General features: G+C 52.1%; 4 protein-coding genes across 6 annotated transcripts; 3 read left to right on the top strand and 1 right to left on the bottom strand.

The window, feature by feature from the left end:
• Window positions 1-4,299: 4,299 nt before the first annotated feature.
• Window positions 4,300-41,282, bottom strand: CCDC9B (coiled-coil domain containing 9B). 3 transcript variants are annotated; one of them, XM_086472335.1, is made up of 13 exons: window positions 41,262-41,282; window positions 35,772-35,885; window positions 34,068-34,172; window positions 33,259-33,321; window positions 32,701-32,865; window positions 23,498-23,647; window positions 14,077-14,151; window positions 11,374-11,558; window positions 9,968-10,029; window positions 9,401-9,454; window positions 8,842-8,947; window positions 5,438-5,495; window positions 4,300-5,085 (listed from the first exon to the last, which is right to left on the bottom strand). In XM_086472335.1, the coding sequence occupies exons 1-13, from the start codon at window positions 41,280-41,282 to the stop codon at window positions 4,300-4,302; spliced, it is 1,944 nt and encodes a 647-aa protein (XP_086328461.1). The 3 variants fall into 3 exon arrangements, with proteins under 3 accessions (XP_086328461.1, XP_086328462.1, XP_086328463.1); XM_086472336.1 differs by having other exon boundaries at window positions 8,842-8,941; XM_086472337.1 differs by lacking the exon at window positions 33,259-33,321.
• Window positions 41,283-58,059: 16,777 nt separating this feature from the next.
• On the top strand, window positions 58,060-77,312 carry DISP2 (dispatched RND transporter family member 2). Its single transcript, XM_086472302.1, has 8 exons — window positions 58,060-58,148; window positions 65,799-66,245; window positions 68,640-68,669; window positions 70,764-70,887; window positions 71,501-71,616; window positions 72,096-72,214; window positions 73,180-73,277; window positions 73,902-77,312. The coding sequence occupies exons 1-8, from the start codon at window positions 58,069-58,071 to the stop codon at window positions 77,310-77,312; spliced, it is 4,425 nt and encodes a 1,474-aa protein (XP_086328428.1). The 5' UTR covers window positions 58,060-58,068.
• A 2,170-nt stretch (window positions 77,313-79,482) lies between these two features.
• On the top strand, window positions 79,483-85,173 carry KNSTRN (kinetochore localized astrin (SPAG5) binding protein). The gene is made up of 8 exons (XM_086472334.1): window positions 79,483-79,546; window positions 81,075-81,207; window positions 81,357-81,413; window positions 81,636-81,735; window positions 83,414-83,528; window positions 83,863-83,924; window positions 84,074-84,148; window positions 85,039-85,173. The coding sequence occupies exons 1-8, from the start codon at window positions 79,483-79,485 to the stop codon at window positions 85,171-85,173; spliced, it is 741 nt and encodes a 246-aa protein (XP_086328460.1).
• A 480-nt stretch (window positions 85,174-85,653) lies between these two features.
• IVD (isovaleryl-CoA dehydrogenase) lies at window positions 85,654-101,854 on the top strand. Its single transcript, XM_086472219.1, has 12 exons — window positions 85,654-85,812; window positions 88,166-88,255; window positions 90,164-90,215; window positions 92,975-93,144; window positions 94,617-94,710; window positions 95,177-95,313; window positions 96,293-96,389; window positions 98,983-99,076; window positions 100,272-100,353; window positions 100,725-100,829; window positions 101,507-101,579; window positions 101,720-101,854. The coding sequence occupies exons 1-12, from the start codon at window positions 85,654-85,656 to the stop codon at window positions 101,851-101,853; spliced, it is 1,287 nt and encodes a 428-aa protein (XP_086328345.1). The 3' UTR covers window position 101,854.
• The last annotated feature ends 20,042 nt before the right edge of the window (window positions 101,855-121,896 follow it).

Below are 121,896 nucleotides of genomic sequence, written 5' to 3'. Positions count from 1 at the left end.
CCTTTCTGGCTACAAACCCTCTGCCCTCCAAGACAGCAGCCGTTCAGACTCTGTGTAACTTGGATTCTCAGCACAGACTTTGCTCACGTTTCCTACCAGGCGCTTCAGGGCATTCCCTGGTGGAATGTCCACTGGGTACGTGGCCACAGAACACAGTACCGCTTTCCAGCTGACCTGCATTTACCAAGGCAGAGCTGCTCGGTACCTCCTGGAGGCTTGCGTAACAACAGCCCATTCACCGTGCCACATCAAGTCCTTCCTCTACAGAGAACTTTTGTTACCATTGTTCACACACCACAGGGTGAAAACCACCCCCTCCTTCCCCTGCTGCAGTGGGATAATCTTGTGATTGTGCTGGCCTGACGTCAGGCCAATGCAGTTAGGCACGGACGTCTGCGATTCCGTGTAGGCATCGGCTGTTAAAAGCCCTACGTGAGGTGCCAGCCCACAGCCTCCTAACTGGATTATGGGCTATTCACTCAGGACTACCTGTTCCCTAAACATTATACTCGAGTGGCGAGAGGAAGGAAATAATTAAGGTGGTTTGGGCACCTGAATTCGTGGTGCTAGGCACAAAAGAAGTAAATAAGCTTTGGATTTTGCATTCTAACAAAAAAGTGCAGCTCTTTAATGCTTGGCCTTATGCTCTTTCAGCTTCCTGAATGATGCTCTTTTCCTGGTTCTTGCTAAACCTCGCTCTGCCTGGTAATGCTGCACTTTTCATTAGGCAGGCTGGCAAAGGCAGAATCGCAGCCTGCCACGTGGGGTTACACTCACGAAGCGGATGCAGTGATGTTTCCCTCAAGGATGGCCACGCCTATGAAGTCCCTTTGTGGGCCACGTGCAATGGCTTTGCCCAACACAGGCCTCCTGCCCTAAAGCATCACCTGGAGCTGGCTGCAGGCATCAGGCTCAATAAGCCAAAGAAACCAAAGAGGAAAACCCTGCAAAGGATTCACCTCAAATGGGAGCGATCTTGGTTCCAAAGAACTGCTGGGAAGTAACACAGTAAGGAGAATCACATGAAAACCAAGTAGAGCTTTGCAGCTTTTTGTACACACCGTGGTCTAAAACTGATCTGTCTGTAGACTGCTAGGAAACAGGAGCCAAAGGAGAAGGGAAGTGACTGCTACCAGCCGGGGGTTATTTATGACTGCCATCTGTGTCATTATGCAGCCTGTCATGTTGATTTGGGAACTTCAAAGCAGCAGCAGGAATAGACACGAGACCTTTTCGCTCCAAACGCGCTGACAACTTAACCGGCTTGGGCCAAATGAGCTTTTGCTTTTTTTGGTGGTGGTTGTTGTCGTCACTGTTGCTATTTTGTGGCTCCTGGAAGCCCTGCTGTCAGGCCGGGCACTGAACTGTTCTGGTTGTGCTGAGCTAGTGCTGGAGAAATCCAGGTCTTGCAATTTTTTTGTCTGCCAAGGGATGTTCCTGACACATTGGGCACAGGGAACAGACAGTTAAAGACAGGTCCCTCTGTCTTCCTCTTGGCTCTTCTCCTCACTGCAAATAAATCATGGCAGAATTCGCTCTGTCTGCAAATGATCTTGTTTGGGAAAGCCAGCCCCGATAGTGGCCTGTCACTGGTGCAAAGGGAGAGGTCAAATTGCTTTGTGGTGACTTCAGCAGACAGGAGGTGACGATGATGCCCTAGAACATCATTAAAGACTAACAGCCAAGCAGCACTCATGTACTCATTCTCTGAATGCTCTTACAGTCGATGGAATGAAAAAAAACCTCAACAAAAAACCCAGGAGAAACCCATTGCTGAGATGGGGGACACAGCAATTGCTGCACTGGCTCCCCCCGGCACCTCCCTGGGTGCCCGGCCAGTGAGAAGAGGTTTCAGAAGAAAGTGCAAGAAACCTTCAGATGAAGCCATCACAGATGGGTGTGCTCGGAGAGGATAAGCCATTATGACTTTGCTGTGAATTAGTGATTGGTGAGTGCTCTAAGGACTAAAAAGAACGAAAATGCGTTCTCTCAGCGTAGGATTTGGTGTAGCTGTGCCCATTCCTGTGATCCTAACACAGGTCAGTTCTGCCACTTTCGGTTAAAGGTGGCCTGCCATCAAACCCTGCTCGGGGCTCCCCTGAAATCTGAAGCATCTCCTAAATTACAGGAAATATCAAAAAAGGAAAGTATCTTGGTTTAATCTGTCTGCATCAAAAGGCAGTATCTGATGCTGGGTGCACAGTTTAGGCACACCTGGAAACTCGTCTTAAACTGTTTGGGAAAGAGACAGAAGTGAGGCAGGAACATGCTCTCCTGTGGGGGCGTGATCAGGCAAGGGAAAATGTGCATTGCGGATAGGAAGGGGGTAGATGGGAAGGCGAGCAGGATGAAATGGTAGAGGGTAACTAGGACACCAGTTAACCCCTCATTTCCCCCTGGTATCACTGCACGTGGTGTTTCCCAAGCAACAGATCCTCTCAGAGAGCAATACCCGTGCCAAGTTCCAGCTTAGCCAAGCAGATAGACGAGTGCTTGAGCGCGAACACCAGGTTAAGTCGCCGTCTCTTCTCCAAGACCTCATCATTAAGCTGCCGTAAGGAATTCAGTGGGGAGCCGTGGAGTAAAGAGCCGTGCTCAAGCGGACTCAGGACCCCATTCCCAAGCCATGGGAATCTCTGTTGCTGAGGTGAAAGTGGACCACTGCAATTTACTGTTTCCTTGTAGTTGGTATCTAATTAAAGTTACCCTGAGTGAGAAAAGTAGTTATTAATTCCTTCATCCTCTACTTTGGGGGGATTTTTGGTAGATTGGAGAGGCATGGCCTGGACAGTAAACTCCCGCTGTGTGCATCCAGGTGTCTCTTCACATTTGCCTAAATGCTGTTGGAATTAATTTCCCTCACTTGAAGGAATTTTAGTTCAAGCACAGAACCAGCTCCTGCTGGTTCTCGGTGTTTTGCCTTTTTTAAATAGCTGTAACGCTTGCGCTTCTCCATGCCTTTTGTGTAGTGTTGGATTATAGTGAAAGTCTTTTTGTGAGCGGCTTAACCACTTCATCCCTAAGCTCATTTGTACCTCTGGGGTGAATACTAAGCAATACCCGGTGACAAGCTGCTGGGTCAGGGTCTGAAGAAAAGCCTGCTGGAATCGGGGAAAGGCACTTGGTGGGGATGATCTGCCTGCCTAGCTTTGAGCAGCTAATTGCCTGAAGTGCCTACTTAGGGAATGTAGCTGCTGCCTCTCTGCTTAAAGGATAGAGCCAGGAGTATCCTGAGAGTCACTCAGGTGTTAGGCAAGCTGGATTGTGTTCTGGAAGTGCTCATCTCTCTCCTTTGAAGAGAAACAAAGCCCAGATCTTAAGTCAGGTGCCTCTGTGCTCAGCCAGAGTTGAGTTGAGTGAACTGCAATCTTACTGCCTAACCTGGCGGTGGAATCACGTCCTGACTTACTGGTCTGATCTAGTGCCTGTGGGGATGATATCCTGATCTGTGTGCGACCTGCCTGGAGAAAACACGTCTGGCAAAAGTAACTGCTGAAGAGCCCCTGCACTCTCTCCTTGCCCCTGCCTCCTAATTTCTACCTTACTTCTCTACCTGTCATACTTTGTTCTTTCTCCTGGCTTTTCTTGTTCTACCTTTCTGGAAGAAGCTTTGCTTGAGCAAAACCTGGAGCATTGCTACATGACCAGATCTGTTCTTCCTCCTTTCTGTTTGGTTCATAGGCCTTTGCAGCAGGAACCGTCTCACCCTTTGTGTTTATACACTGCCTCGCACGTTAGTGTTACCACGTGCAGAACTCAAAGAGTAGCATTCACAGATCTTGTACTGGGAAGAGAATCCCCACATGCAGTCACCCTTCTTCAAACCTCTGTCCACGAGGTGGACCTCTATAGCTTTGCAAGTGTTTTAGGAAAGGGACCATGCTGATCTGAAGTTATTCTAGTTGTCATCACCCCAGAGACAGAAATAAATTCATCCCGCTATCCTTTCTGAGGTTATCCCTTCCCAGGAATAGTTTCAGTTTGTGTCCTAACTAATGCATGTCATCAACCAGACTCAGCAGTCCCGTTTTCTGTCCAAATTTTCCTATCTGACTTCGCATTGTTCCCCCATCCACTCCAGGCCAGGTCTTTGTGAGGCACAGATTTGTACTACCCGAGGGATCCATACCACTGTTAATGAACATTTCTGGATAGTTATCTGGTATGTTGCCGACACGGCCACAGAAAATGGAGTTGTGGACCTGTTCCATGGCTGAGAGCATTAATGGGGTAACAGACACCGTGGGGAGTGGGGTCAGGAACTCACCTTCTATCTCAGGCAAGCCAGTGCAATCTTTGCTAGTTGCGAGTGTCCCCATTGTCTTTGTCCTTGCAGTCCTCAGGCTGGTCCCCTTCCCTGGACTGTGACTTTGCTGTGTCCTGCTCAGACACAACAGTCTTGTCAGAGTTGGCTTTCCTTGGGGGCAAAGGCTCTGCTCTGGGTTCAGTGCCTTCAGCATCTTCGCTGCCTTTCCGTGCAAGTGTCTGCCCCTGAAGGACAGTGGTTTGGGTCACTTCCTCCCCTCTCTTTCTCGCTGGCTGTCCTTGACCTGCATCCAGTCTGTCTCCTGCTGCTGTGTCCAGCTTTCCTCCATGGCTGTTTGAAGAGTCCTCAGTGGACTCCTGTCCTGAAGCTGTGTTTTTCTCTGAACCAGCTCCATCTGAATTCGCTCCTACAGGCGATGACAAGGTCTCCTCACTGCCATGCCCGGTGGCTTGCACAGTGCTTGGAAGGCTGCTCTGTGAAGCAGTGCTGTTAGTGAGCTCCTTCTCCTGGGAGATGTCAGCAGTGCCAGGCTTCCCATTGGCATCTTCCCCAACACCTTCTTTATTTGGCTTAGGCCCTGGCTCTGAGTCGCCTGTGCTGGCCACAGACACCTCCGTGCTGATGCCCTTCACTCCTCTCCGCTCCTCCTTCTGGCCATTGTGGGCAGACTGGACCTTTCCACTTCGTAGCCTTTGTGATGAGGAGGCCCCATGATCTTGGAGGCTTGGCTGTTTCACCTTCTCCTCCAGCTCAGCTGTGCAGTTCTCTTCCACCCCCTCCTCACCTCTGCTCTTCCGCTTGTCCGTACCAAGGCTTCTCTGAGAAAAGAAGGAGATATTTAGTTCAGCTTATCAAAATACCACTCTATGGTATTCCTTGTCTATGACGGTTCTCAAAACCTGAGGAAAAATTTGCAGAGGCCATTAAAGGACATGAGAGGATGCAGGTAGAGAAGTGTTCAGGGACCAGCATAAGTGGGGTGGTTGTTCTGATAGATGGTCAATGCCAGAAGTGAAGTTGCTCTCACATCGTGCCATCTGGAGAGTGCTGGCGGAGGGTACATTTATGCCAACATACGGGTCTCCCAGCTCTGCCGTGGCTGAGAGCCTCCAGCTTTCCTGACAGTGCATGTTTTGAGAAACCTCAGCAGCCTTGAACTCATGAACTCACCTGGCCGTCAAGGTCATCCTTCAGAAAAGACATGTCCTCGCCTTCTTTTGCATCCCATCTGTCCAAAAAAAAAAAGAGAATTCAGGCCTTCAAGTTCTCGTATAGCAAAGCCACTCTCCCTGGCTGACACCTGGGTAGGAATTTCTACCAGGGCCGTGCATTCCTTGTCTGAGCGCCTTGACCAGGCAACGAGAGATAAAGGTGGCAGACGTAACTGGCCCAGTTCCTTTTGGCACCTGCAAAGCACTCAGCTCATCCAGAGACACTCGTCTGAGACCACTAAGTCTCCATGAACTGGTTGTTATAACGCTAAATGTAGTGAAAACATAAAATCCAATTGCCAGGACAGACAGTTGTCATTAGACTAGTAAGATACAGTTTGGTTATGCTGATAACTGCCACAGTCCTGATAGTGCCCAAGTGTCCCAGATCTCCACAACGGCAGACGGTGAAGGATAAGATAGCTTGGGAGATTGGAGACGTGGAGACATGCAAGCAGTCTGCAAGAACGGCCAGAAGGATCAGAGTAAAGGTCCAGCTAGCCCAGGCTCTCTTCCCCTCTCAGCGTCGCTAGCAGATGCTTAGGGTAGAGTTTGGAAAGAGGGCAAACATGTTTAACACCTCCCCAGTACCCTACCCAGCTTCCACAAATGTGCAGCTCGGGGTTCCCCTGAGCCTGAGATGGTATCTCTGTGTTGAGTCACGCTCAGCAGACAGCCTCTTCCAAGGACTCGTGTAAGTGCATTTTCACCCCCTAATAAATTTGCAGCAGCTGCAGCACCCTGTGCCGAAGAGGGCCTCAGCGTAGCTAAAGGCTGCACGACAAACTGCTTTCTCTCACTTGTTGGAATTTGCCAGGGTGAACATCAATCTGAATTTGCCCATGCAGTGCTGCTGGGCAGGGAGGGGTCTTAGTAACCCTCACCCTCTTACATGTGTGCCTGGTGAGTTACATCACACACACACAAACATTTTACACCTGCAGACACACATACACACTATACACATATTTCTCCCTGCCCCGTACTCTTAAAATACAATGTGTGCAAAGGTGTGTGAGATGTAATTCTTCTCTAGACAGACTCTGCTGGACTTACTGGCCTCTTCATTGGGCAAATTTGGGCCAAGATACAAAAAATTAGAACGCACATTGAGGTGACTGCAGTTCCAGGCATTTCCAGGGGCAAATGGGTTACAGTGGCCCCACGTGCCCCTGTGAAAATTGCGTGGGAATTACCATCACCGGCTCCACCATACAACCACGCTGAGCTGCTTCACACTGTCTTTTCTCTAGCAAAGTCCTTCGGGCAGAGGTGAACTGCATTTGCAAGTGCCTCAAGGCTCTCTCAGAGTATGGAGCTGGGTACAGCGTCCTTAATAAGCCAGAGGGTGAAGCAGCTTGGAGCAGTCCTAAAGGGCTTAGAGACAGACCCAGCACCTAAACCACAGCCAGGGAGGTCTTGTCCCAAATACAGGGTAGGTCCCCACCACCGGCTGTGCCAGCCCAAACCACAAAAGGGCCCCTTTTCTTGGAAGCAGCCCCCACCACTGGGGTTGTATTTTCCGTGGTGCCCTGCAAAAGCTCTGAAAGTCAGGCTGTAGGGGTAGGGCTCATCCTGCTGCTACTGGGGGAGGTGAGAAAGGCAAGGGAATAACACACTATTATTGCAGCCGGTAGGAGTGCTGGCAGCAGGCATAGCCCTGCTCGGTGTGAAGTGATGCTAGCTGTCCCAGCCGCTGGCAGAGAGGAGCTGCCTCCAGTGACCCATCCAACTCTGGAAGAGGAGAAGCAAACAGAGACCACTGCAGGAAGAGACTCTGAGGGCCGCTAATGAGGGGCAGCTCAACGAGATGTCATCAAACAGCACTCCAAGATGGCCAGTCAGAGAGTCTGAGGCAGTCTGTACAAACCATTAAATCCCAGCCCAACATGATTTCTTTGAATTTCTGCTATAAGACATCTGGCCAAGGCATTCCTTCTGGGCATGGCTCTGAGGGCTCAGCATAGAAGGAAAAAGAAACGGCTTAAGACCCTGTTATGATTTCTGGAAATTAGTCAGCATCTGCCTGTCACAGGCATGTTTTGGATGGAGGAGGAGAGATGGAGATAGGGGAGTGGGCAGGCTCTCATCCCTTCTCCTGGCTCTGACCAGAGATGGAGCCTGAGGCAGGACCTGAGTGCAGATGTTTGACCCATGGGCCATGGCATGGTGGCAGCAGATCACAGTGTGATCCATCCGTCTGCTCTGCCTATAAAAGGGAAGCGACAAACTCGTTGTCCCTTCCAAGAAGCGGCTCAAAACCCACACTGCTCTTTCCTTTACAGTCTGCTCGCAGCACACATTTAACCAGCCATACGCCTCTAAATTGATCTTCAGGCTTACTACAGCACCAGGCTCTGCGTCTTAGACCTGCTGCTGTCCTGACACAGCGGAATGCTGCACACACAGAGCCTGCCCGACCCTCTGCACTTCAGACCGGCAACAGCAAGCAGCAGCTGACCTCCAGTGAACGGATTTCTTCTGGGAAATGCTGCGGGCACCCTGTGAAGCACCTATCTCTTTATGCAGCTCTAACGGCATGGTCATAACCGACCTGGGTGGTTGAAGAATGCCAACATTAGGTGCTGCCAGAATGGGTTTGTGTCTGGATAAATGAAGAGGCTTGAGGTATGTAATCAACTCCTCATCCTTTTGCTGCCCGCTGAAGGGCATGGCAGCGCTGCGAAGGCGATCACTGTTATTAAACCGTCAGTGTGGCTCCAGGAAACTGGAGACTGCACTGAAATTTAATTATGGGGAGCAGCAGGGGAGGGGGGCTCCTGGGAGGAAGTGGGCGAACCTGTAAAATGCACTTAGGCTTGCGGATAGTCTGAAATTAACTTCTGTGCCAATCACTCTGTTGCTGTGTGCTGCCCACGGCTGGCGGGAGCAGGTCGCTTCCCTCCTCACCAGGCAGGGATCTTCAAGCAGAGCTGGTTAGGAAGAGACACCTGTACCACAGTATCTAACTGCTAGCGGGGCAGTTGGGAACTGTCTTTGGAGGCCGCTTCCCCATATCAGCAGCGCCTGGACGTCAGAAAAGATGTGTCCAAAAGCTTGCTGGGGCATGTGTCAGCGCCACCCAGATCCGGTCACAGAGTGACCCTGACCCCCCTGGGCTGTTCTGCCGAGCCGATGCAGCAGGTCAGTACAGCCACGATGCACCCTACAAGTGCTATGAACCCCCCTAAGTGAAGTCCTGCCAGACATGGTCCCAGCCAGTGGGAACTCATCTGAACAGCTGCCGCTGTGGAACAATAACTGGCTTTGTCTGCCCCTCTCCACAATCGGGCAAGGAATGAGACCTGGACAGGCACAGCACAACCACTGTAGTGCTCGTGGACCTGCTGGCAGCCTCCTTACCTCCTGGCTCTGCCGGTCAGTCTGTCCTTTCCTTTGGCTCGGCTGCTCACAGCAGGTACTGCTTTCGGACCAGGATCGCTCACATTCACTCCATGCTGTCCTCCACCTAGAAGACAGGTTGGAAACGCCATGCAAGAGCTGGCAGAACCAGCAGATGACCACTGAAGGGGCCAACATCCTTGTATCACTGGAAAGTACCTCTGGAGAGGGAAGCCTCTGAAGCTGTATGCGTACTGTACATGTATTTTCTAAAGTAATATTCACAAATTGGGAACTTAGGGGTGTTTCTTTGCAATTTCTATTCCAAATTCCAATTATAACTTTAAATCTTATTCCTTGGATACAGTGTCCCTTGTGCTGTTCTTGGAAGACTTGTTCTTGTTCTCCCTTGCCACGCAGCACAGACCGTACCTCACAGCCAGGAGAGCAGCCGTGCGGTATGTTCCCAGAAGACACTCCAGATCTGCGAGAGTGCCTGGAGAGAGAACTCTCTCCATGAGGGCATGTCAGAGGTGCTGCCATTTAGTGGGGTGTCACAACAGCTACGTGGTTTACTCACCTCTCCCTTCGGGAGGAAAGGACCTGTGCTGGAATTTCCTTGCGTTTCTTCCCCCTGAAAGGACAGAGCAAAGCGTGCACAGAAGTGAGCGAGGTTCTGTAATGGACGTGCAGCAGAAAGCCTGACATTCAAATAGAGTGTCACAAGGGAAAGCTTTGTTCTGCCAGTCCATCTCCTGAGAAACAGGAGTCATGATGGACTTATGCTAGTAAAGAAGCCAGCATGTGCCACAGGGATCAGAGATGATGTGCTCTGGAATAGGATTGCCTCTCAAACCAGTGTTTGGGAAAGGAGGCAGTGCTGAGCCTCCGTATCGTGTCGCACAAGGTTACAGAAGCCCCTGCTCTCCTTGGAAAGGTAAAAAGCACTAGCACCCAGACGCTCAAATCCCATCCCCTGAGCACTCTGCAAAGCAGAGAGGGCTGAGACCCCAGCACTGCGCTCAGAGGCGTTTGCCCAGGAAAGCAGAGTTTCACAACTGACAGCCACGACAGCTGCTGTGGCACTGGGATTCGCACGATGAGCATTCACTAGCGTCAGGACAGAGTCTAGGTGTCCCTTGCCAACCTTTCTTATTGCTGGGATTATCCAAGGCTGGCTCCCCATCCTTAACAAAGTCCTCTTCAAACCTGCAGGTTAAAAACAGGCATTGTCAGACCTGACCGTTCTCCTCCAGTTGCAAAAGCGTGGGCAGGAGACCTCGAGACGACGCAGGCTCCAGCCTTCGGCCCTTCTGCACCTGCCCACTGGCAAATATGTGCAGGTTTATCAGCAGGAGCTGAAACTGCATGCACTAACCAGGAGAAATGAGGCTGTGAGGCAATTCTACCCCAAAGGAGAACCTCTAAAACCTTTACATCAGTACCCATATGTATGTATTTAATTCTGTGAACATCCATGAAGCCTATAGATGCCTGTAGCGTAGCTGTACCACACTAAAAGGCAGCTTCCCAAGCTTCCAAACACAACCTGAAGTAGCTTCAGGACTTGTCATCTCAGATCAGACTCGTTTGGTTGGTTTCTAATCCTGCTTGTTCTGTCTTATGGCTTTTCTCTTAAAAATTGATAATACTGGAGAACAGTAGGGCTCAGAGCTGTCTTGCCAGCAACGCTCAGCACCCACTTAAGTCAATTCACCTCTAATTATTGGGGTGAAAATCTGCGCATTTGGTCCCATTCCTCAGCCAAAAATTGTCCCACCTGTCTGCCCTGTACAAACTTTTACCAGCAGACCCACGTAACATTCCCTAACTCCACACCCAGCCAAAACCTTATCCTGCTGCAGGGGCCAAGTCATCCTCTAAAGCTCTCTATCTGGTGTGACCCAGTTAGAGGGGCAGCGCTTAAGGCAAGGAGGTGTCAGACCCCATTAAGAGCTCTCCCATACTGCTGTCCCCAGCACTTCCCCTCTATCGCATAGGCGGCCCTTTGCAGTGATCCCCTCGCACTGCAGCGCCTGAACGGGCTCAGTTTATGACGTGTGGAGGGTTTAGGCACGTTGGCCTGTCCTGTGACTGAAAGCAGAAACAAGCAGGGCAGTGAGAAAACCCATGGGCTAGCAACGCGGGTCTGTCCCTCCCTGTTTCTAGAAGAGCACCTGCACCCTCCTGCCATTGGATTTGTCCATGTGGAGATGGAGAGAATCCTCCAGATGTAGACTGAGCATTGATTCATGTTCCCCTCCCTCCCGCAGTCCAAGTCCTGGTGGGACCAAAGGCAGGCAATCTTTGTCAGCACACAGTATCTCCTACGGGGTAGGAGACCTCATGTCAGAAAGAAAATAAGAGAATCACTCTGATATCTGTCCCACTGATAGACATGGTCAGGAGAAAGAGACAGCAATGTGGGCTTGGTCAGGGAGAGGCACATGACAGCATGGGATTTGATCAGCAATAAGTATCTGCGCAAGGTTTCATCACTGGCTTTAGATGGCCTGCTGCAGACAAACCACCCCAGGACAGTGGAGGACCTACATGTGCTCTGACTTCTCCACATCCCAAGCCCGTCGCCACTCGCCCTTCGCGTTCTTGTGACGTGCCAGTCGCTCCAGGTCAATCTGATCTCGCTCCCTCTTCCAGCGTATGTACTCCGAGCGTTCCCGCCCAGTCATGGGGAAACTCAGGTCTCCGGGGCTCTTCTGGACTGACTTCCCACCGTCCTAGGGGAGGCAAAAGAGCTTCCTGTTAATTAAAATGTCTGAAATAGCTGTGTTTGGTGTACTTTGTACTGTCACCACCAGAAATGCTCAGTAATATTTGAAAACCACTTGGAGCAGGGTGGGCTTCTCTCTCTGAAGTGATGTGCGCACAGAAGGGCTCTGCTCTACCCGTAGCCGAAATACGCTGGTCCCAGGGCTGGCTGACTTCACAGCGAGGACAACTGCGGCGGGAAGCAGTTACGTGGCTTGCTTGGAGTCCCATCGTAAATCCACAGCCGAATCAGAGCAGGCAACCATTCCCTCCCAGGGACAGCCAACAATGATAACGATAATTTGCGGCGACGTATTTCTGAGAAGTTGCTCCACTTCACCCAAACTGCATGAATAGTGTTACATTTCAAAGGATTAAAATTGCTTCCACCTAAACCCCTGGATTTGCCATCTGGATAGATTCCTGTTGCTTTAATGACATGAGGCCTCACTGCTGTTTCCCCAACCTGAACCACAATATTTCTTTGGTTCCTGTAGCGATATCTAACCTCCCAACCTGTGAAGCAGCTGGCGTAAGATGTAGTTTTTCATTCTAGATATTCAGGACCTGATTACAAACCTTTAAAGCATGCCCCTGTAATTCTGTGTGCAAATGTTCTCAATTTTTCCTGGAAAAGGCACTTTGCTAAGGTTTACTTACGGCATATAGTTAGTTCCTGGAGTGCTTGCAACATCTCCCAACAGAGTTTAAGAGGTTGAACTCTCATAGAAGATGCACCAGGCTGATGAATCCCCCCACCTGAAGACTTCGGGCCACTTAAATCAAAGTTATACCTATGAAATCCTTCACACTGACAGGGTCAAGAAGGAAAACAGCCTTCTGTGACCTCCAGGCATCCACAGGAGCCCACAGTCACAGGGCTGGGGCCCACCCTGCGCCCAGGGCATGCAGCACTGCGAGTGCCAAGAGCAGCATTCTCAGAGCAAAGGGGCTCTTCACCTTCATTGCTTGCAGCCTCTCGGTTTATCACTCCTCCTCACGATAGACTAGTTAAAGGCTGCCGCTGTTCAAAAGTTTAAAACTTACTGAAAAGGTAGTTGGGAGCTGATGGAGCAGGTGAAGGGCGGGGTAACCCAGCTGTCAGGCTAATGGTCGTGGTGGAAACAGGAGCCAACTGGCCACGGTGTGTTGTCAAGCAACACTGCGTAACGAATAGCTCGGTGCAGAGCTGAGTCCTGGGATGCTGATTACCAGCAGATAATTCACCACTTCATACATGTGCCCCTCCACGCCAGCCACCCTCACCCCTTCCCCGAACAGGAATTAACTCCTCAGCGTCGCACTGCTGAGAAAAGCAGAGCAGGGGGGAAGGAGTGACTGAGAGCCCTGTTACCAAGGAGACCCACCTGCGTGGGCCAGAGATGGGGCGGCAGTAATTGCTCCTCCGTTCGTTCCTTAGCTGGCAGGAGCTGGGGGACCAGAGACTGCAGCCCCCAAGAGGGAGAGATGAGGCCCGCGGAAAGGGAAGGCGCACCAGGGAAAAGCAAGGGCAAGCACTGGTCCCTGGGTTGCAGCACAGGCCTGGAGTTGCTCCCCACAGCGTCCAGCCCCATGGCACGGCAGGGCACAGTGGGTCCTGCCACAACGGATCCGGATGCCTCCGTAGGGGAGAGAAGCGCGCGAGAGCTGAGCGGCACACAGCTGGCGAGAGCAGGGTTGGACCTCCAGAGCTGGAGGGTCAGGGAAGGGCCGTTACCTCGCCCCTTAGCGAAGGGGAAGCCACAAGCGAGGGGCAGAGTGAGGCCGGTGCCCGTGCTGTCTCGTGGGCAGACGCAGAGGTGGCCGAGCCGGTGCCTGACCAGGGGCTCACCTCAGGTGCAGCATAGCTGTGGTTAGCTGGACCACAAAGCTCTCGTGCTCCCCTCTTCTGCTCTGGGGTCTCAGCTGGGATGAATGTTTAAGAGCCCATCTGTGTCCTCCTAATGAATCACACTGAGATGGGGCTATTAAATTTGTGCTCCATTAATTAAGAGCATCTGCATGCTCGGGGGAGCCAGCATGTCCTCCAGGGTTTGCATTAAACAGTCAGTGGGAAGGCCTGTGCTTTAATTTACCTCCATCCTACTCAGCTTCTGCTGAAGTGAGGAGCTGTAGCTAATACGGCCTGAGTCTTTCAACCCACAAGCAAATGGTTTTGGGAGAGAAACCAGCTAGGGCTGTGCTGCCCCACGGGTGAGCACGTTACCCTCCCTAACAGCCCTGCTGCTGTGCTACGGACTTCAGCAGCTGTGACAAGGCGTGAAGGGCAGGTCCCCTGTCACCTCTTTCCAGAGCTGCTTTGCTTCAAGTGTGTTGGCTGCACAGCAAAGCTTTGGATGACGAGAGGAATGAACAGTGGGGACCACATCAGAGCGCCTTGCTGCTTCCTTTAGGACTGAGGCAACTCTTACTGGTGGGGAGGCACATCCTACTGGTTTCCTCTTCCAAGACAAAAATCCCTTCAAAGGGGCACGGGGCCCCACTCACCTTCCGTCCGTGCTCACTTTCTGGGCCTCTGTCGCTGTCTGATCTCCTCTTCTCTGCTGTTCTCCTCTCCTCTACCTGCAAGAGCACAGACACAGGAATTATTTCAAGGATCAAGCAAGAACTCCTGGCAGTGGAGTCGGTACCTGACCACATGCCCAAAAGGACCTGTAAGAACTGCCCAGAAAAGGTCAGAAAAAGAGGAAAGTTTAGTTTCTTGGGCCCTGAAACAAGCTGATGTGGAAAAAAAGAAGTCAGAAAGTAAGGCACGTATGAGAAAAGCAAGAAAAAGGGATGCATTCCCACAGGTCCTTCCTCCTCCCAAGCTAGAGGCAGAGAGGTGTCCTGTACAGTCCCATTTCTTTCCAAGGCAGACCTGGTTCCAGGTACCTTTTCAGATTTGGGCCAAACACCCAGCTTCAACTGTGCAAGAGCTGGGAGCCCATCTAAGATGCAGCTAAAAGCCAGCACGGTAAAGTTGGGAGTGATTTTTGTCCCAGTCAAACATGGTGACCTTCTACCAGGGCCCATCCCTGCTCTCACTGGATTTAGCCGTGCTGCCACCAGACTGGCAAGCTCTGCTCTGGTGTTGACATCCCCCTGCCTGGCAGGAGGTGAAAATTAGCCCCCCTGCCTTCATGAGCTACAGACACGGAGGCACGCCGCAGGCCAGGTGGTTCTCTGCCCCTGCGTGGGGGGGGCAGCCAGGTCAGAGGCCGGGGTGGGATCACAGTGGGTCTTAGCAAAATAGTCTGCAGAGCGTAAATATCATTTAAGAAAGCCTTTCTGCCCTGGTTAGATAGCGTTGTCGGAGTGCCACCGGGAGGGCTGCATGTGCCGGGCAGATGAGGGCAGGGTACCAGCCTGGCCCCCACGATGCTGAGCCCCTTGGGCAGGGCATTGGTGCCCGGGGCTTTGCCCTGGGATGGCCGCAGGCTTCCATGAGCGGCTCCCACTCTCACCTGACGCTGCCATAGCATGTGATTCGCAGCACAGCGGCTGCCAAGTGGCACAGCATTTATCACGGCCACCTCCCCCCCCGTTTTGTAACCGTACATGGCAGCCCTGGGACTGCCTCGCACAAACGCTGCAGCCCAGCGGGCCCCCTCACGCCCAGCGGAGCCGAGGCATCCCCAAATTCCCCTCCCTGCTGAACGGCTACGGGGCCAGGGAGTGTGCGGGGCCGAGATTATCATGCTGCCATTTCGCACTGCCAAGCAAAACTGAAACACAAAGAGGAAAGTCACAGCACAAACTGCCAGGTCAGCTGTTCGAGAAAGTGTCAGTGCAGTGAGGTCCAACCCAGGCTGGAAACAGGACATTTATTCCAGTCGTTTGCCAGCCCCAGGTTTAGCTCAGCATTATGGGGGTGGACGCAGGAAACTTGGGACACCAGCCTCAACACCTGCTGGCTCTGCCCAGCCTCCGAAGGCAACTCGTCCCCGCTGCAGCCTGATGCCCGGCAGGACCGTGCAGGGAGCGAACTGGGGGTGGTCTGCTTGGGGCTTGTCTGCACGTGCTAAACCTGAGGCAGGTGGGAAGTGTGACCAGAGAGCTGGTGCTCATGGACATTGCACTCAGTACAGGGGGAAGCTTGTGCAAACAGACCCTTGGAAATAATGAGGAAGACGTTAGCTATATTTTCCTAGGATTTCTCAGCAAAGATTGGGGAAAAAATGCAGAGAGGATGATGCTCAGAGAAGCCACCCCTCACCGTACATATCCTGGCCTGTTGCAAAACGAGCCAGGATATGGTGAAAGATAATATTGGATATTCATTTCAAAAGGTTGCTGCAAAAACTCATGTAACCAAAAATGCTCCCTCCGGGCTCAAAGTCAACTGCTCGTGCAGCCCCATTTGAAGAACCCGGTAGCGAGGGATCTGACAAGTCTCTGCAGCCCCAAACCGAGACTTTGCGTTTATAGAGAGATTAAAACAGCAGAGTCCTGGAAACTGCTTGTTTGAGGAGGCTGGCTGGGGAGCAAGGTGCAGACGGATGTTTAGCCTGTAAAGCAGCTGTAAAAGAGTTTCTAAACCTCACCATTTTAGAAAGAGTACAAAGGAGCCAGCTGCTGCAGAAGAGCTGGAGCCCCCCCGTCCCTGGGGGAAACCTTGTGCGGGAGGAGAGACAAGAGAGAAGGAGCACGGATTGCCTTGGACACGCCACAGGCAGCTCAGAATTGTCGGGGAAACTGAGGCACGGAGCTGCATGGGTGTGCTTATTGTTTCACCCAAGTCTGCATATTTCTCATGCAAGCTCATGCAAAGAATGATTCGGTTTGGACCCTTTACAATGCCTGATTGTGTCCCCAAAGACGGGAACCGGAAAGCCAGAGCATCCGCACAGCCGGAGCAGCGAGCCAGGGTGTGCGTAAGCTGCGGGGGGAGCAGCGTGCCTCTGCCTGCCCGCAGCCCAGCACAGCTTGACTTCAGCCCCATCTCTGCCAAGGAGCAGCGAAGGACGAGCCGGCGTCCAGGAAATGTGCTGGGCCGGCCTGGCCGAGGGACCGCGCCGCCGTGACACAGGAGAAGACGCGGCTCCTGCGTGGCCGGCCAGGGCCAGGGCCCGGCGGCTGGCCCGTTTGGGGCACGAGGGCTTCGGCACACACCGCAAATCGCTCTGTCACAGGGACACTGCACAACGCTCCATCCTTTTACACCCCTCACTCAAAGCCAGGCTGCCTTTTTCCTTAGTCTGCTTCTAATTTTGCTTCTCAAAGGGCACTACGGAAAATACCGAGGACCAAAAAAATCTGGTTCTTTTCTCGCAGGAAAGCAGGTCTGAACTGCGCAGTTCGGGGAACAAGGTTAGCTTTGCTTTTGCGCTGGCTCAGGAGCAGACTTTTGCATTTGCTCCGTGCTGCCCCAGAGCTGCTGTTAGCCTGTTATGACACACCCAGGCCATGGGGAAGCAAAACATGTTTTTCGCCTCCTTCCTCCTCTCCGCCCCCAAAATTATGAAATATGACAATGACATTATCATCTCATAGTTTAACTGTTCCTGCACAGCAGGGGAAGAGATGTGAGGAGGGAACAAAATCCTGAAGTATTCAGAGATTATGTTTGTTTATCCTGAGATTTATGCAAGGATTTCTCAATTTCTCAGCCACAGAACGGTCCGGGATGGGACAGAGCCTGCTCCTAAAAGGATATGGCCCTGGGATCCCAAATGCTTCCTGATGCCGGGTTTCTCTGACCTCCCGACGCACACATACCCAGCTAACACTAACGTGCAGCGGTGACAATGCTGATGCCATTATCCAGCCATGCTAAGCACTGTTTTGTACTAACCAAACCGAAAGGTCTGACAGGCTTCGATGTCTCTGGGCTACTTCACTGTCTTCTTATTTCAAAAACAAGTACCGACAGACGTGTTAAATCACCCTTTTGGTACCCACTTCTCCAGGCACGTGTCAGCACCAGAACTGGCATCTATTCTGCAGGAGGAGAGTTTTGTAAGAGCTTAGAGCTGTGTTTCCAGTGCTTGGATCCCCCACTGGGCAGGATTTATGAAACTAGTACATGAGAGGGTATTTTTTTCTAACTCTTTTGAAAAATCTGCCTACTGATTGTGCTGCCTGAAGGGAGCTAAAGACTTTTCAGCCACCCTTTCTGCCTGTCTTCCCCTCCCATCTGCAATGTAAATCAAGTGTTTCTCCCGCCACAGGTTTGGTTCCTCTCCTACGCTAGCACAGGAGTCAGACTCATCTGTGTAAATCCCTGAAAGCAGCTTTTCTGTCTCTTGATTACAGTCATTTCTGATATACCATCCTGGGAAACTCTGTTAATAAAAGGACAATTTAAAAGCCCTGAAGCCCCATCAACTGTCCATTTAAAAGATGACCTGTAACCTTCTAATTAACCATTGTGCTCCCCTGGTCCTGGGCTGAGAGCTCGCAGCTCTCATGTATTAACGATCCTGAAACACTGCCAGAGCATGGAGCGGCTTTTTAGGAAAACGGGTGCTAAAGATTAGGCATTATCCTTGGCCCTGCTTGTGGGGAGAGCCCTGAAACAGATTTAGGGGCAGCCAGCCAGAGATGGGAAGAAAGGTCCCAGACGTGGCACCCCCAAGCCAGCAGCAGCACTGGAGGCCGTGAAGCTGCAGCAGCAGAGCGGTGTGCTCAGGCTAACTCCTTCTGCAAGGAGACGGGGTAATTTGGTGCCCCCAGCCCTCTGTGCTAACACAGAGTGAAAGAGTCTTCCACTGGGTAGAAAAAAACAAGCTTCAAGATTGCAGGGTAGTGTAAGGCACTGGGGCTGTTTCAGAAAAGAAAATCATGAGAACAGCTTTTTTTTCCTTTTTTTTCCTTGCGTTTCCTCTTGGCAGCCTCTGCCACAGCTGTGCGCTGCCGGCTGCGACGCGGTCTGCGACTGACAATGTGGTGCTAGCTAGAAGCACCAAGGCCAGCAAGAATGGGAGTCTTTTCTTCTTCTTCTTTTTATTGAATTTCATCATGAACAAAAGTAGAGAAAAATGTGGGATGGCGAGGATGTCCATCAAATGTTTAATAGGATAAAATTGGCAAGTGCAGAGAAGAGGAGCCGAATTTGGCAGTGGCCAGGCTATGGGATGTCACTGAAGGGGGAGTGAGGGACATGATCCTCCCCCCCAGGCACCACAGGCCTCTGTGGGAGGGAGGACACAAACAACCCAGAATGAGTAGGGAACCAGGTGGGGCATGAGGTGAAAAACCCCAATGGATGGACCGTGCTGGGGTAATAAGGGAGGCTGGAAGCCAGTCCTTGAACTGGGGGTCTCAGCTCAGGCCCTAACACACTGCTGCTCGGGTGGCAACACTGCTGCCCTGTCAGGCTCTCCCAGTAGCTGATCAGCTTGGGGATGAAAATGAAGTTTCTCTTTTGGATTAACCACTAATTAAAGGATAGAACAGAAAAGTGGCAAGAAAATGCCAGTTTCCATGGTAGAAGATTAGCAGGGGTGTGCCACGGGAACATGCGCTGCTCAACATGCTCATAAATGGTCTGGAAAAGGAGCTGAATAGAGAGATGACAGTTTGCTGATGATACTAAATCATTCAGGGCAAAGAATGTAATTTGCCAGGAAAGAGCTGCAAAAGATCTCTTGACATTGAATGCCTGCATCATGAAATTGCGGATGAAATTCAATATCAATAATACAAAATAACTCACACGGAGAAAAATGCCCCTTCTTATATACACACACGGAGTAATGAAGCCTGAACTGTGATTAACACTCCGGAACGAAATTTTGGTGTTATTGTGACTAGTTCTCTGAAAATGTTAGCTCAATTATTTAGAAAAAAAGCAAAGAAAATGCAAAGTTGTTAGGAGAAGAATAGAGAACAAGCCAGAAACATTGTTATGTCACTGAGTACATCCAAGAGCCTGCAGCTTGAATATCATGTACCGTTCTGGCCTCCTCATATTAAAAGCATAAACAAAGGCACAAACAAAGGCAATGAGAGTGATCAAAAATATAGAACTACTTCCTCACCACACGTGTCTAAATAGGGTCAGTCTCTTAAGCCTGCTGAAGAGATGGCTGATGGAGCTGTGAAACGAGTCGATAAAATCATTTGTGCTCCAGGAAAGTGAACAGGGGATGATCTAGGCACTGCTTCCCGTGACGCAGAAACAGCAAATGGAGTTGTCATCCCTTCCAACCCAAACCATTCTGTGAGCCTATGACCAGGTAACACGTCTGAAGAAAAAGAAGGGGTGCGTGTTTCAGCACCGCACGTCACGTTGCAGCTGCTGGCTGGAGACGTTGTGGGGGATAAAGTTTAGATGGACTCAAAAAAAAGATTAGAATTCAGGCAAGAAAAAGCCTGTCTAGGAGACAATGCTGTTCTTGGCAGAGGGGGCCCCTAACTTGGGGGTGGTGAGTGCAGGAGGGGAGGGGTGTCTGCAGGCTGCTGCTCTTGCCCTGCCGCCGCGCTGCTGGCTGCTGCTGCAAACCCTCAGTGCAAACACTGCTGCACCAACACGCCTGTTAGTGCACGGCCCACACCGGGCGGGTCCCAGCTCTGCAGCAGCGCTGGGGTGGCTCTGGGTTGCAGAGCCCACCAGAGCAGGTTTCCTTCTTTACCAGCTGGTTCCCTGTTTTCCTGAAGGGACGCAGCCCTGAGCCACTCAGCACTGCTCAGGGCTTGTTGGCCCCGCAGCTGGAATGGCAGAGGCATGCTTTGACCCTGTTCACGTGGAGGGAGCTGCAGCCCAGGGCTGACAGGGTTTGTGGATGCTGTGCTGGTGGGATTGGGCTTCCACGTCCAAAATGGATGGCTGCATTCACCGTCCCTGGGACACACGCGGAGCTCTGCAGGCCACAGTTATTTAGTAGAGGTTTTATACATTCTGGTATTACTAACTGATCCGCTCTCTGCGCTGCAGTCTTGCGGTGCCTCTTGGAGAAACACATCTCTCCGAGGCAGAGCATGTGAGGCAGACTTGCCTGGTTTCAATTTTGCAAGCACTATCACTACCAGAAAAGGGAAGTACTTGTTTAAAACACTAATCCTTCACGCAGCTTAGGAGCAGCTGAAGTGACAGGGTGGGCCAGACCAAACCTCGCTAGACTCAACCAGCCCGAGCCGGCACGGTGTGTGAGACGCCAGCGTGACCTGACACTTCAGGCCCCATCTGCTTCTGTCACTGATCCCGGGAAAGGGCTGACCAAGTGCAGATGGAAGAAAGCAGCTCACAGAGGCAACCATGAAATCCAACCATTTAACCCCCTTACAGCCACATCCCTCTGTCACGTTGTGCCTGAGTGCTCAGAGCTGGTTTTTTGCCCTGGCTGTTGTAGCTGTTGTCTGAAGTTACACAATCCAAGCAGCAATATGAAGATACCTTTTAACTAGGGATGGAACAGGGCCTGATCAGTCTAGGGAGATCACCAGGAACAAGGAAATCTCCTGAGCTCAGCTGGACTCTGAAACATATCCAGCTGGTAACATGTATTAGAAACTAGAGTTTCAAACTGTTTTATATCTTTTTCTAAATTATAAGAGGAATCCAAAGAACAACAACAAATACTCCCACAAAAGCCCATTTTCAAAATAAGCTCATTAACACGCTCTTCTGGCCCCTCCATTTCCCGTCCCGGGAGCTGTGCTCCGTGCCAACCCGTGTGCTGGCTCCCTGCTTCCTGCGCCGTCTGGGAGAGCACGAGGTCCCTGAAAGCACCCTGCCTTCCAGGGAGCAGGAAGCTCCCATTTTGCTCTCTGTGAGCTTCCAAGAGGCATGGGGAGGTATGCCTCCAAGCTCAGGGACAGAAAGCAGGGGACAATTTTTCTGCGCCAGCAAGAAGCATGATGCTATCGCTAGATGGGTCTTACCAGCTACGTTAATCCAAGACTGCTGTTGAGCCAGGCTCTCCATCCAGCCAGAAGACCAGGTGATCAAGCAAAACTAAGCTTTCTTTTCACTCTTGCCGAGGGCATACACTGCTCCTCGGCAGGTTTATTTGATAGCTAGAGTCATATGAAGCCTCGGTGCCTTTCCTGTGCTCCTGACAGAGATCCTTCTCTTGGTCAGCCAAGACGTGAAGGCACCAAATGGCTCTGCACGATCCATGGACATCAGCACCAGGCTCTGCCCCAGCACTGAGCAGGCCTCCCTCACAGCCCGCTGTTGCTAGAAGAGCCTGAGCTTCAGTCCTGCCCTCTGCCAACTGAGCCACCGCGTTTGGATTCAGGGAAAGAAAAGGGAAGACTTTAAATGAACTTTGGTATCTGAGGAGGAGCAGCATGGAGTTGCCTGCACTCCTGGGGATTATCAGGATTACCTTCTAGTCCAAGCTGTGTGAAGGAGCCCACTCTGGCAACGTACCATTGGGGAAGGGAGGGCTGACAGAGTTCTGTGAGCTCCTTGCACTGCTCTATGGAGGGACCTGCATTCATTGGGAATGAATTTAAATGAATGAGCTTCAATGAATGGTAGCACAGTGGGAGCTGAAAGTAGCAGGAGCAAGACCCAAGACCCCAACCTCTGCTGAGTCACCCAAACCAAACCTGCCTGGCATTAGGGACTTTACACCCTCCTTGCCAGTCTCCAATTCAAAGCATCAGCTCTTCAGAGCTTCGTGTAAAAGGTGTAGGCAGATACGGCTTTAAGCCAGCGCAGCTGTAGGCCTGCTCTCATACACACTCTGAATCTAACTGCTCTGGGGCCAGTGTGAGCAAGGCATCGCCAAACCACCTACGTGGATCCACAGCCTCAAATTTCATGTTCCATGACGAGAGCGTATGAGAGATTACCCTTCCCGGGGCTGTCTGTACACTTAAAATAGGGCTCAGGTTCTGAGGCCAAAATCTATGCACTCCTCCTGCGGCTCTCTCCTAGCAGAGTCCCTGCTTGATGATCTTAGAGATAAGCATTGAAACAAGCCCAGCAAGAGCAGAAGTGGAGACACTTGCCCTGCACATCACAGAATTACATCTGATGGCCTCAAGAGCAGCTACAGCACAGGCATGGTCAGGCCACTCTCATGTCTAGGTGTATTTGTGATGCCTGGACTGAAATGGGTGACATCTGCCATGAGAACGTCTGGCAAAGGGGCAGTTGCTAGTGGCTCGATCAGGCAGCCTATCTGAGGTTTATGGCGTTCTAAAAACCTGCTTGGTAGCCATGAGAAAGGAGCACATGGGTTTTCAGAGGCTGGGTAAACTCTGGGGAGGAGGAGAAGCCAGAGATTAACAGGGGCAGTTAGCAGATGGTTGGCTACTGTCCCAGAGTGGGTGCTGCATAGGTCTCCCAGAGTTCCTGGGTGTGTTTGGCAGCTACACTGAGTGTTGTTTTCCTTCCTAGTCTTTGCTGACCCTGCTTGCTGCAGGCATTTGTACTTATCTGTGCAAACTCTCAAATAGGAAAATATCACATGCCTCCGTGTGTGTAGAGGAAGGTATTTGCAAAGAAGTATTTGAAATATGTTTCAAAGATTAACAAAGTTCAGGCAGCTCACCCACTAGGCTATGGCCAGGCACAGCAGGACGTGCATTTAGAAGGAGGTATTGCCCAGCTCTGTTAACTTTTAAGTCATGCAGGGAGTCAAGAGGACAGCGCTCCCGACTCAGTCTGCTGTATGGCCCCAAAAAGAAGTTGGTGAGAAAGAGGAGGTGAGATTCATGCCCCATATCTGTCAGTGCTTTCATCGAGCCTCCAAACGCAGCATCTGACATTTCTTATGGTCCCAGTACGTTTAAGAGCCTGCTAGCTCTAGCTAGAATCACAGAGAAGGGAAAGGATTGTAGCCTTTCCTCTCTCACAGCGATGGAAGGCAGAGAGTTTAATGGTGATAAGGCCCACACCAATACCCAGTCTCTCCCAGCATCCTGCTGCTGGGCCAGCTCCTAATCTGTCTCCATGGCCCTTCTCATGCCAGCAGAACGAGTGGATGCCACTGGTACGTTGCCGGCCAGTCATTCACAATGCACTTACTTTTTCCTTGTTATCCATGGTGATGGCAATCTGCATCCTTCTCCCCCGGCGGAAAGCCACCAAATGGTCTGTCTCCTCTTCGCTCAGGTCTGGCACTCTGCCTGGGCCGGGGAAGCAGTCGGCGCGTTTCTCGCTGACGATCCGCTTGCCCTGGAAAGGACAGGATGAGTTAACGAGGATGAGTTAACGACATCTCCATCAGCCCTGTGCAGTGCCCGTCCCAGGAGAGTGGCCGTCCCCAAACTGCAAAGGGTTTTGGTCTGGCAGAACAGAAACATGAGCCAGATACACAGTCAGGCTTCTGGGTTTAGAAAGCTGCAACCCGAATTTAAACGATCAGTCACACCACATGGGCCTGCTTAACAGAGCACCACTCAGGTAGGGTGGGATTTACCCTGCCCAGGTGCTCTGCAGCATGAACTCTGACTGACTTTTTTATTTCAGGGAGGCAAGCCACCTTGCGTTTGTGTCTTGGAAACGAATGTGAAGTTGTCCTCTCACCAAACAACGTCCCAATAAAATGTGAGGCTACACTGGAGCAGAAGCCCAGAGGGTAAAAGAGAGGGGAAACAGTGGTGTTCTCTCCAACCTTGAGCACAAAGCAGTTACTACCCTGAGGCATATTAACACTCGATAATTTATCATCTTCATAGTCATTGTGCATTCATATTTCTGGAATGATTTATTCAGCATTGGAATAGTTTAGAAAACTGATATATAAACTCCTTGAACAAGGGCAGTTTACCCCTTTCAGATATTATTTCCAGCTGTCTGTATCAGTTCATGACTTTACTGCATGGATTTACATCTGGTTCTTATTTTGTTAATTATTTTTGTTGCTGGCTGAGCTCCTGCCAGTGCCCTCAGCCATCACTTCCACAAAATGAGCACATCTTTTGTACAAAAATACATACTTTTTCTCATTTAAAAGTATCATCTTTCAGTTCTATCATGTGCCTTTTTATTTTTGCCTTACAAGGAAATGAAAGACTTAGTAAGTCATGTCCATCTTTATCTCTGATCTTTTCATTTTCTCTTCATCTCGATGATTCCTCTGCTGAACTTTACCGGGGATGAGCAAACCTCAGAAGCCTCCCTCTCTAAAGGATGATATGTTTTCCTCTGTTTTTCTCCTTGGACTTGCACACATACTGGAGCCTTGATTTCATTTGAGCTCAAAATCTCCAAGTAAACTTCAGTGAAACTTGGGAACTCTTTGTTGCTATAAACTTGCTTTCAAAACCAAACAGCACACACTCACCTCTGCGTTGTATGGAAGTGTTGCAAGCACCAGTGAATTTGCCACGACACACAATACCAAGATGCCTTGCATTAGCCTCATCTTCACTTGGCTCTGCCAGAAGTGCAGATGTCAGCATGGAGGGAGCCTTGCTGCAGACAGCCTCCGTCAGCAAGACCTTTTTTATTGCCTGTCCAGTCATCCAGCTTCCCAACACATGATAAATGTTTTAGGAGGTACTAGAGTATTTCCAGCCTCAGACCTTCAGGCTCTTGTTTATTCTTCTTTCACATCTGTGTGATTCTGCTGTCCCAGCAGAGACCGTTCTTGAGTTAGTCTGCTGCATGAGAGAGGAGGAGTGGGTCCCTGCGCTGCCGTTGGTTCTGCCTGCCAGAGCCCTGTGGACATGGTGGGAGCCGTTTCATACATCCCTTCGAGTGTGTGCAGCTCTGGTTTGGGGTTTCAGCTGCAGCTCCCAACAAGTTTCGCTGCCCTTAGTGGGAGCCTTGCTATTTCTGCTTTTCTTGAAATAAGTGAAGCCGTATGTTGCATTCAAAGCAAGGATCTGCTGCCAAGCTGTTCTAGTACTTTCCGTGTGGTTCTCTGTGTTTGTGTCAATGCAGCCTCCTACTTTGCTGACAAGGGCCAACACCCGTGAGCCATCCCTGGAGATGTCGAAATCTTTCTCCTGAGTGTAAAATCTGATATGTCAAGAGAATAGGCAACCCTTTAAATATGGAGTACAACTGTCTTGGCATCTACCATGGCCAGACATTTAGGTGTACTTTTACCTGCAGCCAGGATATATGTCCTACCTGTAAACTCTGTGAGCTGTTTTAAAGGTTTTAGTCTATGTAACTGCCTTGAGAAGGGTACGATTTTATCAGAGACCAGGCAGAGCCAGAAAGTTCAAACCAGAAGCTAAACTGCTCTGAAATCCTAGCTTTGCTGCCCCTCCACAAACAGGGCATGCCATACTGTCCCTAATTACACATCCCACTGCAGTCACCACGTCACCAGTGCCTGCATTGCCGCAGCTCAGTGAGCGACTGCCTGATTCCTGAAGTCAGAACTGGTTGAAGATGTGAAGGCCAATGGCAGCCTTGGCAGCGGTGACCAGAAGACAGTGGATTTTAGGAGCCTGCGAGCAGTAAGGAAGGCAAGTAGCAGGCTAGAGACCACGGGCTTCAGGAGAGCAGAGGTTGAGCTGTTCAGGGAGCTGGCAGGCAGGATCCTGCAGGAAGCTGTCTTGAAGGGGAAAGGAGCCCAGGAGACCTGATTGATTTTCATGGACAAGGCACATGAACCTAAGCAAGGACTTCCTGTTGTACAGGAAAATGAGCAGGCATGGAAAGAGGCCAGCTTGGCTGAGCAGGTTGCTCCTGATGGAACCTAAATGCAAAAAGGGTGAGTGTGGGAGGTGGAAAGGGACAGGCTCTCCAGAGAGATTATGGGAGCAGGACCTGGGCACGCAGGGATGGAGTTAGGAAAGCCAAAGCTCACCTGGAGTTCAAACAAGTGAGAGATGCGAAGGTCAGCAAGAAGGACTTCTGTAGATACATTAGGAGCAAAGAAAGTCGAAGCAAGCTGTTGGCCTGCTGCTGAATGGGGTGGGCAACTCAGTGATCCAGGGCACGGAAAAGGTGGGTTACTCTGTGCCTTCTTTGCCTTGGTCTTTTACTGGCAAGGTCTGCTGTCTACCTCCCAAGTCCCTAACCTAGTCGCAGAGTCAGAGAAATGCTTTGCTCCCTCAGCATGCTGGAAGACTGAGTTATGGACCAAAGAGGGGACCTAATGGTGGTATTCCTCCATCTGGAAAGGCGTTAGGAAGAGAACAGAGCCTGACTCCTCTTGGAGGTACACAGCAAAAGGGCAAGAGGCCAGGGACACAACCTGCCACAAGGCGAAGTTATCAAGGGAAAAAGGTCACAGTGGTGGTAGACAAACACTTGAAAACAGGTGCCCAAAGAGGCTGGGAAATCTCCATCACGGAGAGTTTCAGAATTTGGTTGGACTCAGGCCTGAGCAACCTGAGATCACTTTGAAGATAACTTTTTAGTGGGGGATCAGACTAGATGACCTCCAGAGGTCCCATCCCACCTCCGGTACTTCATGATTCTATTATTGTGTCCAAGTCTGCAGCCTGCTTCAACTGTGCAGTAAAACTTGTTTAGGTTTTACATCCGTGTACGCGTGTACATGCACACATGCATGTGTGCAGGTGTGTGCAAGTACAGAATTTAATACACAAGTGTGAATTCAGTAGTTTTGCCTGTTTTCTGCAGCCCTGGCTTTTATACAACCAGAACTAGGTAGTACAAACCAGAATTCAGGATCAGTCAGCCATGAAGCTCACGAGCACTTAGGTCTTGGCTTTTAAGTGGCACTTGCTTCTGACTGACTGAATCACATTGTGTCCAAGGGTAAGATATTTCCATTGCCAATACAAACACGGGATGTTTGAAAATGAAAATAATATTTCAAATCCTCTTTATGTTCTATGATTCATATATTTTATTCCTAAATTTCACTGAAACTGGAGACTGGAGCTAGAACGGTCAGCATAGGATTCCTGCTTGCAGTCGAAGAAACCAATGTGGTTTTTCTTTATGTCAGTGCAAATCAGTATTAATGAACGTGGGTGGAAGAAAAATTAATGTTTTTAACAAACTATCTTGGTCTTGTATTTCAGACCACAGAGCTGGGCTGGATAATTTGAAGCTGCAAATCTCTCCTGCCACCCCCTCTGGGTTCATGGGGCAATGTCTGCAGCCACAAGAGTATCCTCTGGTCTCATGCATGTTGGCAGTTATGCTGAGGTGATCTAGTAGCTCAGAAATACAGTGCTAACACGGTCATTTTAGGAAGCTACTGTGTATCAGCCCTAACGGGCCATGTGGCCTTGTGATAAACACAGGAAAATGCAGTTTTATTTAACTCTTCATTAAAGACTGTGTGAATGGACACCTCTTACACAGTAGCTTGCACAGTTAAGGTAACTGAATCATGTGTCTTCCAGATACATGAACAAACAGCCCCCATTGTGATGAAAATGCAGTGAAAACTGAAATCTTGTCAGCCACTCTGAAAACCTGAGCCTTCCTGTTTGAACTTTCTCCCCCAGCTAGAAAGGCTGAAGTGATAAGGATCATTGTGCATGCTCCACAGTTCCCCTTTGTAAGGAAAACTAAACTCTTTCTTATGCATGAAAGACACTGAAGACAAGTGCTAAGCAGTTTTTTGGGGCCCCCTACACATCATGGGTCTGTGACTTAACACCAGAAAAGTCAGTGGAGTCGCAACAGGGAAAAAGACAGCCTCCCTCTGTTGGAATTAGTGTATACAAGACTGCACCTCTCTCCTTTCCTCACACCAGCCTCTCCTCTTCTAAAAACCTGTTCCTCCATCACGTCTTTTGGGGAGGAGGGCTCTGTAAAGCAATCTGGGCAATTGCCCAAAGCAATCTGTAAAGCAATTTTCTACGGAAGAATCTCTTTCTTTTCCCCAGCATCTGCCTCCCTGGAAGCAGCCCTCCCGCCGAGGAGGCTGCCTGCTGCCACCGAGGAACTCCGCAGACCAAGCAAGGCCCCAAGGACGGGGTTCTCCCACCGTGAGAGCAAAGCTCTTGGGAGTCACGGGAATGACTCAAGTGAGACCCTCCTGCGCGGGGCCCAGTCCCGCATGACTGTAACACATTTGCAGAAGAGCTGAGATCTGCTGACAGGCTCTGAAGGCGCTGGACACGTCACACCTTGCAGAATAGGCTCTTAACTGCTTGCTGTCCCGTCTCCCTGCTCTATTTGTAGCATGATTCAGAGGCTAAAAATATGGTGTGGCTTTGCTTTGGAACCACTGAATTGCTCGAGCCTCTTAGATACTTTGGTGCTGAAGCTGTACATTGCTTTGTTCTTCAATGGTTACTATTCCCAGGAAATATCTTTGCTCCAAGAATAATCCTGAGTTTCCTGAGACACTCAAGGCAACACATCTTCCCTCCTTTAAGCCCTGAGCAGTAATCCGAGGCTGTACTGCTGAGGCTGGTTAATGAACTGGAGAGCCGGGCTTGCTCTGCCCTAGACAGAGCGCTGCTACCAGGTGTTAAGCATTCCAGTCAATTTTTTTTTAATTAAGCAAGTAAGGCCAGTGGTGGCTTAGGAAGGTAATAGCAAGCCATTAATCCATAACTTGTACATCAAACATTAATTCTAGCTTAAGTCAACAGCTGCTCCCCAGAGCTCTTCAGTGTTTAGGTGGTGACGGCCGGTCCTTTAGACCAATCACAGGGTCACAAATAACTTTCGCCAGGGAGGCCCAGCACTGGGCGGGTGTGTTTGAGGATGACTTCACCGCCTGCAGTCCGAGAAAGTCCTTCCTGAGGAGGGACGTGGGCCCTGAGTGAAGCGACTGCAAAGCTGCAACCCGAAAACCTGAAAGCCACGCAGAGGACCTCGTACCCAAACACGGTGGGCAGGACGGGAGCCTCCAAACTGGGATTAGAGGGAGTGGCCCCTCCCTTGGGCCATGAGATGTCAGAAGCCTGGTGCCTCGGCAAAGCCATTAGACCTGCAGCAGATGGCGAGGGAGGCCGGGAGGCTGACCGAGGGAATATCTGTTTGGCAGGTCTCCTCTGCGGGAGCCAGACAGAGCCAGGCTGGGAGGCCACCCGCTCTTCTAGGGGATGCCCTCTCTCCCTCCCTGCCTCGCTCCCCGTGTTGCTTCTGGCCAAGATGTGACGCCTGAAGGCACGTTCTGCTTAATGTGCCGACGTGCCTTTTGCTTATTATTGTAACAATATGAGGGATTTCCTAGATTGCTTGACCCACAGTCCCAGTCCTCGGTGCACTAGCTCCCGAAGCAAGGGATGCCGATGAGGAAAGCACCCATGCAGAGCCAACGGGAACAGAGAGCAGGGCCCAAACAGCCAGCAGTGCCTGGCAGAGCCACCTCTTCCCCTCCACAGGGCCTGTCCTGGCTCACTCCCTGCCTGCAGGAGATTTGAGACTCTGGCAGTAGCTGTTAGCTGCAGTCAGGCAAAACCACTCTGCTTCCCTCATAGCAGTTCACTGAGAAAGTGTCAATTGAGAAGTGCCCGTCTTACGTCTGAAGCGTGCCCCAGATTGCAAAGGCAGTGTTAAAAACACCCACCTGAGGAGTGTCAGGAAAGAGAACGCGGGGAACAAAGGAAAGCCCTGGACTTCCATCCAGTTTATGCAATTTTGCAGCTGCCTTTCCTTCGGGGCTTCTCGCTTTACAGCGAACCGTGACATTTAGGATGGAATGTGAACGGTTTTCTGCGCAGCCCAGCTACCCTGTTGCTTGAACCTTGCCATGGTCACAGGAAGGAGGGTGATGGCCCGTTTAGTTATCCCATTATCACCAAGCAAGTCTCTCCAGGGACACCTGCTGAAGCATTGCCCACTGGGATGCTGAAGCGAGTTCTCTACCCTCTTTTAATCTTCAGCAGTCTAGAGGAAGCCTTAGCAGGGCAGCAGCAACAAATAAGCTTGTACTTCATGTGATACCAGATACAGTTTTGTCCGAAATCCTAGTAATTTTTCCCTCTCACCCATTACCGCCCCATGCTCTTCCTACTCATCCCTTTGGAGAACTGTATTTAAAGTAACTACAGGAAGGTTCTGGACTGATGCCACTGGAACAATCACCAATAAATCAGTTTTCCTCTGTCATCAAGTCAGGCTGCTGGGTTGTGCTTTACACCAACACTCAGGAGACCCTGGGGGCTTCTAAGGCCTGTGAAAGGTGCTTAATACAAGCAACTTCACATACACCACACAGCAGGGGACTCGGGGGGAGTTTCCACAGAGGTCTGCGTTTCCGGCAGAGAAATCTCAGAGGTTGATTAACTGGCCATGCTGAGAATCACTGGCACAGAGCTTAAGGCAGCAGTGTGATTAGCTGCCGGGGCTTTGTGCTAGTGCAAATGCCCATCTAGGACTTGAATTCTGAGCTATAGATCATGGAAACGGCTGGAGGGGACACAGCCTGTCTGCGAGAGCCACTCACTCTGCAAATGCGCTTGCTTCAAATATAAGCCCCCCATGCAGAGCTACATAGCCACGAGAAACCTTGGAGGAGACTCCCAAGTATTGCTTTGGTAAAGTTCAGTCAGGAATGAGGGTGATTAGATTTCTGTGTATGTTGTAAGAAAAACAGAATTTTCCCCTTACATCAGGAGGTGGCTTGGTTGTGCCGGAACGAGATTTCATTTGAAGAGGATGTTCGCACTACCAGTAATCTATCTGGAACAAAGGCACTGAGTGGCCTCAGTCCCTTTCTCCTGAAAAATCATACTGAAAGGTGCATTATTCCCTAAATGATTCGGGTCCTTCAAGGTAACATGTAATGACTCTATAATGGCACAGTGATTGTGGCCTATTTCTTCATGGAAAGAAAGGGTAACCAGGTCACGGAGAAACAGAAATGAAAGGGCATTCGAGGCACAAAAATCAGAAAAACATTTCCAAGCTGCCTCAGAGGGAGAAATGGCTCTCTGCCTTTTGTTTACGGCCAAGGTTTTCAGCACTCCTACCCCTATGTACCGGGTAGAGGAAGGGCGGGGTTTCACTTCAATACCCTGAGGAATGTCTTTGGCTTGGACCAAACTTCAAAAAAGCCCACTCTCATTTTGTGGGCCAAGCGTGACGCTGTGCCTAAAAGGGGACCCACGAGAGCGCCATTTGCTGCCACTGTTTCCTTTTCCCAGCGCCACTGTGACAGAGACAGGGGCTGAGCTCGTCCGCCCCAATGTCTCAGCAAGGCACAGGGGCAGCTGAGGCTTTCTGTCTCCTTCACATCGGCCTGGTCAGCACAAAGGGGCTGCGCTCAGCCGGGTGTGGTGTCTCCTCTTGTCTCACTGGTGTCATCAATGAACAGGTAAAAGTGCCTCTTGTATTCTTTTGGAACATATCCAACAGCAAGAAATATCACTTGCAGCAATAATCTTCCTCCAGAGACTCACTAACTCGAGAGTTTCCCTGTACAGGTGCATCTGTGCACACGGATACTACATTTTTCCAGAGAAGGTGGCACTTCTGGTCCTTGTTCCTATTTATCTCAGAACTCCCTAACTCCGGTGCGAACAAGATCGGTCCCCTGAGATACACTCCAAGTGAAGAAAATAAGAGTGTGAAGCTCATACAGGCACGTACTTCCTTGGACGTGCTGCCAATACTAACTGCCAAAGTCTCATTAAACCCTTCTTGGCAAATAAGTCCCGACATGCCGAAGCTGCCATTAGGACCATCGCATCTGATGCGCAGGCTCCACGAGGGACGGAGTAGTGCTCAGGAGGGGACGTTTTGGGATTTAAAAAATGAAGTAGCATTTTCAATTACTTTTGCCTTTTCGCACAATTTTTAATTAAGTCTGCAAATACTGGGTCACTCTTTCTGCCCATCACACTGGCAGCTGCCATGGATACTCGTGTCACATTTTTCTTCTGCATTTAGGACTTTCTGGACACAGTAACAGGGAGAAATGATGCTGGTTTTACCACCGACCATCACTGGCTCCCTGGGAATAGCTGGGGAGTAATGCAGCTAAACCTGTCCGAGCTCCCACTTACTTCCATCCCCTTTCCAGGCACAGCAACACAGTTTAACAAACCCACCAGTGGCCCAGGAAGGCAATGAGGTGACTGGTCTCCCAGAAAGGGTAGTGGCTACACACGGCTGGCTGGAGCCGCTGGGAGGTTTAGCAAGGCCTGGGGGCCGATTCCTGCGAATCAGACACCGGGAGGAAAGTGCGTGGCAGCTCGAGATGAAGACTGAGGCTGTGCTGAAGGACTGAGAAATGAGAGAAAAGGAGCGGGAAGGGAACTGTGCCCTTCAGAGCTGAGACACCGGGGGACATGCAGAGCAGAAAGCTCAAGCGAGAGGCAGAGCAGAAGCCCCTTTGTAAATCAAGAGGTTGCAGTGTAAAGAGAATCCTCTCCCCCGCTCACCTTGGCCTTGTTGTCCATGGTAACAGCCAGCTGCATCCTCTTCCCCATCCTGAATGTGAACATATGATCTGCTTCCTCCTCCTCCTCCTCTTCCTCACTGCCAAGGCCGAACCCAGGGCTTGTAGGACAGGGGCTCCCCCATTTCTCGCTCACCACCCTTTTGTCCTGGAAAACAAATCCCTTCCGTTAGCAAACCCAGGCCCCTCGGCTCACCACTGCGACTCCCTTCCCCAAACACACCTGCACGTGAGCAGGGAGGCCAGCTGCAGAACAGGCAGGCCGTGCCCCGAGGAAGCTTTCTGTGTCCGGCATGGTGCCGCGACATTCCTAAGGAACAAGGGGCTCGTTGTCTGCTCAGCAGCAAAACCCACAATTACAGCGGGTCTGGGAAATCCTTTTCACTTACAAATCTGACATTTCAGACTAAAATGCCAGTTATAGGACACAAATGTCATCCTCATCTCTTTCTGCAGCACTCTCAGTTAGATTGGGAAAGCCTAAGTCCTGATGGGGATGGCCTTGGAGGCCAAGTGGATGGCTCCTGAGGGCGGTGCTCACCATCGAGAGGGCTGGGCTATCTTGTCCATAGTGTTCAGTCTGGGTAATTGCATCTTTCAGGTCCTGTATGAGAGAAAAACGTGTGCAACAGCGCACCTCCGGAGAAAAGCAAGGGCCGGGGTGTGGTTGGGAAGTGAGCGATGCAGTAGCCTGGATCAAACAACCCAGGAGCGCTGACTGCACGGACGGAGGGTGGGCTGGCTCAGCGAGCTGCACGTGAGCTCTGGCAGAGGACTTCACCCAGGGGTTAAAGCAGGACTGGCCAGGTGGTTTCCCAAGCCCCACACTGCCAGGAGGGGTGGACAGGGCTGGTCGGACACAGTTTCGGTCTGGTTAGGAAGGAAGTCTGGCCCTTGCAGCCTTTGCCCCAGTTGTTGGAAGCCCCACGGCTACTTGCTCTGCTCGCTCACGAAGCCTAAGGAGACCACGACGCTGCCCAGCCCACAGGCATTCTCAAAGGCATCCCTGATGCCTCCAGTGACACCCGGACACCTGACACTGTCTGCCTACGTATTTGCAGCGGTGTTGACACCTGGGACCCATCCAGGGCCAAGTTGCCTGTTCACACATTCATTCATTTGCCTCTTAATTCTGCGTGCTTGGGTATAGGCGCCTGGGCACGGCTGGGAATTTATGTGCATCAGCTGAAACCGCTCTAGCACACATCTCTGCAGTTTTCACATCCTTTTGCAAGGGCTTAGGAGCTCCGTCCTACGTTGCTGTGGAGGCCATCTCTTTCAGAAATGCCACTTCGCTGAGGTAGGGCTGAAGCGAGAGCTGGCCTGTGGTGAAGGAGAGGCAGCACTTACGTTGTGAGCTTTGGTGATGGTAATAGTGAGTCCATCCTGCTTGGGCCTCCTGGAGGTAACAGCCATTCCCTCCTGCTCAGCTCGCTTTTTGTCCTCTTCTATTTCCTGAAACGCATACATATCCTTATCATCAGCCTGTACCTGGATGTCTACAGACGTTGACCATCTTCCTGTTTACGATTTCTCCTAAATGGACCTACCTCTGCCTCTAAGAGGGAGTGGACCAACTTGTGTCCCGTTTGTGTGCCCTTGGAAGGGGTCACAGGCAGCTGTGACCTGCATTACCTGTCCCTGTGCCACAGGCATCTTAGTAAATGTTGGTGACTCAGGGCACCCGCTGTGGTCTCAGTACACGCAATGGGAAGCAAGCGCAGAGTACAGGGGTCCCTTCCCAACAGGAGGGGAAGATGATCAGTCTGAGGTTTGGCAAAGATTGGGTATAGGACCTGTGGAGAGGCTGGAAGACACAGCAGGCCTGCAGAAAGGGAGGGCTGTGCACAGGAGCCATGGTCCCTGTGCCAGTCTGGGATGAGGGCTTCATTCGTGGCCAAGGGAAGGTGGCTGAGATCTGGCTGTCTACTAGGCAGCATCTTCCTGCAGTGAAGTGGTGGTGGCAGGTGAGTAGCATTTCACACGGGAGTGAGAGTTCCTCTCCCCCAGCTGCTTGTGGCATTCAATCTTTCCGCTATGTACCATTCTTTGTTGCCACCAGAAAAGGTCCAAAATGGCTCCTATGGTATCAAAGGAAATGTCTCCTAAGCAAGGCCCAGCCTAGAGCACCACTCAGTCTCTCACCTCTGGATCCAAGACACAAACCATGCTCTGGGTTTTCAGGTTTTCAGCACGGCTCTTTGTCAAACCCGAGACTGCCCAGCCAGCCAGCAAACATTCAAGAGCCCCTAAAGCCAAGTGGCCTTGGCAGGAGAACATCCCAGACAAGGATGGACCAAGGAGGACCCTTCTGCCAGGAGTACCCTCATGCTGTCCTACTCTGTACTGTCTGCATAACAAATCCACAGAGAGAGCTCCAGGTTACCACAGTGTTACCCAAACCAGCTCTTATGAGCCAGGCTGGATATCTCCTGCAGGCCGCTGGGTAGACTCTCTTGGCCAAGGCAGGACCAAAAAACCATGGGGTGTAGCTGGAGTACTTCTAATTCAGAGGGTAAGGCTGCAGTAACCAGCAGGCTTCTAAAGCCTTGCTTTGCCTTCATCTTCCTTTTTTTTTTTTTTTTCCCAGAATCTGTTTTGGACACCTCTGTGCTCCACCTAGGACCAGCCAAGGAAGAGCTTCAACCCTCACCACTGCCCTGGTAGGGAAGAAAAACCTATCAAATGTCTTGAGTGTGCAACTTCCTATGATCCAAGAGGACAAAAGGACATGAGGCACTGGGAAGGACAGATGGGGGAAAAAGTCAGGGGAATATGAGGTGAAGGGGTGGGAAAGGTGTGATGCAGAGAGAGGAAGCTGGTAGGGGGAGAGGAGATGCTGCAGCAGCGAGGCAAGCAGCAGCGAGCCTGCTATCCAGGGCAGCTCAGGAGCTGTAGCTAAAGCCACCGCTCTGCCCACCTGCTCCCAATGCTCTCCCATGTGAAAATGGTACCTACATAACCAAGTCACTCTGAGCTGCTGACCATTTTCATGACACTGCGAGCTGACAACTCCAAAGCGGAGATGGGGAAGGTAAGAACCCGCAGACTTACCTGGTATCTTCGTATGAGCGCCTCATTCTTTTTCCGCAAAGCCAAGATTTTCTTGTCGAGTTCAACATCTTTCTGCTCTTTCTTCCTTAACACTGCATCATCCACAGCAGCATCCTGAAAACAGAAGGAGCAAAGCTCTTAGTCATCACACCAACAGGACAAAACCTGCTCCTTCTGTTTGGACAGGGTGGGAAGTAGAAGAGTCTTTCCCCACCGTTTCTCCTCCATTAAAAAGAATACTCTACATTGTAAATTGTCTTTTTCCTGACAGAACTGAGCTTTTATTTTCACACAATTTTTGTTCAGCAGTGATGCAGGTAAAGCAAAAAGCTGGTGTCCCACTTTGATGGCTGTCAGTAGGCTCCAGAGTTAACACACTGCTTAGCTGCATGCAGTAAAGGACGCCTCTCCCTACTGTTGGTTCAGGTGTTCTCAGGCACATCAGTTCCCCCCCCCATTTACATTCAGAGAGGACTTGGTTACCACGAGGGACAAGTGGGATTTTTTAAACTCTATGACAGCCGCGTCTAGCGAAAGTTAACGCTGATGGGTACCAACCCACCGCAGCAAGCTGATCCATACTGTCTAGACTCTGCCTGGTGTTTGCATGAAGAGCAAGGTGGCAAGGCTGAGATCTCCAAGGCACTGCAGGTTTATTTTTAAACAGCATTTTTGCGCTCTCCTTATCAGCATGGCATCCGCATACTCCAGAGATCGCATATTCCCTCTCCTTCGCTCACATGGAGAGCTGGGTGAGACGAAGTGTGATTGAGGAGGGGAGGAAAGGAACCCCAAATCTCTGAGCAGGCACCGCACACCTGGATACCCATTTTGCTGACATCGCACCTCTGACCACCAACAGGCTCCCCCCAGCCCGACGCCTTTGCCGCCTGACCCTGTGCAGTAAATCTGCCGCAGGAGCGCTGCAGCAAATCCAGCTGCCGTGCACGATGCACATTGCTCACGGTGTCGGGGAAGTTTGGAGGAATTGAGAAGCGAATGGAATGAAAATGCCACCCATCTCACTGCAACCAGATGTTGCTCCTGCGGGTGACTCTCAGGGTGTCCCCATGAAGCCGAAACAGCCAGCGCGTGGCGGACAGGGGTATTGATGGTCCCCAAGAGCTGGCAAAGAGGTTCACGTGGGCCAACGTCCTCTGGGGCCAGCATGGCCTCCCTGCGGCTCTGGCCCTGCACGCGACCATCCTGGCCCCATCCCCACCCTGGACCTGTGGAGGCCTCTGGGGCCGGTATCAGACCTCGCTCCAGGGCACCTCAGCCCCGCGGCCATACCCTGGGGGCAGGGAGGGGAACCTGCCCAGCGGAGAGCTGTGCCCCACCTCCAACCCCCGCCTCGGAAACCTTCCCAGCCCAGCCCGGTGCTAACCTGACGGCTGCTACAAGCCTGGTCCCAAAACCACCTCAGTTGCACAGGTATAGTGGGCATACTGGGCATACTGGGCATAACTGGTGAGGTTTCGGTAGTGGTGGGGTAGGCGGTGGGGTGCCCTGTGAGGGAGCAGGCCACGGACTGCCCCCAGCTGGTTGCAGCCGGTTCCAGCCAGCTCCTCCACAGGCCTCCCGCCAAAACTCAGCCAATCAGGGGAGTCCATGCGGCCTCTGAGCCAATCAGGGGAGCCCATGGGGCCCCCGAGCCACGCAAGGAGGGAGGGGCCTCCGCCCCTCAGGGGAGGCAATGGCGCCTCTGTGGAGGCGCATTTAAGAGGAATGGGGGACCCAGGCCAGAGCGGGAGGAGGTCAAGAAGAAAAAGGCCCTGCTGGGAGGAGGAGGAGAGAGACCCGCCTCTCTCTGGGGATGCTGGGGACACTGGAGGGGCTGCTGCTGGCGGGGGAGCCACCAGGCGCAGATGCCATCGCTGGAGCCAGCCTCCCCTTGCTGAAGGGACAGAGTGCCCCGTGCTGAGGGGGACGGAGAACAAAAAACCGAGGGTGAGCAGTGCTGGGAGGGAGCAGGGGTGTTTCTCCTAAGGGTGGGTTTGGTTTGGTTTTTCTTTAAAATCAGAATCAGTTGTTAATAGATTGTTAATTGGCAAATAAAATTGTTTAAAATTCCCTGGAACAGTAAAGTGGTTTTGTTCGCAAGGCATGATCAAGGCATGTTTTATGCCGATCCCTGTTGGCTTCCCATCAAATTCCTCATAAAACCACCAAGACCCTCAAGACAACCATCAGTGTCCCCGTATTCCCAGGGGTGAATTCCACCAACGAGTATTTCTGCTGCCCTCGCTGCTTCTGCCTGTGCCCAGCCCAAGGGCAAAAGCCCCAGCAGCATCCTCTGCTGCAGGCTCTGTAGCGTTCAAGGCTGGGAAGAGCTTCTGCACAGGCAAGAGGGGTTTTTCCTTCATTAATCATGACATAGCAGGTGTGACCTCCTTCAGGCAAGGGTACGTCAGGGGCCAGCCATGGCAGCTGGGGACACGGGATCTGGGTCTGACACGCGCCGTGCTCTGGGTGCCTTCGTGCCAGCGGTGAGTCAGGCAGCCCGGCTCCCCAGGGTCCTGCCTCGAGCGGTAGCCAGCGGGCTTGCAAGGCCCCTCTCCTGGGAGGGGAGGGTTTCTTCTGGAGACCTCAGTTGCTTTTTGCCTGGTCCTAATTAGGTCACCAGAGGAAACGCTGGAGCAGCGGAGGTCCGGAGGAGGGGATGGAGCCCTTCTTACACTGAGCAAACCTGCAGCGAGAAACTCAAGGCTTGAAGGCAAAGAGTAAAACCACAGATGCTGTAGCCCAGGGGAGGGAAAGCCTTTGACTCTGCTCCATGTTCCCAGCTACACGTGTGAATTCCATCCAGTGACGTACAGGGGCTCCAGCCTCCTGAAGATGCATGTGTTTACAGCGGGTCAAAGCATGGAACGAGGCAGAATTAAGGCGCTGGGAACCTGACTCTTGCTTTTTCACGCGTGATATAGCATTTCAGCAAGATGGTGAAATATCCCGCCCATTTGAAAGCACGAGATTTTAGGTGAGCTACAGGAATTATCTCCTTAATATGGGAAGGCTTTCAGCTACCTGGGAGATGGAGACCAAGGAAGAATGTGGGCACGTTTCATCAGCTGGCCCTTCAGAAAATAATTCTAGGTGGTGTGTGGGAATTCAGCCAGTGGTTAGCACCACTGCTCTTCCAAAAGTGTCTCAGGCCTCCCGGGAACCAAGGCTGCAAATCATCCTCTGTGTGCATGGCCAGCGCTCACCTTCAAAGGAAGGGATCCAGCTGCTGAATCACCGCACGTCCCTGCAATGCTAGGCCTTCCTTTCCAGGGCTTTACATGAAAAAACCCCAAAGCTAACCCCATTTCAGCTTTAATCAAGCAAATCTGTGCTTGATCTGCAAAGAACAGGGCCACGGATGGCGGGGAGAAGCCCGTGTACGTAATGTTCTTTGGAGAAAAGGGACTAAGGGTTGAAAATGTGATACCGCCAAAGAGGAGGTGGGCTGAATGTCAGGAACCAGAGCGGGGAAAGGCGGGAGAACCGGTTTGCTAAAGCAGACCTCAGACCCTGCTCAAGCGCATCTTCACTCGTACCCCAGCGAGGGGCATTTTATCAGAGCTGATTTAACAGCCCTTGCCGGGGGCCGCTCTGCCAGGACACAGGCACGCATTTGTGCTCAGGTGGAACAACAGGGACATTTAAGCCGCCTGCACACATTCTCCTGCTGGACAATGGGATTTTGTCAAGGTCTGCGGGAGAACGAAACACACTTTTCCATTGCCATCAATCAACTGGGTACGCGACAGGTGAGGAGATTGTCTATGTGGGTGGATACACTTTCATGGCCATTTTGCAAGGCTGATTAAAGCCGAATTCAGTGTTTACCTGAACAGAAGCTATTCTGTGAGCACTAAATTGGCAGGTTCGCTGTTTGCCGAGCGATGGGGTGTTGGCTGCTCGAGGGTGGGATCAAAGCGGTGCATGCCCTCAAACACACCCCTTTCATCTTCAAATTCCTTTGAAGGAGGACTGACAGAGCTGCCGGCTCAGGAAGAATTTAAAAATTCCTGCAGAGATTGTATTTGTGCTCCTCTCTTTTCAAAGGCAAAAGATGGAAAAGACCTGTCGGGCCGTTCTCCCTCTCCGCGTGAGGCTGCACATTTGTCAGCATTTTGTCTACGTTGCAACACAGCTAGCGCGGGGGGGGAGGGGGGGTCTTTGCATTTCCAGCTGGAAACAAGTCACTGGAAGGAAAGTTGAGCTGGTACTCAGCACTTCTCCTCCCCTTTATTAATGAAGCCATTAACGTATTTCTCTCGGCGCAATCTGTTTCAGCGAATGCTGGGGGGCTGCGGACGAGAGGTGGTCCCTCGTCCGCACACCCCGGGGCCGCAGAGCCGCCCCGCCGCGCGCAGAAGCGCCGAGCGGCGTTTCGAGCCCACGCACCGGCTCGCAGGGGCTCACCCATTGTACGGTTCAGCCAAGTCAGCGTTTGCTCGTCAGCTGCTGCTCCGAGCCAGCCGATAACAGGGGGACGTGCCCTCTCCTCCGCTTCTGGAACGAATCCGCCGCCCCAGCCCAGGCTGAAGCTGATGCTCTGGATGAAAAGTGGCTACACCGTGCCCTCCCCAGAGGAAAGCTCTTCCGGGGAGCCAAGGTGCCCGTATGTCACAGCGACGGGAGAGTTATAAATGGCTTTGGCACAACAAACGTGCGATGGCTTTCAATCAGAAAGCAGCTGAGCCCAATGCCTCCTAGATAGCAAGGCAGAGTGACGAAGCTGCCGAACGAGAGGCCTCTTTCTAGCGCAAATAAAAATGTCACAAAAGGAGAAACTGAAAGCGAGCGGCTTCGTGCTTCAATTAAATGACGACATCTCGTTCTGTCATACCCCCACTCCTAAGTGGCACACACACTTGCTACGCAGCTCATCGGGGGCTGGAGGGACGCCTCGCTCCAGACTGTCTCTGCGTGCAGTGTTTTCCCGCATACTTGTACGATCGCCTGCCTCTACAGTGAGAGACCTCGGAGGCAGCAGGGTTGGAAAAGCGAGAAAGACAGAAGGTGGGGGGGCGGGAATTGGAGAGAGGAGCGGGGCCCCCAGCTAACACGCTTCTGCGTAAGCAAACGCATCCACTCTTTTTAAGAAATACCCTCTGGTTTGACAGCTGCAGCTGAAACCCTTGCTGGGACAGGCAACATCCAGCACTGCCTGGGATTCTGCTTGTTCTCTACCCCAGTCTCCCACCCTCCCAGGACGCACATTGTCCTGAGCCAGCCACCGCAACCTGCCCCGGTGATGGACGTGCAAACCCCGGCACCCAAAATCCAACCCCCCCAGCACCCCCCCGCCCCGATGCGGTACGGCTTGTTTGTTCCCCGTGCCTGCTGGCAGCCAGGCGAGGGAAAAAAAAAACAACAAAGCGACAACCACCGAAAGGCCACCCTGAAGGAAGCGAGTGCCAGTCCTTTCATGGCCTTTTTGGGTGAGGGACCCCACCGCCCCGTGCCCCTCCCAGGCCCCACAAAGGCAGCACTCACAGCTCGGTGCATGTTGGACATCGGCGGCGAAGCCCGGCGGATTCCAGAGCAGAGCTAAAAGAGGAGAGCCATCAGACGGCCTTTCTCAGCACTGGTTGCACAGCATACAAGATCATGTTTTGATTACAAAAGCCTCGTCTGGGCTCCCAGCCAAGAGCACTGGCTGCCTAATATACCAAGCACAGACAGGGTTTTGAGTGCCTGTGTCCTCCTCTCCAATCTCACTCTCTTTTTAAAAGAAACACTCCCCCTTTTCCCCCCTCCTGACTCCTTTTAACTTCCTGATGCCACAAGCCCTCGTTCAAAGTGGGAAAAGCCGGGCGAACAATGAAAAATGGATCAGGCAAACAGCTTGACTTCACTTCGTGGCCATTCATGGGGTCGTGTTATTTGTTATGCATGGGTAGTTGCACGCCTGGCGGGGGATCGGGAAAATATCTGGGGTCCTGAATGTCTTGGGAGTGCGACTCTGTGCATGAGCCTTCATGGGAAAACAAGTGCCGGATTTGCCTTTCTCTGTTTAATTTCAGTATTCTCCGGGAATGATTTTTCCTCCTTTCAAAACGTGCCGTTCTTTCAGGGAGGGAGAAGAAGCGATGCGGTGGGGTGGGCGTTACCAGCCGGCACCATGACTAGCAAAAAGCACAGTCAAAGGAGAGGGTGCCCCTGTAAGTTCCCATCTGAAAGCTGCCAAAATGACCCCCAAAGGGTCACAAACAGCGGGGCTTTGGGAGAGCAGGCAGCATTCATCTGCTGCGTCTTGGGTTGCCACCCTCGAACCCTCACCTCAGCACCACGGCCTGGCTGTGTGCTGTGTCCGCCCTCACTGCCAACCAACTGCCCTTTCCCTCAACCCCCGAGGGACCCAGATCAAGCAAGCGGCGAACAGGAGAGGGAAGCCCATGGGGGGATATTTTGTTGTCCGAGGACTGATGCACACCCCCACCTTAACGAGGGCCCTGCTATGTTGGTACGTTAAGAAACCCGAGCAGGCCCACTGCTGGTACCGATCCCCTCTAAGACCTTCAGGTGAACTGCTCACAAAATCCAAACAGTTCAACCTGAAACCCAGCCTGGTTCAAGGGAAACCTTCAAAAGGCTCTGAAGAACACTGAATCTGGCCCCTCCTCTGCGCATAACTCGAGCTATTGGAGATCGGGGCTAAGGCACCAAACGAGCTGGAAGCATGGCTTAGCAAAAGCGCTTAGAGGGAAAGACTGACCCATATTAATTAGTAGCTGCTCAGACGATGAAAGGAAATTGAAACCATTTCGCAGGCAGTGCCTCTGGATTCAGGCTTGATGAAGGAAATGAAGACTCTGCTGTGGACGAAAAACTGGGACAAGGACACGAGAGCTTTGCTAGAACCCAAGTGCTTGTCAAGAGGTTTGTGACGGACAAGCCTGTGCCATGCTATGGACAAGGTGTGGGGCCATGTGGGGCTTTTCCTTGCCCTGGGAACACAGGGGAGCTGGGAGGATGGTGCCGCCTTGGGCTTCCAAGCTGGCACAGTCCCTTGTGGGAGTGGAGGGGTGGCCTGGTTTTTGTTGGGCTGGTGGCCGCAGGGACAAGGTCAGCCCTGGGAGATGCTGCTGGGCTGAGTCAGGGAGTCAGCGTTCAGGCAGACACTTTCTCCAGCGACGGTGCTTTACCCTGTTTGTGCGGGGGCCATGTTCCTGGGCTCGAGGAGCCTGCGCATGCTGCTAACACCCGGGTCCAGGTGAACACAGCGAGCCCCACCATTATCCCAAATACCAAGGCCAGGCCCTTGCACAGTGCAGGGTAAACACCATGTGCAGTGGGCTCCGTTGTGCTACCCATGGATCCCAGTAGTTAGGGGACCACGTCACGCCCAGGTTGTCAAGGCTTAAGCTGAGTGCTCACAAGGAGTTCCTACAGACCTCATAGCCATGGCATCCCATGTCCCTGCTGCTGTCAATGGTGTGGCCAAGCTCTTCCAGCAACGAGCAGTGCCATGAGCAGCCACGAGGAGCCTCAAAATGCCTTTGCCTTTGCTAATGTCTCTGGAGAGCTGCCGTTCCCTCCAGGGCGGTGTCAGCTACTCCACTGCCCTCAGTACAAAGAGCTGACATTTCTTAGCTGTCCTTTACCATGTCTGAGTGGCATAAATGACAAGCATCTACTTCTGCATCTCATTCATCATGAGAAGATGAATGCTCAGTTAATGCTGCGGACATGGAAACCCAGGGGCAAAAGGGCCCAGTCAAGGGAGCAGCATCTGTAGCTTCAGCAGTGGGACAGAACAGGCTGGTTTGGGGACCTGTTTGTGCTCCTGGGACTCTCACAGGATGTAGAAATCAGAACCTCATGAATATGCTGAGATTTATGGGGTTATATACATGCACATATATTTGCTTATTCCTGATGTCATGGCCAGAAAGGGTTGCAATAACACCATGGCTGTCGTCAACTTGAGGTCTTGCTCTGAACTGTCAAAAACTGATTTGGTCTTAAGTGCAGTGTCAGTCCCAAGATTCCCTGTGCCTACTGCAGGGCAATCCTCCTGGACCATTATCCTGGCACCAGGGAGCACAGATACTCAGAGGTATGGGAAGGAGAGGAGCCAAAGATGGTCCCCAGTCTCCTGCTCCAGTGCGAAGGGCGTGCTGAAGGCATGACATTTTGGGGGTCCTGCAGTACCTCAGCACACAGCGAAACCTGTTCACACGAGTACCCCCACCCGGGTGGCTGAAGCACATCAATGCTGCTCTCTCAGGCAGCTGGTGGCAGCTGTTTCCCAGGATGCAGCAATGTGACAGAGTACTTCAGACAGTGAGTGTGTATGACATCCGTGGGCAAGAGGAAGGACGTTTGGAGAAACCAGCCTAACCACTGACTCGGGAATTTGTCCACCACCCCTGGAGTTAATCCCTTTATTCTTCTAAAATCACCAGAAGACCTTTTATAGGCAGGATGGCCTGATTCTGGGCTCTTTATTGTGCTCCAGCTGCTGTGGACTGCCTTGTGCCATCTCTGAAGCCTACTGGGCCCAGGAGCCATGAGGCGTACCCAGCGTAGATCCCCCAGGCTGGCTCTGTGGCTTCTGCTTAGGGCAAGAGGACCTATGAGCTCTTGCTGACTACTGGCAGCCCTTGAAGGAGCAGTCCCTGGAGCAGACAGCAGCTTGCCTTCAGGAAAGCCTGAAAGCTGGAGGAATCGAGAGGCCATAAGGGGATTTTTGCTGCGTTGCCCTGCCAGGGCTGCGCTACGCAGGGCCTCGGCTGACCTCCCTGAAGCACAGCCTCCAGCTGCCTACTTGGAGCCCCGTCTCTCTGTCAGGGCAAAGGTTGCTGGGAACTTTTCTGGGGCAAAGGAAGGAAATCAGGGCAATGACCTGTCCATTCTGTGATTGTGATGGTGAAATAGTCCCTTTCGCTAGCTGTGTGCTGCAAAGCCGCTCCCATTCAGTTCCAGCACAAAGCACCATCTCTGACAGGAGTTTACAATCTCCCTGCTCCAGGGCAGCATTCACCAGCTTGTGGAAAGTGTTGCCCCACATTCTGACAGCAAGACTATTTGTTTCTTCTCTGTCTCTCTGCCTTACACAGAGAATCTGATTCCTCAATAAACCCGAACCTGACTGCCCCGAGAAGCATTCCTGGCACCCCTTCATCAGCCCTTCCACCAGCAGGAACCGCCTTGGCTTGAAACCCTCCTTCCTTTTCCTCTTGCACTCTGTGAAACTCCTCCAAAGCCACTCAGTCCCATGCTGCCACTTTTCCCAAGTGCACTTCACCCATCTTCATCTTGGCTTCTCTCCATTTTTTGCATGACCGCTATTTAGTCAACAGATGGCACTCGGGAACTGCTGGGAGAAGCTGGGAGCGCGCTGCCCGAGAGCCCACTGTAGGAGCTTGAAGCCCGGCTGGTTCGGAGGCTGCTTTTATATCGCGTATCAGCCCTGCAGATAAGCTGCAAGGCCCAGCTTCGGAGGCGCCCCCGCATGCTGCCATGCCCTCACAGCTCATGCTGCCCCGGGCTCTTGAGCAGAACTAGCCACCCCGCTGCAGGCCTGCCGGACGGAGGGAGGGACGGGAACACGCAGGGTATCAAAGGGGAGTCTCCCGGCGGCCGTGGAGGCATCTTCCCTGTCAACCACAGAGCAAATTCCCCGCGACAAGCAGACCCCTCCTTTGCCTGCCTTGCTCACCGCCCCGCTCTGGTCCTTCGGCCGGCTGCAACTGCAGGATAAAAAGGCGTTTGAGGCGTTTCCTCCAGCCAGGAGAAAGGTCGGCGTATATTCCCCAGGTTGAGAGGAGGGACCAGCCAGGAACCTTAAATGGGATTTAGCTGGAGAGACTCATAGGGATCAAAGGACTGCTGAGACATTAATTTTTAAATGTATCAATATACAATTAAAATGAAAACTACCAAAGCCAGTTAAAGGATATAATGGCAGCTTGGTCCTGCTTAAAATCAGTGAAGATCATGGCTGCCTGTCGGTACTTCCCACAGCTATACCAACCAGCACCAGCACAGAAACCTCTCAGGATGTGCAGAGCAGCCCCGTTCCTGCTGGGGGACAAGTTTGTGCCCTCTTTTCCCTCACCCTGCGTATCATCCCAGCCTGCGGCTTTTTGCCCCAAGTCCTGTGGGTGAGACCTGTGCCTACCCGTGTTTAATGCCACCTTGAATAACTCATGATCTCATCCCCTCACCTGAGATTTTCTGCTCCTGAAAAACATGTCATCCTCGCGTAGGGCCTCTGAAGCTGCGCGAACGACAAGCGGACCTGTCCTCTTCGTTCCTCCCGCTTCCAGACACGCACAGCAGGGCCAAATGCAGGTTTGCTGACCCCATTTGCTACCCCAGCCTTCAGATGTAGGACACACGACCCAGCCTTGGGAAAGGTGCCAGGCTGCGGAAAGTGGCCGGGACAGCCAGTCAGGCAGGTTCTTTTCATCTTTTATGGAAATGTTGTCCTTGGGGAAAGCATGGAGAGCTGCAGACAGCAACTGGTTCGCCCTGGGTGAAAGCTGTCATCAGCGGGGGCCAAGGGAGGTTCCCCATTCCAGCCCATGGCTTCAGCCCAGATCTAGGAGGACGTGGGCAGCCCAATGGCCTGTAACTTTTAGTTTGCAAGCTGCGAATTAGCATGCCAAGAGCCAGCTGGCTCTTGACAAGGTCGTGTGCCCCTTGTGAACTGCAAAAGGTCAAAATTATTTGCCACAGGGCTGCTTTGAGGCTACGCCAGCGGCAACATGACCCACTTTCAGTCTGATGCAAGAAGTGACAAATTCAGCGGCTCTCCTCCAGGCCCGTGACTACCTCTCAATTAAAACCTGACAAACCGTTTCACTTCCCTTTGCCAGCAGAACTCAAAAGCAAACTCCAGAAACCAACCTTGGCTCCAGGGTCTAAACGGGGCCGAAGACTCTTCATGGGCTGCAGCGGTGTCACATCGCAGCGATGCTGCATGGGTCCGGTTCGGGCTCAGCTCGCAGGGAGACGGGCTTTTCTCACGCAGAGAACCTTCGCCACGTGCGGAGCTGATTTGGAGAAGCAGCCCAGGAAAAGTGTAAGGGCCAGCCTGCAAGAGGCACAGCGACGCCTGAGAAGGGAGGAGATGAAAAGGGGAGTCAAGGTGGCAATTAAATATTAAAGGACCAGTTCAACAATAATTAATACTTGGGTGGAGGTGCGTGAAGCGCTTGCAGACACTTGCTGCCCTATGCCTGGCTGGCTGAGTACTTCACTCAAGTGGCAGAAAACTCCTGAAATTGCAAATAACCCATGCTCCAGCAGGATGGAAATCATGATTCAAGAGGGTGAATTAAAACCCAGCTGGAGACACTGGTCCTTCTCCCAGCTATGAGCAGAATTTGAGCCATGTTGGCCTTATTTCAACCCTTGCACAAGCTGAGGAGGCTCAGCTTGTGATAAATTCATATCCCATTTACCAAGGTCCAAGAGACCACACAATTACTGCTGGGTGGTTTCCTAACTGGTCACATCACATCATACTCAGAAAATCCCCTGCAAAACACTTGGGGAGCCATCATATGCATTTGCCCTGTTCTTACTTTTCTCTGGGCAACCACTTCAGGTCTCTGTGTGAGCTCCTGAGCGAAGTGACTCTCCATGGGGAATGTGGACATTTTGTTGGTCCTTCTGACTCGGTTCCTGCAGTGTGGCCGAGCATGTTGCTCAGGGCTGGGCGCATCGTGCAGCCTGAACCCATGGGATTAGAGTGGGCTAAAATACAGGGTTTAGAACTGGGTTTGTAAAAAGGAAAAATTCAATTTCCTTTCTCCCTGGAATACTGTGTTTCCTTCAACACCTTCAGAAGGAATTGATTAAATAACACCCTTCCTTTGACCTGTTGTTATTTAAAACTTTTGTTGAAAAAGGTTTGGAACAAACAGTTAAAGATGCCTTTTTCTGGAAGCATCAGCTGAAATATTTTGAGCATTTCTAAAGCTCAGTTTCTAACTGAAAAAAGTAGAAACATTTCAACAATTTGAGAGAAGGAACCTCCCTCCTCCACTCTCCTACTTGTTCTTAAGCAAAACAACTGCTTTCATCCCCCCATGGCTCTGATCCTCCTGAAATGGGCCATTTTGTCCAGTTTCCTCTCCAAAATGTCAACTGGGTCATCCCTGGACGACGCTGACTCCCTGGCACTGATGCCACTGGGACAGAAGAGCTTGGTTCTTGCTGAATCCTGCACATCCCATGGGGCTGAGACTGGCACAGGCAGGGATCAGCAGTTTACGGCCAGCTCTGCTCACTCAGGTTTTCCTCCTGTTGCAGGGGACGGTGCAGGAGCCAGACCAGCTGCAAGCTTGCAGGATCCAGCTGCAAAGCTGGGATTTGTGGTACGAGTAGCGTTAGGGTTGTTGCCATGAAGTAGAAAGGGCAAATTCACAGCTGAATACAGGTGGGCGGATCGGTTCATGGTTAATTCTCTGGTTGCAGTGGCCCTGGGCACGCGACGGAGTGGGTCTGGGCTGGTATCAGCTGCCGCCCATGTTATCTCAAGGCTCAGAGGACTAAGGAAACTGCTTGTGCCAGCAGCGGTAAGGAGCTTATAGGAGGAAAGTTAACAGTAGCTCAGCTCTGATCAGCAATTAAAACAACAATCAGGAACAGGGCTGGCAGTTCAGCCCAAGGATGGGTTGTCTCAATATTTTGTTGGGATCTGCCAGCCCTGCGCAGGCAGGAGGAGTTTCTCCCGGCAGAAGGGCAGACCTTGTTAGTGCTACGTTCAACAGCCAGGATTAAAGTTGTATTTCACACCAGTTCTTCTGTCCTTCGTTACACCTGGTCCTATTCCCAACGGCAGCTTCGATCATCACCTTCACAAGAGCCCAGAAGCCTGCCAGAGCCACCAGACTGATCTCAGGGAAGCCACCCCTGCTGGCACTAGCTTTCCCCAAATAGCTTTTACCATTGGAACTTAAAGTCGTCCTTGGCAAGACTGTAATATTCCTATTTTGAAAGGATTGTGGCAAGGCTTAGATTCACCAAGACAAAGAATGACACAACAAGGTTGCAAAATAAAATGCTCTCCCCATGCTAAAACTTCCTAGCTGGTCACCCTCTGATTTTCTTTTCCTCTGCATGGACAGACTCATACAGGCTGCGACCTTCTCTTGTCCTTAGATCTGTTAGCGCTGCCTTAACACACCCAAACGAGGAAGGGGAGAGCAGGAACCCTTTAAATAAGCCTTGCCGCCACAGAAAGAGCAACACAGTCCTCTCTTCACAGGGCTGGAGCAGGAGGGCAGACAGTTAAATACTCCCTGGAGCTCGCAGGCAAACTTCCCTACCGAAAAATTAGATTAGCAAGGCTGAGAGTCTCCTGGTAACTGCTGCCTCGGCTGTGTTTGCTGAGAGGTGATAACGCAGGTCGTATCAGCCTGCAAAGCTACCAGAGAGAACCACGGGAGCAGCAGCACCTCCTGCGAGCAGCGCTGCTAACGAAGCAAGGGAGCTCAGGGGAGGAGGGACCTCCAGGTCGGGAGGGAGATGCCAGAGCCGAGGGCGCCGGGGAGCATCACACGGCCGCCTTCGGAGGAGGCTCTGCGGCAGCGTTTTGAACTCAAACACTTGCGTCCGCTGACGCAGAAGGGCCGTATGCAAAGCAGGGGACATAAGTCTCCAAAGGGCGTATCCACCTCCATCTAACAACACTTCAGGTCGTTGAAGGGCTTTTTATAAGATTTTCTTCCCTGTTGGGGAAAGGTCAGTTCAGGAAAAGAGACCTTTTTCACACGAAAAGCCCCGTGCCAGAAAATCTCCACTTTCAAAGAAAACTAGTATTCTGAAATCTTGGAGCTGTGGCCCTTTTTGTGTTTCCAAACCAAAGTGCCCAGACCCACAGACAGCAGAAATGTGCTCATCTCTTACCTGCGAGTTCCTCAGCATCAATCAAAATCCTCCTTTTGGGCAAAGCGGTGCCACCGTACTGCTTAGAGACCCAAGGTACTGCCAGCCCACGGCGCTCCCGGCGTGCTCCTTGTCACGCTTATTAACGACCTGTCCTTCTGGAATGAAAACTTGATGCCTGAGACTCACTGATCTGCAATACTCCCTTTCCAGCAGCAGTCTACCTGCACCGAGCCAGGAGCAGATACAATCTGAGAAAAGGGTGTGCAGAGATGCAATAGATAGAGCAGAAAATTTGTGGCTTGCTCCCTTCTCTATCAGGACGGCCTGATGAGTCTCGGACATGTTCTGCTTCCTCCTACATCTTCATACCAAGAGGGCTGTGAACATTTATCCACTTTGAGAGTTAAGGTCTCTTGGATCTGCTGGGGTTTACCTCAAGAACGCCATAGGCTCTTCAGACTCTCCTTCGCAGTCTCCACAGGCGCTATGCCTAGCTCGCTGCTCTTGCCTGGAGCTGAGAGAATCGGCGGCTGCGTTAGCGAGACGGGTCGCCATTGCACACAGCATCCCCTCCCGCTGCAGCAGACCTCGTCCATGCTGCGAATCCAGACCCGTTTCTGGGATGGGCACAGGATGTACAGAGTGGGACTAACCACGCCAGGGCTTTCCTGAAGCCTCAACCCCTTCCAGATAAGCGGACCCACCCCTTTATTTACTCTCAGGGTTTAAAAAGAGGGTGTTTGCCCCATTCAGCACATTATCATGGCCTTTCCTCTACTCCAGACACGGGTATTTCAATGCCAGGCTTTAGTGGGCTCTTGGACACTCGGGCACAGCGTATTTTGCAGAATCTGTCCTGAAATGTGGGTCCTGTGAACTGCAGGAGCCTGGGCAAGGGGATGGCTGGTTTTGAACTGTTTGATCTCACAGGAGTCTGTGGCGGAGTCCTGGCAGGAGCACACTGTGCAGGCTGTTGGCAGAGATCCTCAGTTCCACTGAAAGTCAGCCGTGATTTCTGAAGCTGAAGAAGGCATTGCAACAGGCAGTTAGTCAAGGTATGTTGGTGTATCCCAACGTCTTCTCTGGCCTTCCCCAGGCTGGGAATTTATGTCCCAAACCCTCCTAAGAAGAATATTTACGCGCAAAGGATTAATTAGTCTGGGATATCTCAGGACGGTCTGAGGAGAACTGGCTCACTGTCAATCACGCTGGGAAATGGTGCGAACATATGGGCTGCTTCAGCGCAAACGTGGCTGTGCTCCCAGCACGAGGCACCGCAGAAAATGGTACAACATATCTACAGTGAGATTTTCCCTGCCAAGGCAATGCTGAATTGGGTCTCCATGGGCCTCCTGCCCCTTCAAACACACAGCAAACTCATCACATCTCCTATTTGCTTCAGTTTGCAATGTACTGGTGCCCAGAGACATAATTGCCGTATGCCTGGTACCTTCTCAGCCCATGGTATTGGGTTAACAGGCACTCCAAGGTTTCCAGCACTGCAGGAGCCTCGCCGTCACCCTGAGAAGCAGAGAAGGGCCTTGCCTGGACCTCTCCTTCCTGCGCTGCGTGTGGGCTGTGGTCCAGCACACACCCTGGGCACGTGTGATGGGCAGAAATCATAACTGGCCATTAAAATTGCTCTGTCAGCCTGATTCTGCTGTCCCTTCGAAATCTTATATTTTATGCTGATGCGTGCGTTGTGGAGGGTGCTTCCTTTCGGCACAGACAACCTTGCGCAAATTTTGGAAGGTGACAGCTCCATCCCAGGACAGAGTGGCCACAACTGGCTTTGAATAAATAGGCAGAAGATCTCATTTTTTCAGTAGTTGCATTTCTAAAGGTTCACAGCACCAGTGCACCTACACGCCAGAAAAAGACAAACACGGACCAGTTCGTCCGACTCACATAAATGGAGTTGCAAGGAGGAAAAGGACGGGGTCTGATGAATGCAAGTGCCTGCAGAGACCTATGTCCTCCTGTGCACAACAGCACCGCTCGTGCCGTGCTGCCGGCGCCGCAGATCAGCAGCAAACCAGACCAGCTCTATAAGGGAGACCAAACACGTGTCTCAGTCTCGCTCTTCAGGCACCCAGTGCCGAGGTTTTTGGCGCAAGCGTCAGCCTAGATGTAAGTGGCTGTTCCGACAAACAGGTCTGACTCAGGTCTTGGCATTCAAACTGTGACCAAAGCACGTTTCTGTCTCTAAATTAAACCCTCCTGAAGCTGCAGAAGGTGGGTGGCTCCCATCACCTGTAAAATAAGCTCTGTACAGCGAAGGTGACTGGGGCTTGGCTTGCTAACACAGCGCCAGCCCCACTGTGGACCTGGTGTCTGGCGAAGGAAGCAATTTCAAGGGCTGAGACAACAGGAGGTTTATGAAGCAGAAGAGGCTGCTGTACCCATGGAAATCTTCCAGCACGGGAGGTGTCTGGCACGCTATCGCTGGCTTTGAGGAGCAAAAATACCCTTGCTATTTTATTGCTCCAGTGAGCAGTGACAGGCCAGGGTTCAAACGTAGCTGGCTGCAGATCTGCGAGACATTGCTCATTGCTTGGAAACCAGCCGCCCGCTGCAAGCCGAAGCAGCGCAGGCAGCCACAGAGCAGGGCTGTGCAGGGGTTTCCATCCAGCCTTGCCTTGACCACGGTGACTCCCAGGGCTCGGCTCTCCACGAAACTCATAACATGAGTGATTTTGCACCATCCAAAACATCATGGTGGTGTCACCATTGCAAGCAGTCAGCTTCAAGAGCAGTTTTCCTGAGACCCAGGGTAGCGATGCCTGCAGCAGGAGAAGCAGGGATGCATCCCCATCCAAAGAGATTGATCCAGACCTCTCTGCCTCCACCCTGCTGACTCAGCCATCACGGCTTGCCAGGCATCATGGAAGAAAACATTTCTCTGGATGAAGGATGGTCTCAGCTTGAAGGAATTGTCTTGTGGGCACCATTTATATTCCTAAAACCATTTGGGGGCCCCATTTGCTCACCCTTCCTGCTCACTCTTGGGTTCTCTCCATAAGGGGATGAAATCTTGGGATCAGCACATGCCTCCCGTAGAATGGCACTGAGATCTGCTCTACCAGTCTCAAACTGGCCAAGCACAGAGGCACCACAGCGTGACAATATTCTAAATGGCAAGAGGCACTGGGGACAGCATCAGCTTCTGGCTGAACGGCATGTGCCAACGGGCACAGGCAGCTCCTCCGCTGCTGCAGTGCAGGGGCAAGAGCCAAGCAGATTTTGAAGAAAGGGACTCCCAGCTTCCCGAAGTTTGGCCACCACAGCCGCTCCCTCCCAGCACTGCCTGCAGGGGGGTGCAAGCCCAAGCAGGAGGTCCAGGCAAAGGTCTAGGAGGAGCTCCTGCTCCATGCCAGCCCCCTCCCTGGACGTGGCTGGCGTGGCACGAACGTAGCCGTATTTGCAGCAGTCTGTTCGTACCAGTTGCCTGAAGGGCTGCAGGACTTGCTGTTTCTTTCAGTGCTGGCACTGGCTGCTGCAAAGCCAGACATCCCCAGCAGAGTGGGGAAGCAGCAGAAAGCAGGTGTCTGGCCAGAAAGGCAGGGGCTTGTTTTGGAGCGTTACTGTGCAAGATGGCTGCACCGGCTGGTGGAACTGCCCCCGCTGGGGGATAACCATGTGGTGTGTACACACTGGTGCTGCTGCTTGTGAATCGCTTCAATCGGGGAAGCAAAACCCTGAGGATTTGCCCTCACTGGAACAAGTACCAGTGTGCAGGTGATATTTCCATCTCATTTTCCTGCCCAGGTGCTGGGGGCATCCAACAAACCACCGAAATGGTGATTTTAAAGCCCCAGGGCTCTAAGTGGATTGGGTGCCAGGAGAGCACCACTTGCTGAGCAGCAGAGCTTTTGCCTGCAGCTCATGCGACTGATGGGTGATGGGTGCTGCTCCACGCGGAGCTCAGCAGCACCCACGTGTGTGTGTGCCTCCAGTGCAGCAGCGCCCAGGTTTACCGACATAGTGACTGATGGAAATACGATGGTTTGGGTCGTAGAGGACCGAGATGACCATCACGGCGCTCTCTGGTTCTGAAGTCCAGCCACGTGCTTGTGCACGGCGCAGCGATGATTTTGTGCACAGGAGCCTCTTTGCCTACAGGACCTGCCTTGGCACAGAGTTTGCCGTCAGCCACGTGCGCATGTCTGGGCTGAGCAAGAGGCGTCTTCACCTGCAACTAAAGCAGCTTTGGGTTTTATTCCCTTTGCTTTATTCTTATTTTTCTTCATTGGTCACCTCCTGTATCGAACAACCCATTACGGTTTCAGGCAATGGGTCCTTTGGCTGTTACTGATTGCTCTCGGGTTTTGCCCAAGACTTGGCTTTCTTTTGCAGGCTGCTGCTGACACTGTATTTTAGTTTCTGTCCTACTCTGAGGGAGCCAAATGTCAGAAAGGGGCTAAAAATGACTGGCAGCCATGGGAAGAAGAGCACAGGTAGCTCCAGAGGCAGGTATCCTCCTTGCTTACTGTGCCGTCCCAGGGATGCCAGCCAGTGTGGCCCCTTTAACAAGTAGCTGTACGGCTCAGAACCACAAAATAGCCTGGCCCGTGCTTCCAAAGGGGCCAAACCCCAAAACATCTCCTGGGGCAGCAAGAGAGAGAAACAGATGCCAAAACTAATGCCCAGGACTCAGCAGAAGGTTGTAGGTCAAGGCCTTATATTAAATGAACATATCTGCAGTGTAGCAAGAGGGATTCTGGGGGCTCAGGGACCCACGATGTCAGTGTTAATTATCCCAGAGGGCGATGCCAGCACTGTGTGAGTAGCAAAAGTGGGCTATCAGGAGCTGACATCTCCTGATCCACATGGACGTGTCGCTGCCTGTTCCTGACGATCCAAAGAGGAACAGGAGCAAAGGCAGAAAGGGCTGAGCACGGGGGGGGATTGTCTTGTGACAGCATCAGCGGAGATGAAGCAAAGCGATCCGAGCCAAAATAGCCAACGGCAAGTGTCAGCAGTCAGCCAAGAGCCCGTGCGAGGCCAGGACCGCCACGCTCCAGCACCCTGCCCTGCCGGGGTGCCGCGTGGGCCTCGCCGAGCCAGCCATGACTGGTGTGTGAGCCGCTGAGCTCTGCGAATGGGAGTCAGGACATCGTGAACCGAGCGAAATTCTGCTTGGGGAAACGTTGATTTACGGTGAAGGAAAACGAATTGTGCTGAAAGTACCCGTGCTAAGATAGGGCACCGTGAAATGAGCCATGCTGAGCGGGGACTGCAGCGCAAAGCAAATCCATTGGGAAGTGCTCTCGGTCACGTCTGCCAGCCCATCGAGTTAAAGCCTTATTCTGCCTTCTCAGACTTCTCTAAGGACATGCCCGGCTTGTACTCCTAAAGATACAGGGAGCCTTGTTACTGGCCTTGGTGGGAGAGGGAGGAACCTCCAAACTGGGGGCGCTTTGCCCACACAGCAAGCGAAGTGCAGTGTTTGCTTCTGACTCAGGCTTCTCTCGAGACAGAGGAGAGCTGCAGGGACAATGTTTTCCTTTTTGTTTGTGAGAGAAATGCAAGTGGATGGTGAGCAGAAGGGCTAGGAGAAGTGACAAGCTACACAAAATGAAGAAAAGAGCTGCTTCAAGTAAAAAATGTATCAAAGATCAAACGCAAAGATTTTTTCTCTTATCCCTTTCACAGGTCAAGCAGGAGAGGTAAGAAATCTGTCTTCAATTGCCACAAACCCCAATTAGTGTCAAAAATACCCAACTCTCCTCCCGGGGCTCTGTTACGCAGTCCACTCCTCTGTCTTCCTACCTCACCCTGCCTCCCGTGGAGACAACAGGTATGAGGTGGAGAGGAGATGTTTGCCCTGGCTCTCCTGGGAGCGGCACAGAGGAGGCGGACGCCCTGGCTCTCCCGGGAGCAGCACTTTCTGACCTCCTCCCGTGTGTGAATACCTGAACCTTGCACCAGCGGAGGTTTCGAGGCCTGCTTGGGGAGCTCGAGCCCCCAGCCAGTAGGCTCTCTGCTCTTGGATACTTTCCACAAAATGAGGAGTAGTTGATGGATCCCCTAAGTTTCTCAGGGTCAGCAGCAGAAAATTGCTGACTCAGAGGGTTTTTCGCTGCATAGCAGCTTCATAAACCTGCCTCACCCCCCAGCCACCTCTCACATCACCCCCAGGGCATCTTTGTCCCATTTACCTCTTCATATATTTCTCCTCCCCTTTCCCCCTCCCCCTTTCTCTGCTCACCAGCTCTTTTCTCTTTTCCATATCTATCCATCACTGTCTGACAGCTTTTTTTTTAATATTCCTGACCCTACACATCGCTTTTTTACTGTTTTTCTCTTTGCTTCTATGTTTTTTGATCATCTCTCTCGCTGTCCCTTTCACTCACCCTCCTCCACCTTCCTGCACTTCAGAGGGACACGGGGGACCAACAGGACCCGTCTGATACTGGCAGGTCTGGGATGTGGGTTGCCATGGCAAAGAGCCAGCTCTCACACTGATGGAGAGCGAAGAAAAGCCAACATGATGTAAGGCCCAACCGCTCCAGCCCCGGCCACGTAACAGCAGCCCCACCGACTGCCTCGCGCAGGGCTTGGCAGCTGGGAGGTGAGCCCTGCTGCAGTCCCTGGGGAAGGGCAATTAAAAAAAAAAACTAATCCATGTGTCAAACACTTTGCAGGCCACAGAGGACACTTGCCAAGCTGTGGGAGTGAGGAAGTGTGATCAGCCCTGCTTCACAGACAAGGAGTTCACACGTCGGGCTGAGCCAAACTAAGCGCTGTAAGATGCAGCTGTCTGTCAGAAGTGGTGGGATGTTTGCAGTTCAGCCTGTTCCCACCATCCTTGCAGCTCCCATGGCTTTATTATTGTCATTACTGTTGCAAGTATTATTATTTAGCATTGGGAAGAGAGAAAAGGAAATAGCACCCATGTCCTTGTCACCACGTTAATTCTAGCCAATCTTTTCAGCGGATACCAGGTTTCAGTCTTTCCTGCTAGTCCACATAATACAAACTCCCCAGCAGCTGCTCCTCGCAGCGTATCTGATCCTACCAGGCAAGGAACATTTCTGTGGCTAAGGCTCAGAAAAGTGGGCTGATCCCCCGGGTGCAGGCAGCACCCTGCGACCCAGCCCAGCAGGGATCATTGTGCTGGGACACTGGTGCTGCCTGCAGCCTGTCCTCAGAAACTCTCTCCTGATGGGCTGGGAGAGGCATCAGCCTACGGTCGGAAAGAATTGCCCACCCTGGCATTAGGAAAAGCTTTTTGTTCTTTAAACTGTCTCAGGCATTTAAGTCATTAAGGCAGGAAGGGCTTATTCTAAGCAGCTAGAGGATTAGTGGGAGTTATAGGATACTCTCGGGTCTAATACTCTCCCTTTTTGCTTCGGCTTTTCTGTAGCACGTGAAGTAAAGAAGGACGCCACCCTCATGAGAAAGAAGGTCACTGCCACAGTGAGGGCCACGAGAAAGAAGAAGGTCAGAGCCATCACCACGGCCACACACAGGACGGTGAGAAGGGAGAAGGTCACTGCCACTCCCGTGGCCACGGTCATCAGAAAGGCCCAGGCCCTTCCTAGCACAAGTGATGTCGTGGTCATCGGCATGGGAGAGGTTGTGGAAGGAGCAGCCACCTTCCAGAAGCTCCGTGGGAAGCTCTCCCCAAGGCACAAGGGGACATCCGTGGCTACCACACACCTCAGTGCCATTTCATGGTCTCAACAGACAACGTTAGCAGGATCCTGCAAGGAGGGGAACGTGCCCGACCTCCTTGTGTTCTCCATGCTTTCAACTCAGTCGTTTCAAAACCGCCATCGAATTCAACACATCGTTTCCTCATTTAACACTGCTAAAATCCAGAGGGTGAACCCACACACTCCAAAACGCTGCCCTGTGCCTGCCATGGGGGTGCAGGAGTGCTGCTGGGAGCTTTCCCACCTGAGGCCAAAGCAGGAGCACGACTGCTGAGACGAGGGATCTGCCACCCGGAGGGATCTGGGCACCGTTTGAACCCGCAGCCCCCCCCGCCGCACCCCCACAAGCCCTCTTTCCTCAGGACCTGTGCGCGGCTCGGGCTGCGGACGGGCAGGGGATGATTTTGGGGCCGGGCGAGGCGGTTCGGTCCATCTCCAGCTGGAGAAGCCGCTGCCCCCTTGCCCCGCCGCCTCCCCCCGCGCTCCTGCCCCGCTCCCAGCGCCCCCAGCCCCAGAGCCGGGCCGGCCCCGGGGGTGGAGGGAGGAGGCGGGCGGCCGGGCCCCGGTGCTCACCCCCCCCCCCCCGCCCCCGCCCCCGCCGCTCTCCCCGGGGCCGCCGGCATCGCCCCCGCACCCGCCCCGCGGCTATTGGCCGCCCGCGCCGGGCCCGCCTCCGCCTCCGCGGCCGCGCAAGCGCTGCGCGGAGCCGCGCCGGGGCGCTGCCGCCGCCGCCGCCGGGCCGAGAGCGTTCAGCACCGCGGGCTGCGGACAGCGCCCCGCCGCCGCCGGCCATGGAGGCCGCGCCGGCCCCGCCGCCCCGGGAGCAGCGGCCCGAGGGGACCCGCCGCGGCCGCGGCACCGCCTCGCCCCGGTAAGAGCGCGGGTGCCGGCGCGGGGCGACGGGACGCCGGGGCCGGTGGCGGGGGGTGCGGGGGCTTCGCTGCCCTGGCGGGAGGCAGCGCCGTTGTGGCCGGTGCGGCGGGGGCAGACGGCGCTGCGGAGCCGGTGCCCCGCGGGGGTGGGAGCTCCCGCCCTGCCGCCACCCCCGGCGGTGGGGGTGCGGAGGGTGGCCGGTGCCAGCGGGGGTTTCCCGGGGCTGGGGGTGCGGAGCTGGGCACGGCCCCCTGGTCCCCGCTGAGGTGCGTCCCGTCCTCCCACCGAGCGAGCAGGCGAAGCCCCTCGCTGCCCACCGAACTGCCCGCCCCTCGGCTCTGGGGCCGCCCGGGAGATCCGGGATGCCCGGCCGGTGCCCTGGTTGCTCTCACCCGGGGCCGGGCACGCCCCGCGGAGCCCACCGTGGCGGGGGGCGACTGCCTGGCTTCGCCTCCCTGGCAGGTTTTTCTCCTGCAGCACGGTGAAGCTCTCCCTTCTGCAGCAGAGGGTGAGCTATTGTTGGTGAAGCTCAGCGTGTTTCAGAGTCCTCGTTGCGCTAGGCTACGGGCAAGCACGGTTTTCACCCCAAACACGGGTTTCACACTTCTACAGAACCCTGCAGCCCTCATCTTCTCCTCCCTGCGCCATATGCTCCCTTACCTGGTGTCTTAAACCAGGTTGGCAGCCACAATCATTGTCATTTTCTGGAAACGTCAACAAGCCCGTGCTCATGGGCAAGGAGCCATCCCCAAATTTGCAAGCACATTGCCATTTGTTAGACCAGAAGGAACAGATCTTCCGAGCTCTTCAGATTCTGTTTGACCAGAGCACACCTCGAGGTCAACAGCACACAAATTCCTTCTGAAAGCCCAAGAGTTTTACTTCTGTCTGGTACAGGATATTCATGCTGAGACATCCCCACCTGCCTGGGGGAGCCAGCGGGGCAGTCACTGCTCTTCAGACAGCTCTGAAGACCTCAGCCTTCTGGCTGGTGCACTTTTGGGTCTCGGTGCTGGCCGAGTGACTGTTACACAACCCAGCACTGTTTTAACTCTTGGGCATTCGATGGATCAGAGCTACCGCTGAAGCCCAGTTCACTTTGCTGGCCTGAGCAATCCCTGCTCACTCAAACAGGTCCTTTGAAAGGAATGCTGCAGCCTGGATGGGTTCAGTTACAGAGGTGAGTTAAGCCATCTGAAACAGGGGTAGTTTGAATTTCACTCATGCTGCTCATTCAGGAACTAAAATTTATGTCAAGAAAGCACAAGAAGATTGCTCGCTCGCTCCTGAGCATGCGTATACATAAATGCTTCTTTATGCAAAGCTCTCCCTAGAGCCGCTAAAGGGTCAGCTCTGTAGCCCCCGTCCTCTGCTCCCAGCCAACGCTCTTCAGCATCAATGCTCAATTCATCATCAGAAAAACGCAGGCACTTGAAAACGCCACCTGCTTTCTGGCCTCTTTCAGGCTGGGATAGCAAGGGGTCGTTTTCTTTTCCTTTCCCTTATTTAATTTCATTTCTGTTTTCTTCAAAGCAAGGCTTAGCAAACACAGTGACCTTTAAAGGTCCCTCCCAACCCAAACAATTCAATGATTCTATGATTTTACCACATATTTTACTCTGCCAGTGCAGACAGAGCAAACTGCAGCCAGACCTGCTGGCACTGAGGACTGGGCGGGGATCCTGAGCCCTCTGTGCTGGCTGTGTCCCGTCACACACCCCTGCACGCGAGCAGCAGGAGCTGCCTGGGGTGAAGGTACGGCTCTTCAGGCGAGTCAATGGAAAGGATTATAAAATGAAACTTTTCTTGGCAGACTACGTGGGAAGCAGAGTTTTGCAATCTCATTAATTTTTCATGATGATTTAACATACTCTGGAGTCTCATTAACAAAAAGATTGTAAGTCTTTTCAGGGATACGCACTCTCCTGCTGCTAGACCGAAAAAGCAAAACAAATAGCAACCGCACAGAAATTTTTCAGTGCACGAGGGTTTGACCCAGCCTGAGGAGGAGATGAAGGAGGGGCCTGGCTCTCCCTGCCAGCTAGAGCTGGGTAACGAGGTGCAAGTGAAATGCAATGAACCTTTCCCTCATCCCTGGAAAAGGGCACTCATCTCCGCAGAAAACACGAGCAAAGAAGCTCTTTTTTCTCGAGAGCTCCACGGCTGTTTTGCTGGGGCTGTGTTCAAAGAGAAAATCTCTGCTTAAATTCCATTATAAAAACCCATTCTTGAAAAGTCATTTACAGCTCTCAAAGAAAAAGACGTTACTTTGGACGGAAGCTGACCTATAGCACATGGTTTTAATTCAGAAAGAATTCATATGTTTTGTCACTTGGGAAAACTTGTACAGCTGATCTGCAAGCAAAACCTTGCTCGAGTAAGAAAAAAAGTGAAAGAAAATAAAACTAGCTTCTTTTTTTATGAATGAAATTTTGCAGTGCTTACTGTCTAATTAGGCAAAGGTTCCTGGGGAAAAAGGGTTCCGGCTGCAGCCACGATTCAGACTCCTGCCCTTTCTCTCACTTGTTTTTATTCCCCCTTGAGATTCTTCTGTCACCAGAAGTTGTAGTTTGACTCGGGCATCAGACAGCTCCATTCACTCGGTAGGTGTTTCCCACCTTTCATATGCAAAGTGCTGCTTTCCTGATCCTCTCCTTAGTAGGCGAAGGGTGAGACAATCTTTCTATTAAAAAAAAAGAAGTGCTTATAGAAATGCTCTTGGGGATGAGGGTGGAGTTAGCAGAGCAATAAAGAGGCCATTCCTTCGAAACACTGAGTATTTTTGGCCCATTTTGCTCCACGGCACATGCATTCTCCTGCTGCGTGGCTCAGAGGGAAGCGAGACCAGAGCCGTGCCAAAGAAAGGGAGCGGCTGAGGAAAGGGCAGGTGGCCGTTCGCTGTCATTTCCCTGCCCTGCAAACCCTCCTCCACCCGCCCGCAGCTCCGTGTGCGGGCAGAGCGAAGCCGTCCCGAGGGGGAAGGAGCCGGGGGCAGGCAGCCAGCACGGCGTGCTTCCAGCAGACCCTCTTGCTGGGGCGTTGGTGCTCAGGCGGGCGGGGAGGTGGGCAGCTAAAGCCATGTCCTGCTGCCGCCTTCTGCGGGGCAGTGCCTGAGCTTCATGGCAGGACGCTGGTCTCTGGGGAGAGCGAGATAGCCCACGCCTGGGGGGTGGACTCGCAGCACTCAGCCCTTGGCTCCTGCCACAGAGTCTGCAGTGCCTACCACTGCTCCGCATCCCAGCCGAGGTGGAATGGCAGAAAGCTGTCTCCTTAGAAATCTTGACCTTATCTTGCCTGTTTTCTCATGGGAAGAAGCTTCTGTCCTTCTGCTGGTTCCCCCACAGGAGGTAGGCTGCCGATGCCCTGGTACTTGTCTCAGAAAAGCACTGCTGCACTCTGAGTGACTCCGGCAGTTTCATAAATTGGATTATTACACTGTCTAGACATCTCAAGGGAAGAGATGGGGAAGCAAATAGCGTGAGAAATGCAACTCATCACCGTGGGTAACAGGAGCAGTTAGCTCCAGTCTATCCCTTGCCCTAAACCTCTTCATTCTCTCTTTTCCCAGCCCCTCTTTGGCTGCATCCAGCTGAACTTGGAGAAGAAAATGGAGGCTGTCGGGTTGCCTCTGTAGGCTTTCCTGTGGCTGAGACACCATTTCTGCCCACTCAGCCCCAAAGATGTCAGATACCTGACACGGCCCAGACTGGGAATGAACGTGAAAAAGAAATGTTTCTCTTCCCCTGAGGTTAGTCTTTGTAGTGTCAGCGTGGCGAGCAGAGTCCCATGCGATGCTCTGCCCACCTCTCCTCCTGCCTGACAGCAAACAGGTATCAGAAACTCCCTCCCAACCATTTTTCTAGCACAGTTCAGGGTCCTGTGGGCCCAGAAAAGTAAGTGACATGGCTGCAGGCAAAGCAGGACCAGCCTCTGTCTCTGGTGCAGACCTCAGCTTATCAAACGTTAAGCCCGCCAGCACCATGGCTAATTGGGAGTGTAGCAAGTGAAGCCTCGAATTCTGCAAAACTGCCAGCAGTGATTATCCAAAGCAATCATTATCTGTGAGCTCCAGGTTTCCCTGGAGATTTTGGATAACCGAGGTCACATTGCCATGGAGTTGGAGAGAGACGAGCATATGGCGACTCATATCCAGAGGGTGAGTGACAGAACCATAATTGTTCAGTCTGAAAAGGAGATAATGAAGAAGTGTCACAAGTGAAAGATTTGAACTGGCCAAAGTTATTCTAAAATATGAAGTCACTGAACAGGCAGGGGATGGAGTTAAGAGACAACATGCGAGGGTAGAACAGCACTGGACAGGATTTTGCAGCAAAGATGGTAAACAAGAAGAATGGGCTTTCACGTGAAATATTAGAATCATATCTATTAATGTATGTGCATAAAACCTGGAGGCAATCTGCGATATCCAAGAGTTTGTCATCTGCTTTCCCCACCAGGAGGTTTTGTAGCTGAGGGGTTTTCGGAGGAGGAATTTTTCATTGCATGTCTCCTGCATCTCCCTAACCACCTTCAAAGTGTTTTTTGTGAAAGACTTATTCTTCTGTCCAGCGTTACATATTCACCACCAGATGAGGCAGACGTGGCAGTGCAGCCATCAGACTAATGCCGGTACGAAAAGCCTCTGGTCCCAATCTGCTGTGCAGATCTGGCAGTTTAAATGAAAAAGAATTCTGGTTTTCCTTTGAAAAAAAACCAAACCCCACAGATACTGTCCAGGTGTGGGAATACCAAAAGCATAACTTGTCAGTGCAGCAGTGTCTCTGTGACTTGCTGTGCATCGCAGGAAAACAGCACCGATTGAAAGTGCACAAAAATTAGGAAGAATGACAGGATTAAGATAGAGGGAAAATAGTAACTTAGAGGCATCAAAAAGGGAGTGAGAAAAGGTCTAGACCTTGCCAAAGCATAACACTACCACAGTCCCAGCTCTCTGATGAAAATTCCCTGAGCCAGGACTATTAGTACAAAACTACAGGCCCCAAATAAGACGCGCCTGCACCTCAGTCACTGAGCGCCCGCGGACAGAGGGAGATCAGTCACACTTTAAGCTCAAGAGACTGGGCCAAGGGACTCCCCAGGTCAGCTCTCCCAAACCACCTCTGCCCCTGCAGCCCCCAGAGCCGAGGGGATGCGGTGGTTAGCATCTCCCTGGCAGGTTGGTTCTGTCACGAGCAGAGCTGGGCAAGGACTAACTGGAGATGTCGGTTTATCTCTCGACTACCACAGACCGTAATCTTCCTTCCACCCGTCCGCAGCGCACCTGCCCCAGCAGTACAGCTGAACCCGAGTCCCGCCCAGTGCAGCGATGACGCTGGTGAGGCTGTAACAGCTCCGGACAAGACTTCAGATTACATCTCACAAACAGCTTTGCTGGCATTTGATTTATAATCTCATGTATTGCATCCACATACACCAATGACAAATTTGCAGTCTTCCGTTGTAAACTACTCTTATATAGAGCTATACCACAAATCATGCACTTGAAAGTCTGGGTAATCCTGCCACTAATCCATCTGTCGGATTCACGGATTCTTCTGTGACAGGACAGCAAGGACTCCATGCAGCACGGTGGATATTATCTCTTTTGACAAATTTTGTGGGTGAATGGGATATCATTGTCACAATCTGTTCAGGAGCTCTTGCTTTGGCCACAGCGCTCCCTCTTGCTACACTGGACTAGCTCAAGTCTTACTAATACTTTGGGCTGTAGAGCAGAGGCAAGCAAGAGCTGGAACTGCTGGGAGCAACCTGCCAATATCTCCCCAATGAGGTGTGCACACATCTGACTGCTGGTTTTCTGACACCTGCTTCAGTGCAAACTTTGACTTCTTTCAGCCACTCGTAGGCTGAGATTTCTTTGTTACTAGTCCCTGGACTGGTAAGCTGTGCCAGGAAAGCTGAGCGGCATGTCTGTGCCATGAGGCTCCACATTAGACACTGGTATAACTGCTACCACAAACATGACTGTGTTGTAAGGACTTTAGTGAAGTAAGCCCATTTTGTATAATCACGAAATGCAGTTTCTCAGTGTGTTGATAAACTCAATTGATGTTGGAAGTGCACAGCACAAGCTGTTAAGGGAAATATGTCCTTCTTTCTGGAAAAATATGAATTTTCAAGCAATACTGAGCTAATAGTATTCTTCAAAGCCCTTTTGTCACTGATATTATCATGCCTTTAAATTTGGGTGCAATTCCAGAGACTTGTAATTGTTAAAATTCTGTCTTTCTCCATGGCTGTCTGAAAAAAAAATGAGAGGGACTCTTCAAATGTTCAAAAATACTTCCTTCTCAAACATTTTGCCTTCATTTTTTTCCCACATCACATCAGGTGCCTCAGGCTAAAGTTCATCTCACTCATAATTCTTTGATGACTTGGGACACTTTGTGATTCTAGCTGGCCTGAATCATTCGTCGTACTTCATCCTCGATGCCAGACACTAGGGCAAGACACAGAAGTCAGCTGTAGACTCCATGGCACGTGCTCTGAACAAGGACCAGAGACTGCTGGTGTTTCCACACCGTGCTCTCTTTCTGAGCTCCAGATTGCAGTGCTGCTGAGACTGCGCCACCTTGACCAGCCGCATCTCGTGAAACATTTCCTGAGACACTTTTGGGGTCAGTGTGACCTCAGCCTATTGTGTGTGAAGGGGTTTTTGGTGTCATACAGACTAACCAGTCCCTCGATGTGTTATTCAAACTTTCTCCAAGCTAGCAAAATCTCTCAGGTTCCATAAATCGAGAACTGAAGGAATAAAATAATCTTTTTAATTCCTTGGAGAGAAGAAAGCATATCCTGCAGAGACCTCATTACTTGGGAACTGAATTCTGCAAATGTTTTGTCCCAGTAAATTGAGCAGTCAGAGGGAAGTCAGGCTTTAAAAAATGTTGAGAGATCCTAGTCCGTCCCCTTCCTACATACCAAGACCAGTAAGATCTGTTGCTGTCATCCTTGGGAGGTGTATGTCTAAAATGTTCCTGAAGAGCCCAGTGGAGAGTCTGCAGGACATGGGAGCCGTTAGGGCATGTGCCAGGCTGGAGGCTGAAGCCCCTTTTACACCGCCACAGCCATCAGGTTCACTGCTCAGTGGTTTTGGTGCCAGGGATGACTCACTCTCCTACTCTCCCGATGTAGAGCAGAGCCAGTCCTCCTGCAGAGCAATCAAACAAATTCATCTTCCCAAGAGGTGCAGATAATTGAGTGTCTTCTTCACTTGCAGCCTCCTTTGGTTTCTGTTCCCCCAGATCTCTGTAGTCACTCTAGGGTCCCAAGTTAGGCCCCTTCCATTATCACCAGCCAGCGTGTTCTGCCCCCTCCACAGTGAAATATCTTTGGGAATTGTTTAAGGGGATGTTACGCAATTTTTCAAAACTTTGGAGCGATGCGCACGAAGATGTGATGGACGCTCCATCAGCTGGAATCTCTGAGGGAGCCATGGATGTCTTTATAAAAAGCATAAACCAGCTCAGCCCCGACACTGGCTCTTGGTACAGCAAATAGCGGGCGAGGTTTTACATCTTGTGTGATGTGGGAGGCCTGTGAGAGTCTCCAGTTGGCAGGATGCGATTCCCCTGCGTAGCCTTTCTATTGCTTGGCTGTTTTACCACCCATTTGTTTTCTCTCACAGAGAAAAACAAAATGCAGGACCTTGCCAGACCTGTCTTGCCATGCCAGAGATCGGGAACACCGAGCCCAGCTACAGTGGCACATCCTGGGAAAGAATCTGCCCGGTCCATCACTGCCCTGTTCCTGCATCGCCCAGGCTGGGGGGAGACCACCTGCCCTCCTCCAGCCACACGCTTGGGCCAGTCTCCACCCAGTCCAACGGCCAGGTGCCATCAAGCTCCCAGGACTCGCAGCAGCATCACCTGTATTACCCCTGCAACCAGCAGGAGCCCCGAGGCACCTACGGCCTGCCCCCGCTCCCTGGGCATGGCGAGAGGCCCATGTTGTGTTCCCACCTTTCCAGCGGTGATCCCGCGCCAGCTTCCCACCATGAAGCCTCGGAAACCCCCTGGAAACAGTGGTCCCCCGGGCAGCGACGGCCGGTGCAGCATCACATTGTAACGGTCAGGTAAGAGGCACATGGAGAGCGGCCCAGGGGCCTTCGCAAAGCATCTCTACGACTTTGTGGTGGGCTGAGAAGGGTCTGAGCGGGGACGCCCAAAACACGGGTTTGCTCTTCAGCTTGGGGCAGCGGCTGCCCCAAAATGCACGGAGGGATCCAGCCTGCTGTCTCCATCTCTGTGGCGGCTGCACAGAGAGCTGCCGTTCCCACGGCAGGGAGGGCCAGGACTGGCTTCTCAAGGTGACTCGGTGGATAAAGCCAAGGCCTCTGAGTTGCTCCTAGATCACGCAGCTGTGATTACGCCCGTCTTCTGGGATCGTTGTATTTTCTCCTTTTGTGCTGCAAGACGTCCAGCTGGCTAATCCTTTATCTTGGCAGAGTTTCTCAGTGACAAGAACAGAATTAATTTATTTTTCTGCCCCCACCGAAGCTGCTGCCTGTGCTGGAAGGGAGAGGCAGCAGAGGGTAAGCACTGGCTATGGCCGAGCAGCAAGAAATACAAAAGTGGGGAAGATTATTTGGTTTTCTAGGTTGGGCAGAAACGAGGGTGCACGTTCTGTATTGTCCATGACAGAACCGGGCAAACTCCACGTGTGTGCAGAGCGCCCCAGTGACTCACTTGGGTGGTGGATGTTTCTGGGCAGCGCTGTAAGGATGCAGACAGGATGGGCGTCCCCAACAGCCCGAGCTACAAGCTCTGCCCCTCCAGCCAACATCATCCTTCCTCTCTGAACATGCCTTTTGGAGACCACTATTGGCACTAAAGACCACGATCCCTGTGCTACCACAGCAGTAGCCACCAAAGTCCGACAAAAGACGGCACAGGATTCCTTCCTTGCCTGTGCCCAGCAGTGCAGGGTTAGGCACAAAAGCCCTTTACAGTCTCATTTTCTAGCCATTAACAGAGGATTTAATTTGCTTGTGTTTGTGGTGTAGAGCAGTGGCAGTCAGAAGAGTGGAGCCTGGATCCTTTTTACCTCTTAGGCTATTCACAAAATTGTCAACTACATTCTCCGTAACAGGTTATTTAAGTAGGAGACGCAGCTGGATTGCAAATCCCTGGTAGAATGTGCAGCACTAGCAGACAGAAAAGTGATAACATAATAATGCTAGGATGGGGTTTTTAATCCCAGCAAATCTGCTTGAGAAGCTATTGTGAAAGAATGAGCCCAGGATAGGCAGTGTGCTGCCAGAAAGAGACCTCTCTAATGGCCTGGGGAGGATTTTTCTTTGCTCCTCTCTCTCTCCCAAATCTACAGAGCATTAGTGTGATGAGGAAAACACAATTTATTACACGTGCCACTGAGAGTGACCCTTCCATGGGGAACTCTCCTCTGTTGCTTTTTCATCACAACCTGCCAGGAAGGATGCGCTGCCACAGGGTCACCAGTCGGCTGCCCGGGGTGGAGCAGGGACCCAGGGCCACCTGCCCCACGCAGATGTCAGAGTGCAGCAGGACCTTCTCCCGCTTTAAGCCAAGAGCGTAGGAGGATGGTGAGGGAGGAGGGAGCAGTGGCTGAGCTGAGCCTGGCATGGCTGAGAGGAGAGGAGGAGCCACAGCTGGGAGCAGTTCGCTGGAAGTTGCATTGCAACCCAAGGCCATGCCGGGCTGGGGCATATTTCAAGGGGGCATTTCAGGGAAACTGAGAGCAGAATGAAAGGTCCTTCAGCTACGGTGACCCACTGAGGTGCAGCTGTTTTGTTGAGCTGTCAGTGGAAAGCTTGCCCTCAGGGATTCATTAACAAATGTAACCTTGGATCCCCTGGGAAGGCGGCTTTATTTCGTTCCGCAGAGCCCTACAAGCAGGAATGACAAATGCTCCTCTGTGAAGGAAACCCCAGCAAAATGTTTTGAGCAGCTCCCCTGGCCTTCTGCTCCTCTAGACTGTGCAAATGCTGCCTTTGGAAGGGCCCAGGAAACAAATTCCCCTTTTTGGAAAATCCTTGCTGAGCTAAGCAGGAAGTAAAAACTATCCATAGGCATTGCTAGCCCAGCTCATGAAATTTAATAAAAAGGTATACTTTTGTCAAGAAACAATTTAAAAATTCAGTGGGAAAGCACTTAAACCAGATAGATATTCATGGATGAGAGCTGCAGTGCAATTCCTATGGGATGACATGACTAACTTCCACTAATTTCTATGGGGTTTTCTTAGAGGGGCAAAGATGGGAGTGACTACATGTCTGCCCATCCTGCTTGGTTAAAAAGCCAACGGGAGAGGAAAAGACTCTGTCATTCATTAAACTAATTAACGTAGTGCCGGTGCTCTTGCAGCAATGGCTCAGCTTGATGCCTTACAGCCCTGCAAGGGTTAACTTGCTCATTAACAGCCCAGCACTGTGCTTCTCAGGAAAGCAACAAATAAATGCATCTTTATTTTTTTTTTCTTCTGTCTGCAGACACGACAAAGCCTTCAGGATGCCAAAAAGGTATGGTTACTATCAAAAGCTTCCTGTCCTTCCCCCCCATTATCATTGCTCTCCTACCCGGCCATCAGGACAGGCAGAGTGCTATTGCTGCGACACCCCCCGCCTCAGAGGCCATGTCGGCACCTCCCGCTCAGGGCTTCCCCTCCGCTTGGAAAAATCCCCAGTTGCTTGTGAGATCAGTTTAACCAGCGCTAATGAACAGCAGCTCTCTCCTGATACTGTTCCTGGGGCGGGTGCCTGGCTCCAGTCCACACCGTAGCTTTTTCTGTATATCTAATAACCCTGTATGTATGTGTGCGTGTGTGTGTGGGGGGGGGGTGTGTGTACACAGGATCAATCCAGCTTGGCCCAGCAGATGAGCAATCAGGAGGATAGCCCATCCATGAAATAAGTTCACCTTTTCAAAAGACAGAGGATTTTTAATATATTTCTCAAAATTAAAATAATTTAATTGCTTTCAACTTCTGTTTAAAAGCTGATTTTTGTGAACTATTTTTCCTGGGAGGTTGGGTAAGTATGTTCCATCATTAGATACTGCAGCTGATTCTTTTGATTTTCTTCTCTTTTTTTGTTGGTAATTGGACAGAATCACCCAAAAGAGCCTCCAGAAATTAGGTACCCTAGTGCATAAAGGGCAATTTTTGTTCATTTTCATAGCGAAGCCTTCATCTATGACAACAAACTTGATAAGGCAGTCTTAAACTGAAAAAATACTAGGCCTGACCCAAAGCCATCTGAAAAGCTGATTGAAGGGCTTGTGATGATTTCTGCTGGTGACAAACAGCTGCGATATTTGACTCGGTGAACTTGGAGGCAAGAGAAGCAAAAGGGTGGGTAAGCAGGAACGTTACACCTGGAGGCTGATACGCACTGGCACCGCCGCTCTGACATTCATAAATATTTCACTTCCTCATGAAGCTCCAATACTTGTCAACTATCTTGTATTTCAGAAACACATCAGAATATAGAAGAAGTACCTAGAACCTGCCAAACCAGACCAGGAACTCAATCCGATATCTTCTCTCTTAACAGATATTTTTGAGGAAGACAAAAATCTTGAGGCAGTAGAACCTGCACTGGTAAAAAATTGTGGGCTATTCACTTTGACAGGATGATCCTATATGAGACACAGTTTGTCCCAAAGAAAAATAGACCTTGGATGGAAAATTATAGACCAGCTCTTAATAACAGAAGTAACTGGCAAGAGTTTTGGCCAGAGTAAGCTGCTTCTCTGGAAGAGTTTTGTTTGTACAGAAATGTCACTAAAAATGCGTGGGCTACGTAGCGCACCGATACATAGCCCTGGCCCGTGGGCTTGTCGGTGTGCTCCAAACCCTGAGGGAAACCTGCTCTGCTGCACTTGCAGATGCTCTTGCTGTAGGTTCAGCGTTTGGTTTTGAGGCTGAGGTCAAGGTGAGATTCGCTCATCCTGCGGATGCAGAAGCCACTTGTCTGCTCCGCGACCGCAGCTGGCAACGCTAACAGCGGCTACACCTCAGAGCGTGGCTCCCACCCGTGTTCTGCCCTGCGGAGGCCCACACACCTCCCAACACTAAGGCAGGCCCCTATGGAGTGACTGAATTTAGACAAACGACAGCGGACTTGCTGGAGTTAATTATCTTTAGGAAACCCTTCAGAGTAGCCCAAAGACTTCTCAGGGTCCACAGGTTGAAGATCTGCAAGCCAAACTGTTAGCTGAGCTTGCACAATAGGGGAAAAAAAAAAAAAAAAAAAAAAGAGGAAGCTTTTTTTTTTAAATGGAATCTTTTAAGTTAAATATTTAAAGCTTCATTCTGCCCTAGGACACAAGAGTCTGGTTTTTATTATTTCTGGTTGAAAAAGCAGGAAAATGTGGGGAGGCAAAATGTAATTACCCGAGTTAATTAGAATTGCCTGCAAACATCCAGTTGGAGGTATAGTATGTTCATTAATAGCTGTACTAGAGCCTCTAAGCTTTCCAATAAATAAATGCTCAAACCAGAAAGCCCTAATTCTTTTACTTCCTTTTTCTGCCACGACATTGTTTGAACAGCAGATTTCGTGCTAGCAGCAGAAGCGCCGTAACAGCTGCATTTTCTCTCCTGTTCTTTCCAGTTACTCTCAAATGATGGCGGAGTGGCCCGTCGCCGTCCTGGTGCTGTGCTCAGTGGCGACTGCGGTTTGCACCGTAGCTGGCCTGCTTGTTGGAAACTTGCCTGACTTTTCAGAACCCTTAATGGTAAGTGCCTACAGACGATATGTCAATGTGAACATAAGGAAAATCCACGGGCCAACCAGTCATATGTTCTTTCTGCCATATAAAGCGAGCCTTTGCTCCCTTCCTTCCCTGCAGGCAGAGGCAGCGAGGCAGAACAGTAAATCAAGGACATTAAAGCCACTAGAAAAAATGACCGTGTTTATCAGTACTCCGCTGCTCTTAACCGACACCTTCACAGCTCTGTTCTGAGCACTGCTGCACAGGGTCCTGTTTTCTCTATGGGATCCCAAATTTCCTAAAGTCATCCCTGTCTCTCATCAATGGAAGAATCTGAGAAAGTAAGAATAGACTAGAGCTTGTTCAGGAAGAGGAAAATTACTCCCATTTCTGTAAGTGACTATTTTACTTGAAGAGGAGGAGAAAAGTCTGATGAGATCAGGGAGAGAGAACTTGCCCAAAAAGGAAAGGAAAGCAGAAGTATTTTTTTCTGTCAGCTCTGGGCAAATTCAATTTGTGTATCTCTCCATGATGCAGCAACCATCTCATACAGGTTCTGTGTCTAGGAGAAGGATTACGGAAAGCAAAGCTAAACTAAAATGCAAGCCGATGACAACCCCCTTTTGCTTGGCTGCAGGGTTTCGAGCCACGGGATACTGACATCGGCAGAAAGCTCGTTGTGTGGCGGAATGTAGAGAGCCATACCGGCTACAAGAAGACCTTTTCCCTCTCTCCCTATGCCGAGAAGAAAAGGTATTTGAGTTTGGTTTGGGGGGTTGAGGAAGGCATCGGCTGTAAAGTTACAGATTCAATGCTCCAAGATATCGCTGTGAATGACAACATCTACGCTACGCCTCAAAGCGCTCAAGGCACTGGAGAGTTTAAAGTCCATTTGCCTGCAATGGACTTGGGCTCCCTAATCTGGAGCCCGGGAATGAGGCTCTAAACCCTTCAGGCGTTCACTTCGCTGTGGTTTACCTTTAAGAGGCTGCAGGGGCGCCTCTGCACATCTGCACAAGGGGAGGCAGTTTCTCACCTACTCTCACCAAGGTCCCTACGAAGGGGCACAGCCAACCCAGTATCGAAAAGCTCCCATCCACACAGTGCTCTTGCAAGACTCTGACGGCTCGTATTGCCGCAGCAGCGTTACGTGTGGCGCCAGAGCCGTGTCAGCGAGCGCAACCCACAGCCAGCTGACCCCTAGTTACACAGATAATCTGATCTCTCGCTAGCTATGACGATGTTGGCATTGGCAGAGGACAGAAGGCTGCACAGGGAGAGCAAGAAGCGAGGACACGGAGGATGGTGGAACAAATCTACGGAGCAGACGGCTTCTTCTGTGGTCCCCCAGGTGAGTGAAACCTTGATGGGGCAGTAAGTATCACACACCCAGATCTCAACAGCATACAGAGTTGTCAGTGGCTTAGGACACAGGGAAATGTCCTGACAGTGCTCTAAGCCAGCAGTGTGTGCGACACCACCCTGTGAAAGCTATGCCACCTTTCACAGAGTGATCTTCCACAATTCGTAACTGAGTGGTTAGAAAATGCTTGTTTGGAAATTCTGGAGAAGAGTTGTTTCTCCTTAACTTTTTGCCATACTTCTTTTTGCCCTTTTGAAATACACTTTGAAAGCACCACTGAAAGGACTAATGTTTTTGTCATTGACCCATATCAAAAGTGAATACTCTGAAAAAATGGTGTATGCCCCACTCCCTCTCTGTTCCCACCCCCTCTCTGTTTCTTTTTTCTTCTTGAAAAATGTAAGTGGCAGTAAAAATTGGAGAGAAAAGCCCAGGAAAACTCCAAGACACCCCAGATTTGTCCCAGAATGGACACTAGTAAGTAGAAGGAAGAGGAACATGTTGCATGCAGATATGTTTGCTTCCTTCCCTGCCACTCCTCCACCTCTGAAACCAGTCAGACACCAAACCCTCAGGTCCTTGGGAGCTTCTGGCCAAATCTGAGCCCCTCGCTTTGTAACAGGGATGCAGAACCAGATGCCGATACTCACTAGAAGCACACTGGCAGCATGGAGAGTGTATTTTGAAAATGCCCTAAAGCCACCCTCCTGCTGCTGCCAGATGGGCAAGGAGCAGAGGTCAGATCACACAAGGCAGATGCTACCGCTCACTACAAGCTACTGTCTGTGTGACCTGCTTCCCTTCAGGGAGTCCTCCACAGCAGTCGTATAGACAGCGAGCGAGCGAGCAAGATTTACTTATTTTTTCTATGCACAGAGAGTCCAATCCAAACAGCCTGGCTGATTTGTCTTCCTAATCTTTTTTTAAATGTTTTTTTTTCTTTTTGATTTCAGAAAAGAGCTATTCCCAGCTGGTATTTATGTCCACAACTGCTGGGAGCTTATGGAACTTGCAAGCTATTCAGTCCATGTGTCAAATTGAACAAGACAAGGTTAGTAATGTCAGGAAGAACATACACACATGCTGTCTCTTTTCTGACTGCCACAGTCTTTAATCTCTAGCTGAAAGGAAGCCAGACAAAAATAACGTAAGCTACAGAACAGGTCTCAGCCTAGAGGACTCCAAAGCATTTTACCTACTTAGCAACATACGGGTGATGCTGCCTGTCACTCATGTCCGGCTGCAAAGTAGCAGCTGCCATTAAACAAGAATAAAGAAGCACCGAACGAGAGCTCAGTCCGGAAGCCAAAGGTGTCCACCAGCAGCTGCCGAGAATTTTGGGCAGCAGGACCTAATTACCAAAATGGAGCTATCATCTTGGGGACTGTGACAGCAAGTTTTGCAAGCGTGAAGTTTAATTGGATTGGCTGTGTTTGCCATAGGATCCAAATCTTCAGAGGTGATAAAACACAAATAATGGACAGGGTTTAATTTTAGCAGAAGGCCAGCATGGTGCAATAGCTTTAGCGTTTGCAGTGTGTCGTTGGGAGGATGGTGAGCCATGGCGGGTGCACCTGGAGGGGAGGGCCACTGCAAGAAGCAAGGAACACTACGGGGCTGCAAGATGCAGCGTGCAGAGAGGGTCTGACATGATGCTCCCTCATCTGTTTTTCAGATACGCTCACACATCCACTTTAGAGATCTCTGCCAACGGACTGAAGCCAACGAATGCTGCCCAAGCTGGTCCCTGGGGAACTACATTGCTGTCCTGTACAACAGGTCTTCGTGTTTGGAGATAACCCAAGGAGACATCTCCCATACCCTGGCTCTCCTCCGTGCCTGTGCTCCAGACTACCACAAAGGTATCCTCACACCGTCTTGCATAGGTCCTGAGACGGTGAGGCAGAAACACTCTCAGTGTGCCCAAGTCCCAGAAAAATGTACCCGCTTCAATGCCATCTACCAGCTCCTTCACTTCTTGGTCGACAGAGACTTTCTTAGTCCCCAGACGATGGAGTACCAAGTGCCATCTCTCAAATACAGCCTGCTGTTTTTGCCTACAAGGAAAGGCGCATCTATGATGGGGATCTACTTAGACAATCTTGAATCCTGGGATCTGTTTGATAACTATACATCTATCACTGGAATGGACCTGGGCCTTAAACAGAAACTATTCCAGCACTATCTTTTACTGGATACTAAGTACCCAGTCCTGGCAATATTAGCTATTTTTCTAAGCATTTCTTTTTATTTACGCTCCGTCTTTATTACCTTGATGGTCCTGCTTGCTGTTGTCAGTTCTCTAACGATCTCCTACTTCTTGTACAAGGTGGCCTTCAGATTCACCTACTTCCCCTTTGTAAACCTGACAGCCGTCGTCATTCTCAGCAGCATTTGTGCCAACCACACCTTTGTCTTCTTCGACCTCTGGAACCTCAGCAAGAGCCAGAACCCTTCCGCTGGGCTTTCTCAGTGGGTGAGTCAAACCATGCACCATTTTGCATATCTCATGCTGGCATCCTGCTTCACAACGGGTGCTGCCTTCTATGCCAGCTACATCAGCAATATAATAGCCATCCGCTGCTTTGCTATTTACATGGGCACCTCCGTGCTGGTGAATCTGGTGTTCATGATGACCTGGCTTCCTTCTTCGGCTGTGCTGTATGAGCGCTACATAGCAACGACCTGCATTTACAAGCCAGAAGACTATTGGAACAATAGCGGCCACAAGAGAGCCGCTCTCTCCCTCCATTACATTCTCAGGGGTCTCCAGAACACGCTGTCTGAAACCTCCAAGCTGCTTTTTGAAAAGCTTCTGCCTTGTGGGGTCATCAAGTTTCGGTACATCTGGATCTGCTGGTTTGCTGCCTTAGCGATAGGTGGTGCCTACATTTCCTGTTCCAACCCAAAACTCAAACTCCCGACTCTCGAGACGTCATCTGTCCAGGTGTTTAGACTGAGCCATCCCTTTGAGAGGTACGATTCCGAGTACTGCCACCAGTTCATGTTTGAGAGGCTGGAGCATGGGGAAGGGCAGCGTATGCCTGTCACGATAGTCTGGGGCATTCTGCCCGTGGATAATGGAGACCATTTCAACCCGAAAAGCAACGGCACCCTAGTGACAGATGTCACCTTCACAATCCAGAACCCTGATGCCCAGAAGTGGCTCCTCGAATTCTGCCAAAAAGTGAAGAACAAAACTTTCTATTACCCTGATGCAGAGCAGAAATCTACCGTGTGCTTCATGGAGGAGTTCCTCAGGTGGATGGACAGTCGCCAGTGCTCCCAGCGAGACCACAGTTTCAACCTTTGCTGTAACCAGTTCTCATTCCCTTATGGAAGTGAAGTCTTCCTACACTGCATCAAAATGATGCTCCTGGAACAGGGCAGGGAAGGGGCAGAAGCATACGATCTGGGCCTCAGGTTTGACGGGGAGGGAAACCTCGCTGCCTTGGTGCTGCAGTTTCAAACTGTTTATCACTATAGCTTCAACTACAGCCAAGCCAAACAATTCTACGAGGAAATCAACCTCTGGCTAACAGAGGAGATGAAAACTGCCCCCGTGGGGCTTCAGAATGGATGGTTTACCAGTAAACTAGAGCTATACAACCTCCAGCACAGTCTCAGCACAGAAATGATGGTGGTCATGGGGCTCTCCATAGCCATTTCCTTCGTGGTGCTGCTGCTCACTACCTGGAATGTCCTCCTTAGCATTTTCTCTGTTACCGCCATCGCGGGCACTGTCCTGGTAACCGTTGGCCTTTTGGTCCTCTTGGAGTGGCAGCTCAACGCAGTGGAGTCTCTCTTCATTTCAGCCGCAGTAGGTCTCTCTGTTGACTTTACCGTCAACTACTGCATCTCCTATCATCTGTGCCCCCATTCTGACCGCCTGAGCCGAGTGGCCTTTTCCCTGAAGCAGATGAGCTGTGCCACGGCCATGGCAGCTTCTGCTCTTTTCTCGGCAGGGGTCATTATGTTGCCTGCGACGGTCCTGGCGTATAGGAAGTTGGGGATATTCATCATGATGATCAAGTGTATCAGCTGTGGGTTTGCCAGCTTCTTCTTCCAGTCACTGTGCTGCTTCTTTGGCCCAGAGAAGAACTGTGGGCAGATCCTCTGGCCTTGTGCCCACACCATGAAAGACTACCCTGATGACTCTGGGCTGGACGGAAGCTTTGCCTGTGGGGGGAGTGAGAAGCAAAACCGGTTGCGGAAGGTCCAGGAGTCCAACACTGCAAACGAGCAATACGAGCTCCAGCCCTTGTCCAGAAAACTCAGCGACAGTTTTGACAACAGCACTTCCACAAGCAAGCTGTCCAACCGACTCTCTGAAGACACACAAGTTGAAGACAACAGATGCCCCAGAATAGGAAGGCACCCCTCCCTTGAAAGAGAGAGACAGAATCTGCAGGAGACCCTTGGAGACCAGCAGGTTGGCCTGTGCCAGTGTCCTGCCTTGCAAACTTCCTCTCCGTACAAGCACAGCAGCTCAGAAGCAGAAATTCACAGGGAGAGACTCTGCCGAGATTGTCGATGTCAGAAGTACAGTCCAAAAGCTTGGGATGGGTCTGGGCTGGACCATATCCAGCCGGCTGGCATGAAAGAAGAAGGACAGCTCAATAAAACTCAGCGCTCTAGTGACACTCCCCAGCAGCAGGCAGATTATACCTCAGATAACAGCCATCTCCCTGCTGCTGACATCTACAAAATTCACAGATGCCTTTGTTCTCTTGGCAGCTCTTTTGACATGCTCAACATCTCCAGTGAGACATCGATCAGTGATTTTGAGCAAGGCTTAAAGCTTGCTGAATCAGCCAGTTCTTGTCCTGATGTCTTAGAGCTGTCTGATTCATACAGTCAAACAGAGAGAGGTTACTTGAATGGGAAGAGAGATACCCTGCGGCTGGACCTGAGGGAGACTGTCTTTGATGTCTCTCCGGCAGCATCGCAGCAGAACAGCTCTTCGTGGAAAAATAGATTTGGATTAGGGAGCGAAGGTCCGGTCGTGTTACCAAACAGCCAACCAGACATGCCTGATGTTTGGATCAAACGCTCTAGCGCACAAAGTTCTGGTTACAACAGTTGAAACCTTCCAGAAAACAAAACTGTACTGCTAGGGAAAGGGGAGGTTGACATCTCCTTGGAACTGTAAATACCAGTTCTTTCCTCCCACCTCTCCTACAGCTGAGACTATTTCTTAGTATTTCAGCTGTACGAATACCTGTGTTTTCACAGAACCAGCAAATCTGATGCTAGTGAGAGGATGTGAGATCAATCTTGACGGAGGACAGTCCCTTTGACCTTCCAGTGTCCGGTGCCATATTCACAGCTGTACCACAAAACTTATCAAGTAAACCTGTTTTGTCATTTCCTACAAGGTGATTAGATTTTGTTTTCTTGTCAAGGTCACATAGGAAAGAAATCACGAGGTGAAGCTCCCCAGATATTTAACAACAGTGAAAGAGTGGTCATGTAAAAAAAATAAATCCAAACCCCAAACCCGCAACTACTGAAAATCTAAGTATCAAGTGAAGAGTGTATTGTTAATTGTGGCGGATTAAGGGCACGGACTCCGATTGGGGATAAGCCGAAGACCTTTGTTGTTTGCTACAGCATCATTATATACTTTTCTCTACTAGCACAGGTGCCACTAAGTAAGCTGTGATTGGTGTACGGGCATTGTCCACCCGCCACTGCCGCTGACCCATCGGCTGCTGTCCTGCAGGCTTGCGTTCCTCTCGTGTCTAAGGGTTGGTCGGCACCTGTTTACTTCCCTGTTCTCTTCCTTTGCTCTTGTTCAAGGCTCAGGGCAGGAGCTGCCTGAATCCTGTTAACTCTTTCCATCCCTTCTCTCCTGGTTCCTCCTCAGTTAATAGAAAAAGCAAGTCCTTCATTTTCCGCTGAATCAGAAACTGCTTTATGTGAAGTCCAGGTTCACAGGTCTCATCAAAATAGTTCAGACACTATAAAAAAACCTCATCGAGACTTTTGAGTTGATAGTCTCTTACTGATCGTGGAGGAGGCTGCAGAATCCAGGCCAAATCGTTTTCAGTAACAATTTCAGTTTGTTTCAATCAGAAGAGATGCTGGCACTGCCAAAGATTTTCAGTGCGAGATTTCCCCTTTGAGAGAAGTGTCCCCATCCCCTCAGTGACTCGGGTGCTTTGTGTGCCATCTTCATAGCTTGTTTCCACTCAAGGCATTCCCCACAAACATGTAACTTTTTAGAATTTGTGTGTCTGGTGAATCTTGACTTTTTTTTTTTTTTTTTCTCTCTACCAGATACAAACAGGAAAACAAACACTTCTTTGCCTTTATCTGTTGAAAAAAGAGAAAACATTCTCTATACGAGTTGACGTAAAATAAATGCTTATGACAAACTTTCCTAAATCTGAGTAATGCTTCATTTTTCACCAAGAACACTGTAGTTCATTTTCGTTGTTTTTTAAGCGCCTATATATTTTCCAATATAAGCAGCAAAAGGGAAGTATACAGCTTAAAAAGATTTGCTCCTTCTGACACCCACCAGTAGCTTTCCCTGCTCTGTGGTGGGAGACAGGCCACAACCGCCTGATGCCGATTAGGAACGTGCTCTTCTAAAGTCAGTAACGATGCTTGAAATATAAAGCATATCTCAGTTTTGCACTTTCATAGTGCAATCCTCACACGAGTGTTGGGGTGGGGGCTTTGGCACCCAGAGCTGCCCTCGGGCTGCGAGCCCCCACGGAAATCCTCTCCACACGGGAGCTGCTTCCAGTACTACTGGGGAGGGACTTCTCACCCATTTTGAAAACTGTGCTGGAAAACACTGCAAGAACACCCAACAAAGCTGAGAAACACTATATAGACGCGTCCTTTCCCCTTACAGCGCGGGAGGGCAATTTTAACCCCCTCAAACACAACCGCCAACACCGGCGCCCTGAGGGCACCACAGGGAGGGACTCCCCGAAGGCCACAGAGCTCTTGAGGGCTCTGGACCTCGAGTGCCCGAACGACTGGACGAGGCAACGGAGACCCTCCCCGCCGGCAGCCAGCTCCCCCGAGGGAGGAGTGAGGGCAGACGGCGAGAGAAACCACCTCCCTCCCGCCATCCCCGCCGCGCCTCCCCTGAGGGAAGGTGCGTGACCCAGGGACGGCCGCGCCGCCCCGCCCGCCACAGCACCGCGCCTGCGCGCCGGCGGAGGGGGCGCTTGTGCGCATGCGCGGGGGCCGCTCGACCGTTTGGCGGCGGGTTTGAGTCAAAGGGCGGCGGCGGGATGGAGGGGAAGGCGTCCTGCATCCCCGTCTACAGCGCGCTGCGCCACCCCGACCCGCCCGCGGGTGCGTACCCTTTGCGGGAGGGAGAGTCCGGCCTCGCACCGCCGTGGGGCACCGAGGGCTGCTGGGCGGGTTGGGCCGACGCGCGGGCGCGGGGGGGGCCTGGGGCCTTGGCCTGTGGCGGCCGTTGCGGAGTGTGTTTACAGGCGTTATTGAGCTGCTTTGTCTCTGTTTAAGGCTTCTTTTTTTGTTTTGCTAAACATGCACTGAATTCGAGAAACTCAATAACAACCCAGTGTTATTCAGCAGGGATTCTTTATTGCGGCGCTGGGCAGCTCAGGGGATGGCTCCTTCCGTACGTGTGTGCCCAAGTGTTAGGGTTCTTGCTTTGTATTTACAGCTTTCATGTTTATTCATTACATTTCTAAAAAAAGGTTGGGTTAATCTAATTATTTCATTAACATAAGTTCCTTCCATAGTCTCGCCTCAGTCTGCCCAAGTTAACGCCCCTGTTGGGGGTCCTTGGTGGTCGTTGGGGATGAAGGTCCAAGTCTTCCTCATGGTTGAACTTTTGAACTTGTCCTGTGGCACATGCCCTGTACCATCCTGGGCCTTTTCCAATTTGCAGGACCAGCTCTTTCTCGCTGCCCTCCCTCTCTCTCCTGCTCAGTCCTTTGTGTTCCTTGAGCCCCACAGTCTGATCGGAGGATTCCACCGGGTGTCCTTCGCTTGGCGGATCCTGCTTCATTCTTATCTTTAAAGTGTTAGTTAGTCAGCAATGGATACATGCATAAGGGTTAGTACAAATCAGCCTCCCTCCCTATCTCTAAAGGCTGGTCAGCAGTTCCTTTCTAAAAGCCAGTTTTCTAAGAGCCAGTTAGCCATTCTTTATTACAGCACCAGCACTGGGCCTAAGGGCCTGCATCGCCTACGACTGCTGAGGTTGAAGATACCGTCCTGCAGGGGCTCTTGCTTCTAAAAGCCTCTTGACACTGGTTACGGCACTTTAGGAGTGTGGGGCACCCAGGGTTAAAAGAGGAGCTGGTCTGTGTCAGTGGAAACTCCCCTTGTAACTCTGGTATCAGTGTGCTTATGGGTATGGCATTTGGAAAACACTTGACTTGGGAGGGGAAAAAAACCCCCAGCCTCCTAAACGCACTGAATTGAGCAAAGCTGAATTGAAAGGTGAAGTTCTCTTAACTGAGAGTTTCAAGTGCACTGAGTTTGTTTTGCTTCTTGTACTGAACAAATTTGCTTGGAGCCCTGTGGCATGCTGTCTGCTTCATTATTCCTTTATTATCATGCCTGTATTATCACTTTCAAACTTTCTCTCATTAGTGCTAGCCTAGTAACTATCTTTTAACACTGTCTGCGCTCAGAGCTGTCTGTGGCTCGTTCTGGGTAGAGTTTGGAAGCTGCCCTTAGTTGTCGCTAACTTAAAGTCTCCATTCTAGCTAGATATAATTGTGATTTACCTCAAGTGGAAGGTGAGAGATTCAGTAGTTCTGTGTATCGCGGTGATCTCCTGTAGACTGTAGTGTTTCCATTGTTGTCTTTTCTTTTTTTTTTTTTTTTTTTTTTTTTTTTTCAGAAAGGCAAATGGCTTTTCCTTCAAAGAAACAATGCGTCAGCAAAACAGCGGATCTGGAGTTCAACAAAGATCCCAATTTTAACTTTAGCTCAAACGTTCCAGCAGACAGTGTCTTCAAAGCTACAAACCAAGGGTAAATGAAAGTAAAATATTGATGGATTTATTACTTGGCGTCTGTCCTAAAGATGGCTCAGCATTTTGCAGATTTTGTCAAACTCACAAACTCTGTAATCTGGAAGAATGCAGTGTCTCCTGGTAATTGTATTTTACCCGTCTTTTAAGGTTGCCTAAATCTGCCAAGAAAGTGGAACCGCTTTCAAAGAAGACAGCTACAAGGGGGTATGTTTCTTCGAATCTCTATTAGTTGCCCTCAATGCAGTAATGTTCCCTCTTGGAGGGCTGTGATTAGCTCTCGCCCACGTACAGCTTTCTTTGCTGATTAAAGCTCTTGGGCAGAAACAAGAGCAAATGCTTCAAAAAAGGGCATGTTTGTAGAAGTAAAAGAGAAGCTGTGTAATAGTGATTATTTTGCCCCTAAATCTTTGATGTTTGACTTTACAGACCTCTCACCAGATACAAACTAGAAGCAGAACTGAAGACCAAGGATCAGCTGTTAGAAGTAGCCAAACAACAGCTACACTCCAGACTAACAGAAGCACAAGTAAGGAAGGGGGGAGGAGATAAATAAATGAGTAATTCTTATATTCTGATCCCTACAAGGTCAGATCAAAGGATTGTCTTGCTTGTTTTCCTGTCTCCATCAGAAGTCGGGGGCGTTTGGGTGGGCTGGGTTTTTTCCTCCGACACCCATGATGTCTGCACGAACCTGGAAACGAGCAGAGCTGCAGAGGTATTTGGATGGGTAATGCATCCAGATCACTGTTAAATAGTCATCAGAGCTCTGATTCCATTTTAAACTCGTGGGAGAGTGTTTCAAGTTCACAACTATACACTTGTATGAAATTTTATTGTAACGGCCTCGATAATGCCAGGTGCTTCCTAGCTACATCAAGAGAAACTGTAAATAACCACTTGCCACTGATGGTTTGAGGTCTGTTAATTCTTTTCCTTCTGTAGCTCCCAACATGCAGTGGATCAGTTGTTCCATTTTCTTGTCCCTCTTGCCCAGTCTCTCCTGTCACGCAGTGTGGTGTGACAGTGCACACAGTATTGAAGCTGGGGGTTCGGGAATGTGTATGGTCTTGTTTTAGTAACAAAGAACATTTTACTTGGATTTTGGTCACTGCTGTGCCCTAAGTTTGAGGGACAGTGACCTCTTCTTCTTAGTATTTGACGCAGAGCTCAGTTGACACAAGCTTATGTTTCTTCCTGTGCGACGGTGTCGTATTGTTGCCTAATCTTTTAGTGTCTTTGTATTCTTCTGCAAGTTTTTTCCCTTCTGCTCAGTGCTGGTGAGGCCAAACCTGGAGTATTGTGTTCAGTTCTGGGCTTCTGGTACGAGAGAGACATGGACATACTGGAGAGAGTCCAGCAAAGGGACACTAAGATGATTAAGGAACTGGAGGAAACGTTGAGAGAGCTGGGACTGTTCAGTGGATTGTTTCAAACAGATTTGACTTTTGAATCAAGTTTAAGTTCAGAACTGGCACCTCATTATTCACTACCTCTCACAGATCACTTGAGGACACCCTTAGCACAAGTTCTGTCATGTGCAAGGGGCCCTGCTGGCAACCTTCAGCTCTAAAAGCTCACTGTATTTCCTAGTTCTCAACCAGTTACTAATCTGTGAGGTGATCATTCCTCTTATCTCACAGCTTGATTTCTTTAAGAGCCTTTGAGACCTCCTACGAAATGTTCAGAAAGCTTCTGACACTATCAGCTGGATCACCCTAATCCACAGGCTTATTGATTCTCTTGGAGAATTGCATTCAACTCGTGAGGTTGATCAGCTTATCCCAGTGCCTGGTAATATCTGAACTGTGTAGGGAATAATGCTGGGGCTTAAGGATTCTAAGATGCCCTTTTCTTCCCCATGTTTGTATGCTCTTCGATGCATCAAACTCTGGAATCGTATATGAGAGGGAGCACAACAAAAGATATGCTACAGTTGCCTAAAAGGAATTTATCTCTAGGATCAGTTTTTCCTGGTAACTGCTATGACACGTGGATGTGATAAACATAGTAATCCTGTCAAGAAGCAGGAGTAAGGGGCTGTGACAGACTACTTTGCTGTGGTGGTAGAGACAGAAGGGCAAGATCTGATTCTTGGTGCTGCTGGAGCACTCGTTAAGCCATTGGCGTTGTGCTCGGTGTCACTGACTAATGAGCAGAAAATCTCCTTGGAAAGTTGATTCACGTACAACCCGTGTTAATGACAGGGCACCATAAAGGAGTTAAAGAAGGAGAATGAAGGCCTGGTACAAGAAGTTGAGAAGCTCAAGAAATTTCAGGAGACTTGCATGGTGATTTTTCAAAGCAGAAACATCGATCCTGGTAAGGACTATGCGCTTCACATGCCATTCTGGTACTTGTTCTTCAGAACTTTTTTTTTTCTTTTTTTTTCTTTTTTATCCCCCCCTTGTTGTGACTGGTCACAAGGTGTTCAGACTCTGCTTCCCCATTGAGGAAATACTGCTGTAACTCCAGGGGATTTTCTTTTTTTCCTAGCTTAAGAGTAAAAGCTGCTTCCTATAGCAGGCCCTGTCCTGGATAAACTTTGAAAATAATTTAGTCTTTCTTGCTCTAGGAGGTTACTTTGAGAAGCTGTTTGTCCTTGCAAGCAAAGTTATCAGTATGTTAGGGATTCACTAACACACCTCTCAATTAGTTACAGGCAGCAACATTGTGGAGGAGGAAGAAAAGACACAGGAATGCCAGAAGCAGACAGGGGTAAGAGAAATTTGAAACAGCAATAGGAGTTAAGTGGGCTTTGAGAGGTCTGTGTGCTACTGTCCTTTCCTGCTGATGCTGTGGAAACAGCTGCTGAGACTTGCAGTTATTTGCGTTCTGTTAAACTCCTTTTCCTTTTGGCTCCTCAGCTGTTAACTGAGAAGCTCACAGAAGATCTGAGGCTATTTAATCAAACAGCTGCCAAAGAAACAGAGGAGCTGCAGGTAAGACTGGCTTTGTTTCCGACTCAACCAGGTAACGAGCACCTGGTGCCGAGTGAGATTCCAAAGGTTATTTTGCTCTTCCCAGTGCCGCTGTTCTCCAGATGAACTGGACAGCGACAGCCCGCAGGAGTACTCGCCTGTTGGTACCTGTGCTTTAAGGAAAACTACATGTTACTGCCCTTCTGAATCGAGGGCTCAAAGGAAAGCCTGTGGTGGGGCAATGCTGATTCTCCTCTCGGTCCGTGCCAGCTGAACTGTGTACAATCGAAACAAGGTGGAGGCGATGCTGAGGCCGGAGAGCTTTCAAGTTAGACTGACTCCGTTCCAGAGTAGACAGATGTCAGTGCTGGGAACGGAGCTGTCTCTGCCTAGACCAGCTCCTCTCTGGAGCATTTTCGAGTCACCGGTGGTTGTAAGCGCTGCTGGCAGAGCACTGACCCACCGGTCCGGCTGTTACACTGGGATTGAGGAGATTTGATGAAACTTGGAGGCCGTTGCAGACTAGTGACCTCGGGTAGTGTCTCTGGGAACTAAGAAGTGTGCAAGCACAAGCAGCTTCAATAATATTGTCTATATGCTGATTGAAATAGTCTTTAAATTACAGCACTCTAATTCTCTGTAAGGAGCAAATTAATGCAATTGCTATTCTATAAGACTTCCTAAATTTTGGTCACAGACAAATTGCCATTTTCCTCAAGGAACCAAGGTAAAAGACATCCCAGTCAAGGTAGACTCATCATAGTTTAGCAGATAAGACCCCGCTGAAGAGTTCAAGTGCTTTAGTTGGAGCTGCTTTAGAACTTGCCTTTGCTCTTCAGTACTTTGGTGTTAGTAAAACGTCGTGTACCCTGACATCGCTGAACGTCCTGTACCCTGACTTCTCCACACAGGCAGCGATGGCCAAGTGGAAGTCGGCTGAGGAAGAGAGACACCGCCAGTCCCTGGAGAAGCATTCCTCCTGCCAAGCAGAAATGAAGGAATGCTCAGCAATACTGGATGAGTTGGAGCTGCTCCTGGGCATGTGAGGCACAAGGATGGACTGGACTGTCTTTTTCTTTTTTGGGGGGGAGGGGATATTTTTACCTCTAGTTCAGTGCTCTCTACTTCCCAACCCTTACATTCGGTGGCCTAAAGTGGCGAGCGGGTCCCTGCTCGCTCTGGTGCGACGGCGGAGCAGGGGGGATGGCGGGGGGAGCGCAGCGAGGCCTGGTGCCCCTGTCTCAAGCACTCGGTGCTCTTCCCGCACCTGCCGGGGCCTTCCCCGGCCTCTTCCCTTCCCGCGCCCCCCGCCGGGGAGCGGCTCGACTGTCCCAGCCCCTCCGCGCGTTGTCCCCGATGGTGCGTTTCACCCATTAAATGTACTGGAAGCATGCGGACCGGCTCCGTTACTTCCCCCGTTACCTCCCCCTCCCTTCCCGGAGGGGCGGGCGGCGGGGCGGGGCGCTCCCCCCCCCTCCCCCGGAGCCGGGCTGCGCCTGCGCACCGGTACTGTCCCGGGGGCAGCCATGGCGGCGGCGGCGCTGCGGATGGTGATGGGGCGCTCGGCGGTCGGGGAGGGGCTGCGCGGGGCTCGGCGGTGCCAGACGTTGGGGCTGCTGCGGAGGGGCTGCGCGGGGCTGGCGGTGGACGACACGGTGAACGGGCTGAGCCCGGAGCAGCGGCAGGTACGGCCCGGGGGCCGCCGCGCTGAGGGGAGGGGGCGGTGCCGGCGGGGGCGGGGGGGGGTGCGGGCTGGCGGGGATTGGCCGTGGCCGCGGGCAGCCGGCCTATCACTGGGCGCGCAGCAGGGGGCGGGGCGCGTTTCCGCCGCGCCCGGCGGGAGTGTCCCCGGGAGCTGCCGGGGGGTGGGGGCGGCCGGGCCCCGCCGGCGGGGGCGGCCTCGGTGGGGGAAGGCGCCTCGTCACGGTAAAGCGCCGCACGACCACGGGCTGCGGGGGGAGAAAATAAACGTTCCACCGCGTTCGCGTTGGGTCTGTTTGATCGGAAATTGGTCACCGAAGAAGCGAGTTAATTTGGTCTCGTTAAATGACCGAATCTTAGGCTGGGCCGGGTCGGAAGGAACCTTAAAGCCATCGAGTGCAGCCCCCCGCCGCGGGCAGGGGCACCTCCCGCCAGAGCAGGTTGCTCCAAGCCCCGTCCAGCCTGGCCCGGAGCCCTGCCGGGGAGGGGGCAGCCTGGGCCAGGGCCTCACCGCCCCCACGGTGAAGAGCTTCCTCCCAAGATCTCATCTAAATCCGCCTGTTTTCAGTTTGAAACCGTTACCCCTTGTCCCATCCCTACTCTCCCTGATCAAGAGCCCCCTCCCCACCTTTCCTGCAGCCCCCTCTGAGCACTGGCAGGTACCCCAGGGTCTCCTGGAGCCTTCTTCTCTCCGGGCTGAACAACCCCAGCTCTCCCAGCCTCTCGAAGGCAGTGTTGCAGCTCTCCTAGCTTGTTCTCTTGCCCAACAGGGGATCTAAAGCTTTAGGATAAGTCTTAGTTTTACTGCTTCCTCCTGCTGAAGGTAGCCTGGGGCCACCCACCACCGCACTGCTGCCCCGGGGCATGGTGTGAGAGGAATGTCCTCAAAGGGCTGGCCCAGGCAGGCTTCTGCCAGGGGAGCTCCTCCCTGGTGCTTCTCAGGTCTGGAGCTGTGGCCGTACCTTCTGGGTAATTATGACAGTGCAAACATTTGGATGTACAAAATAAACTTGCTCATTCTTGCTTCTTTCTTATTACAGAATTGTTCTTTGCCAGGTTTGTGTTCATGGTTTATAACCTTACCAGCTCGAATGAACTCAATGTTTCTTTGTGCTCCTACATTCAGCAGGTGTAAAAGAAGGAAAATATTCTTCTAGTTTGTATTTATCTGATGGAAAAGCTGGAAAAAAATCGGAAATAAATCTTCAATAATGCTAGTGAAGCTGTGACTTAGCGGCACTGTAACATAAACTGCCTTACAGTATCAGGGATGTCTGCGTCTATCCCTCAGTCTCTAATTGATTAAATTTAATTTTTATTATGGTTTGAAGCTCTTTTTTTCTTTTAAGCTTTATGCTTAAGCTTCCTGCTGTCAACTTTGTAACAATGGAAATGTTTGAAAACTTCAACAGGGGGGAACCTGTTTGTGATACTAGAACCCAAGGTCTGGGTAGCCACGGAAACTAGCCTGTCTTTTTAATTGCAAAAATGAGACTGCTTTGGTTGTGGGGTTGAGAGAAGGGCAGAGATGCCTGGACGTCTTTTGGTTTGTTCTGTCCCTTCTACAGGTTCTGGTTATACAGCAGAGGGTCTCAGTCTCTAAGACTGTTCCTTCACCAGCATTAATTTGTAGGAATAAAGAACCAAAAGGAAAAATGGGATTATTAAGCTGCACCATAATACCTAGATAAAGTTTTTAAAGCTTTATGTTAAAAACACTAAAAAGTGATATTGTGTATGTTTTCTTAGTATGTGTATAGACTTCTGCAGAATACAGGCGTGTTAGTATTCAGATTTTAAAATTTAGAAAAGATTTTCAGATTTTTAACACTTGGAACAGCGAGCGTACCTGACTTTTTCCAGTTTTCCTTCTGAAGAAAATAGTAGGGTAGCTAATGCAGTTCCAGTTTGATACACTAAGATGTTGTAATTAGTATGCATGCTTATTACAGGCCTCTGCATATAATTAAATGAAACCCAAAGCAGCTACTGGATGGGGGTAATGCAGCTTTCAAAGTTCCCTGACCAAAAACATCCCCTGAAGCCCCAGTGCAGGCAGGAGTTCAGTAGCACTCTCTTGTGCTGGGGTGAGACTGTTAAGGTTAAAATCTGAGAGGAAATTAAGTGCATCAGCCTCTTCCCTTTGAAAGGCTGAAGGACCTTTCCTATGGTCTCTCAGCCAGGAGCCTGGAACGTTGGTTTCCTTATGGTCTTGTGCTTCTGGGTCTGGGATCCTGGGGTCGCCTGGCAGGGGCGTGTTGGCAGTACCCTAGGGCAGAAGACGACGATATATTGATGAGATGTAACATATGTGTTTCTCCTCACCTCTTTCCCCAGCTTAGACAGACCATGACAAAGTTCTGTCAAGAGCATTTGGCTCCGAAGGCCCAACAGATTGACCAGGAAAATGAATTCAAAGGCATGCGGGCAAGTATTTCATGTGTGCGTTTAAAATGGATGGTAGTGAAAGCCTGTCTGTGCTTTGATCCGTACGTTAGTCCAGACAAAGAGTCCCAGCCCACACCACAGGAACATATGAACACATTCAACTTTTCAAACTTGAAAGCCATGGAGAAAACAGGTTTTTTTAATTTCCTGTTTTATCTTTTTGTCAACAGCATTCAGCAACCTGGGGCGGAACCCAGCCAGCATGCAATTAGAAAAAAAAAAAAGGATTGATAATGGTCTTGTCTGGGTTCTCGTCGTAGTATTTCTGCTTGACTCTGTTCAGACTCCTTCTCTAATACGTGCTTTGTATTCTCTAGCCTGGGACCCTTTCTTGGGCACCTGAGTTTCCTCTCAAATTTGTTGTGAAATACCGTGTGCAGGTGCTGAAATGTAGAGTTGTTTGGCTGTTGCGCAGAAACTTGCCTTCCTAATAACCCCAGCAAATTCTGGCCAAGGGGATGGTTTGATTGATGAAAATGAGAGCTCTGACTGTTGGTTCTCACAAGCTCCACAGGACTTAAAAAGCTCAGAACATCTGCTAGGATTTCCCAGAGCTCTGATGTTGGCATTTTCAGGGATATACACGCAGCTTTGAAGTTAAGTGTATAAATTTAGTCTGGCGCACCAGATGTCATGCAGAGCTATGCAATAATACTTTTTGAAGTCTCTGGGGACTCTTCGCTTATTGCTGGACACTGAGGCCGTGTGACAAACGTTCACCTGTGTGTCCACCATGTGGTGGAGGAGAGACTGCGGGCTGAAGCAGCAGCGCAGGGATGGCCCCTCCAGCGTACACGCGGTCCTCCCTGGTGACATCCTTTGCTGCTGCAATTGCGCCGTGGCTTCCCTCTGTGACGCCGCGTGCCAGACGCAGCTGATGGGGAGGTCTGGAGTCAGCCGGCAGCTCTGTGCCTCGGGTCCCGCAGCCGTCACTCGAGCGGTGGTGTCGCTGGAGTGACACGCCTGGGTAACAGGCACGTGGGCAAGTCAGCGGTCAAGGAGGAGGCTTGGCCTCTAGCGGGTGAACCTTGTCCATACGTGTCCGACCGGGCAACACTCAGCTGTGCTGTCCGGTCCCTGTGGGTGTCTGGTGTCCTGGCAGTCTTGAAAACCTGCAGGTTATGTGCTTGAGCGGCCCTGGTGGGTTCAGCTCCTTTAGCTTCACGAGTCCAAAGTGTTCACCAGTTCTCGGTTGCGGTCACCTGTAAGTTCTCTAGTACCTCCTGCAAGGCGGGCGGCCGCTCTGTGGGCCCCAGAGGTAACGTTCCCTTCTGTTATCTCTCCCAAGGGGGCTTCCTTGGCTTTACTTACCAGTTTCTGCTTTACTGGAAGAGTTTTAAAGTGCCGGCTAATAGCAGCTCTTCTACTTATTTCCAGGGTTTCAGTCATGGCTCGCTTATGCTGACCGCTCTGAGGCAAACGCAGGCTGCTAGGCCTGCACCGTGCTGCCAAAGCACAGTGACAAGGATGTGTGAGGTGAAAGACAAGTGTAAATTTAAGTTGTTACATCCTAAATAATCTTTCGCAAGAGGTAGTATATGAAAGCCTAGAAGCAGAGTTTTTGAAATTAATGGGAGGTTTTAATTCATCAAAATTCTCCTTAAACTGGGGAAGAGTTAAATCTTAGGACCTGTCCTTCCAGAATTAAATACAGGTTGTGAATTTTCACTGAATTCAGCAGACGACTGCCATGAGTAGCACCTGACCTCCTTAAATCTGTTGGGGTTCTTGGTCCAAAGGAGCAGGAGGAATAGCTGTCGATGTATTGATCTCTGAGGTGTCACGAGAGTAAGGTAAATGGGTGTGTCTGGTGAGCTCCCTGGGAAAACTTCTTATGCTGACACCCTGACTGTGAGTCTGGACTGATTGCTTGTTCTGTGTTCGTAGGAGTTTTGGAAGAAACTTGGGGAACTGGGAGTTCTGGGAATCACAGCTCCTGGTAAGTCTGTTCCCACCTTTTACCTTCTGGTGGGTGATTCTTCGAACAAAGGAGAGCCTACTTAAGGCTCTTATGAACTGGAAAGCGTGGGTTTAACTGTGATGTGACGTCCATTTTGCCTAGAAGCTCCTATCTTTGTGTTTTTTCAAAACTCTCTTTGGCAACTTGTTTATTCTTCACTGAATTAGAATCCTTTTCCCTTGTTAGACATCTGTACGATCGCAGAATGCCTTTTACAGTTCAAAGGAACCGTTCAGAAACGGTTTCTCCAGCTATAACATACGCAACGCGAACATGTTTGTGCTTCTTCTCCAATATGAAGCGTTCGCTGCAAGTTTTGAAGAACGAGAGCTATAGATAAAAGTATCCTAGAGCAAACATCCATCTCTAATAGGAGAAATCAGAGGGTATAAAACAACGCTTTGAGAGCGCTGACCACATCCAACCAGTCAGAAGAAATCAGGTTAAATCTTATTCAGCCTTGTCCAGGTTAGTTGAAAAGTGTTTTGATTAACGTTATAGATGACTGAGGCTGCTCTGGTCGTGCTGAATGCGCTAACGCAGTGTAATGAGGAGAAGCCCTTAGTGGAGAAAAGCAGCCAATGGGGCCTTTATGTCCCCATCGTAAAGTCTGTGTTTCTGGGTGGGTGTGCGCAAAGGCTCCTGCAGAAGCCAGCTGAATAGCAATGCGTTGAAATAATGCCTCTGCATTTCTTTCAGTGGCACTGAGTCTGCTTGAAAGAGTCTGTATTTCTGCTTCCTTTCTCTTTACTCTTCCCAATTTACTGCTGCTCCTGTTTTTTCTCACTCTTACCTTCTTTCTTCTTTGATGTGGTGCCTGAGGCTTACAGCAGTTTCCCACACTAGAAATAAGCCGTCCCCTCCTGAGCCCTGTCCTTTTTGATTTCCTCAAAGATTTACCTCTAAAACCCTCCTATGCCCAGAATTTTTTGCCTTATTTTTGATTGTGTAGTTCTGTGCACTTTCTTTATTGACATTGGTTTTGTGGAAGGAGGTGGAGACTGAGATTTGGGAGGTGAAGATAATGGGAAACCTTATGAGGGCATATGTTCAATTAAATGGCATGTTTGAGTACCAGTGGATCAAGTCCATTAAGGGAGCATTTTAAATAACAGTGCTTTTTGCTTTCTTCTTAAAACTAAGAAAACTATGTTGGTTTGTAATTTTCCACTTACTGTATCAAGAGCTAAGTTAAGAGATGCAAATACGTAGCTACCATGGAACAGTAGATAATACAGGCATGTCATATGTGAAGAGTGATTTCTGAAAGGGCAGCATCGTTCTAAATCACACTGCGGTTTGCGTTGCATCAGAAGTGGTCTGACAGGATTATTTTCTTGTACCTCTTGCAGTACAAAGCAATCAGGGGCCAGTACTGCTTACACAGGCAGTTACCTTTCCTCTCTTGAGGCAATAGCACCAAACCCATCCATTCGATAGGAGTGAATAGAAAACTCTCTTGTTTTGGCATGTATGAGAAATTGTTAAACCCGTCTTTAAGGATATTGATAGTAAATCCCCAAACTCTGATTTGGGTAGAGAGAGGTTTGGTTTGGGAGGATAGAGAGCCCTGCAGATAAAGACAGGAGTCAGGATGAGTGGCACGGGAGGAAGGGCTGTGCCCCTGGCTGTTGCGTTAATTTGAGGTGCGAGGGACAGTGGCCCTCTCGGAGCCCAGGGTGTGCACTCGGCTCTCTGGTCACTTGAACATACTTGCTCTTCCCGTTGTGGCTGCTGGCTTGCAGCGTTCGTGTCCTGCCCAGTCAGTGCTCCCGAATTACCGCCCCGGCTGCTCGGCAGTGTGCACGTCCCCCTCTTTCGGTTCCTCTCTCTGCGGTACAGTCGCTCGCTTCTTGCCTGTCGAACAAAGCTTGTACACTGGATGTGACTGTGTGTATAGACGTGTGGGTAGGTGTGTACACGTATTTCTGTAGGCTGTCAGCTGCTCAAGGCCATTACACATTTCACAGCCTTCTCTTTTTTTCCCCCCCCGCCTTCTCCCTCTCGCTGTGCCTTTCAGCTTTACCGCCAGTTTTAGACTCAGCTCGGTGTGCCTAGATAGACTCCCAGGTACGATGATGGTGCTGCTCTGTCTCACTTCATCCTCTCTTGAAATCCACCTTCTCGCCACTGGTGAATTACAGCAGTTACATTTACGGATCGTTCTCGTTCTGAATCGACCACCCATCGAAATGCTAGTCTCCTGCCCGTTTGTGGGCTCAGAAAAGTCCCTAGTGCCCCACTTTTTGAGCCGTTTGAGGATTCCTCGCTTGTTTAGGGGTCCTTGTTATGGCCAACGTGCGGGGACTTTATAAACTTTGCCTGGGTTCCTTGGTCCTCTCACCTAACACAGGCTGCCACTTTGTGATTTAGTCTGCGAGATAACATTAAGGTTGCACTTATGGGTGGTTGACAAGAAGGACTCACTATTGTGCAAGTGCTGGTAGCGTGTTTCAGATGTAGCCTTATGCATGTTATATGTATAAAATTATGCTGTACAAGTAAATTAATGATTCTGCTGAAGAAGCAATATCACTGTGCCTTTGAGATAAGGAAACCGAAATTCAGAGGGGATGGGGAAAGCCAGAGGTGCCCAGCTCAGGGACAGTGTCAGTCAAAACCAAAAGCATTCTTACAAGTGGCTCAGATCTCATTCAAGACTGAGCTTGACCCTGGGATCTTGTGCACGTTTGATATGCTCCATAGCGGTTAACGTGAGCTTTCTCTTCTCTTTTCAGTGGAATATGGTGGATCTGCTTTGGGGTATCTGGACCACGTGCTGGTGATGGAGGAAATTTCTCGTGCATCAGCAGCTGTTGGGCTTAGTTATGGTGCCCACTCCAACCTTTGTATCAACCAGCTGGTGCGTAACGGCAACGAGGCCCAGAAAAGCAAGTACTTGCCCAAGGTATGTGGCTGGAAGAGCGGGGAAACTGGAAAGCTTTTGGGTGTTGGCTGCACGCAAGGATGAGAGTCACGGTGTGTGGCGTTTTAAGCACTGGCTGATTTCAGTCACTCAACCTAAACGACCTTTAGGAAATGCTGTACTTGCCAAACCCGCCCTTCTCCACCTTGTTAGTTTTTGTCCTGTTAATCCATATTGACCTCAGCCTGTGCCACAGTCTGTGCCTGTAGGCGGTATAATCTGGAGCTGTGCTACTAAATGAGGCTTTGGGGCGACACTGGATGATATTCTTCCAAATTCCCAAATCATTTTGAGATTTCTGAATTAAACTCACTGCTTTCCTGTTTCATATTCTCCATTTCTCACTGCCCAAATGCTTGGTTTGCCTGTGCTAATTAACTACACGTGAAACTTCATCACCATTTGGGGCATTGATGTTTGTGACTCAAAAGCACGTTGAACAGATTTCAGTGCTTCAATGCATGGAAAAACTGAACTGGTACATTGAATCCCAGCTACTGAACTTAGCAGCGCAGGAAACTTGGTGTAAACCCCGTGCAAAGTACCGTGTCTCTTCCTCAAAGCGTTGTGCAGCCTGCTAATCTGGAACCCTGAATCGTCGTCGTCGCAGCCCAGGTGTATTTGAATGCCCTCCTTCGCTGCCTTTCAGTGAGACCAGCGATCACTTTAGCTCTTGCTTGCCTTGCTTCAGGACAGAGTGCTTAATGGTGCTGAACTGGTTTTGGGGGGATCGTGAAGCCTTCTGCAGGAATGCACTGGTGGATTGCATGGGTTGAACATATACCTTAAGCATTGAGTCTGCTTAAAAAAAAATAAAAAATAAGATCAAGAGGAGGAGAAGACAGATAAAAGTACACAGGGAGGAAAAAAAAAGAAAAGGCAAGAAGGAAAGGGCAGGATGAAAAGAACAACGAAGAGGAAGCGACAGCTATGCCAGAGCCTGGTGTGAGCAGTCACAGAAGGAGGGTGTCCATCTGCTATTGTAGTGCGAGCGTGGGGGACGGGGCTGTGAGAGCGTTGCTCAGAACTTTGCGATCTCTTTTCATCCTCCTCACTGGCCTTTTGTGCCTCACAGCTCTTGTTCGTGTAAAAGGGCAGTGTCATAAAGCGCGGAACAGGGAGCTCGTGAAAGGCATACGGCTGCCGGCGGGGTTCCTTTGGCACCTTCCTGGAGATGGTGTGTTAGAAGCAGGGCTGTACTCAGCCAGCGCAGCCGTGACTTGAGTCATCCTTCTCATCCCACTGCGGTTGGTTCTGTTCCCTCAGCACCGCAGCGCAAGTTGCTCCCTGCAAGGAGACTGCCGGGAACAGCAGCTCTCGTTCGCCCGTCCTGCATAGAGCAGTTACTGTGGAGAGTCAGTGCAGCAGAAAAAAAAGAGGAAGGCAGGCTGAAGAGGGAACAGAAACAACGTGGCTGTTCTTCATCCCCTTCTTATGTTTGTCTTCTCTTCCAGCTAATCAGCGGGGAGCACATTGGAGCCTTAGCCATGAGTGAACCCAATTCTGGATCTGATGTGGTGTCCATGAAGCTGAGAGCAGATAAGGAAGGTAAAGCCTGTCGTGCGCTGCCTGGATAGGTAGCCGGTGTAAATAACATCTCCTGTAAATTTAGACTGACCTCCCCAACACCCCTGAGACACGTGCTTAGTCTTGGGTATAGCAGGCCGTGTTTGCAGCCTTGTGCTGCCTCCCAGGAGACTCAGCGTGTGAGAAAGCCAGGCGGTGAAGGCACAAGGTGGATGGTTGAAGGTCTAAAAGTGGACTTCTCGTTGTGGTGGTGGGGTTGGTGGTATGATGGAACCAGTGTAGGCGCCTGAGTTTGTCAGGCATTTGTTAAACTGTCTTTGGACGCCGGAAATTAAGGAAATGAGTTTTCTTGAACTTGGGAAGGATTTGTGTGTGCTGTTTGAGGGGGTCTGAAAGAGCATCCTTGGAAGCCTGTTTTGAAATAAATGGGGTGAGGATATAGGTGTTGTGTGTCATGAGCTAACAGATTGCAGCTCTTTGCTCCTAGGAGACTACTTTGTTTTGAATGGGAACAAATTTTGGATCACCAATGGGCCAGATGCAGATGTGTTCATCGTTTATGCTAAAACGGATGTCAACGCTGTTCCCACCTCCCGAGGTATAACTGCGTTCATTGTGGAGAGGGTAGGTTTGATAACTCTCACAAGGCTATGGTAGTGGAGTTTTCAAAGCTAACTCCTTCCCCCTAACTGGCCATTTAGAAGCCAGCTAGTTTTCTTTCTTATAACTGTCAGCCCCTTGCTCAAAGACAAACTACTTTGTGCCTGAATTTTAGGAACCCATGAGGTTAGTCCTCTGCCCCAGTGACACGGCATACTGCACTGCTGGATTTTGGTATCCAAGCATTTAACCAGCCTTTAGGGCTGGAAATGTAGAGAGAACAGACAAGATTCTAACACAAAAGAGCTTGCTTGTTGCCAAAAGTTGTCAGAGATATTGGAGGCCTTGTAAATATGTCCTACTATCCCATTAGCTGACTTGTTTTTTTAAGCCAGGACATTAAAGTAGCTCTACTCATTTCTTCCCCCCAAACATGCATGCAAAGAAGAGCAGGCCAAAGAAACAGGCTGTTCCAACGGGAAGCCCTTGGAAAACAGGAATGTATTGGGCTTTTTCTCCCCTTTTACTTACTTGTGGCTATGCTATACACATCTCTGTCACCGCAAGGAAGACAGGAAGCTGTAATAAAATAAATGGTGCCGGGAATATAAAATCTCAGAGATCAGTAACCCTTGTGAGGGACTTAACCTGGCTTAGTGATTAGAATAGTTCAGTTACTGCAGCGCTTGCAGCCCTCACCCTAGGGGTGTCAGTGTTGGCAGCTGCCCAAGTCTTTTATTTGTTTAATACCTACGTGTGCTGGAAAATGGATGCATTCAGTTCATATGTGCCCCCACACGTGCACATTTCTCTCCTCACTTGCTTCCTCTGCGCTTGCACTGGGGCCTGTTCTTGTTCCCGGAGGGGGCAGCTCACTTTGACTCCCTTCTGGTACCCTACGCGTGTTCGTGTGGTTGGGGAAATTTCACAGATCTCCCAGTGATTCTATTTAGTCCGTCAGAATTGAGATTTGAAATCTATTTTTACTCTCTTGACTTCGCAGGGAACGCCAGGTTTCAGCACAGCCCAGAAACTTGATAAGCTGGGAATGAGAGGGTCTAATACCTGCGAATTGATCTTTGAAAACTGCAAGATCCCCGGTGAGTTGGGTTCAAGTCATGGCAGTGTGTGTGTGGTGGTTTCCTGTCTTCTTGATCAGATAAATTGGTGCTAATTAGGTGCATGTTCAGGCTGTGACCTAGAGGGCTTTGTAGATGGTTATCTGCTCTTTGGCAGCCTCACAAGAGAGCTGGTGAAACTGGAAAAGTGCTTTCTGCGGGACTGCAGGGAGCGAGCGCATCCCTTGGTAGGTCACTCCTGTTTCACCCTCGTGGACCGACCTCTTAACCGCTGCTTCTGCAAAGCCTAGGTGAGGCTCCCGAAGAAGCTTGGTTTCCATTAGAGCTCCCCGTCTTGTGTACAGGAGAGCTTATTTGCCTTGAAGTTGTTGGGGTTTTTTTATTCCAAAATCACTGGAGACTATCCAACAGATTTTTGGTTTGCCTGTAACATTTCTGAGTTCTTTTGGGGTCAGGGCCTGAGAATGGACATCCTTTCCCCCATTAGTTAGTACAGCAGGGGCCACTGTAATGGCCATTTTTCTTACTCCAGTGGCTATTTTTGTTGATAGAAAAATTACAGCCTCTGTATAGCGAGTGGAGGAGATGCCTTGTCTGAACTCATGAAAACCCTAATTGCGTATCTGCAGAGCCAGTAACTCTCCTGCTCCCCACACGCCACCAAAAGCTGTTTTGCAGTAAGTGGAAGAGTTTCAGCTGAGATCTGACGTTTCTAACTTTATTGGGGTCCCTCCGCTCTGAAATCGGAAAGGCCAGTGCCCCAGCCTTCAGATCATCTCCTGGGTAATCATCCACACAGAACAGCACGTTCTCATGGTAACGGGATTTCCATTTTCTGATAACTCGGAGAAGCACAGCACTGCAGTGTTGAAAGTGAACACACTTTGCACTCTGGCTCTTATTGCCGCTTCTGATCTTCTGCCTTGGAAGCTGAACCAGTTTGATGCCATTTCATATGCCTGCAGGATCTTTCTCTCAGATCGAGATCTCTTCTAGCACTGCAATTCCATCCACTCTACAGTACGTGGGTTTCGCTGTCAGCCGTGCTCTGCTGAGCGGCTGGTGGTTTTCTCATAGCAAGTGTTGTCCATGGAGTCATTCGGTCGTGTTGCATTGGTAAAAGTCGGTTCAGAGCCCCAACGTTGGCAACTTTTAATTTTATTTTTCTGTGATCCACAGCCAGCAGGTCTGCGCGCCTCGTGCAGTCCTTCACCTCGCCTCGTACCGATCCATCCCTTCTCCCTGGGCGTGCCGGAGAGCGTTCGGGCTCCTCGGTCCTTTTTGGGCTGTGAGATGTCATTACTCAGGAACAGCTCTGTCACTCTGTTATTACTGATGCTGGCTAGTGCTCTGTTCTTCAGAGTAATGGTTGCTGTTAGTATTTTTCTTGCTTGTCTGTGGGGCTCTTGAGCTTTTTCTCTGAAAGCCAAGCCTCATTCTTCTTCCCCTTTCTAGCTCCAATATCACGATGATGGCCCCGCAGAGGCTGCGCTTCTCCGTACGCTACATCAACATGCTTCTCAATAAGCAGGAGACGCTGCAGTCCATGAGCTTCTGCCACTGAAAAACAGATTATTTATTTCAGGAGACTCTCTGCGTGTGTCCAAGTCCTGTCTCGTTTTCACTTTGCCTATCACACCTCTCAGATCTCTTGTGATCAAAGCCTGAAGTATATGTTAGTTCTCCTGTACAGCGTGATCAGTGGATAATCTCTGGCTGTCTACAAGGCACAGTTGTTAGGCTTCAAGTTCTCTCCTGACTGTAAGAGCACAGCCTTGCTGAGATAAGCCTTTTGTTCCTGCGTCTCTTCTTATACTTGTTAACATCAGCGCGTGCTTTAGATTGTCCCGAAGTGAAACTTTTTTTTTTTCTTGAGGTTTTTTTCTCAGCCCATTATCTAATGTGGCTATTTTCCTGTTCCATGTTCACAGAAACAATACTTGTCTTTTTAAAACGTTTTTTTTTTTATAACTGCAGCGTTCTGTTCAGCCCCCTGCACAGAAGGGGGGGATAATGACTGCTCGTATTCCCCAGTCTCAGAAGATTAATACATGTCACTCCAACGTGTGACAAGTGGTGAGCTTTGCCTGCTTGCCTGTACGAACTTTGGTTCCTGTACTGGGAGTGCTCAGAGAGGTGACCCAGGTGTATTGGGCCGTTCGTTCCCCGTACACACTCAGTAGACATCAGCTGGTAATGCTGTCCGTTTGGGTTGGATGCAAACTACTGGGACGGTGAAGGGGGCTCCTAGTTTGTCCTCCCAGGCTATTAAGCCTCCTGTTGTTGGTACAAATGCGGAGCTGGAAGATCTCTGGAGAGCACCTTACTCTTTAGAAAAGCAGCGGGAGAGCAGCAGCGATGGCAGATGCACTTTGTAACCCTTTGCTGCCTTTTCCTTCTTGGCTCTGGTTGGACTGAGAAGATGTTTCAGTGGTAGGGAGTGTACGTGTCCAGCTCAGCGCCGCTCCAGCTCATCCTGGATGTTTGTGTCTCACCAAAAGAAAGGTGAAGGGGGCTGCAAGCTGGAACCCTCTCCCCAGCGAACACAGGCCCTCGGACAACAGCTTAGCTCAGCTTGGCACGCAAGTAAATCGCTTTCCTTTGCCGATTGCAGCTGAAAATGTCTTGGGGGTGCTGAGCAAAGGAGTCTACGTTCTGATGAGCGGATTGGACCTGGAGAGAATCGTGCTGTCTGGTGGGCCGCTGGGGTAAGGGTTTGTCGTCTTTTACAGATCGTAAGGCCAGAGGGATCCTTCACGATCCCTGAGTCTCCAGCTGGGGCTGCAGCTCTCAGTAGGATGTGTCTTGGATAGAGAGCTGAGGCGCTGGGGCAGCTCTGAGAGAAGAGGAACGGCTGGGCCGGAGTTGTGGGAGGGAAGGAAGCTGCAGAGGAGGCAGGAGCCGGGAGAATCCCGTAGCTGCTGGGAACTCTAGCTGTGTCGTAGCCGCTCGCTGCTCTAATGGGCTCCTGCTCTCGGCACTCCCAGGCAGCCACGGCTTGCTCTGCCTGCGCTCCGCCTTTTCCTTTAGCTCTCCTCACCTCTCCGCTCCTCACGCAGTGTTTTCAGTTTAAAAGCATCTATGGGGAACACCCTCTGAGGGGCAGGGGATAGAAGAAGCAATGCCAGAAAGAAACTTCGCAAACCTCTGCCTTCCAGTGTGGCAGAGGCCACAGACCCTCCAGAGCGAGCTTTTGGAAGGATCAGTCTTGACATAAATGTTTCCAGAGGTGGTAAATCTGCCTTGGTCCCCAGTTGCTCGCTTGTGTGTCCCTACAGTGTGTATTGCTCTGGGAATAACCAGCTCATTTGAGTTACTAATTCCTTAAAATTTAAAACACTGTCCAGCCTGTCAGGTAGAAGGACCCCTGGACTGGAATAAAGGGTTTGTTCTTCACTTATTTGGTCCTTAAGCTCCCCAGTAATTATTTTTGCCTTGCAGTCCTTTTGCCCTCTCAGGTGGTCTCTCTGTACTAATCCTCGTGTGGAAAGACCACTTTCCACAAAGCAGGAGGAGGACTTTTCACCCTTCTTGTTCTTGCCTAAGCTTTTTTTTGTGGTATTGGCTAGTACTCCGTGAGTCGGTCGTCTCTGGAGATGCAAATCAGCACAAACTGTCCTGGCTGCAGTTGTAAGAAAGCTCCTCAGCGCTTTGTCTGAGTCCCCTGAATTAAGACAGTAGGACCTTACCACAGGATGTCCCAAACGAGCAGCGTGTAGAGCACTGGGGGGAAAGATGGGACCTTTGGATTTTGTTCTTAGTGTGGTTTGAGGGCAGCTATAGGAAGACAGCAGCGCGTCATTGTAGGCACGAGAACCTTTTTGCCTCAGATTGCGCTCCCAAGGTTTAATTATTATTCATTAATAGTTCTGTTGTTTTCCTGCCTATCTCTGCTTTTCTTAGGCTGATGCAAGCTGTTCTTGACCACGCAATTCCATACCTACATGTAAGAGAAGCATTTGGACAAAAAATTGGCCACTTCCAGGTGAGGCAGAAAAGGAATTAGAAATTTTTGCCGCCTTCCTTTTCTGTTTAAAAATGAGGAGGTAAAGAGCTCTGTCGGGGGGGGGCTTTGCGCGGAGAAGGTTGCCTGGAGGTTGTGCTGGGGCTGTGTGGTGCAACGATGTGGTGAGAAGGTGAGAGGATCTCTGAGCCCGTTTCCCTGAGGCCACTGTTGGCGGGTGAGGGACTGTGGTGACGTCTGACAGAACCTCCAGCTCCCTCATACGTGTCGGCTGAATTCATCTTCTCATCTGCCCGGTTTCTCTGAGATACTTTGGGGAATGGGTGATCCATGCAGAAAATAATCTTCCCCTCGCTCCTGTTAATGTCCCTCTTGTGTTCTGCGACGTGCAGCTCATGCAGGGCAAAATGGCTGATATGTACACGCGGCTGATGGCGTGTCGGCAGTACGTCTACAACGTGGCCAAGGCCTGTGACCAGGGCCACTTCAATGCAAAGGTGAGCTGGCTTCCACCTGGACGATGTCTGCTGGGGGAGTTCCTTTCCCTTCGGTCCCAGATCGTGAGCAGATCGGAGGTTCTGTACCGGGGGTTAAAATCCCTCACAGCCCTAAGTGCTTTGGGGTTTTTTCTCCCCAAAGGAAAAAAAATCCTTATTCTACAAGGCCACAGATTTAGCAGCATCAGTAGGTGTTTACTGGAAGCCCAAACGCAATATCCCGGCTCTTGCAAGGGGCTGTAGCAGTCAGTCCGAGGTGGTGTCATCCCCACAACCGGCGCTCGTCACCCCGCTCTATTGAAGGAGGGGACTGAGTGTTTCCCAGTCGGAGCGCAGAGCCCCGCATCCCAGATCAAATCACCTTGGTCTCCTGTGGGTGTGATGTGCGCTCCTGAGAGACCAGCTCCCCTGCTGCACGCTTTCTTTTGCTTTTTTTTTTTTGTTTTTATCTTTTTCTGTCTTCATGTGGCCTTTACAGACCCGACACCAGCGTTCTGTAGTGACAGAACAGCTGCAGCTTCTTGCTCGCTGGGGGATGAATCCTGTGCCTTTGCGATCGGGTGGTTCGGGCTCGCCAGCAGGTGGCTGGGGAGTAATGGAAAGGTCAGAGCCAGAGAGAGCTGGGAGAGGGGCAGGTCACACCTTTCCTGACCGTCAGCACTGTGACTCTCCTGTAGGACTGCGCTGGAGTGATCCTGTTCTCGGCAGAGTGCGCTACCCAGGTGGCTCTGGACGGGATTCAGTGTCTGGGTGAGTCAGCGGCAGCGTTCGTGCCTCCGGGCGAGCGCCGCAGAGAGCCCGGCGCAGTGCCACAGCGGCGCTCTCCCGTCCCACCCTCAGACCCTGGAAGCAGAGAGAAGAAGTGACTTTTGCCGCCTTTTTGGTTGCAGGTGGGAACGGTTACATCAACGACTACCCCATGGGGCGTTTCCTGCGTGACGCCAAGCTCTACGAGATAGGGGCAGGCACCAGCGAGGTGCGCAGGCTGGTCATCGGCAGGGCCTTCAATGCCACGTTTAAGTAACGTTCGCCAGTGGAGCGGCGGCAGCCTGACCACCACGAGGCCTTTGACCGTAGAGGCTGGAGCGCACGACTCTCTCTCTGTCTTCCTGCTTGTGATGCTGGGGTCTTGCGGACTCCCTTCTGTCTGCTCTGCTCTGTGGACAGAGGCTGCTGGACCGGGCTTTGACAAAACGAATCAAGGGGTAGGGTGGAAGGAGAACTGTTTTTTTTTTTTCTCTTCTTGTGATCATCCTAATGCGCCCTGTTCATAAGCCATCCTGATGCTCGGCGTTACAGGGCTGAGGTTCGTCCAGGGGACGTATCGCCATCGGAGTGGTATGCCTGAGACGAGAGGCAGCCATTGCTGAGCACAGAAAGGCAGCCCACCCCCCCAAAAAAGGACCCTGAGGGAACAATTTTGTTCTTCTAAAAACCCCCAAGTGCCATTAAATAGCCAGCGTTTAGCGTATTACCGCTGGAAGGTGAAATTCCCCACTCCAGTGGGGTTAATAACTTCCATTTTGGAAACTCGACGCCAACCACGTCGTGGGGGCGGCTGTCACGAACACTCAGGCATCATCGATGCACAAGCGGCGTTTTAGGTGATGATCCCTAAAACCTCGTTAAAATCCCACGTCTGTTTCTTTGCGTACTGCCTTTCCTCTTCCCGCTGCCTCCCGGGATACTTCAGTGCAGCCCCGCGCCTTTGCTCCTCTGCTTGACTGCCGCCCGCCGTGCTGTTCGCTCGGGGGTGTCACCACCCGTCATTCCGGGAACGGTGAAAACGTCAGACCTGAGCTGTGACATCCGCGAATGAAGCGGGCAGGAGGCGGCTGACTCTTTGGGTTGGGGTTATTTGTTGTTTGTGTTTTTTTTTTTTTCCTAAAGGTTGTTCTTTTGGGAAAAGCACATACGCTCCACCTTTTGGTTGGCTGGAGAAGTCAGAGCGAGCACAGCGGTGTTTGGGGTGTTTGCAGTGCGTTTATATGCAGCAAACTGAAGTTTACGTAGCCTTACTAAAGAAAATGGCACGATGTGCTGCCAGCCTTAAAGAGAGAGTCATAAAAAATAAAAAGTGGATGGTGTAAATATGACAGAACAATTAATTAAGCAGCTGCCATGTAGGCAACAACCTCCCAGCAGTTGGGGGGAAGAAAAAAAAAAAAAAAAGGAAAAAGCTTAAAGCTTTGTGTATTTTTTTGGGGTTGTAAAAGCTTAAAGCTTTGTGTATTTTTTTGGGGTTGTAGTCGACATCCATCTCTAGTAGGTGACAGTAGACTGTATTAATAGGTGACAGTAGACTGAGTTTCAAAATGCTGCAGAATCAAGAAAAATTCAGCTTCCTGAATTGCCAAGTAGGTCACCAAGTGTTTGTAAACATTATAAAAACGTCACTTTATCGAGAGAGAGTCGTGGTCACGGTGCCTTCTTCCTAATCGCCGTGTTTATTCAGCTACGTGGCTGGCTGTCACTCTGGAAGTGTCCCAGCGTTTCATTTTCAACCTTGATCTCTGGGTGGAGGTAGCAGAGTGGACAGAGGTGGCCTGTCAAGAATATCTTGTTGGGCTGCACCTGAAGATGCTTTGGAAACGAGCTTGGAGCACGAGCGAAGCGCGTGTCCCGCGTGACACAGCGAGGGCATTGCTGGACGTTAACGTGGGAATGTGGTGATGGACCCTGATGTTCGTATTTTGTCCCGGAACAATTACGGATGTCATCTTTGTGTGGGCCAGGCACAAAACCGCTGCAGTTGCTACACCCCCCCCTCGTGTCCCGTGAAAGCCCGAGGGCAGGAGTTCCCAGGTTTGCCCAAGCCCTTTGGGCAGCAGATTCCGGCGGGGGCGGGTTGGAGCTGTGCAGCCCAAACCCTGAGCCCCCGTCCCCGAGCCCTTGCCGGGGCAGCAAGGAGCACAGGCACAGCCTCTCCAGCCTCTCCTGTTCCACCCGGGCGTTCCTCGGCTCCGCGGGGCGGGGTGAGTCGCTGCTGCTTGCCTTGGAGACTCTCAAAAGAACTGAATCGCTGTGTTACGATCCAGCTCCGGCCCGAGGAGCGTCTCTAACCAGCGTTAGAGCCACGTCAGCGTGTTGGGAGATTGTTAAAAATAGGGGTTCGAAGATAGAAGGGACCTGCAGGTTTTTAAGCCTGTCCTCTGACGCCGGAGAGGTCTGGTTTTGAATACGTGTAATAAATAACACCTTCGCGTTCTAGACCCATCAGCATCTCGGAGTTAAAGGTAAAATGAATCAACGTCTGATGCATCGTGGGACGAGGGGGAGGGCGAGATTCATAAATCCTGAGCAGGGCTGCGTTAACCAAACCTCGCTCGCTTCCGCAGCAGCGCTGCCCTGGGAAAGGCCGGCCTGGGAAAGGGCGGCCGGTATGAAATGAAGGGCTGGGGAGGGCATTTTGGGGGGGGATAAGGGTTTTAATCCTGATATGATACTACTGAAATCAGCTTTTGCTGGGTGGCCTGTGCTCCTGGGGGTGTTTCCCAGCAGAGGACGGCGCAGCCCCCGTCTGGTGCCCACTGCGGCGCCCCCAGGCTGGCAGCGGCAACGGGTACAGCGTTGCTTTCCCTTGTGGTCCCTCCCTCTTTCTTGCCAGCTCCAGCTTTTTTCCCCAGCTCTCATTTTAAATAAAATATCTTCGTAGCGATCCATCCGGGCTGTGCCTCAGGCCTCCTCTGGAGAGCAGCAGAGCTCGCAGGGAAAACAGGCAGAGGCTCTGCCTCTGGACGGATCTTCACGGTGTCCGCGCTGAATCTGGGATGGCAACTGTCCCAGCCTGGTGAGCCCTCGGCTGGGGCAGGGTTACATGTGCTGCACCTTCCCTGGTTCTCAAGACACTTGCCCTGTTTGCAGCTGGTGGCTACTAAGCAGAGAAAGCGTGGAGAGTGGGGGGAATTATTCATGAAGGTAAACAGAGAGTTTATTTCAGCAGTGTTTGTGAAACGGGGGGATTACGAAGCAAAGCATCCCTCCTGTAGGGTAGGTTTCGCAGGTTAGCAGTTTACTGATCTCTTGAAAGAAGAAAAACCACACTGGGTTCCCATGCTGGAGCTGCCGGCTCCTGGGGCATCCAGCCCGGGCCGTTTAGGTCTTGCTGTGTGTGATCTGAGCTGCTCTGCAGCTTGTTCCCTGCGGTTGAGCACCTGATGGAGGAACAGCCTGAGCATCGTGGCCTGCAGGTAGCAAAGCTCTGGCTTGGTTTGATCTCTTACCGGTGAATTTTGCAGCTGAAGGCACCTTGTGTAAAACCAGCTACGCTTGGCCCTGAGGACGTGGCTGGCTAACCTCGGGAGCAGGGTAGGCGTGCAAGGGCAAGGCTTTGACCCAGAGAGCAGGTTCTTGCCCTGTTGGGAGCACTGGAAGGGCAGGGAGGTCTGGGTTGCACCCTCCTGCCCGGCGTTCTGCCACCGATGCTGCAGCTCAGCTCTGTCTGAGCTCCTGTAAAACCGAGCTGTGGTAAACGCTGACAGCATTCGCCCGAGGAACCTTGTTCTGTGTCCTTCATTGTACCCCTTTGCCCCGCGAGTCCCCTCTGGAGCTGCTTGCAGGAAAAGTCAGCTTGTCCTGGAAAAGCTGGGCTTGCGCTGAGCTGCGGTGCTGCCCGAACAGGAACTGAGACGTATTTGGTGCAGAAACTCATGTCAAGATGGAAGTGGAAGATGCAGTGAGGAAGACAGGCTGGGCACATCTCTGGTGTCCTGCCTCGTGCTTCTCGGGGCAGGTGGGACCGTGGCTCCTCCAAGCCGTGTTCAAAACCGGAGTTAAAACGGAGGCTCGTGTCTGGGGGGACGCCCCCAGTGTGAAGGTAGCGTTTGCTTTATAAACGCGCCAAGGACATTTGCTGAAAAATTCATCCGCGAGGTAAGAGCTGCTGCGGCGGGGTCTGGCTGCAGCGGGACCGGCTGCGCTTCCCCCCGAGGGCTGTTTGCAAAGGGAGCGGAGGCCACGGCGTGGGGCTGAGCAGTGGGGAAAGCAAACCTCAGCCCGTCTGGCGAGGTCAAACCACGCTGAGCTGAGCTGTTGGGGCGCGGGAGAGGGACCCGCGGTTGAGCAGCGTCCCTTGGCAGGGCGCTGGTTGTCCCCGCTTCTCGGCAGGGACCCGTGTGCGCGGTTTTCCCCCTCCAAAGACCACCTCCTGAGCCCCGCCGGCGCCTGCTGGGGCTGCCAGATGGGATTTCCAGTCTGCCGCGCTGCCATAGGACCAGCTGCTCGCTCGCAGCAGCTCCTGCAGAGCCGGGCTCCCCGGAGAGCCCCTGTGCCCCCCACCCCAGGGGCGGGCAGGAGCCACCACCCCCCTTGGGCGGCGGCGGGGAGCCTGTGCGCTCACATCGGTGCGTGCGTGGGGCAGAGGATGCGGTTTCTTGCCTGCGGGGCTGGTCCGTGAGGGGATGGGAGGCTTTGGTAACCCGCGGGAAGGACGATGTTTCCCTCCTGCGCCGAGCTCCGCTGCGCAATTTCAGTAGAGGGTGACACATAACGAAAGTGCCGTGGAGTCTCGTTTTCACTGTACGGGGAGATGTGCCGAGGCCGAGCCCTGCCGTGATGCCCGAGCGTCGTGCAGCACGTCGCTCCGTCCCAGCTCACGAGCATCCCTCCTGCTCCTGCCTCCCCGGTGCAGCCCTGCATGGGGCCGTATTCGGAAGCTCGGCCTGGCTGGGCTCTCGCTCGCCTTACGGCCCTCCCCGGGGCTCCGGGCAGAGCTCACTGCGGTTAAACGCCCGTGACGGAGCCGAGACCTGCTGCCCTGTCACCTCCGTCTTTCCCACATGTGGGTGAGCCGGTTTCTTTGCCGGGGCAGGGGTGAGAGCCCGTGCAGCTGCACGCTCCTGCTGCCGCGGGTGCAGGCAGAGAGGGCACGATCCCCCCTGTCCTGCCCGCGCCGGCAGCGGCCAAGGAGGGGCCCGATCCTCCCGCACAGCTGTGCCGGGCCACGCTGCCCCTTGCAGCGATGCACCCGCTCTTCCCCAGCCAGGGCCGGGCAGGAAGATTAGAAAAAGATTTCTTTTCAATCTATAAAAGAATCCACAACTGCGAAGGGGAGACAAAAACATTCTTGAGCCGAGGGGACAATATTGTGCGAGGGGGGCCCGGGGGGGAGCGGGGATTACTGTAGCGGAGCCCGGGGTCGCACTGCTTGCACCTGCTGTTTGCTGAAAGGCTGATGCTGAGCAACAAGCAGCTGATGCTGAGGCCCAGTTGTCAGCCTGAATGGGGGGAAAAAAGCCTCGGATCGGTGCAGTCGCCAAAGGAAATGGCAGGGATCCCATCGGCTGGGCTGCGGGAGGGAGGGCTGGCGGCGGGGGGAGAGGAGCTGGTTCCCCTTCGGCACGTGGAGGTCTGAGCAGCACCCGAGGTGAGGGTCCAGCTGGGGATTTACCATTTCAAAGGGATCTGGGAGAAACAGGGTGATCCTGAACCCCTGAAGAACACGAGCTCTCCCCAAGCCACCCTGCTCGCTCCAGCCCTGAGCCGCCACGGTGAGCAGGATGGGTGCGACGTGTACACCCCCCCCCCCCCCCCCCCCAACCAAGCCCTGGAGGCAGCGCTGCTGCAGGACGCCCTGTCCTCGCCACCGCCGTCCCCCGGGCAGGAGGATCCTGCTGTTCCCGGTCACACACAGCCCTCCCTGGTAGGCACAGTGACGTTCGGACAGGTGTGCCCTGCAGCATGGGCACCACAGAGTGGCACTTGCATCACTCAGGATCGTCACCCAGAGGTGCTGAGGTGCCTTGGTGTGAGCCCGGATCTCCCTGGGCTGCAGGACAAGCACCCGGACACCCTGCTCAGCACGTACCCCATCGGAGCATCACCTTTGTCCAAGCAAATCTCGCACGGAGCAGGGCAGAGAGGGAACGTGGAGTTTCTGGAGGGTGTTTCAGTGACTCTGCACAAGCGCAGCCCCCTCCTGCGTGGGGATGTCTGGTGTCAGAGCTGGGACAGCTCGGCCGGGAGATTTTCCAGCCCTCTGCAGAGCTGGCTGCAGCTGCCTCCCTTAGCAGAGGTGGGAGCGAGGGTGTCTTCCTGCAGCTGTTGAAGGGATGAAAATAGCTCATGAGCCCCGGGTGGCTGCGGGGTGAAGGGGATTGTACTGAATCGATGCTTTCCCCGTGACCCAGCCACCCCCTGCAGCGGCTGTGCTGGGGCATTAGGAAACACACAACCTGTGTCCTTGCTGTGCCTTGCTGCAGAGCACGGAGCTTCTCCGGAGCGAGAACAAGCCCATCGTTGGTCTGAAGAAGCTTGAGACCCCCAGGAAAAGAAAAAGCAGCAGCTGGCTGGTGAGTCCAACCTAGAGAAGAAAAGCAAAATTATTTTTCCAGCCCAGCGGGGTCCTTGGTGTGATTTAGCACCCAGGTGCTCGCACCGGCGCGAGGAGAGGTGGCTGCGCCAAGGGCCTGCCCTGCCCCTGTCCCTGCCGACAGACCTGCTCGGGAAACCCACAGGGATGATTTCTTTTGCTGCATCCCTTCCCTGGCAGAGCCGAAGCTTTTAGTATTGGCTGGGGAGGTTTAAACCCAAAAACCCACCTGGGACAAGCCTAACCAGGCGGTTGCTCCCCTCTACGCCATGCTGGGCTCCAGGCGTGGGCTGCCGAGCCTCAGGAGGCTGGTTTTAACGTGGGCTGTCTGTCCAGCCGAGCCGGTGGTGTGTCTGTCCTTAACGGCTGCACGGGTGATGAGGCAGCTCTCACCAGCGCTGCAGGAACAGCCTTCGTGCAGCTCCCCCCGGCCCGGCTTCCCCCAAGGCGCTGCCATCGTGCCGCCGGCTGAACGCGATCGCCTGGGGCTGGTTTTCCCAAGAGCCGGCGTTTCCAACGTGGCTTCGCAGCGAGATGCCCGGTGGGACCGGCGAGGGTTCGCGAAGCTGCAGCTGAGCTTGCAAAGCTGCGAGGAATACGGCCCGTGGGGTGGGATCCTGCCCCGCTGGCTCGCTCTGCAGCCAGGGCGCGGGGCGGCTTGCAGGGCTGCAGCAACCCCTGGCTTGTGAAGCAGCTTCGGGGCAGCAGTTTGCAACAGGCAGAGAGCAGAGCAGCCCCGAGGTTGCTCCGCTTTATGCAACCGCCCGCAGCAGCTGCCACCCGCCCGCCCGAGGCTTGGGGACGTGCAGAGGTTGCCCCATCGGCTCCGGGCGCTCCTGTCGGTACCCAGGGAGGTCTGGCGGGACGGGAGGGTGACAGCAGATACGTGCAAAGGGGACGGTGGGATTCTGCAGCTTTGCAAATGGGGAGGGGGGGGGGGGTAGGTGTCAAACCCAAACCCCACATGCCCCCTGACCAGCCGCCGACCTGTCAAACAGCCCCCAGGAGCCTCGGAGCGGGGGATGCCACCGGCGCCCATCGGGAGAGGGGAAAACGGGAGCTCGCTCCCATGCAGCCATCCCAGGGCGGGAGAGGAGAGAAACAGCCTTTTGCTCCATCAAACAGCCCCGGCTCCTGCAAGGGCAGCTTCCTAAAGCTCCCGGGGCTGGTGCTGACAGGGGGTTAAGGAGGGGGCAGAGCCCCACGGCCGTGCTTGTCAACCCCCATCCTCCAGGCAGAGCTGAAACCCCGCGGGCTGGGCCGGTGGTGGCCACCGAGCCTTGCAGAGGAGCCGAAAGCGCGATCAATGAGTCAGGGCCGCGGCGGTGCTTTTCCTGTTTGATTTTGCAGGTCCTGCCCCTCCTGCCGCAGTTCCTTCCCAAAGCCACGAGATCAAGGCAGAAACTCCCGGCTTGCGAAGCTGCCGGGGATCCAGCCCATCCAGGACTGTCACCAGCATCGCTGCCCCTCTGTGGGCCTGCGGAGGTGGGTCAGGCTTGGGCTGCCTCTGCCTTGAGCCCTGTTTCCATCTTCCTGGCGTCGGTGGAACAGCAGGGCCATCCCAGCAGTATTCCTGCGGGTGTCATTTGGACCAAGCCCCCTGGTGCAAGCGGGGCTGCTCGCAGAGCGAGGCTGAGCTCAGCCCCTGAGCCAACGGCACCGCCTGGTTCTGCACATGCGAAACAGAAATGAGTGCATCCCCTTTCTCATGTTATTTATTAGCGCTGAGCGGAGATCGGTCTCATCCAGATGCTCTCCAAGCCTGTGGCTAGGGAAATCCCGCTGCAAGACCACTGAGATACCACCTGTGGTTCAGGGAGCCCCAGAGCCCGTTAACAGCAGGATTTTGCAACGCATCGCCCCGGGAAGTGTCCCCAGTCCCTGTCCTCACACGTGTCCGCCACTGGGAACAGGACACCGGGACCAAAGGACATTTGCCCTGGCCTTGTGCAGCCTCTCCTGTCCCCTCAGCCTCCCCCACATCAGGACGTTTGGGGTCTGTCTTTAAATTTTTATAAAGGCAGAGGTTTGAGAGGCAAACCCTGACCTGAACGTGAACCTGGAGCCTGTTTCTAGAGATAAAAGGGTGTGAAGGACACGTTCTCCCCTGGATCTTTACGGGGACCACCTCCTGCTCCCGGCGCTGGCGCAGCCACAGCTCTCGTGTCCCCGCTGAGCCGCGATGCCGACCCCTCCACAGGGACAGCCGTGCCCGCGGGAGCAGCCGGTATCTGCCCGGGACTTTCCTCCCCCGAGGAGGTGGCTGCTGCCGCAGCAGGCAGAGGCACCCACCTTCTTCTACTCTGACTCAGCACAATTTGGCAAACCAACTACCCCCGCCAGCAGAGACACCTCCCTGCAGCTTTCCCCCCAGTTGCATTTGTTATTTGAAAACCCCTTTCACCTCCGTACATCTGTTCTCTTCATCACAGCATCACCCAGGAGCCGTAGGCAGGATCAAACTCTTTTTGCCCGGCTTGCTTCGCCCCGAAACTGCTGTTGGCAGCACATCGGGTCCCTCCTCCTCTGCCCCCGGTCCCAGCCGTGGGTCCAGGCTGGAGATGAATGTCCCTGGAGGCCGGCGCAGGCGCTGGAGCGATCCCCAGGCGTAGGAATCCTTCGCCTCCTGCTCTTCGCTGTGTTTGTGTTTGCTGCCCGAGACAGGGGTGCGATGGGGGGAGGCTTTGCTGCGCTGCAGAGCTCCTCGCCAGCGAGCCGTAAGCAGGCAGAGACAAGATGATGATGAAAAGGCCGATGCTCTACAGCAGGGCTTGTTTCAGAGCTGCAGAAAAAGCTGTTTTCTGTAAAGCGTAAAAAATGCCACGAGTTCAGCCAGATCCCACCTTTGGGCTGTTATTTGCAAAGGCGGGGGTGGCATTGAGCCCCCAAACTGGGGCTGCTTGGAGGGGCACGGGGCAGGACAAGCCCTGGTACCCAGGACCACAGCAACTGTCGGGGAGAGAGGCCTCACGGATGGCAAGCTCTCAGGATCCAAGGAAATAATTAACTCCATGGCGGCCACAGGCTTGCCAAGCTAATCTGTTTAACCCTGCCAGGCAAATGCCTTACCCGTCGGAAGGGACCGAGCCGCGCTCAGAGGTTAAGTAACTTGCCCAGGGTCGTCATGGTCATCCGGAGCAGAGCAGAGCAAAGAAACCTGGGGGCTTCTGAGTCACCGTCATTTTTCACCCATCCTCGTGGTTAAAAAAGGCAGCTTGGTGCTGCTGGCTCTGGATTTGGTGTCCAGCCATTAATTCTTCTTATGCCTTTGTGAAACTAAAAAGCTCTTTAATGTTTAACACATTCTCCTCTGCAGGTACTTACATATCACCATCAAACCCCCCTCCCCACGCCGCGGCGGGTCACCCACACAGGCTGATCTCCAGAAGCGTCTCTCAATGGAGCTTTTTCTCCAGCATCGAATCATTTCTGTGCTTTCCCCCTTCCCCGACATTCCCTTCCAAGCCTCAGGCTCCCAAAGCACACGCTGCAAGGGCAACCCTGGACCGCTACGGGTGGACCAAGACCGAAATCAGCCTCGTTTCCTTCCCCCTGCCTGATGAGCGAGGTGGAAGAAAACCCTCAGATCTGCCAAACAACGTCTGAGCAGGGATTGCAGGCAGGCGAGTCATTGCTGTCATTAGAGCAGCATCTTTAATTGCTGCATCTCTTATTCTGCCTGTGCCCAAAGAGCTAATCCCAGGTGATTACAATGGACAATGTCATTTAAATCAATTATCTCTCCGTTCAGAGCCATCCAGCCTCTCCTTCCTCCACTGTACATCCACAAGCCCCATAATTTATTCATCCTGGCCTGCACTTAAACATCTGCTCCGGTGCCATTTGAGTTTGGCAGAGCATTAGCTTTAAAATTTTATGAAACCGTGCAGGTGGCAAAATCAGAAATTAAGGATTATAATCACGGCAAAGACGGGCTGGTGAGCGGGACCGGGCCAGGCTCCTCCGGGGCTCCCTTCAGCTCAGCAGGAGAGACGCAAGGAAAGCTCCCAGGGATTTCACGCCCGCCAGGTGTGTAAATCACAGATTTTTCCCCATTTTCCCATTTCTGAATGACAGGTTGGGGGGATCTTTATGTCTTCGCCACACCCGGGACCGCTGCACCCACGTGGATGCTCGAAGAGGCGAGGAGAGCATCCTGCGCTCGCCGGTCCTGTGTCGCTTCGTCCTTGCTGCAGCAGAAGCCTTCTGGCGAGGGGATGGCTTTCGGCAGGCGAGCTGCCTGTGAAGAAGACACCTTTTCCTTTTTCCCCACCGACACGGGACTAGCCGGGTTTTACTGGGATACTCCATCCCGGCTGTGCTAACGGGAGGAGGGGAACCAGGCTGGAGCCGTGTCGCAGCTGCATCTCTAGCCCTGAACGCAGGGATGCGGCTGCTGGAGCGATGCTGGGTACAAACCTCCTCACGTGCCGGGAAAGCCCCGTCTTCTCCAGCACCACCTCGCCCTTTTTCCCCAGGAGTGTTTCCACCCCTCCAAAAAATAACAGCAAAACTGGGAGGCTCTGTAAGCATCCTCTCCCCTGGCCCTCCGCAGCTGCTCGGTCCCTCCCTGCCCACGGGGGGTTATGCGAGGCAGCGAAACCCGCTCCCCCTCGTCTCTGACCGCGCCAGAGGCCGTGTCGGCAGAGGCACCAGCTCAGCTCTGTGGCGCTGCCCTCTCAGGTAGGAAGCTTTGCCGGCTTTCCAGGAGAGAGCAGCGCTACTGCTGCAGAGAAGACTCTGCCTGAAGGGAAAGGTCTCGAGCATCCTCTTGGGCTGCGCTGGAGAGAGGCGGCGTTTTCTTCCTGGTCCTTCCCCTACCCCAGTTTTCACCTCCTTCATTTGAGCCAGCCCGACCTCCTCAGCTCGTTTCCAGGCTATTAACAAAAACACTCCACAAGCACCAAACCCGTGTCCGAACCCTGCGGGACCTTTTTCGTTTTTCCTTCCAGGCGCCTTAAAGCTGTTGGGTTGTTTCCCGGGGGGACGCTCGCGGGACGCCGGTGGGGTCTGCCCCGATTTCCCCCGCCGGGAGAGACCTGCAGCTGGCTGGGGCGGTGCTGCGGGGTGTCGTGGATGCGGGATGCTCTTGCTCGGCCAAGAGGTAAGGAGGGCTGACACGGTCCATGGGTAATGATTTTCTTTTAAAATAACAGAAACTCAGAGATCTATCTGTGTCCCCCCATTCCTGCTTTCACCACAGAGCTACAACCCTCTTTGAAACACATCTATTACACGCAGCGGTTCCCTGTGTTTATAGCTAATGAAGAGAGCTTTGGAAAGAAAATATTTGCTTTGGCAATTCCTCTTTCATCTGTTAACCCCACTTTCCTTCGCCAGCGCGTGGCTGGGTTGGAGGGACAGAGGAGCGGGAGGGAGGGCAGGGGCTCGTGCTGGGGGAAGAGGAGGTTGAAGGGGAGCTGCAGGTCCGTACGTGATGCCTCTGGATCTGGTGCCGTTGCTGAAGAGCTTAAGGATCCATTGATTTCTGACCCATCAGGCATCCTGACCTGCGGCAGAGGCGAGGGGAAGGGCAGATCGACCCCTGCTCCTCTTCCCGAATGTAAAGAGGAAGACCAAGGGGATTACAAAGCGCTCGGCTGTGCTTTGATGCCTGGAAAGCTTCTGGAGTACAGGGGGTTTTATCTATTTAAGCACCTGGAAGATAACAAGGTGATAAAACACAGACAGCCTGAGTTTGTCAAGAAGAGATCACATCAGACCTCTCTCATTTCCCTCTTTGATGAGGAAACTGGCTGAGCAGAGGAGGAAGAATCACAGGAGCATTCAGGTTGGAAAAGACCTTTGAGATCATCGAGTCCAACCGTCAACCCCGCTCTACCAAGCACACCCCTAAACCCTATCTCCAAGCACCACATCTAAACAACCCTTACACACATTAAGGGGTGGTGCCTCACCCCTGGGCAGCCTGTTCCAATGCCCGACGACCCTTTCAGTGAAAGGATTTTTCCTAATGTCAAGGCTAAACCTACCCTGGTGCAGCTTGAGGCCATTCCCTCTTGCTTTATCATTAGTTACCTGTGAGAAGAGGCCAGCAACGGGACATATTCCAGCTTTAGGAAGATTTAGACCTGGTCTCACATGACATTTTGGGAAGGAAACAGGCCGTTTGGGCTGGGCACAGCTCCCCACCACGCGGCACAGCTTGCCAAAAACTCCTCTCCCAAACAACCGGGATGGTGGGTGCCCTGCAGACAAGGGGGATATTTGCAGGTGCTCCCGTGGAGATGTGCCCTGGGAAAAGGCGACGGCGAGTCCTACAGAGATCAACGCCGAGCTCCAGCCTTCGGCAGATCTGTGCAGGATCTTCCCTCGGTGGTGGCGTCCCGTTTTGTCCCCTGCCTTCAATCGCCTTGAGTGGAGGACGTTGTTTTACAGAGAGGGACCAGTCGGTTTCCCAAATCCAGTCCCTGTGCAGCAGAAAGGATTTCCCAGGCACCGGCAAACCTCGTTGCTGGGGCAAGGAGGCACCGAGTCAGGCGGCCCAAGGCTGCGCGGGCTTTCATGTGCCAGAGAGCGGCGTGGTGCGGTGCGCTACAGAGACGATCTGCACGTTCAGACCCAAATTTAGGGCGAGGGATAGGACTAAACACGCACCAATGTGATTTTCAGGTTATGGTTTGAAGCACCAAGGAGAGGAGGGAGGAAGGAGCCACCTTCGCCGCCCACTCCAGCCCCCTGTGCGCATCGGAGCTCTCGGCTAACACCCAAGGCCACGAGCAGAAGGTGCCGGCCCGGCAGGCTGACCTTGCAGCAGGCGGCTGACAGTGTTTTAAAGGTTGTTTGCCGCCTTCTTCCTCTTGCTCACGGAAAAGTTGTCGTCTTGTATTCCCGCCCCCGCCTGCTCGCAGCAGTGCGCTGGCTGGGGCCGGGAGCTTCCCCGTGCCCAAGTCCTGACGTTTCCAAGGGTTTGGGACCTCGGTTTTATTGGGGTTTTCTAGAAGGCGAACAGGAGTGGGGAAGGGAAAGGGGCTGATCTCTGCTGTGTTTCAGAGCTCTGCAGCAAAGCAGAAACCTGCAGGTTTACAGGCACAGCTCACGGTGCCCCGACGGGCTGCTGCGCCGGCTGGGCCCCGCTGAAACCCTGCGAGCGCCAACTACGCAGCAAAAAATGAACTTTTCTTTAAATCGTGCAGCTGGGGTTAGTCTCCTGGTTTGAAAAGTTCCATCCACCCGCCCTGGGAGCAGCAGCACACCCCGGGGAGCAAGGGGGCGGCGGGGTCGCGGCGAGCCCTGCCAGCCTGCGCCGAATCGCCCCGCGACAACCTGCAGGTCCCAGGGGGAGCCGCAGGGATGGGCTGAATCCTCTGGCTGCCCGAGACAGGTAACCCGGCGTATGACGTATTCCCAAACTCAGGAGCAAGTTTATGGCACAGACACGGAAGCGATTTTATCTCCTCAGGCTTGAACAAGTCCGCTGCCAGGACCAGCTTCGCTGCCCGTTTTAGCTTCGAAAATTCATCTGGCTCCAAATTTCCCCCTTACGAAACTTCACGCCATCCGTGACCCTTTTCAGGAACTTTTTCTGCCATGAGCTCAGAAGGATGCTCTTACGGGATGGGGGCTGGCCGAGACCCGCACCAGGATCCTGAGCAGGTCAGTGCCCCAGTTCCCCCAGTTTTCGGGGATAAGGCAGGTCTGGCAGCAATCGCTGACCCCAGGAATGAAACGAGGGTTTGTCAGTGCTGCTGCTCTCGGGTGGAGCTTGTGCGTCCTGCCAGGGGGAGAGGTTACCCCACCAGCCCCTCACACCCAAAGGCATCCCCAGCACCCCCAGGGGCTGTGTTCAAGGGCACTTTTGCACTTCACAAGTCTCCGCCAGACCCCGGTTAAGCGCAGGCGCAGGCTCAGGTCTGCCAGGAGACCCGGGGGCTGGGTCCAGAGGCGAGAATCCCGTGTTGGGGTGTCAGCTGTGGGCGAGGAGCTGGGGACTGCGGGGTGGGACCTGGACTGGGAGGAGCGGGGAAGGCTGCAAATGGGGAAAATCCAGCAGGAGAACTGGAGGTACCTGAGGACCCCAACGTGCAAATCCCGGCGCCTTCGGATACCCCCAGCCGAGCCAGGCTCGTGAGGGGCTTCATTTACAATTCAGAAACCAGGTCCCCCCGAGTCTGGCGCCGTCGCTCCGACGGAGTGATTTGTACCTCGCCCCGCTAACGGGCAAAGCGCCGCCGTGCTCGGGCCAGGGCCGTCCTCCCTTCGGGCAGCGCCTTCTCCTACCTGCGCCGGCGGGAGAGCGGCTCTGCGGAACGGGGGACATCGCGTCATTCCCATAGCAACAGCCTGGGAGGCTGCAGAAGGAGAATTATGACTTTGTTCCCCACACTGGCACGAGGAGAAGCTGGGCTTTGCAGGATTAGGCAGATCCCAGCTCAAACATCCAGGGTAACACTGGAGGGAATAACGAATAGTAATAGCGGAATAAATGGCTTTTGATAGAAGGCTCTGTCCAAACAGTGTTAACAACCCACCTTGTTTAAACTTGGTCGATACCGATGTGGTTTCCATGCTACATGTGAACCCTTTGGGGGTTTTTTTGAGCTTGTCAGACGGTGTGTCCACCCAAACCAGCGCCTGGCACAGCTTTCTGAAAGCGATTCCTGACCGCTCCAGTCAAGACAATTGCACTAACCTGCACAATCCAACCCAAAACCTTTGGCTCCTCTGATGCAAGGACTGTTTTGCCCAAAACTGAAGGTTTGTGATTACATTACAAAGTGAGTCTCCAATGCAAACCCAGAGGTCTGGCCTTTCCCAGACATCTTTGTCCTGGCAGTTTGTCCCAGCTGGGTTTGCATTGCCCGTCTCCTCTGGTCTGGGGGCGAGGGGTCACCCCCATCCTGGGGGCACGGGTAGGGAGCTGGAGCCAAACGCCCGTTCCCAGCCACCGTTGGCTCAGGAGAGCTTTATTCTTGCCTAGTGCTACTGGGTCTTCTTGTGGAGCACGGGGCAGGACATCTCCACGGCTGCCCAAAAGACCACCCAGCCCCTCTGCTTTCCCCGTTCCCCATTTTCCCCTCCTCTTCCGTGTTCACCTCTCTCCGCTCCCTTTCCTTCTCCCGCTCCTTCCCCCTGCTCAAATCCTCCTCTCTTGCCGCTTTTCTTCTCTGCTCCTCAAATAAAGCTCTTTCCCCTCACTTTTACCTTTCCCCCTCTCTTTTCTCTTGCTATTTCAGGCCACGCTCATCCCCTGCCTGCCCCTCTTTTGTCCCCTCAGGGTGCAGGGGTGGCTGCTGCTGCCCACCCGGGGCACATCGTTTGCCCCAGCTAATTGCACACCCTCTGGATCCGCCACCAACACCAACCAAAACGACTCTCTGCAGCACCACGGCAGCCCCAAATGCCCCAGCGCTGCCTGATTTACCTCTCAAAGGAGTCACCATCCCTGGCCAAACCTTCCTCTGCCCCCGACTCTCCCTTTCTGAGTATTTGTGATTTAAGCCAGCCCCTCAGGGATTCAATTTCTGTACAGAACGCGAGGATTTAGCCCTACAGCCCATGTTAATGCTAATAGGATTTGTACAGCTGAACTCCAAGCCTCCCTGTAAAACTTACTGCCCCGTTGTTATCTTAACTCTTGTGCTGCTCGCCAGGTACCTGACCTGCGGCCACCAAAGGATGGAGGTGCAGATGCTCCCCAGCATCCATATGAGCTTCAAAATGTGGGTGCTGAACCCTAATTCATCCCTGCAACCCATGGGATTAACCAGAGGTTAACAGGTGATGTGTGTAGGTGCGTCTTCCTCCTCCACTGAAGAGTTGTGATGGCCTTAACAAGGCTTTCAGAGCTTTTTCTGATGTCTCCCACCCAGGTGTTGCTCCTTCCTTGTGCTGCTCTGACCTCAAGCTACTCAAAATAAGGAGTAAAAAACAACCCTCAGGGCTGATAACGTCTCCAAGTGGGAGGCTGGGTGGGCCTCGCGGTGCCGGGCATCTTTGGGAGCTGGGGGACAAGAAGAGAATAAAGCATCCAGAAGAGAATAAAGCATCCAGCAACGACACTTTTTTTTCACATTACAGAAAAACAAATAAATGAAGAAACGGTTACGAGTCAACCAAACCCGTCAGATGTGGAGACTCAGTGGGTGCTGCGGGGCTTCCAGCGAGTCTCGGGGGGTGCCCACCCAAGCAGACGGGGGCGGGGGGTGGTTTGAGGTTCACTGGCCACGATCCGACATTGCCCTGACGAGTGTCGGGAAAACCGGCGGGACCGTGTGATGGCACCAAGAAAACCCACCCAAGGTCCCCGGCGGGGACGAGCGCACGAAGCTGCCGGGTGCCGGTGCGCGCCGCAACGGGACGGCGCGGCGGCGGCTTTGGGGTCTCGGCTCGTTGTCCCTGAGCCCGGCCCAAAGCTGCGCCCGGGAGAGCACCCGCCAGACCCGCGAGTGGGAGGTTTGTAGACAAAAACCTCTTTTTGTCGGGTGTGTTGGGGCTGCTGGAGCCGCCCCGATCCCCCTCCCCGGGGGAGCGCACCCGCCGCTCCCGGCCCCGCTCCCAGCCGCCGATCGCCCCCGCCGGATCCGGTTCCGCCCCTTCCCCTCTTTGTCCCCGCTCTCCCCGCCCCGGGCCCCAACACCTCCCCCGGGCCCTCCCCGGCGCCTCCACCGGGACCGCGGGGCATCCTCACCCCACCACCCCGAGCATCCTCACCTGGTACCCCTGAGCATCCTCTCCCCATCACCCCGAGCATCCTCATTCCGTCCCCCGAGCATCCTCACCCGGTACCCCCGAGCATCCTCACCTGGTACCCCCGAGCATCCTCTCCCCACCACCCCGAGCATCCTCACCTGGTACCCCTGAGCATCCTCTCCCCATCACCCCGAGCATCCTCTCCCCATCACCCCGAGCATCCTCACCTGGTACCACCGAGCATCCTCTCCCCATCACCCTGAGCATCCTCATTCCGTCCCCCGAGCATCCTCACCCGGTACCCCCGAGCATCCTCACCCCAAGCCCCCCCTGAGCATCCTCACCCCATCCCCCCCGGACCCCTCCACGCCCCTGGGGGAGGCGCAGCCCTGCCGGGTGCCGCTGCGATGCCCCCGGCCCTCGGGCTGCCCGTTGCAGTGGGGAGGGGGGCAGAGAAGGGGCCGAGCCCCTCGGGGGGCAGAGGGGCAGGCAGGCCTCTGCTGAGCTCATTTAGCTCAGCTCCCAGGTCAGCATTTCATAGAATCATTTTGGTTGGAAAAGGTCTTTAAGATCATCAAGCCCAACCATTATCCTAACACCACCAAGCCCACTACTAAATTTGCTTTATTTTATTTTATTTTCGCTGAATTTGCTTTATTTACAGCTGTTACACGTATACACGGACCTGGAACTATGCACGTGTGATGTCACTGGGACTAGCTGGATAGAGCCCCGCACTTTCTGCACGCCGCCCTGGCCAGCGCAGTGCAAAGACTCAAAGTGAACCTGGACCCATCGTCTGCACTGACAAACCTTCCGCATTTACTATCTCCTTGCAGTAATTCCACGCATGAAGCGAGACCAGGACCCAGCGCTGCCCTGGAGCCCTGCTGGCTTCGTGGGGAGCAGCTTACGTGCAGGAACAGACACGCGGTAATGCAGCGCACCAGGGAAACAGCGCCCCGACCCCGAGTCCGTACAGTGAGTGGATCTACCACGTTTTCAAAGGCAAATATCACTTCAGAGCTGCAGATCGCTCCATATTTAAACTCCACAAACTTCATTCACGTTCTATTTTCATTTTATAGTGTGGGGTTTATTTTCTTAGGAAGCCTCAGAGGTGGCCTGCAAAAGCTCTGCTTAGCATTTTCCTTATTTGTTACGTACAAAAACATCTCAGAAGTAATCTAACCTCACTGTTTTACATTTTCTCTCTGTTTAAAAGAAAAGGGGGGAAAGCAAGTTTCCCAGCTCATCCTGGACCCTCCTCAGGACACCTTGTGAGTACATTCCTCCGTGATGATCTGCAAGAAAGGCTCCTTTTGGCAGCACTGTGTGAGGCAGGAGGTTAGACACGTGAATTTAAGCACCTGAAAGAGCTGTGAGACAAGCGAGCACCGATGTCGCGTGTGCTTCCTGCTGTGGAGGGGTACGGCGGGTGCGAAGGAAGGTGTAGCCTCTCACGGAAACACAAACACCTGGCAGCCCCCCTTTCCAGGCAAAATAGGAATGAAATTGCTGCTGGACGACAGGCTGATGTTCTTCGTAGGCTGGGGAGCGGCAGGCAGAGCCCCAAGCGTGTGAGGGCTCGCGTGGGGGTCGCCCTGGGCATCGCTGGGTTTGCCCAGCCCTGACCCCCCTCAGCGGCGTTTCGTGTCGCGGGAGCCGCGTGTCCCGTTCGTGGGAGCGGGTCAGCGGCGCCGGGGAACCTTTGGGGCAGAAGTTCCTCAATAAAGCAGAAACGCGCCCAGCAATGGGTTAGCTCCGCTCAGGCACGCCGAGGCGAGGTGTGCGCGCTCCGGGATTCCTCCCGCCAAAACCCACGGAGCTGGGTGCCTCCCTCGCAGCAAACCGGGACGGATCCTCTCGAAACAGCTTCGCCAGCCGGACCAGCGAGAGATGCTGTAGCTTGGGAGTTGCTACAGTTTTCCAAGCAGAAAAAAACCCACCACCGATGCCGCGTTCGGATGCCCTGCGGTGTGTGCCCCCCCGGGAGGTCTCCTGTCCCACCGCGTAGCGCCACTCGCCCAGATAAGGGGGTTTGCCCCTGCCCTCGCCCCCGTGGGCACACGCTTTGCTGACACACGCAGCCCAGAGGCAGTAGAAACCCTCAGGAAGACAGACTCTGGCTCGGGGTGATGGTTTTCCAGCGGTGACGAGGCAGTTTCAGCCCCTTTCAGTACTTGGGAGGTAAAGTCTCGCTCTCGGCAGCCCCCGCCACGCCGCAGAGGCTGCCGAAGGGCTGCGGCTTCGCGCCCAACTTTCCCGCTGAGCAGGGAGCTGCCGTCACCTCTGGCCCTGGGAGCCTGGCGTGGGAGTGGTGCGGACCAAGGTCCAGAGGGAACGGGCTCTGCGGGGCCTCTCCAGCGCACACCGCTCCTTCGCCCGCCCCGGCACGACCTGGTACCCAAGTCGAGGAAAAGGCCGGCCACGTAAGGGGACCCTGGCGTTTTGGGGGTATTGGGGGTTTAGGTACTCATGGTAGGAACCTCCAAGCTCTGACACTGACTCTGAACCCCTGAAATGGTGTTCGTTATCACTGATTTTGTTCCTTCGCGTTATTTAACGGTACTGGCGCCGCTTCTCCACAAAGGTCCTCGCACTCGGCATCAGGCGGGACCTCCAAGGGTCGCTGGGAGTGTCGGGGGGTATTTCCCTCATGCCAGTGTACCCCCAGGTGCTTTCCAATGTGCCTTTAAAGCTTCAGCGCTGAGGTACCTCGAGAGCATCATTAGAGCTAAAGTGCTTAAGGCAGCTCCACGGCAGAGGCACGGGGGGGGCTGCGCTCTGGGCAGCCTGATGTCGTGGAGCCCTGTGTTAGCGAGGGCTCAGTGACCACAGGCCAAATTCGCTCGGTTTACAACCAAATTGTGGCACACCTGCTCGAATTAAACCAGTGCATCGACGGGAGCGGAGATCTGGGTTGGTGTATTTTAAATCTTCTCTGCACGTGTCTAAAGCCTGGCGGGGAGCAGAGAGCGGCAGAGGAGAATCTGTCGAGTGACAAAGCCCCGGGTTCGCTATAAAACACTTTCAGGGCTGAACTGCTTCGTAAAGGCTGAGCCACCTTTAGGAGGAAAGCCTGAAGAATTAATCCATGAGTAG

The sequence above is a fragment of the Leptosomus discolor genome, chromosome 12 (genome assembly GCF_034619465.1).
Source record: "Leptosomus discolor isolate bLepDis1 chromosome 12, bLepDis1.hap2, whole genome shotgun sequence".
Taxonomy (NCBI): domain Eukaryota; kingdom Metazoa; phylum Chordata; class Aves; order Leptosomiformes; family Leptosomidae; genus Leptosomus; species Leptosomus discolor.
Note: the sequence above shows the minus strand (reverse complement) of the source record. Positions and strands in the feature narration are given on the sequence as shown.

Coding starts and splice junctions, on each gene's coding strand:
- CCDC9B (XM_086472335.1), bottom strand. CDS start 41,282: ATGTCCAACATGCACCGAGCT. Junction 23,648..32,700: donor CCATGGACAACAAGGCCAAG/GTGAGCGGGGGA, acceptor TGTCCTTTCCAG/GGCAAGCGGATCGTCAGCGA. Junction 10,030..11,373: donor GTGGAGAAGTCAGAGCACAT/GTAGGTCCTCCA, acceptor TTTAACCTGCAG/GTTTGAAGAGGACTTTGTTA.
- KNSTRN (XM_086472334.1), top strand. CDS start 79,483: ATGGAGGGGAAGGCGTCCTGCATCCCCGTCTACAGCGCGCTGCGCCAC. Junction 81,208..81,356: donor TTCAAAGCTACAAACCAAGG/GTAAATGAAAGT, acceptor CCGTCTTTTAAG/GTTGCCTAAATCTGCCAAGA. Junction 83,925..84,073: donor AATGCCAGAAGCAGACAGGG/GTAAGAGAAATT, acceptor TTGGCTCCTCAG/CTGTTAACTGAGAAGCTCAC.
- IVD (XM_086472219.1), top strand. CDS start 85,654: ATGGCGGCGGCGGCGCTGCGGATGGTGATGGGGCGCTCGGCGGTCGGG. Junction 90,216..92,974: donor TCTGGGAATCACAGCTCCTG/GTAAGTCTGTTC, acceptor TTCTCTTTTCAG/TGGAATATGGTGGATCTGCT. Junction 96,390..98,982: donor TGAAAACTGCAAGATCCCCG/GTGAGTTGGGTT, acceptor TGCCGATTGCAG/CTGAAAATGTCTTGGGGGTG.
- DISP2 (XM_086472302.1), top strand. CDS start 58,069: ATGGAGGCCGCGCCGGCCCCGCCGCCCCGGGAGCAGCGGCCCGAGGGG. Junction 68,670..70,763: donor GCCTTCAGGATGCCAAAAAG/GTATGGTTACTA, acceptor TGTTCTTTCCAG/TTACTCTCAAATGATGGCGG. Junction 72,215..73,179: donor CTTCTTCTGTGGTCCCCCAG/GTGAGTGAAACC, acceptor TTTTGATTTCAG/AAAAGAGCTATTCCCAGCTG.